The sequence below is a fragment of the Neovison vison genome, chromosome 3, assembly GCF_020171115.1.
Source record: "Neovison vison isolate M4711 chromosome 3, ASM_NN_V1, whole genome shotgun sequence".
Taxonomy (NCBI): Eukaryota; Metazoa; Chordata; class Mammalia; order Carnivora; family Mustelidae; genus Neogale; species Neogale vison.
Window position 1 is genome coordinate 25902564 of NC_058093.1, and position 144179 is coordinate 26046742.

At 39.8% G+C, this 144179-nt stretch overlaps 2 protein-coding genes across 13 annotated transcripts; one reads left to right on the top strand and one right to left on the bottom strand.

Moving 5' to 3' along the window:
• The first annotated feature begins 316 nt into the window (after positions 1-316).
• ATIC (5-aminoimidazole-4-carboxamide ribonucleotide formyltransferase/IMP cyclohydrolase) lies at positions 317-31132 on the top strand. Its single transcript, XM_044241548.1, has 16 exons — positions 317-453; positions 768-894; positions 3755-3831; positions 4957-5023; positions 9017-9105; positions 9634-9785; positions 10114-10270; positions 15978-16103; positions 16870-16977; positions 18004-18089; positions 19339-19428; positions 21963-22091; positions 27453-27545; positions 28752-28934; positions 30247-30402; positions 30902-31132. The coding sequence occupies exons 1-16, from the start codon at positions 435-437 to the stop codon at positions 31019-31021; spliced, it is 1779 nt and encodes a 592-aa protein (XP_044097483.1). The 5' UTR covers positions 317-434; the 3' UTR covers positions 31022-31132.
• Positions 31133-39757: 8625 nt separating this feature from the next.
• Positions 39758-106494, bottom strand: FN1 (fibronectin 1). Of its 12 annotated transcripts, none has more exons than XM_044241551.1 (46): positions 106157-106494; positions 105052-105180; positions 103993-104130; positions 102483-102614; positions 101145-101282; positions 98859-99017; positions 96533-96724; positions 95568-95747; positions 94780-94956; positions 93483-93635; positions 91697-91825; positions 90551-90694; positions 85176-85297; positions 82423-82603; positions 82045-82221; positions 81107-81235; positions 80911-81000; positions 79926-80120; positions 78899-79171; positions 77324-77590; positions 73077-73171; positions 71494-71662; positions 70901-70987; positions 70464-70655; positions 68894-69166; positions 67559-67741; positions 65430-65519; positions 63920-64189; positions 62689-62805; positions 61826-61990; positions 60493-60648; positions 59742-59855; positions 58648-58917; positions 57256-57443; positions 55516-55603; positions 54467-54643; positions 53181-53270; positions 52791-52970; positions 51538-51627; positions 50143-50609; positions 48841-48979; positions 46495-46659; positions 44121-44246; positions 43503-43609; positions 40869-40976; positions 39758-40503 (listed from the first exon to the last, which is right to left on the bottom strand). In XM_044241551.1, exons 1-46 carry the CDS (start codon positions 106302-106304, stop codon positions 40432-40434), a joined length of 7431 nt encoding a protein of 2476 aa, XP_044097486.1. In that variant the 5' UTR covers positions 106305-106494; the 3' UTR covers positions 39758-40431. The 12 variants fall into 12 exon arrangements, with proteins under 12 accessions (XP_044097486.1, XP_044097489.1, XP_044097484.1 ...); XM_044241554.1 differs by having other exon boundaries at positions 50143-50249; positions 106157-106389; XM_044241549.1 differs by having other exon boundaries at positions 50143-50534; positions 106157-106389.
• Between the last annotated feature and the right edge of the window lie 37685 nt (positions 106495-144179).

A 144179-nucleotide genomic window follows, 5' to 3' on the forward strand; every position in this document is an offset into this window, starting at 1 on the left:
TTTCTGGTGTTGCTCTTGCTTTCTGCACTAGTGTTTTCACACTTCTCAGCTGCCTTCCAGCTTCGGGGGACAGGCCCGCTCTGGGGAGCAGGAACTTGCCCCTGAGGTCCTGCAGCCGCCTCACCTCCGCGAGAAAAGACAAGTCGCGCTTAGAATAGGAGCCTGGGGCGGAGATCCCTTCAGGTTCCGGCCTTAGAAAGCCAGCTGCAACCTCCCTCCCGCTTTCCCTTCAGCCCCGAGGCTCAAGTTCCACGCCCAAGATAGAACAGGGCGGGGCTCCGGCGGGGCGGCCGGGTCACGTGGCAGGTCAGGTGACCGCCCGTCGCGTCCAGCTGCCTGCCCGCGCGCGCGCGCGTCTTACCCACTCGGCGCCCCTCCGCACGTGGCGTTACCGCTGCCGCCCCCGCTTGGCCCTGACCCCGCCGCCCGCAGCCATGGCACCCAGCCAGCTCGGTGAGCTTCCCCCACGCGCCCTCCCGGAGCCCGATCCGCGGCGCCCCTGCCCCTGCCCCCGCTCCCGGGCGTCCCGAGTCCGCAATGGCGGCGCCGAGCGGTGCAGCGTGACTATGAGTCCCGCGGCCCGTTGGCTTTTGCGCGGCTTGCGGGTGTCTGACCCGGAAGGAGGCCCCAACCTGGGCCTGGCCACTGTGGGTCACCGTGATGGCCTCGAGATTCGCGACTGTCCTCCCTTCCGCCCCCACCACCCAAGGCCTTGTAGGTCTTCATGTCCTGTACTGCGAGTGATGAGGAAAAATGTCTTGTTTCAGCCTTATTTAGTGTCTCTGACAAAACGGGCCTTGTGGAATTTGCCAGAAACCTAACTTCTGTTGGTTTGAATCTGATCGCCTCTGGAGGGACTGCAAAAGCTCTGAGGGATGCGGGCCTGGCAGTCAGGTAAGGCAGAGCGGAGTTCTTGCGCTCCGTGCAGTGGGAGCGCGGTGTGATGCAGCCCACCGGAGAGTCAGGCACCCGGGCACAGTGAGTAAGAGACGTCATTTCCCCCTTCCAGCCCCGCTTCACCCCTTACAGAAGAGGAAGGTGGGGCTCAGAGAGCTGTAGTAACTTGTGCTCAAGTTAACAGTTAGGTCTGGACTTCGGTTCGGGGTTGGAACCCCTGGACTCCCCATTTCAGAGCCCTCTTTCTCAGCCACTTCCTAGGGCACATTAATTTAGGAGGGCCCTTGGTGAGTAAAGAAAAACTCAAGTTAAATGAGTCACATGATCTCTTGTGACTGGCTCTCGAGTGAAGCTGTTGACAGCGTTAGGATTCAAGTCTCCCTGTGTTCCCTTACTACTCCTGTAAATTATTTGAAGGCACAAATCTGAACCCACAAGCTGTTCGTTACCTGGGTAAGTGATGGAAAGAAGGAATGAGCAAAAGGAGTGTCAGGCTGCCATTCCTGACCTCAAAGAGCGGGCATTCTGGTTGGAGAGGGAGTCACTACTGAGGGGTAGAAAATGAAAAAGGCTATAGGACAGCTCTGATGAATGGCAGTGGCACTTCAGTGGACACACCTACTCCTGAAATATATTTCAGCAAAGAAATGAAAGATCTGTCTGCTTTTGTTGCCAGTGAAAAATTTTGCTGCTTGCCCTCTGGGACAGATTTTTTAATCGTATAATTCTGCCTTCTGTGGGCAGTACACAGCTTTCCTAAATTTGACAAGTTGAAATGGCAAGAATGCCTTCCCTTACTTATTAAATAAAGGCTTTATATTTTCCAAAGTCGTCTTGCATCATCTTTTTTTTTTTAAGATTTTTTTTTTTATTATTTATTTGACACAGAGAGATCAGAGGCAGGCAGAGAGAGAGAGAGGGGAGGAAGCAGGCTCCCTGCTGAGCAGAGAGCCCGATGCAGGACTCGATCCCGGACCCCGAGATCATGACCTGAGCCGAAGGCAGCGGCTTAACCCACTGAGCCACCCAGGCACCCCTTGCATCATCTTTTTGATGTTCTCCTAAGAGCCCTGTAAGAATCATGAGAGGCAGGTCAGTCTTTTCTGAAGAGCAGCAGAGTGAGAAGCCAAAATCTAGACTGGAGCACGTTGAATGCTTGTAGTTGGATCCTTCCCTTGAAGCAAACTCCTTCTGTAGCCTATTTTCCTCCACCAAACTGTATTATGGAAATATTATGGGTATAATAAAACGTAAAATAATACAATGAGCCTTTCTGTTGCATATCCATTCCTCAGTTTAAAAATTTATAAACTGTTGAGTCTTGTTTGATCTGTACCTCTGCTGACTCCTTGCTTGCCATTTGTAGCTATGTATTTCTTAAAAATTAGGAATGTAAATGTATTTCTCTCCTGTTAAAGTATAAAACTGTTTACACATACACACACACATACTCACGTAATCCTTAAAACAACTTTTTGGTGTAGGTAGTAGTATCTCCCTTTATAAAAAAGGAAACTGAGGCACAAAAAAGTTAGATAACTTGTCCAAGTTCATACAACTAACACAGCTAATAAAATGCAGAGCCAAGATTCTATGCTAGGAAGTTAACCTGGAGGTGTGAGGTAAACTGATGAGATTTTAGTTGGTGACTGTACAGCAGTGAGCACACAGAATTCTCTGAAGACTGCACCTGTTGCATGCAGATTCTGAAATCTAAAGATGCAGCAAGCTTTTTAATTACCCCACCTGGTTTTTCATTCTAAGAGTACATCTCCCTTCTTTGATTTAGCAATTATCTTCTTTTGGAGGAACTGGAGTTTATTTCGTAAATGCCAGGAAAGGGAATTTTGAATTGGACACCCAGCTGTCACCAGTTTTTCGGTTTATTGGATATATGTGAGCCCTTGGTTAGATACAGTCATCTGCCAATGGGTCTTAATAGGATACTACCCAGGAAATTCTATACCCTATTGGAATTTGCTGCTTTAAAATATTTGTTGGTTTGTTTTTTTTTTTTTTTTTTAACTACAAAGGCCATGTATGTTGGTTGTAGAAATTGTGAAAATTGTAAAGAAGATAATAAATAGCTTAAAATTTTGTTGAACATGTTGATGTGCTTTCTTCCAATTGCTTATAAACATATATTTATTTTTTAGGTTATACAGAAGATAATTTTGCTTCTTGATTTTGTTCACCTAACATTGTTGGCATTTTTTCATGACATTAAAATTTGCTTGTAAATCACCTGGGCACATGGGAATTCATGCCAGTGTGGTGATCTGAATTGATATTTAAGTATTGCCTTGCGTTTGACCCTTTGTCATATTTTGCAATTATTTTTTCCTGTTTAAATTTTTTTTCGGTGTAAAACTTAACATTTTACATAGACAGATCTACTAATCTTTTGTTTAATGTTTTGAGCACATTCCTCATGTATTGAATTTTGGTAGTTAAATGATTTTTTTTTTTAAATGCTCAAACCTTTGATTCATTGGGAATTTATTTTTATATGAGTTAAACCAGTATTTTAGTACTAACACCACCTTACTAAAACATAGTCTTATTTCCCCATTCATTTGATTTGCAATCTTTACATTTGTTTAATCGTGAAGATAAATGCTTGTTTTTGCTTTAGTCTGTTTCTGAAACAAAGATGTTTTTAGTGGTTTTTGTATATATTACTATAAATTACTTCTCAATTGAATGTATGGCATATGATTCAGTTTCTGAACTCTGAAGATTGAGGCTCTGGAAAATTCTCCCAAATGAGGACAGTAGATGTAATAGAAAATTTGCTTTAGAATTGTGTATAATGACAGTTCAGCAGAAACAGCAATATTCTGTTCATCTTTTTCAGAGATGTCTCTGAGCTGACGGGATTTCCTGAAATGTTAGGGGGGCGTGTGAAAACCTTGCATCCTGCAGTCCATGCTGGTAAGTGTTTGGTACTTTTCAATTTCAAACAATCAGTGGTCTTCGGGAATATTTTGGTTGATCATTTTGTAGAATAAATGAGGAAAAAGGCAGGTCATAAGCTCAGAAAATTTTCTGTGAGTCTATATTGGTTTCATCACATTTGCTGCTAAAGTTCATAATTCATTAGAACATGTTTAAAATCTAGTTTGCCTTATTATGCGAAGGAATCACATTGTTTTCCTCGCCTCTTTATTAGTCCTGACCTGATAACTAATTTAGAGTGATATTTTCTGCTGGAGTTAGTGAAAATATTTCAGTTGCATGTGTGAAAAGACTTTTATTATAGTGCAAACTTAGAATAAAGTATTACAGTGTAACAGACTTCTTTAAGATTTATCTATTTTAGAGAGGGCATGCACATGTGTGCTTGTGTGGGGAGAGGGGCAGAAGGAGGGAGAGAATCCCAAGCAGACTGCCCAAGGAGCATGAGCCAAACAAGGGGCTCAGTCCCAGGGCCCTGAAATGATGACCTGAGCTGAAATCACAAGTCAGACGTTCAACCGACTGAGTTTCCCAGGTCCCCTTGTAACGGACTTTAAAGGAATTCTTTTTCATAGTGCTCATCTGAGAGAACAAATTACACATCAGCCAAAAATGGTGAGAAACAGGTATATTGCTAATTTTCCAGTTAAAGTAAAATTTGGCAGAATAAAAGGCTGTTATGCTGAGGAGGATCATCAGATAAGCCATTTACTTATACTTGTGAGAATACATAGATGCATGGAACTGGTAACAGTTAAGTGAAAATTCTTTCACGTTTTGTTGCTTTAAAAAAGGTGAGTAAGGGGGAGCACCTGGCTGACTCATTGGAGTATATGGCTCTTGATCTTGGGGCTGTGAGTTCAAGCCCCACATAGGGTATAGAGATTACTTGAAAATGAAAAATCTAAAAAAAAAGAGGGGGTAATAAAGAACCGATACAAGAGCTTTTAAAACGTACTGTAAAATTTTAACTCTCTATTTTTCAGTCTTCTTGATTAGGCAGTATTGGAGGCTTTAACTTGATTGGTGGGACTGTGTTGGAAAGAAGTATCTTATTCTGATGTGTTTTTTGAACCTAATACTTTAACTTTGTTAAATTAGGAATCTTGGCTCGTAATATCCCAGAAGATAATGCTGACATGGCCAGACTTGATTTCAGTCTTATAAGGTAAAAATTGGAAGTTAAAAATTTTAATATGTTAAGGATCAGACAATAAGTATGCTAGACCTGGTGCCCTCCCTTTTAAGACCAAGATTAACGTTAGTTTTAGTTTCCTATTCACTCACTATAAACATTTATTGAATACTCTCTGTATGACATTGTACATTAATAAGCATTTTTTTTAAAGATTTTATTTGTTTATTTGACAGAGGGTGAGAGATCACAAGTAGGCAGAGAAGCAGGCAGAGAGGGAGGGGAAAGCAGGATCCCCACTGAGCAGAGGGCCTGATGTGGGGCTTGATCCCAGGACCCTGAGATCATGACCTGGGCCGAAGGCAGAGGCTTAACCCACTGAGCCACCCAGGTGCCTCGTACATACTTAAGCATTTTTAATTTTGCCAATTATATATTAGTAAAATTCATAATTAAACTAAAAAAAAGAATTTTTTTTCAAAGATTTTATTTATTTGGCAGAGACCACAAGTAGGCAGAGAGGCAGGCAGAGAGAGAGAAGGCAGCAGGTTCCCTGCTGAACAGACAGCCCAATGAGGGGCTCAATCCCAGGACCCTGAGATCATGACCTGAGCCAAGGGCACATGCTTAACCCACTGAGCCACCCAGGTGCCCCAGAAAAGAACCTTTTTTTAAGGAAGCTATGACATAAATGTTGGTACATATTAACAATGTAGTTATTTGCATAAAAATAGTTTCTTTTTAGTGTATATAACTTCATTGGTATAACACATATATAATTTCCCAAATTAAAATCTATAATTCAGTAGTATTAGTATATTTAGAATTGTGCAGCCATCACCACAGTTAGTATTAGAACATATTCATCACCCCCCTCCCCAGAAAAACCCCATACCCCTTAGCATTCATTCTTCATTTCCCCTAAAACCTCCAACCCTATGCAACCATAGTCTTTTCTGTCTCTCTGGATTATCTATACACAGCATTTCATACCAGTGGACTCATATAATGTGTGGTCCTTTGTGATTGACTCCTTTACTTGTTTTCAAGATTCATCCATGTTCTAATGTTTCAGCACTTTTTTGTTGTTATTATTACTGAAAACCCATTGTATGGATGTACCCCATTTTATTTATCAATTCATCAGCTGAGGGGCATTTGCATTGTTTCCACATTTTGGATATTAGAAACAATGCAACCATGATCATTCATGTAACAAGTTTTTATGCAGACAATATATTTTCATTCTTCTTGGTTATATACCTAGGAGTGGAATTCCCTGGTCATCTGATAAGTATGTTTAACCTTTCCAGCAGCTGCCAGATTATTTTCCAGTGTGCTGCATCATTTTACATTGCCTGCAGTCGTATAGGAAGTTTTTCCGCATCCCCACCAACATGGGTGGCATGTCGTTTTGATTATTACTGGCTTTCCTAGTGACTGAGCATCTTGTCATACGTTCATTGGCCATTTTTGTACCTGTTGAGAAATGTGCATTTTAATCCTTTGCCCATTTTTTTTATTACTTCTCATTTTATTATTGAATTCTAAGGGTTCATTTTTTCCCATTCTATGAATTATCTTTGTTTTTGGTGCCCTTTGACCATCATAAAACCTTTAAATTTTGGAGTGTCCATTTTATCTATTTTTCTTTTGTTGCTTATGTTTTTGGTGTATCTAAGAAGCAATGGCATAATCCAGGATAGTGAAGTTGTAAGAGTTTTTTAGTTTTAGTTTTTATGTTTAGGTCTTTGATTTTTTTCCTTTTTTTTTTAATTTTCTTACTTTTTTTTTAAGTTTTTATTTTTATTTATTTGGCAGAGAAATCACAAGTAGGCAGAGAGCCGGGGGTAGAGCAGGCTCCCCACTGAACAGAGAATCAGATGCGGGGCTCGATCCCAGGACCCCGAGATCATGACCTGAGCTGAAGGCAGACTTAACCCTCTGAGCCACCCAGGCACCCCTGATTTTTTTTTTAAAGTTATTTTTTATATATGAGTTAGGGGTCCAGCTTCATTCTTCTGAATGTGACTGTCCATTTGCCCCAGCATCATTTGTTGAAAAACTTCTTTCCCCCATTGAATGGTCTTGGCACAGTTGAACTGTATCTGTCATGCTGGCACCATATCATTGTATCTTTGTGGCAGATACTGAAACTGAGAAGTGTGAGTTCTCTAACTTCTTTTTCAAGATTGTTTTGGGTATTGAGGGTCCTTTGCATTTCAGTGTGAATTTTAGGATCAGGTTGCCCATTTCTGCAAAAAAACAGAGCCTTTGGCTCAGGTCATGATCTCAGGGTCCTGGGATCGAGCCCCAGATTGGGCCTTCTGTTCAGCAGCTTGCCTGCTTCCCCTTTTCCCTCTTCCTGTCTCTCTACCTACTTACGATCTCTGTCAAATAAGAGTTTCCTAGAGATTGTGTTCAGTCTGTGTATCAATTTCAGAGGAGGTTGCTATCCTAATATTATGTGTTCTGGTTGTAAACAAGGATGCCTTTCTATCTGCTTAGATTTCTTTAATTTCTTTCAACAATGTTTTCTACTTTTTAGCATACAAGTCATATGCTTTTGTTAAATTCTTTTAACTTTATTTTTGTGGTTTTTGATGCTATTCTTAGTAAAATTGTTTTCTTAATTTCTCTTTGGGTTATTCGTAGCTAATGTACATATATTCACTTAATCATATGTTCTGTAACCTTGGCTGAACTCAGTACTAATTGTTTTTTTTTGTTAAATCCCTTAGGATTTTCTATATACAAGATCATGTCACGGGCTAATAGAGATAGCTTTACTTTTTCTTTTCCAATCTTGATGCTTTTTTTTTGATTTGCTTTGTTAATTGACCTGCTAGAACCTCCAGTACAGAGTTAAGGGTAGACATCCTTGTCTTGCTCCTGAGCTTAGGGGAAAGCATTCAGTCTTTCACCTTTAAATAGAATGTTAGCTGTAGGTTTGGGGGTTTTTCGTAAATACCTTTTATTATGTTAAGCAAGTTCTCTTCTATTAATTTTTTGAGTCTTTTTATCATGAGTGGGTGTTCAGTTTTGTCAGATGCTTTTTGTGCATCTGTTGAGGTGCTTGGTAGTTTTTGTCCTTTGTTTTATTGAAATGGCCTCTTACATTAACTGGTTTTTAGATGCTAAGCTAAGCCTACATTCCTCGGGTAAACCATATTTGGCTGTAGTACATGTGCCTTTTTATATTTTGTTGGTTTCAGTTTGCTAGTATTTTGTTGAGGATTTTTGTGTCAGTATTCATAAGATACTGGTTTATATTTTTATTGCGACATTTTGTCTGGTTTTGATATCAGGGTTGTAGACATTGCAAGTGTTCCTCTTCTGTTTTTTTGTTTTGTTTTGTTTTAATTAGTTTTTACTAGTTGTGCTTATTTCCCTGGGAGTGAACTTGCCCACAGAGCTCCTCACATTGCAGGCCTAAGCATGGAACTCTACTAGTTGTTAATTTTATATTAGTTCTGTATTTTAAAAATTACTCTTTTCGATGTCCTGTTAACATCATTGTGTATGATCTCTCTGAAGACAAAACAAGCAAAGAAACAAATATTTCACCCTTAGAATGGTCTGTTATTTTTCATCATTGTATATGACCCATCAGAAATAGAATCTAAAATTGAATGTTGTAGATAAAAGTGATTATATTCTAAAATGAGGATGTTATCTGTAGTCTTATATTTTGCACTTCTTTTAAAATTTTTAAATATGGTTTCTTGATGGCTGAATTATATAATGGGTAGCTAAGTTGACCCAGGCAGTAACGTTGCAGTATGTTTTGGAGGAAGTAATGTTTTGAGAGCTCTTGTTGACCAAAGCCACTTTTATTGACTATGTTATGCAACAGTGGGAGCTCCTGACATTTCAGTATATTTTTTAGAATTCTAAAATGCTAGGATTATAGTTTATGTTTTAGGTTTTTAGATTCTTCAATCACATTAAAGCTAGTGACTAACTTACATGTAAACCCCATTAAATTTGCATTTCTAACAACAGCTGTATTCCTTTTTGGTTTAGAGTTGTCGTCTGCAATCTGTATCCCTTTGTGAAGACAGTGGCTTCTCCAGATGTAACTGTTGAACAGGCTGTTGAGCAGATTGATATTGGTAAGTCAGCAAAACCATATTTGAAGACTGATACGGGAGGATTACTTACATTTTATTTAATTTATTTATTTTTCGAATATTTAAATTTTTTATTAAAGATTTTATGTATTTGAGAGAGAGAGAGCGTGCGTGCAAGCGCAAGCAGCAGGGAGGAGCAGGGGGAGAGGGACAAGCAGATCCCACCCCGAGCCTAGAGCCTGATACGGGGCTTGATCTCACAGCCCTGAGATTCACGAACTGAGCCACCCACACACCCCAAACACTCTTTATATTTTAAAATAGATATTGTTTTGATGTTCGCCAAAAATCAGAACATTGAGGGAGCAGGAAATCATTACTGCTCCCAGATTGTGTTCTGGGGTAATTGTAATTCGTCTATATTTTCTAAGCCATTTCTTTGTGTAGAGATTCATCTGGGGTATGTTCTCTACATTTTTTGAGTCAAAAATTAGAAGTATGTTTACATTGACTTTATTTGAAGGAGGTTAATCTCATATGGAAATACAGATTGTCTTTTGTTCTCACAAGGCGGAGTAACCCTACTGAGAGCAGCAGCCAAAAACCATGCTCGGGTGACAGTAGTATGTGAACCCGAGGACTATGCAGCTGTGTCCACAGAGATGCAGAGCTCCGACAGCAAAGACACCTCCTTGGAGACCAGACGTCAGTTAGCATTGAAGGTAGGGATGCACTTTTATCCAGTGCTATGTGTGCCAAACCAAATGGTATTCAGTTTTCAGTAGCTCTCCTTGGAGCTGCTATCCTTTTTCTATAAATGAAGAGACCCAGATATTACAGAGGTAACGTCAAAAAGATTGAAAGAGCCTTGGAGAAAAAGATTGGAAGAGCCTCAGAGAGAATGATTCATTGTTTTTAGTGTTCTTGAGTGTCTTTCCTGCACAGTGCTGTGTGGACAAGGAGTGGAGTTTGTTGTGTGCTACCTAAAACCCTCTTGTTCCCACTTTGGTAAGTGCTGCTGGTGTTCCACAAAACTTACACTTTTTGTAGGCCTTCACTCATACGGCACAATATGATGAAGCAATTTCAGATTACTTCAGGAGACAGTATAGTAAAGGAATATCTCAGATGCCTTTGAGGTATGGAATGAACCCTCATCAGACTCCTGCCCAGTTATACACGCTGAAGCCCAAGCTTCCCATCACAGGTAAAGGCTGTGTTTTACGTGACATAGTTTGCTATGTCGGGGTGGGGTGGGGGGGCGCTATGCGTTTCTTTCTCTTTATTGTATCTGATGTGTTTCACGTTGAGAAGATAAATTACATAATGCGAAGATAAAATATATTACATAATGCCTTTTATAGCCATCTGCAGTATGAGGTGCCAGGTAGACTTGTGAATGAAAACTGTTGAGATAATTAGGGGTTCTGGAGAGAGGTCAGGGTGGAGATAGAGTTTGGAATGTCTTTGGCATATGAATGATTTTAGAGATGTAGAACAGGAAGGATAGATTTCATAGACTGAGGTTAAGCAGTGGAGGAACCAGCAGAGGAAAACAAGGCCAGAAAACCTGCAGTGTTTGAACAGGTTTGGAATGCTACTGAGAACAGAAAAGTGACTGTTTGATCTGGGAAAAATTGCAAGAACAGTTACCTTGGAATCATGGACCTGGAAGTCCCACTGAAGTGGGCCAAATTAGGAATGTGAGGTTAGGAAATAACAATAATAAAGGTAATTCTTTGGACAGAAAAGTTAATTAGGACTTTCAAGAGTCTATAGAATTAAGAGACTTTTCACTTTTTTGTTCTCTTTTACTCTTGGTGGGGGGCGGGTGTAATGGGTGCACAGGGCAGGGAGAGAGTTTTGGGTACGAAGGCCTTGAAGGCCCAAGCATTGGTAGGAGGGCTGGCCTTGGGTGACAGCAGGGACAGCTTTCTTCATGTATTGTGAAGGCAAAAACAGAGCGCAGTGGTCGGTACATTTGGTGGTGGGAAGATGTAGGTACTTGTGACTCTTTTCTCCTTGTTAGCAACTGAGGGAGAGGAGGAGGAGGGAGCAATGTCAGATTTGAGGAGAATCTGTAATACTCCTTCCCCTTCTCATTCGCTGGATCAAGTTCTATTTTTTCTCTATTTCAGATACATTTTGAATCTTTTCTAACACCGTGGAAGTCCACACAGTGACCCCCAACGTCTCCCAGACTGCAGTAGTCTAACTGCTCTCTGCTTTACTATCTTTTCTATTCACAGCAGAGGAATCATAAACATGTAAATCAAATGATGGTAGCCCTGAGACCATCGTTTGGCTTTCCCTCCCACTTAGATGCCTCTGCATGCCCTGTAGACACTGTTATCTGACTTTAGTTCTTCCTTGATAACCGTCCCCTGTCCCCTATCCGCTGCACCCCTCCGGACCTGTTTTCCTTTTGGTCAGCAGGCCCACTGTCTGTGGCCTTTCCTGTGGTCTTCAAGGTCTCACTCCCTTGTCATTCAGATCTCAGCTTTAAGTCCCTTCCCTGGAGAAGCTTTCTGTGATCACCCAGACTGAAGTAGCTGCCCATCACACTTTTATCACAACACTATTTTGCTGCTTTTATTTATGTCTTAGTCCTCTCCCATTTGATTATCTTTCCCTGAGAGCAGAAGCCTTGTCAGTCTTTGTTCATTGCTTCTTGTTTGTTCATTGCTGCATTCTCAGTACTTAGAATATTGCTTGGCGTGTTCCCTAAGTATTTATTGAAGGAGTAGTCAGACATTTTGCATGAATTTTTACTTTTAGAATTTATTAAAACAGGAAATTCTGCTATTTTATCTGCTGCTATTTCCTGCTTATACTATTTCTCATTTAGATTCTGAGGCAAGAAATACTTCCATGTACTTTCATTTCCCTTGTTTTTCATTTTCAAAGCTCTTTCATTGGTGTTAGTCAAAGGAACGGTTTTTTTAGGTACTTTTATTTTTTTTTAAGATTGACTTAAAAGTCTTTTTTTTTTTTCTTCTCAGCGTAACAGTATTCATTATTTATGCACCACACCCAGTGCTCCATGCAATCCGTGCCCTCCCTAATACCCACCACCTGGTTCCCCCATCCTCCCACCCCCCACCCCTTCAGAATCTTCAGATTCTTTTTCAGAGTCCATAGTCTTTCATGGTTCATGTCCCCTTCCAATTACCCTCAACTCCCTTCTCCTCTCCATCTCCCCATGTCCTCCATGTTATTTGTTATGCTCCACAAATGAGTGAAACCATATGATAATTGACTCTCTCTGCTTGACTTATTTCACTCAGCATAATCTCCTCCAGTCCCGTCCATGTTGCTACAAAAGTTGGGAATCCTCCTTTCTGATGGAGGCATAATACTCCACAGTGTATGTGGACCACATCTTCCTTATCCATTCATCCGTTGAAGGGCATCTTGGTTCTTTCCACAGTTTGGCGACCGTGGCCATTGCTCCTATTTAAACATTGGGGTACAGATGGCCCTTCTTTTCCCTACATCTGTATCTTTGGGGTAAATACCCAGTAGTGCAATGGCAGGGTCATAGGGAAGCTCTACTTTTAATTTCTTGAGGAATCCACACTGTTCTCCAAAGTGGCTGCACCAACTTGGATTCCCATCAACAGTGGACTTACAAGTCTTTTTTTAAGACTTAATTACAAAGACTCCCTGCACGAGCTGGGGAGAGGGGCAGAGAGAGAGAGAAAGAAGCAGACTCCCCACTAAATGCAGAGCCCGATGCAGGGCTCAATCCCATGACCCTGAGATCATGACCTGAGCTGATATCATGAGTTAGGCATGTAATACACATCCAATGGAATATTACTCAGCCATTAGAAAGTACAAAATCTTGGCCATTTACAGTGACATGGTTGGAACTAGAGGGTATTATGCTAAATGAAATAAGTCCAAGATAGACAAATACCATATGATTTTACTCATGGAATTTAAGAAACAAAACATGAACATAAGGAAAGGGAAGGAAAAATAAAATAAGCCAAAAACAGAGAGGCAAACCATGAAAGACACTTAACTGTAGGAAACTGAGGATTGCTGGAAGGGAGGTAGGTAGGGGGATGGGGTAACTGGGTGATGAACATTAAGGGGGGCACTTGAAGTAATGAGTACTGAGTATTCTGTGTGGTTGGTGAATCACTAAATTCTGTCTCTGAAACTAATATAATACAGTACATGTTAATGTACTATATGTATATAAAATAATATAGTATATATTAATTGAATATAAGTTAAAAAATTTTAAAAAGAGTTGGATGCTTAACCATCCAGGCATCCCCTTGTTTTTGTTTTTTTTTTTAATATTTTATTTATTTATTTGACAGACGGAGATCACAAGTAGGCAGAGAAGCAGGCAGAGAGAGAGGAGGAAGCAGGCTCCCTGCTGAGCAGAGAGCCCGATGTGGGGCTCGATCCCAGGACCCTGGGATCATGACCTGAGCTGAAGGCAAAGACTTAACCCACTGAGCCACCCAGGCGCCCCTCCCCTTGTTTTTTATAATAGACTTTATTTTATTTTATTTTATTTTATTTTATTTTATTTTATTTAAAGATTTTATTTATTTATTTGACAGACAGAGATCACAAGCAGGCAGAGAGGGAGGAAGGGAAGCAGGCCCCTTGCTGAGCAGAGAGCCTGATGTGGGACTCGATCCCAGGACCCTGAGATCATGACCCGAGCTGAAGGCAGCAGCTTAACCCACTGAACCACCCAGGCGCCCCTATAATAGACTTTATAAAGTAGTTTTAGATTTACAGAAAAATATCTCAGAAAGTACAGAGTTCCCAGATATTCCCTCCCTCTGGATCTCCTCTTCCCAGTCCCCCTCGCCTTTTTTTTTTTTTTTTTTTTTAAGATTTTATTGGACAGAGATCAAAAGTAGGCAGAGAGAGAGGGGAGTGGGGGAAGCAGGTTCCCTGCTGAGCAGAGAGCCCGATGCGGGACTCGATCCTGGGACCCTGAGACCATGAGCTGAGCCAAAGGCAGAGGCTTTAACCCACTGAGCCACCCAGGTACCCCCCAGTTTCCCCTTTTAATATCTTGCATTAATATGGTACATTTATTAAAATTGATGAACCAGTAGTGATTCATTAACTAAAGTCCATTGTTTACATTAAGACTCCCTCTTTGTGTTGTATATTCTTTGGGGTTTGACATATGTAATGTCTTCTATCTACCTTGATGGTATCGTGCAGAATAGCTTCACTCCTTAAAAATTCCCCGTATTCTGTCTCCTTGACAACTGCAGCAACTTATATTTTTACTGTTTTCATAGTGTCATAATGTTGGAATCATATAGTATATAGCATTTTCACACTGGCTTGTTTCATTTAGCAAAAGGCATTTAAGGTTCCTCCATGGTTTTCGTGGCTTGAAAGCTCTTTTCTATTTCCTGTTTAATAATATTCCGTTATACGTGGATATACTCGAGTTTATCCATTCACTTTTCTTTCTTTCTTTCTCTCTCTCTCTCTTTCTTTCTTTCTTTCTTTCTTTCTTTATTTGACAGAGATCACAAGTAGCAGAGAGGCAGGCAGTGGGTGGTGGGAGCAGGCTTCCTGCTGAGCACAGAGCCCAGTGGCGGGGCTCAGTCCCAGGACCCTGAGATCATGACCTGAGCCGGAAGCAGAAGCTTTAACCCACTGAGCCACCCAAGCGCCCCTATCCATTCATTTCTTGAAAGACATCAGAAAAAGAAATACAGTTTTTGACAATTATGAATAAAGCTGCTAAAAACATTCAATACAAGTTTTTCTGTGGCTATGTTTTTAACTCTTTTATTTAAGTACTTAATATTTTCTTATTGTTTACTATTAATTACTGTTATTACTATTAATTAATTACTGTTAATTCCTGTTTTGTTCTTTTTTTTTTTTTTTAAGATTTTATTTATTTATTTGACAGAGAGAAATCACAAGTAGATGGAGAGGCAGGCAGAGAGAGAGAGGGAAGCAGGCTCCCTGCTGAGCAGAGAGCCCAATGTGGGACTCGATCCCAGGACCCTGAGATCATGACCTGAGCCGAAGGCAGTGGCTTAACCCACTGAGCCACCCAGGCGCTATGTCTCTCCTGTATGGGAGGGCCTAGTTTATTTGTTGGTAATATCTCCAGTATCTAAAACAGTGCCCAACTTCGTGATAGGCACTCAGTAGGTATTTGGCGAAGTTTATTTTTAAAAGTATGCACTATCCAAGATAACACAAAGGAAATGCAGTTATAAATTTTTTGTATGTGCAGAGTCTATAATTTATTCATAAGAGATAATAGCTCCTAAAAAATCCTGCCATTGTTAAGAAAATAGGCAATGAGAAAGTTGGAGGTTGTAATATTTTTAAGTGCGTTTCAACTTTAGGCAGAGCCTACTGAGTCTGGTATAAAGGAGGAAAAATCCAACTCATTTTTTTCCCCTATTTTTTTCCACCCACAGTTCTTGCATTAGTTTGTAATAATATCCTTTTATTGACAAGTTTTATAACTTAGATTTTATATTGTCTGTAATTGCCACGATTGTGTTCTTAGTTCTGTGGTGAAGTGGATCCCTGATGATCACTGGTCTTGTCATTCTTTCTCCCATTCCTGAGTTATCTGTTGGTTTATTTCTAGATTGGCTGGAGTTGGTTTCTCCAGGAGCATATATGTATGTGTATGTGTGTGTGAGAGAGAGAGGGTGTGTGTGTGTTTTTTTTTTTTTCTTTCCTTTTTTGGTGAGGCAGGCTTAGGCTCTGGTGTTTTATTCTTTTTTCATCAAGTTAATTGTGTTTGTGTACATGTATTTATCTTTTAATTAACACTTTTCTGAAAACATACTTGTGCAATCTTGGCATTTTTTTTCAAAAATGTACATATATCTGATTTTATTGATCCTTCTTGATGATGTGTTATATAATGTTTCTATATGTAGTTCTAAATGGAGCCCCTGGATTTATAAACTTGTGTGATGCTTTGAATGCCTGGCAGCTGGTGAAGGAACTCAAAGAAGCTTTAGGCATTCCAGCTGCTGCCTCTTTCAAACATGTCAGCCCAGCAGGTAAAGCACTACTCTCTGGAATGCTCTGGATCTGTTCAAAATGCCTTCTTTTTGATTTTAGAAAGAATTGACATGTTCTAATGTGAATATAGACATTCTCTAAAGTCTCAAACCATTTTTGTGGACGGTTTTAATGTAGTAATATAAAATCTGATAGTAACGTGTTATTTACATATATGTAACTGTATAATATTACTGTGAGATAGGATCAGGAAATCACTTTTTTGCAGTGGAAAGGTATAAAAAAATAAAGTAAAATGGCTTAATTCAGTATGACTAAATATTTTTCCACATGGTTGAAAATGAAACTGGGTAGACATAAGGATGTTGTTGTGACACCTTATCTGTAACTTCTTATAGCCATTGTATGAGATACGTTTTGCGTCTATGTCTAAGTCAACTCTGTTACATAGTTCTTTGATGTTTATTTGATAATAAATTGATGTAAACAGGGAAGAAATAAATGGTATGTGATATCAAGCAGGGTAGAGAGAGAGTCCTTAGTGAAGTAAACTAGCTTTGTATACATGCATGGTTCTGGTGGACTCAGTAGTTGTTTCTGGAAGCCAGAGAGAAAAGATTCTGCCCTCCCCTGAAACTGGTATTTTTGATGTTTAATTATCTGGCCAGATGTTTGTTTAATTTGGCATAGGCACAAGAAATTATGCTGCATAGACTAGATGTTAAGAAAAGTGTTGTCTTGATTTAGGAGAGGATAAGTAGTAACTTGAGACTTGGAGGTTTATTTTATGGTTTTCTGTACCAGGTGCTGCTGTTGGAATTCCACTCAGTGAAGACGAGGCCCAAGTCTGCATGGTCTATGATCTGTATAAAACACTTACACCCATATCAACTGCATATGCAAGAGCAAGAGGTCAGAAGAGTAACAGGGTTCTTGTTTGTTCTTAAAAGAGAGAAAAGAATATTTTATCCTAAGTAGAATAAAGCGGTATATCCTTTGTTTCAGATTTCACATTATTTTTAATTTGTTTTTTGTAATACTTAGGAAATAACTATATGAGTGCCTTGGAATAAATTTGTTTAGAAATTTTTACTTTCATGTAATAAATGGAAATACAATTAGAATTTGGTGCATCTGATTTCACATTGGGTTATTAAAAGCATTTGTATTGTTTAGTATATGACTAAAATTATGTGTTTGGGTTTTTTTTAAGATTTTATTCATTAGACAGAGAGATTACTAGTAGGCGGAGAGGCAGGTGGGTGGGGGAAGCAGGCTCCCTGCTGAGCAGAGAGCCCAATGCTGGGCTTGATACCAGGACCCTGAGACTATGACCTGAGCCAAAGGCAGAGGCTTAACCCTCTGAGCCACCTAGGTGCCCCTATGAGGTTATTTTTAACTGTAGTGAATATGGTTAGAGTTGTATTTTATATATGTCAGGAATATCTAATTCATGAGGTTAATAACCTGTGAATATTATTGTAACATTTTCAGAAGATCATCAAGAAACTTGATAGCACCACTGACCTTCCACAGTAGGGGTTAGCATACTGTGGCACATGTGCTAAATAAATCCAACCTGCCACCTGTTTTTGTAAATATAGTTTGATTGGAATAGAGCCATGTTCCTTTGTTGATGTGGCCAATTTCTACAACTGCAGAGCTGAGTAGGTGTAACAGACCAGGTGCCTGCAAAACTTAAAATATAGTTGTTACCATGCTCTTCCAGAAGTTTGCCTAGAGGGTAAAATTAAAGAATACTTTGTTGTGATTATTTCAGTTAAATGACTTACTAATCTGTTATTTAGATCTTACATAATACAGTAAAGTTCTGTTTCGAGAAATGGATTTTATATGATCACATTGGGGTTTGTTTAAACATCTTTTGCTTTGCAGAGATACTTGTAACATATACCTCATTTTGATTTTTGTTTATAGGGGCTGATAGGATGTCTTCATTTGGTGACTTTGTTGCATTATCTGATGTTTGTGATGTTCCTACTGCCAAAATTATCTCCAGAGAGGTTAGTGAACATTCTTGAGTATTGATCCATCCATAACTGAGTAAAGCTCTATTTATTCCTAGTATTCATTCATTGAAAGCATAACTTACAATATTTATTTATACCATTTATAAGTTAAATTTATTGTTTAACATGTTTATAATTTATGTAGAACATGAGTCCTTGACTGAGTTGTAATTCTGAGGTTTAGTGAATGTTTCAAATGGATATTTTGCGATTATGTTTTAATTAATATATTTAGGGTTTTTAAAATTTTCTAGTAGTCATTATCTTAATGCCAAAATTATTATTTCTAGTCTACGGCCATACCACCCTGAACGCACCCGATCTCGTCCAAAATTATTATTTCTAAATTATTTATTTCTAAATAATTCCAAAATTATTATTCTGAGATGCTATCTTAGATATGTAATAATGAACCTTACCGTAAACCTTTGTAGGTCTGTTATAGAAGAGTTGTGTAGGTGAAGATAATAAACTACTCTGAAAAACTAACCCCATCAGTTGAGTACCAAACAAGCATTCCAGAACAGTGGGATTTTGGGGCGAGGAGGCAGAAAGACAAAAGAAGGTAGCTTAGATTAGTTTGGAGGGAAAACAAATAGGTAAAACTGAGGACTACAAGGCCTTGATAATTTAGTTGCTTTAGAGATTCTTCCCATGACCTCTACCATCACCCACAGTGAAGCTGACCTGCTGCATTTTATGATGTAGCACAAGGCTCTGTAGTATGAACTTTGACTTCTCCGTCTTTCAGAGATGTTAAATCTGATCCCTTTGACTTGCTGCTGAGGTACTTGCCTTGCCTAAGGTTATTAGTGGAGATGTAATCTGATCCCCATGTCTTGCTCTTGTGGACCTAGCTTTGCCTAAGTTCATTTTGCCTGGTACTAGCAGAGTGGGGACTACTAGAACGTGCTTTTTCTGGTGCAAAACACCACTCCATGAGCAGAATAGTGAGAAATCATTTTTCTTCCTAAGGTACATGTATTAGAGTGAATTGTTTATATATTCTTAGTTAAAACTGAAACAGCCAGAAACCATGAAAGGATAGCAAATGAGATAAGGTTAACTGTACAAAGCTGTATTCTAACATAGGCTTATCTTTTCCGAGTGTAGTTTTTAATATATCTGTTGGAGGTAGAAACTGGAAAATGCTGCTGCGTTAAGACAGACAGTTGTGCTTAGATTGGTTAAGAAGTGTTCCCTAGTTTTTGAAAGTAGAAATTAATGTTGAATATATTTATAGGTATCTGATGGTATTGTTGCCCCAGGATATGAAGATGAAGCTTTGAAAATACTTTCTAAAAAAAAAAATGGAAACTACTGTGTTCTTCAGGTTAGTTTAATTCATGTTTAAAACAGTAATTTGCTCTTCTGTTTTGTGTTGCTTTTTCCCGTTTTTAACCTTTCTTTTGTGATGACAACCTTTTAATTTATCCTTTTTTACTGTGGTTTCTTAATTCTAAATCCTTTAGTTTTCTTTTTTCTTACTGTTAATTTTTAGGTTGTAGGTGAGGAGAGCTTCCTTACTCTTGGTTTCAAATTTTAAATTTTTAAGAAAATAGTTAATACCTATACATGGTTTCCTGTTCAAAAGGTATTAATGTTATTTGATGAAAAGTTTCCCCATCCTTCCCTTCTGCTACCGTAATGTCTTTAAAAGTAACTAATATTTTTAATTTCTTGCTCATCCTTCCTGAAATATTTGATACTTTACAGCAAATATTTGTATTTCTTTTTCCTTTTATGTTGTTTTTTCCCACTAATGAAAACACATATAGTTTCACCATCTTGGAAGTTTGCCCCATGTCTGTGTAGCTTGTGTAGGCAGTCACCAGTCTTTGGCTATTGCACACACCCTGCAGTGAATTAGAACCGGGTGGCAATCAGTGGGTATTGGTAGTTTTGATAGGTCCTATTCCTCTTTGAGGGTGTTAGAACAAATTTTATGTCTTAATGGGACTGTTAAGGATGCTGATTTCCTAATAACTTTACCATCATCGTGTCCTTTAACTTTTTCATCTTAATATGATAGATAAAATGACATCTTATTGCAGCTTAATTTCCCATTATGTGTGGGGTGAACATCTTTTCATATTTAGGAGTATTTTTAATTCCTTTTTATGAAGTATCTGACCATATTCTTTGCCTGTTTTTCTGATTAATTGTTGAGATTTTTCCTCACTGATTTTGATAGCTCTTTTCTATTAGGGAAACTAGCCCATTGTCTAAGATTATAAATGGATAAAGCAGAGTTATTTGAATTAAAATAAAAATTCATAACGCTGTTTTACAGAAAGTGCTCATGTCAAAAGATTTGTGGAATCATAACTCCGTATAATCGAAGTTCTAAGTATATAGCCTTTATTGTAAGATACCACTAGTTGTATGATACACCACAAATTCAGTGTCAGCTTTTCAAGGAGAGAAGAAAAATACTACATTAAATATACATACTTTTCTGTTAAGGCCCTTCATTTAAGTTCAGCCCTTCAGTCAGCAGAGGCTGTATTCTTCAGTTTCTTAATCCAGTGATCTTTTTTTTTTTTTTTTTTTTTAAGATTTTATTTATTTATTTGACAGAGAGAGGAGGAAAAAGGCTCCCCGCAGAGCAGAGAGCCCGATGTGGGGCTCGATCCCAGGACCCCGGGATCATGACCTGAGCCAGAGGCAGAGGCTTTAACCCACTGAGCCACCCAGGTGCCCCCCAGTGGTCTTTTTTAAGGGTATTAAGTACTTAAAGCTCTTTTTAATACTTACATATGTCATTATGGAGATTGTTTTCTAAACTTTGAACTCATTGTAACCTCTTCAGCACCTGACAGCATTACATTTGAAGATGTCAAAAGACTACACCGGGCCTTCCCCAGTATATTATTTGAGAGTTTAGCCAAATGCGCATGGACACAACAATTACAGCTGTGGAATAGCTTTATTCCCCTCTCTGGCTGTAAGTTTTTTTTGACATCAGTTAATAAGGAGAGCACATCCCAGTTTTAGAAATTTGATAATACGGAAGAAAACGGAATATTTTGGAATTCAAGAAAGTACAAATTAGGAAGAATTAATTATGAGGGCTTGCTTATAAGTTACAGAATCAGATTTCTAAGTCAAAGATCCTTTAAAGAATAAATTAAGAGATATTGTGAAGTTTAGAATAATATCTAGGGAGAGAGTGGTCTTATGTAGATTATTCTCATGTCTTGATACCTTTTCAGTTCAAAATTTGTGAGAGAAAGATAGCAACAAATGACATATATTCCTGGGATGCCAGGGCTGGCTCAGTTAGTAGAACAGGTGTCTCTTAATCTCAGGATTTTTGTGAATTCTATGTTTGGGTGGAGATTACTTAAAAAACAACAACAACATATATTCCCTTTCAAGTAACAAAGACCTTGATTGCAAATGTTGCTTTCCCCCTTTTAACTATTTAATTCAGGTGTTTACTCTGTATTTTATAATAGATTATTAGAAAAAAGGGAAAATTAGAATTTATTTTTTATGCTACTACCTGTTTTTTTGTTGTTGTTGGTTTTTTTTTTTTTTGCAAATTTGTTTTTATCCGCTGATCTTCCAAAAGTAAGATACAGTGCTTTCAGTTGGTATAACCAGAAATGCTGTCACTGGAAATACTGTTTTAATATGTTTGTTGTTAGAAAACACCACAGGATTGTAAACCTCTAAAATTTTTTAGAACAAAATACTAGTAACTGACCATTCTATTGTACCTTTACTGAAGTGATCTTACACAGGCTTAAGCTGGGAAAAAATGCATATAACCTTACTGTGATGATTTTTTTGTACATAAATTAAGTGAAAAACATTGAAAGTTGTAGACATACTGATTCTGACTCTAAATTTTTATTTTAGATGGATCAGTCCTATAATCCAGATGAAAACGAAGTTCGAACTCTCTTTGGTCTTCGTTTAAGTCAGAAGAGAAATAATGGTGTCATTGACAAGTCATTATTTAGCAACGTTGTGACCAAGAATAAAGATGTAAGTTGAAAAAAACATCTGAACTGGGGACGCCTGGGTGGCTCAGTCAGTTAAACATCTGCCTTTGGTTCAGGTCACGATCCAGGGTCCTGGGATCCAGTCCCCCATTGGGCTCCTTGCTCAGCTGGGAGTCTGCTTCTCCCTCTGCCTGCTGCTCTCCTCTCTCTCTCTCTGACAAAAAAATAAAATCTTTTTAAAAAAAAAAAGGTCGTCTGAACTGAATGCTAGTAATTCAGTAAGTCTGTTTTTAATATTTATAAGCTTCTGCATTTATTAAGACCATATTTAAAACTGGTTGATCTGCAAATGTCTGGCTCATCTTTGAGTTATCAGATAAGTTTAAGTGCTTTAAAAAAAAAAAAGAATAAATGACCATATTAGGAGCTTCTGTGCATTTATATGTACTTAGTACTTAGAGGTATTTATCTTCAGTTATGCCTAAGTGAGATCATGTTTCTCATAATTCTGTTCAGTGACTTGAATTTTTTCCATGCACTAAGCTACAAATATATTTCTTCTTCTTCTTCTTTTTTTTTTTAAGATTTTATTTATTGATTTATCAGAGTGAGAGAGCACAAGTAGGCAGAGTGGCAGGTAGAGGCAGAGAGAAGCAGGCTCCCCACTGAGCAAGGATCCTGACAAGGGACTCCATCCCAGAAACCAGGGATCATGACCTGAGCCCCAAGGCAGACACGTAACTGATTATGCCACCCAGACATCCCTACAAATAGGCCACATGGCAAGCCATGTGTAAATGTACTCTGATATTTTGTTTCCATTTTCAGTACTGTGGTCATTGTTTTTATGTGGTCAAGTTTTTGCTTTTAGACTGTTGTTGTCTTTTAGGAAGGATATACTCCTAGGATGATAGTGTGATTTTTTTTTTTTTTTCCACATACATATGTGTATTCTATCATTTACTATGCGTAGCACTCTTAGTGGGGACTGGCGGTGGGTGACTAGTGTCATCTCTCTCGTAAAGATCACAAAATTGTGATCTAAGTTATGGCTAAGAAATTTGTCCTAGGTTACATAATAGGAAAATGGATAAGCTTGTATTTCTTCTCTGAAATCTCTTAATTGGACCCTCAGTTTGTTGTTTTGTTTTGTTTTTTTGGATCTTCAGTTTTGAAGGATTTTTTTACAGTGCTATCATTGGCTCTTCTCCCCTCACACCCCTCACATCCCCTTCTCCCCCTCTCCACCCCCCCACCCCTCATACACACACCCCACACTTAAGATGTGTAGCTGCATTGTTTTGTGGCCTTGTCTGCTAGTACGTCTGGTATTTTTAGTTGGATGCTGGGCGTTGAATGTGAAAAAACTATAGAGGTATTTTGAGTGTTTGGATGGAGTCTTTTTTTCACTCCAGAACTGACTTCACTTTTGGTAGGCAGAGGAGGTAGAAGTCAAATCGTCTTTATCCTGGCAGGAGTTAAGCTGATTTGAATTTGGGCTTAAGTCTTTGTGAGGACTGGTCCTTTTAGGGTTCACCCCTGTTCTGCTGAAAGCACCAGTGTCTGCTAGTGTCACTTTTCCTTGGTGTTCTCTGAACTCCATTGTTGCCACTTAGTGCTGTAACACCCACAGGAGTGCTACTCAGTTCCTTTACCATTTAGCTTATTGCCTTGCATCTTGGACAGTGCCTTGAGGTGAAAAGCAGAGATGGTCACACTCATTTCTTCTTGCTTATCTCTGGGATCTTTGCCTCTCAGTGGTTGATATTTTACTGCCTCAGTGTTGAGCTTTCTTGTTTGTTCCTAGAAAAGGTTTAGTCTGTTAATAAGTCATTCCTTGTAACAGAAAAAGAAAATGAAGAGGTGCAGTTGTTCCAGGTCTGAGCCCCAGGCGTGACTTCATTCTCATCATCTTTAAGTAGAATTGCTGAAAATAAGCTTTAAAACCTTTATTGGGTGGTTCAGCCTGTTAATAAGTGTATAGTGATGAAGACGTGATCTTCGTTGATTTAACAGATATTTTTTCACTTTTGTTTTTGAAAATTAATGGTGCCCTGAAGTAAAGGAACATGGTGTAGGCATCATGTGTAGAAATACCTGTAATAAGTTCATTGCCATCTCCTCCTGTGGTCAAGGCTGTAAAGTACTGGGATTTCCAGTTGGAAGCAGTGTTTGTACCAATATTACTTACTGTATATGAGCACCTTACAGTAATATGTGCCCCCCCCTTTTCTTTAACACTTTATTAATCTGGCTGGTTAGTGTATCTTTTAAAATACTGAAACCAAAAAAAAAAAAAAGAGTCTAAGGGCGCCTGGGTGGCTCAGTGGGTTGGGCTGCTGCCTTCAGCTCAGGTCATGATCTCAGGATCCTGGGATCGAGTCCCGCATCGGGCTCTCTGCTCAGCGGGGAGCCTGCTTCCTCCTCTCTCTCTCTGCCTGCCTCTCTGCCGACTTGTGATCCCTCTCTCTGTCAAATAAATTTAAAAAAAATAAAATAAAATACTGAAACAGGGAGCACCTGGGTGGCTCAGTCATTAAGTGTCTGCCTTCAGCTCAGCTCACGATCTCAGGGTCCTGGGATCAAGCCCCACATCGGGCTCCAGCCCCACATCGGGCTCCCAGCTTGGCAGGATGCCCTCTTCTCCCTCTCTCACTCCCCCTGCTTGTGTTCCCTCTCTTGCGGTCTCTCGCTGTTAAATAAATAAATAAAATCTTAAAACAAAATAAAATAAAATACTGAAACAGTATTGACCTAGATTACATGGTACCTATGTTGGCAGCTCTGCCTAACTATTGAGGATCTTACTTTGTTAAGTTTTCCTTTTAGGTTTATAGGTATTGGACTGATAAATAATATAGCAGTATTTGATAGGGTTTATACCCCTGGCTGTGCTAATTTGGATTTTTTTTTTTTTAATTTTTTTTTACAAGGAGTGAGATATGGCTTTAATTCATCTTTTATCTAAATTCTTCTCTACTTGTTTCATATGTATTTTTAATTAGAAATTTGGAAGCTCAAGCAATTAAGAGTGATGGTTTTACCTTTCTTTATAGTCCTCTCTTCTTTTTTTTTTTAATTTTAAAGATTTTATTTATTTGACAGACAGATCATAAGTAGGCAGAGAGACAGGCAGAGAGAGAAGGGGGCGAAGCAGGCTCCCTGCTGAGCAGAAAGCCCAATGCGGGGCTCCATCCCAGGACCCTGGGATCATGACCTGAGCCGAAGGCAGAGGCCTTAACCTACTGAGCCACCCAGGTGCCCCTAGAGTCTTCTCTTCTTTTAAAGCAGTGTTTTGTTAACATGTCAGCCTCAAAATCTTTTTAGGTCTTAGAACAGTGGGAGAAGTAGAAGTATGTAGTAAGCATTAATGAACATGTGACTGAGTTACTACCTCCTCCATTTTTCTTAAATAAAGCTTTAATTTGTTTTAACTGTTTGTGTCCCTCACTCCCAACTCCGGCCATCCCCCCTCTTGAAATGGCTTATATTCCTTGATCCTAACTCAGAATACCGGAGTTGCATTTCAAGGCAGACCTGTAGGAAAGCTGGTTTATGTAATTAAAATTTCTTAGAACTAAAAGATTAAAATATATAGTTGGTGTCTCAAACAGCAAATAACAGATAAGAAAGGATATACTACATTAGTACTATCTTAGAATGACAAATTCTTAAATTCTAACATTGTGGGGGTTTTTTTGTTTGTTTTTTTAAAGATTTTTTATTTATTTGACAGAGATCACGAGTAGGCAGAGAGGCAGGCAGAGAGAGAGAGGGAAGCAGGCTCCCTGCTGAGCAGAGAGCCCGATGCGGGGCTCGATCCCAGGACCCTGAGATCAGGACCCAAGCAGAAGGCAGAGGCTTTAACCCACTGAGCCACCCAGGCGCCCCCTAACAGTGTTTTTTAATTGAGGTTTTAATTTTAAGATTAAAATGAAAATCATAGGTTCACATGCACTGTTAAGAATTCCCATGTATCTTTTGCCCCATTTCCCCTGGTGTTAATATCTTACAGTATCACAGCCATGATAATGATACTGATACAGTCAAAGCACAGAAAGAACATTTCCATGGCCAAGAAGGTCCCTCGGGTTGCCCTCTTAAAAGTCATACTCATTTCCTTCTCCTTCCACCCCCAACCTTGAGTAACATCTTATCTCTTCCCCCTTTTATAATTTTCACTCTGTACATTTCACGAGTGGGTTTTTATGTGAACATAAGTTTTCATTTCTCCATTATAAAGGCCCAGGAGTGTAATGGTGGCTGCTGGATAGTATCATAGTTGGCATATTTAGTTTTTTAAACTGCCAAATTGTTTTCCAGAGAGCCTGTGCCATTTTACATTTTGCAGCAGCAACATATGAGTGATCCAGGTGTGTGCATCCTTAACTCGCTTTTACTGTTGTCACTTTAGTTAGGTATGTGGCAGTATCTCATGATTTTCGTTAGCATTTTCTAATGGCTAATGATGTTGTTTCTTATTTATTTGCCATCTGCATATCCTTTTTACGGATACATCTCTTTGTGTGTTTTGCCTATTTTCTCAGTAGATTGCTTTTGTCACTTGAGTTTTAAGAGGTCTTTATGTATTTTAGGTACTAGTTCTTTTTTGGATATGTGGTTAGCAAATATTTCCTCCCAGTCTATAGCTTGTCCTTTTATCCTCCTAATACAGGGTTTTTGCAGATCAGAAGTTTTCCTTTGATGAAGTCTGATTTTAGGTTTTCACTTAGCTAATTGATATTAGCTGCTACTTACAGTCTTTGTCCACTCAGCATAGCTATATAAATCATCTTTTCAGCTTGTAATTGTTCTTTTTATTAAACATAGTGACATTTTTGGCTTTAATAATTGTTTTATTCTGTTTGGACTGGGGTAGTTCACAAGTATTTTTGAACAGTTTCTACTTAGAATTTTTGGACAAAGCAGAAAATGATCCTTTTTTTTTTTTTCCCTGAACAGCCTTGGCTGTGTATGGGCATCACAGTTGCTTGTAATGTATGTGAAAATGATTCTCAAGTGTTTTTTCTGAACATAAATTTTTATCATTTTTCCATATAGGTTTCTTGGTTCTGTGGCTGAGAAAATATTTTTTTGTCAATTTGGGTGGATATGGCAATTTGTAACTAGCGTGATGTGTAAACAGAATTAAGCCTGAGTCGCTGCAAATGACTTTAATATGAGTCTGTGATGCATTAGGCACTGCTGAGTTCCATAAGTATGTTGAGTGTTGATTTTGGTTTTTTAGTAAAACACAGTAGAGTTTCCTATGAACAGTTCATTTCATTATGTCCTTCGAGAGATACTACATTTCAGGTCTGTTAAAATAAATAACATGTAAGATGCTTCAAGTTAAAGGGAATTACAAAAATCTGATGCAATTGACCATCCTGTGTTTTTTCAGTTGCCAGAGTCTGCGCTCAGAGACCTCATTGTAGCCACCATTGCTGTGAAGTACACGCAGTCTAACTCCGTGTGCTATGCCAAGAATGGTCAGGTAATCAAGCTCTCAGACCCACTTTTACAAATGATACCCATTTTTTACAAAATGATACCCATCCCTCAAGTCCTAGACTGCTTGGAAAGGAAAATCTTTGTCTTTCTCTTCGGGGTTTGTCAGTATTTACTCAGTAACATAGAGGACTGTTAAAGCTAGTGACGATCACAGACTGTCTTTGGAACGATGTGTTAAAATTGGTCATATTGCTTCTTCCTCAGACTGAGTTGACACATTTGGATGCGTGGGACTGTAATAGCTGCTCTAAAACTAGTTCATTTGCTCCCCTCCTCCTGGTTGGTGTGGTATTTCCAGTGGAGAGAGACTAATGAATGGTACTGCCACCGATTATTCCATGTTTTTGCAGCTTGTTGGGTATTTTCACATGTATTTCTAAGGTTACTTTACCAAGAATCTGTAGACTGCAAGTTAATGTGATCTTTGAAAATCCAGTTTACTGAGACATAATTTATGTACAATAAAATTCACTTTTTAAGTGTCGAGTTTTGAATAGTTTTCCCCAATTACCTAGTTACATGACCACAACCACAATCAAGATACTGATTAGTGATGTTAATTAAGCAAGATACTGAACTTGTTTCCTAGTGCACTGAGCCTTAGAATGCAGGACCGACCTAGCTCATCACTGGGGCCTCTTCTAACTGTGGACTAATCTGGTTCTGGTTTTGCCATAACTTCAGCAGCATTGGGACCCCTTTTCACTGTGTCTTGAGCTCTTCTCTTAGCATTTGTTCAATTATTTGACCCATAAGTAGGGGAGGGAAAGTGTGGGTATTAATGGGCATGTGATCTGGAAGACTTTTAAAATTCAGAATTTTAGTTGATTGTCAATTGTAAAAAGATTGCTTGTCTCTAATAATGAAAACTTGAGAGATTGTGGGTACTGGCCTCCTTTGACTCAGGTTCTAAGAAGTTCTGGTAAAATTGTGCTTCACTGCTGATGTCCAAGAGTTCTAGAAACTTCCACAGTATTAGTAACCATACTTCAAATGTCACTGAAGAGGTAAAATGTATAAATAGTAGTTATAAACTTCTTCCCTTACCTTTTAATGCCTTAAAAATTGCTTGTATTTTGGACTGATAATTTTCTACTAAATTGATAGATTTTAGAGAATTGCACAAAAGATCTATTAAGAAAAATATGTTGTTGTAAGAGATGGTCATCTTAATGTTCATGTTCTTCAGGTTATCGGCATTGGAGCAGGACAGCAGTCTCGAATACACTGCACACGCCTTGCAGGGGATAAAGCAAATTATTGGTGGCTTAGACATCATCCACAGGTCCTTTCAATGAAGTTTAAAACTGGAGTGAAGAGAGCAGAAATCTCCAATGCCATTGATCAGTATGTTACTGGAACCATTGGCGAGGTAAAAGTCTTGTCATTGGGTTTGTGGGTAGAGTATACTGGTACGCTCACCTTTTTCTGTAACAGACACCTTCATCACTACTGAGAGAAAAATGCTATTCTTGAATTTTACATTGTCTAAAATTGTGATTATAAAATTCTCAACAGTTCTTCATTGTCTTGCCTTTGACTTTGTTCACAGTTCTTCATCCCTTTCTGACACCATAGACCTTCCCCTGTATTAAATTATAATCATTGGTTTAGTTTTATATGTTTGTACTTCAGTTTTATATGTTCGTACTGATTTTAAGCTTTTGATGGCAGGGACTGTTTCTTCACCTATCCTGAGGTTTCTGTCACATTGCCAAGCATGATGCTTGCTACATGATAGGTGTGTATTCAACACGAAATACAAATTAATCTGATGGCACATAATCGGGGTCTTCTCCCCCCACATTTTCTACCAGTGCCTTTAACAACTCTATTTTTGTTAAATTATGTGTTCTTTAATGTCTTCAGTTTTAAAGAAGGCATATGAGAATAATAAAATCACAATGTCAAGTAGCCTGCCAAAAATACAGAATTTGGCCCCATTTGTGCTTAATCCTATATGGAAAACAAAAGAAAGAAGTCTGGTAATCAGATTCTCGATGGTCTTCTGAGAGGGTGAGTTGACCATACTACCTTGTTGACAAATTGAGGGACAGGAACCCATGACAAAGTAAATGTCATTGAAGAGTGTGCCTTATAACCATAAAGTATTTAACATGTAAGCCTTTCTTCTTTTACTCTAATATTTGTATTTCCCTGTTTAAAATTACGTAGCAAAATCCTGTTCATAATTCTGTGAGCAAGAGTTAAAAGTACACTGTTTAAGCCAAAAAGTCATCCAGGATGGAAGCATCTTTATTAAAATACGAATACCATGAATCATACCCTGATTCTGTTAGGCCTGCTGTAGACTTGAGACTGCGCAGATGCAGTTCTGCAACATCCATCATCATCTGCTTGCTTGCTTTGACACAGAGATATAAAGTAGTAGATCTTACTTAGGCAGAGATTAAAAAGCAAAATATATTTAAACTGATTTACGAAGTAAATAGTATAGTTTTTATTTGGTACACTTAGAATTACTTTTCTTAATGAAATGCTAAAAGCATTTAAAAAAAGATTCAAAAAAAAAAAAAGATTCTAGATGTGTAAACTGTAATGAGCTGTTGTAATTAAATCCTGGGAGAAATGCCCAAGTGCTTTCTGGCATTCTGATTTGCATCAGAAAGTACTAAAGATCTAATCCAAAATCTTTCTTTCCTATCTCCACCCTCTACTCTTAGGATGAGGATTTGATAAAGTGGAAGGCATTGTTTGAAGAAGTGCCTGAATTATTAACTGAAGCAGAGAAGAAGGAATGGGTTGACAAACTTAGTGAAGTTTCTCTCAGCTCTGATGCCTTCTTTCCTTTCAGGGATAATGTAGACAGAGCTAAAAGGGTAAGTATGGAATTGATGTATATTTGCATAGAATTGGTTATTATGTAAAAACTATTTCAGGGATGCCTGGGTGGCCCAGTTAGTTAAACTTCTGCCTTTGGCTCAGGTCATGATGCCAGGGATCCTCACCGTGAGGGGGGCAGGGGGTGTTTCCTTCCTCTCCCTCTGCCCCCTTCCCTACTTGTATGTTCTCCCCCGACCCTGACAAATAAATAAAATCATTAAAAAAAAAAAATAATTTCAGAAATCCTGCTTCTGTTTAAGTTCTGTGAATTGTATGTCCAAGTATGGCAGTGTGATATATCAATAATACTTCATTATTTTACTTTTCCATTTGATGCATGAATAACCCACATCCTATCATTTTCCTGTTTTGACTGGGTGAATCATTCTGCATTGTGAATCATTATTAGCTTATGCTTTCTAGAGGGGGATTTTGATTTTTGCATGTCTTAACCTAAAATTGTGTTTTGAAAGTCAATGTCTCTTCTTCCCTCAGAGCGGTGTGGCCTACATTGCTGCTCCTTCTGGTTCTGCTGCTGACAAAGTTGTGATTGAGGCTTGCGATGAATTGGGAATAATCCTTGCTCATACGAATCTTCGGCTCTTTCATCACTGATTTCATTGCCCCATATTTTATGGTTTGCTTATGTGTAGGTGAAAAACCACATGTAACATTGTGACAGTATCTTTTTTAAAAAATAAAACATTAAGTCTTAGTGGTCTTGGATCCATAGCTTTTGGTTATATTTAACTTCTTAAAGTTACAGGCTTTCTGCAATGACAAATATTACCCATAAATATTTGTGTGTAAGAAATACAGGAACATCCCTGCCTCCTGGAGCTCAGCTCATCCCAAAACATTGCCTGTGTGAAACATCTTAAAATCATCAAGTAAGCCAGAGAAACTGAGCAGACCCTGGAGTTAGACAGCATAAGCATCCTACAGTCTCACTGGTTTTCTCATAGGGGATTCTGCTCATGCAGCTTTTCTTTTAGAGTTCTAAAAAGCTTGATTGTCTCCTTTCTAAGCACAGTTTTGAGATACTTGAATTTTAGTGTGATGTATGGGTCAAGTTTCTCTTTCTTTCCAAACATTTATTCAGGTGTTTCAGCATCATTTGAAAAAACTATTGGATTGCCAGTTCCCTCAGTTAACCATTATTTGCCATGGGTCTCTTCTGGACTCTTTTCCGTTCTATAGTTAACGTTTGTCCTAACACCAATACCACACTGTCCTGAAAATTGTAGCTTTGTGGGAAATTTTGAAATCAGATAATGAGAGGCCTTCATCTTTGTCCTTTTTAAAACTTGTTTTGGCTGTTCCAGGGCTTTGGCATTTCCATATAAACTTTGAAACTAAATATAGTCTGTTTATAAAAATATTTGTTGGGATGTTGATTGAAATTGCATTGAATCCATAGTTTAATGAGATGAATTTGACATATCTCCTTTCCCTTTGAAGGTTGATTCTGTCTGGTTTCCACCACCTTTTGCTCTCCAGTGATTTCAAATAGATTTTGTAACATTTTTGTTCCATGTTTATAACTATCTGTAGGAGGGTTAGTCCAGTACACTCTACTCTGTCCTTAAGAGAATCAGGAACACATACGAATATCATAGGAAAATTTCTAGTCACTGTTTCCATTTCTTTTTTTTTTTTCCTTAGTCAATTCTAGCAAAGTATATATATTTTCTCTCCTTGGAATTTCACCATTTTGTCTTAAGTTTTCAAGATTGTTGGCACATAGTAGTATTTTTCTGAATTTTTAAAGGATCTTTTTTTTAATGGAAGTTTTGGGATGGACACAAATTAGTTAAAACTGTACCTGTCATCCAAGTACAACTCATGATCACTAGTTTCATCTACAGTTTCCCCACTTACCATTCCTCAACACTGATTATTGTGAAGCATGACATAGGTATTTCCTCTGTAAATATTTCAGTTAAAGTGACTCAGAGAAATTTTTAAAATATATATACTCTTTAAAATATATAATCATGCCTTTCTCCTGTGAGAGGCAAGAAATAACGATGCCCCAGTAGCAAAGAGCATACCTAATGCAAGTTGCTGGTGTCTGATGCCACTCCAGTAGAAGGATTCCAGCATTCCTTGGAGGAATAGCTGACTCTAGGACTGGCGCAGAAAATAATACAAGATGAGATGCCTGGAGCACCTTACAGTGCCAGAAAGGACATACTGTAAAAACAAACACATGATCATAGGAGTATGTCAAAGGATACAGGAGCCAACTCAGCATTCTCAATAGCCAAAGCTAGAATCATTTGAGCAGCAAAGTAATTAATGTAGTATTGGATTATAACCCAACCTATGAAATATCTGAGTTCATGGCTGACCTAATGAATGATTGAATAAATAAATGGAGAATAAATCAGAATTTTAAGTAATTTATATAGATAATCCACTTCCAAGAAGATGAGCATAACTCCCCACCCCTTAAGTGTGGGCTGTGCCTAGTGAGTTCTTTCCAAGATGTGTGGCATGGAAAGGGGGATAAAGGAGTAACTACAGTGGAGAGACCTGACAGCACCTCAGCCAGGTGCTGAAGGTTAAATAAACAAGCATGTCACGTTGATAGTATGTACCTCCAAGTGGGAGTGGCATTTTACCTGTTTGGTCTTCTTTCCAAAACTTCACTACCCCAGTGTAGTCCTAGGAGAAGCATCAGGCAACTCCCAGTTGAAGGACCGTACTGAGAATTGTCAAGATTCTGAAAAACGAGGGAAGTCTGAGAACCTCAGTCTAGAGAGACCAAGGAGACAAGTTGACCAAATATAATGTCTCCAGCATAGACCATTTGAACAGAAAAAGGATGCCAGGTAAAAAGTCCCAGTGAAGTATGCATTTTAGTTATGGATCGATATTGATTCATTAATTGTAACATGATAAAAGGAGAAACTAGGTGTAGGGCATATGGCCACTCGATACCAACTTAATTTTTTCTGTAAATCCAAGTATTAGAAAATAAAAAGTTTATTTAAAAAAATATATAACCATACTTCAAGTAGCACACTGAAAGGCATAACAGAATATCAAATACCTAGTCCCTATCCAGATCTTACACATTAACTTACTTTTTTCCACCTGAGCCTGTTGGTAAAAATATCCAAGCCTGAGGGGCGCCTGGGTGGCTCAGTTAAGCGTCTGCCTTTGCCCCAATCATGACCCGAATCCTGGGATTAAGCCCCGAATCGGGTTCCCCAGTTGACGGGAAGCTAGCTTTTCCCTCGCTCACTCCCCCTGCTTGTGTTCGCTCTCTCACTGTCTCTCTCTCTGTCAAATAAATAAATAAAATTTAAAAAAAAATAAGATCCAAGTCTATGACACACATTGATTGCACTTGATTGGTGCATCTGAAGTCAGTTGTTCACTGTTTCCTCTTTTTATTTTTATTTTTTTTTGCAGGTAGTTATTAAAGAGACCAGGTTTTAGGTTCCATAGAGTTTCCAGTATTCTGAATTTTGTTAATTGGATTCCTGTAATGTCCTTTTATTTCATTTGTGCTTCTGTTCCTTTATTTCTTTCAAACTGATAGTTGTAGTTTAGTGATTTTTTTTTAAGTTTGATCTATCAACAGTAGAGAAAGATGGATTGAAACCTCCCTCTGTGAAGATGAGTTTACCAGTTTCTCTCTGCAGATTTATAAATGTGCTTCATGTATATTTGAAGCTAAAAAAGTCTTTCATGTATTAAGTTACTATTTTTCATAGTGATTTTATGTACTCTAATCCTGCTTACACTTTTTGTCTTAGATAAAATAATTAAAATAAGTTGTTTTATTGAATATGAACAGAGCTAGACCAGCTCTTTTTTGGTTTATATATGTCTAATACCTCTTCATTCTTTGGTGCTCTTATGCTTTAGGTGTAGATAGATCTGGAATCTGTTTTTGTTTTTAATGCAATTTGTCAACCTTTACCTTTGCATTCAGCTCATTTACATTCATTCAGTTGTTGATGTATTTGGACTCTATTTCTATCCTATAAAGTTGGAACCACTTTTGATTCCTTTTGTACTGTTGCTTTAAATTGATAGCTATATTTCTTCCCATAATAAGAACTTGCGCCTGCTTAATGAACGTTTCCCCATTCCTACCCCCAAACTCCTATAATGTCGATTCCTAGACTTTTTAGTTCTAGGTTAGAGAGAGACATTTTTCTCTCATGTTTAGTTGTTGTTTTTTAAGACAAGTTTTCCAAGGTTTCTGTTAACCTTTACTTCACATACCTTTTGCCATTTCTCCTGAGTTTCTCTCTCCTCAGGTAGAAACTATATGCACTGTGTTCTGCTAGGCACAAATTCATTTTTTAAAAATAAATTATAGGGGCACCTGGGTGGTTCAGTGGGTTAAAGCCTCTGCCTTCGGCTCAGGTCATGATCCCAGGGTCCTGGGATCAAGCCCCGCATCAGGCTCTCTGCTTAGCAGGGAGCCTTCTTCCTCCTCTCTCTCTCTGCCTGCCTCTCTGCCTACCTGTGATCTCTGTCAAATAAATAAACAATTTTTTAAAAATTATAATTATGCATGTGGTGGTTATGAAGAGTAAAGTGTGTAAGAACACACGTGTGTGTGTAAGAGTGTGTAAGAACACTTACAGCACCATCCGGGACACAAGAAATACCGTGTGTAAAAAATGCTGGGGTCACCTGGCTGACATAGGGGAGGCATCTGAGTCTTGGTTTTGGCTCAGGTCGCGATCTTAAGGGTGTGAGATTGAGCCCCATGTCAGGCTTCATGTTCTGCCAAGAGTCCGCTTGAGATACTCTCTCCCTCTCCCCGTTCTGCTTGTGCTCTCTTTCAAATAAAAAATACATCTTTTTTTAAAAAATGCTAGTTATTATTCATAATGCCTTGTGTATATGGAAGCATGGAAAGTATTGGAGGATGATATTAATGCATGGAAATTGCTTTAAAAATAGTGTATATTTATGGAAGATCTTTTTCAGTTTCTAAATAGGTAGCCAAAAGATTTCTGAGTGCTTTCAACCTTTCATCTACTCTGTTTCCCTACACCTCACTTCTTACCATTAAACAAAGGATATTACAGAGACTTTCTGTAAGTAAAGCGACATTTTCTTTTTTATTGAAATAAGATTCACGTAACATAAAATTGACCATTTTAACAATTTCCAAGTGTACAGGTCAGTGATTTTAAGTGCTGTATATTCACAGATTTATATCATCAGCACCACTGTCTAATTCTGGAACATTTTCCTCAATCCAAAACAAGAGCCCATCCCCAGGAGCAGTCGTTCCTTATCCTTTCCCCCGCCCCTAGGAACCGTTAATCTACTTTCTTTATTCGTTTGCCTATTCTGGACACTTCATATAAATGGATTCATATGATATGTGGCCTTTTGTGTCTGACTGCTTTCACTTAACATGGTGTTTTCAAGGTTCATGTTGCAGCGTGTTTCAGAACTTCATTTCCTTTTAACATAGTATTCAATTGTATGGCTAGATCACATTTTATTTACCTAGTCATCGGTTAATGAACATTTGGGTTGCTTCCACCTTTCAGCTATTATGGATAATAGTGTAATGAACGTGTTTGTACAAGTTTTGTTTTTGTTTCTTTTTTTTTAAGATTTTACTTTATTTATTTGACAGAGATCACAAGTAGGCAGCAGCAGGCAGAGAGAGACGGGGAGCCAGGCTCCCCACCGAGCAGAGAGCCTGACGTGGGGCTCCATCCCAGAACCCTGAGACCATGACCCAAGCCAAAGGTACGGGCTTAACCCACTGAGTCACCCAGGTGCCCCTGTGTACAACTTTCTATGTGAACATATGTTTTCAGTTCTCCAGGAGTGGAATTGCTGGGTCCTGTGGTAATTCCAGGGTTAACTTTTTGGAGAACCACCAAACTGTTTTCCATAGCAGCTGGACCATTTGACTTTTCCAAGTATGAGGGTTTCAATTTCTCTACAAAAGCGACATGTTTTTGAGTCAAATACAGCTTTCCAGCGCTTGGCTCAGCATCTTACAACTAATGCTGAATTATACAGATCAGTAGATTTCATTGTAAAGTCCTGTCCAGTGGTTTGCTGGCAGAGGCCATGTTTCCTTCTGGAAGAAAATGGCAATTTCCAAAGTACCGTAATGCAAAGAGAGAAAAGAGAAGGCCAAGGGAGAATCCTTGGCCTTCGCTGTACTTGATGTGAGAGGAGCCTACTTTGGTGGGCAACATGCAGGACGCGGGATTCCAGCATGAATCCGAGTGAGCCCAGGATGCCATGGATGGCCCACGCCGACTGCCTCCCACAGCCTCCAAGCAGTGCAAATTGTGAGTCTCGGCCCCACGCCGACTGCCTCCCACAGCCTCCAAGCAGTGCAAATTGTGAGTCTCGGGGCCTCCACACCAGAGCTATTTTAGGAGAAATTTGGCTGCTAAGATTGTTGAAACCCACATGTCTCTAAAGAGTAAGTAAAAAGGAATTCAAGGAAATGTAAAACATGCTTTAATATCTCATACCTGACTCTACCGAGGAATGTTAAAAAAGGAATTTCCATTTTTGGCTTTCTGTTGAAGCACCATTTCTCTGCTCTTTTATTGCAGCATTTTCTTCCCTTTCTTTGTAATTTATATAGATTTTTGTTTGCAATTCAAATTACTCTTCTATTTTAATGAAGATACAGAGCGAGACAATGTGGCAAGGACAGTAACTCTCATTTCAAATATGAGCACCATATACTCTTTTTAAAGAAAGTCTGAAAAACCCAGGGCAGTGCATGGTCAACTTTGGGCTGCTTCTGCTTTATCAGCCTTTATGGTTATCTTTAAATGTTCCCAACGTGAGAGGTCCCAAGAGTGGTCTTCCCCCCCACCCCCCGCCTTTTTTTAAGGGTTGAAATGTATCTCCTGAAAATGGGATTTTTTAATTGTAGCCTACCACTTTCCCTACCACAGTAATGGGAATTTACTGAATAGGAAGCAATTTCAGCATTTAAATGTGCTGATGGGATGTTTCTTAATCACTTTAATGAGTTTCATGCAACTAGAAATGGAATAGAATTTTCAATGGAAATATAATTAAATAGAAAAGTCATTTCCTATACTTACAATTTCTACCTGATCATTTCTTTATTCACCGCCTTAGAGAAAGTGTGCCTCACAGAATTATAGTGATATTATTATACACACCAATTTGCATCACTCACTTAGGTCATTAGAGCTGAAAACAATATAAATACACAATAAATTTTGTTACAAATCAAATTCAGCAAGGCAAAGTAAAGCTTCAAATCTGCAATTTTTCTTTTTAAAATCTGATATATTTATTAGTTTTACTTGATTTTTTCTTGAATTGGCAATTTCTTGCCTGAATCGAGATTGGTCTTTTAATTACGCCTTTTCAATCTGGACTGTTGCAAAATTTTCAGGGGAAGAAGTATCATGAATCAGTAAAAACTATAAAGTACTTTGGAAAACCTCTGGGGTTAAAGTTTGGATGATTTTACTGAGAAATAGAAAAAAGAAAGTTTTACCACTCTTGCATTTTGATGCCAAAACATGAAAGGCCATTTAAATTTGTTTAATTCGTTATTATTATTTAAATGTTTATTTACTGGTTCACTATTGAAAGTTTAATTTGTATGATTAATAAACTGCTTTTGAGAAGCTAGAAGATATTTTGGAAAAAATGATATTTTAAAATCTAAAATGTGGAGCCTGTGTCTTTTACATTTCATTTATAAATTGTCAGGAAGGCTTGCTCTTCATTTAATTAATACAGTCCAAGTGGATTTACTTAAGCTCACATCTGGGAAGAGTTTCAAGTTTGCAGATAGGCAAGTGTCTTGAAGCACATTCTCAGCCGATAGCTGTTCTTTCCTTATGTTTTATAATACAAAGACTTGTAAGCAAGATGGAGCTGATGTGTAGACCTTCACCCACATGTTACCTGGGCCTCTTCTTCACATATGGAGACCAGGGGGCCAGCCTGCCTTCTCTCAGGCCCCCATCTTCCGTGGTCCCCATTGCACTGCAGTGTGTAGGGTTTTTTTTGTTGTTTTGTTTTTAAAGATCTTATTCATTTGACAAAAGGAGATCAGAAGTAGGCAGAGCAGTGGGGGGGGGGCAGGCTCCCCGCTGAGCAGAGAGCCCGAAGTGGAACTCAATTTCTGTACCCTGAGATCATGACCGAAGCTGAAGGCAGAGGCTTCACCCACTGAGCCACCCAGGCGCCCCAGTGTGTAGGTTTATATTGAATCACATCGTCTCTTCAGTGATCAGTGATGACACGTGAGACAGTCACATCAGCACCATGTGTTTCTTCTGTGATTTACCTTTTTTTTTTTTTTGAACATATATGAGCTGCTGCTGTCTTGGTCATTAGTAGCCTAATAAAGCTGAATGATTGGGAACATACAGTAGAAATCTGGGGTTTGGGTCTGTGTCTTGCTGAGGAAAACTAATCTGAGCTGCATTCTTTATCAAATTAGACTGCAATATCTCCCAATGACATACTAAATGTCAGGGCATTTTGTAAACTGTAAATAATTCAAATGTAAAATTTCTTTTTTTTTTTTTAAACAAATGAATCCTGAGGAAATCTCTTTCTATAGTTAGTCTAAATATTCACTGGCAGGTATTTACTGAGATATTTTTTCCATTATACAACAATGTCTAAAAGTATTGTATATTATGAATTATTAATTTTTTACTAATTTTTAAAAAATCGACTATTCCCAGTGCCATTATTTACTCTTCCGGATGCCAGATTTAATCTCAGAGTTTGTTGTTTCCCCAAAGTCAAATTGAAAAGGAGATGTCCTTTGTAGAGGAGGAGTTTTGCAAACTCTGTTCTCCTGGGGCACCCTCAAAGTGTCAGTGGCAGGTTATCAAGACGAGTGGGGTTCAGGTTCTTTGTAGCACAGCTTTTCCCACAGACAAAGCTCCTCTAGGATGTGCTACTCAAGTACTTGTAACATCTCTGCCATCTTTTCTTCTTCCTCCAAAGGTAAGCTCTTTGAGTAGGTGTTTATTCACTGAAAGGAAGAAGGGAGGAAGGGGGGAATGATGTTTGGAAAAAGAACAGAAGTTCCTTTCAATCCCACTCTTGAAGAGCTGGCTAGTGAGTTCAACAAATGTTTCAGTCCACTAAAATCTGGGAAAGCAGAAATATGAAACCAGCTTCATTACTGAAGAGATAAACTATCAAGAATGAATGTTTTTGTAGTGACAGACTGGGGAAAATTTTGTACTTAAATCTCCAAGGAGAAAGCTATTCACATCATAGGTTTTCAAGTGTTTGCTGAACTGAAAAGGAACATTCATGGGGATTCTTGTTCTCCCCCAAATTTCTTTATGCAAGAAAGAAGCCATGACCTTCAAGTGGTGGAATGTAAATCTTTTATTAAACGGTTGTCTTTCCACAGTAGTAAAGCTCTGGCACATACAGTATAAAAAATAATCACCAACCATAATTATACCAAATTCCTCTTATCAACTGCATACTAAATGTCTTCAATACAATTTTTTCCGTATAAAAATACTGGGAAAAATTGATAAATAACAGATAAGAGAAAGATATTACTAGACTCATTTGGAAAAGGTGGATACTGTGAATATTTTAAATACCACAGTAACAAGGACATGCCGTTCGTACAACATTGCAGGCCAGTTAAGTGGAAGCAGAAGTGTTTGGGTAACTTTCCTACTTAAAATTCTGAGGATATCATTTCAACGCATTTTTACGCTGGTTGGTGTCTGTGCTTCCCTAGCCATCTCGAACCAAATCACAAGTGAGAATCATTTCATTTAAAATACTGAGCGGTACTGAATACTTCAGAGCAGAACAGGCAATATACTGCCCCCATTTATGAGAAAAGTCTCAAAACACTCCCAGGGGGATGCTTGGAGAAGCTGTGAGTTGAGCTGAAGCTGGAGAAGTTACTCCAGAGCAAAGGGCTTAAGAAAGAAACACTCTAAGATGGGGCTCTGCTAACATCACTCCGGTTTGGATGGACCTTGACAGTGATCCATGCTCGTTCCTCTGGGTGGAAAATACTACTCTCGGGAATCGTCTCTGTCAGCCTGTACGTCTAAAGGCATGAAGCACTCAATCGGGCAGTTGACATTCTGTGAAAACAGAAAAAGAAAAAAAAAAAAGCAGCATTCTGTTAAAATAGAAGAAAAATTTACCAAAAAATCCTGTGACATGTACGGAACAAAAGCAGAGAGGCTTTTTATGACAAGCCCTTACAGACAGGACAGTATTTCCAGCTTCAAGACCTTAGCAATGTACTGGGCAATAGATATCCTAGAGTTTTGATAAATTTGAACCTAAATTATGTTCCAGGGTATAGTCTTCTGCTCAAGGCATTTAAAAGATTTTTTAACAATAAAGACATTTGGTTCATTCAGAAGAAAGGTGCCTACAGGTATCCCTACTAGGTATCTAACGGCATTTGGGGGACGAACACTCAAGGTACAGGTGCACGTACAGTGTTAGTTCTCTGGTGGTATCTTTGCGAGTACTGGTTGTAGTGGCCGGTGGAGCCTTCGTGACCCGGTTCAGCCCCTGGTCTGCGGCAGTTGTCACAGCGCCAGCCCTGAGAGGACACAGGCATGAAGTCAAACGGGGTTTACAATCACCTGAGAGCATCGCCATTAGTGCTTGCATTAAAGAATTTCAGGTCTTACCCATTGGCAACGTATGAGCAGTTAATCATGAAGGAAGCTCTGATGATTTTATGCATTTATAACTTGGAGAATACGCTCTGGTTTATTACTCATACCTTCTGATCACCCCTGTCTATTTATGTTTTTCTTGAAACATCCTCCTTTCTGTTCCCATTCAAACCCCACACATCTGCTAAGGCTCCTTCCAGTTCCAACTTCTGAAGTATGCTTTCTGTACCAGAAGACACAGAGAAGTTTTCCCAGAACCCTAGAGCTTTCTACAAGGGAGTTGAGATCAGAGGGACAAACACCCTTGTTTTATAGGAAACTCAGCCCCACAGACTGCCCTGCCTGAAGCGAGAGGGAGAGGAACCTAGTGAAGCGCTGGTGGATTTGGGACTGTCACCTGCTGAATGACGCCTGGCCACATTCCTCCTAATGTGGGTAGGAAGGTAGGAAGGCTGTCCCTTCCTTCCCACATGGCCACGGCCAGTGAACACTGTCGCCTTTCGTCTGGCCAGACTTGCGATAAGAGACAGGTTCTTCTTCTGAGATTTTTGCTAGAAATGTGAGGAACCATGTTCTCCTTCATGGTTGCTCCTAAGCCTCTAGAGGTTAAACATGGAGCAGACAGAAGTCATTTTTCTCACTATCAGCAGAAGCTTCTATAAAACAAAGCCAATACACAGGAACAAAGCGTATAAGAGAAAGACTCAGAATGCCACTGTTGGAGCAGCCCTGACTCTTCTGTTATGTGACCCTGGACTCTTCAGTTATGTGAGGTGGTTTTTTTTTTTTTTTGCCTTAATCAACAGAGTTGAGCTTTCCTCTTATACCCGCAAGAACCTTAAATAATACAATCACTTTCTTTCTTATACTGTCACTTACATATTTCAGACATATTTCTCCATTTAAAAGAGTATTCCTCAGAACACCTCATACAATGCAGGTAAATACTACTTACAGAGTCACTGAATCTTGCTTTCACATAAAAATGTCACAGTTTCCACTGCTGTCTTAAGTGTTTCATTTAGCACTTTCTTTAGAACAGAATAGGTGTCACAAATGAAAGGTCTCATGTGCATAAATACTGAGGAGATGCTGAAGTGAGACCACATTCTACAAATTCACTTTCCATCACACATTTCTATACCAACCACTTACCAGAAATGTTCCACCTTCAGGGTCTTTATAAGTGTTAATGAGAGACAGAGAGAGGGCCTCCATAGCTTCGCTCCCTCCCCACCTAACCACTAGGGGTGGAAGAGATCAGGGTAGTTTCCATGGGCTGCCCCAGGTCCTCAGGTGGGGGCAGAGCCAGACCCCTGAAGACCCTTTCCTGCTGCAGGACTAATTTTCCTAAAAACCACCTTCCATCATATTCTCTTTCTTCTTGGGTACCTACAATTGGCCAGTGCAAAAGGTACCGGCCAGTGCATCTTCCCCTGGGGTGGGGAGCGTGGTCTTCATGTATCAGAATGTGAAGAGCTGTTGGGGAGGGCATGTTTTCATTAAAAATGAAGGAATGTTATGTTCTGTTGCTCTTGAGTTGCATGAGTCATCTTATTTTGAAATTTCAAATAACATTAGAGGAAAGCACAGCATTTTTTATTAGAGTGAAGGGTGGCACAGATTAGAAACCGTTGAGAACTTCCGGCTTAAATAACGGACTTCCAGGCCCTTCCGTAAATGGCCCCCACTTCTTCTCATCTGATTTGTTACAAGACACCAGGCAGAGGGTTGGCTCACTGGAACCCACATAGGCCAGCTGCTTCCCATCCGGGGTGATACGCTTACTCTGCTCTCTCCGCTTCCTTCTCTTCCCTCAATCTATTTCAAACATCCGAACCTCCAGCCAGGGTATGTTTCTCTTTTCCATGGAAACTTTCTTGCGGATTCCAGCCTACTTGGGAACTATTTGTCAGACCCACTAAGAAACTCACCTAATTAGCTTGACTTTCAATGTATGCTAACTTAATATCACCAATTATATCCTTAACAGCCAGAACCGTTTCTCATTCCCTCTGTTTGTCCCATATTCCTTAAGCCCAGTGCTAGATCTGTATCAGGAATCTATTATTGGGTTGAGAGAGGGTATTTTCTAGACCCTTTCTTGGATCTTAACAACAATGCCATGTGGGCACCTATCAGTCACTGTGCACCTCAAGGCCTAATGCTACTCAGCATGTAACCCTTCAGTTGTTGAAGAGTAGCAACAGCCCGAGAATAATAGGTGTGAGAGTGGCTTAGGCTGCCTTGGAAGGGGAGAACTGAGAAGGAGTGTAGGGTAGCCTCTTGGGCGCAGCTCTGTGCCAACAAGAAATGAGGTATTTCAACTTTCATAAGGAGCATTACCACACTTTGTGTACAGCACACACACAAGAAGCTGACTTCTCAACCACCAGGGTAGGGGTCCCCTCTTCGCCTTATCTCAATTACAGGGAGGCTGGCCTTACCCGCTGGCCTCCGAAGCAGGTGCAGGAGCAAATGGCACCAAGATATTCCTTCTGCCACTGTTCTCCCACATGGTATGTCTTCCCATCATCATAACACGTGGCCTCATCTACGTGGAGACACAAGTCAGAAGCTCATGGAAGACTGAGAACAATACGGACTTCACCTTTCTATATAGGGTACATTCTAATTCTCTCCAGAATGTGCATCCTCACAACCAAAATCCCACAGGTTTATGGGAACCATTAGTAATAGAAGTACTGCTGTATGGATCTTAGGGCAGCATGTCCAAAAACTAAATCTGATAAACTGGGAAAGGATCATATTTTAAAAAGTTGGATCTAAAGACCCATAAAGCTTTCTGGTAATATTTCACTGAAGATTATGGTCAAAATACTCAGGTCGGAAAAGAGCTAACGTGTCCTGTAATAACGTTAAATCATGGCTCATTTTGGAAGCCTGTCTCCACTTTCCCAAATCAAAAGATTAACAAACCCCCTGTTCACTTCTCAAGGAGACCTAAAGTCTCCAATCATCTCTGTGAATGAGAGTTACGGCTCAGTAATAAAAGCGGGAGTGCTTAATAAGGCACTAAAAATGATCTGTGGCAACGGACGTACGAGGATCACACTTGAATTCTCCTTTTCCATTTCCAAGACATGTGCAGCTCATCATCTGGCCATTTTCCCCCTGACGATCCCACTTCTCTCCAATCTTGTAGTTCACACCATTATCATGGCACCATTCTATGGGGGAGAGAAAACCGGAGGCCAAGAGTTATCAGTGGGTTCTGACTCACAAGACGGTGCTCTGTGACACGGCCATGGGATTTTAAGGGCTGGCTACCTGGAGGGAGTGGCAAGAAAAGTTGAGGATCATGATCTTCATGACAGACCACGTTTCGATTGGATTTTAAAATATTATCTTTATCATTTAACGTTTTCTAGGATATTTTAAGATGCAAGTCATCCTGCCATAACCATGTCACAAGAATGGTTGGGGACCTTCATTTGCATTCTATTAAGGCTTAATATTATTGAAAACCAAAGTAGGATTTAAATAGTCTTTTGGGAATGGATCATAGATGAAAAGTCACTTTTCAGATTTACAGAGAACTTGGATACAAAGTAGTTCTATTAACCGAAAAACAAACCTCAGCTGGCCTCTACATGCCCTAACCTGTTTCCTGTAAATGGAAAGAGTCAAAGAATAGATCTGTGTATCAAAACAACCCAAAAACCAACAAAATGATAAATCACTGGTTATTATCCCAACAGAAAAGACCGATTCTGAGGGATATTAAAAGTCACAGTTCTATGGGTAGGAGAAGAATCCATGAAACAAGATGGGATAGGGAGGGAGACAAACCATAAGTGACTCTTAATCTCACAAAACAAACTGTGGGTTGCTGGGGGGAGGGGGGTTGGGAGAAGGGGGGTAGGGTTATGGACATTGGGGAGGGTATGTGCTTTTGGGTAAATTGGAAGGGGAGGTGAACCATGAGAGACTATGGACTCTGAAAAACAATCTGAGGGGTTTGAAGTGGCGGAGGGGTGGGAGGTTGGGGTACCAGGTGGTGGGTATTATAGAGGGCACGGCTTGCATGGAGCACTGGGTGTGGTGAAAAAATAATGAATACTGTTTTTCTGATAATAAATAAATTGGGAAAAAAAAATTTCAGTTACCATAAAAAAAAAAAAAGTCACAGTTCTATATCTTTAACTGTGATCCATAAAGGATGACTTTTTAATCTCTGAGGTTTTTACTGAAACAAATACACTTCAGAAGTTTGTGTAACAGGGCAGCTATTCCTTAAACTTTTTTTTTCCATTCTTCAACTTTAAACATTATTTGACAATTATGTCATCTAAGCAAAGAAAATGTCAGTTGAGCCAAAGAATCACATAAATCACCTTATAGCTCTGTTCCCACAAATCATGCCTAAGTACTTACCTCGGTAATAAATATGCAAACTTAAAATAGTTCAGTTTCAGAAATGAAAAGCTACCTAACTGATGCCAAATGTTAAAACTTCCAACTCCTAAATGTCATAGGACACATCTGTTTCATCTTTCCATTCTCAGATGGTCAAGTACAGTAGTCTGCATTGAAAAAAACGAGTTGTCTCCATATTTTAGTCTGAATTAAACCATTTCATATCTTAAGGTGTGAAAGTCTTTAAAAAATCTGTTATGTTGGATTTCCCCAAATATAATGTCAAGAAGTATCTGTAGGAGGCTTGATCATAAGCCAAAATGGGTAACACCTATAAAAATAGACCAATTGTCAGTAATAATCACATCCCCTAAGAACAAAGCATAAATGAAAGTTTTACAAATTCTAATGTTAAATATCAAAGCATAATAAATTATCCCTAGGATCATTTTAAATTGAAAATATCATTAAAAATGTTAAAATCTTTTTATAGTTTGAAAATCAAATATTTTTCTACTGAAGTTGATTCTTAATCATCTGTAGATGATTATCGGTGCTCTCTACACTACTTGGCAGGATTCAAGCTACCTGATGTGTGCATGTGTGCGTGCGATAGGACACTGTCGATATATTAAGTTATGTGCATGACTGGTTTGTGTTGAAGGAGAGTGTGAGTATAAATGTTCATCTCTGAGCTCACTCAACATTAAAGATTAAAAGAGACTGGGGATTCCTTTGTGTTTCTGGTACTTACTCTTCATTAAACTGGGCTCCAGAGAGTTTGACTTTATTATCTTGACAGAAAATGTTAAAAAATCATTACCGTCACAAATGTATTTTTAATTACTAGTTGTATTGACACAGAACCTTTGAAATGAAGCAAATATTCAACAAGTAAAATTTCCCATCATTCTTTATGATGCAAAATGTTACTTTGAGTCAAGCAGTCTCCCCTCGTTTGCTTCATGTTTGGAAGAGCCTGTGTCTGCCAAACATGCTTCCTTGGCACATTGTGCGAATGCATGGAACCAGAGGAGATGGACAAAGCAAGCTACTCACTAGATGAGTCACATCTGAAATGACCACTGCCAAAACCTAAGCACTGGCACGAGAGCTTAAAGCCGGACTCAGACAACCGCTCCCACTCCTCTCCAACCGCATAGTGGGAAACCGTGTAGGGGTCGAAGCATGAGTCATCTGTAGGTTGGTTTAGGCCTTGGTCAACTACACGAAGAAAAGGAGGGAAAAAAAAAAAAAAGACAGGTTAGTGGTGATTTGGAACCATAAGAAGAAAACTGAATTATTGTTACAATGAGTCCAGTCTAAAACAGAAATCCCAGCAGCATGAAGAACCATTCATCTGTTTTACCAAAGCATCAGTTGCTCTGATAAACAATACTTAGATGTGGCCAGGGCACATTTGCCACAAGCACCTGAAAACGAGCCCCTCTTCCATTTTTGCCATTAATATTAAAAAAAAATCATAATTTCTGGCAAAACTAGTCTATAGCATATGGAACATATCTTGAGGTATTTTAGGCTAGTTAAGAACTCGAGTGGGATGCAAAAGCTGGAATGTCTCTCCATCAATATCTGAGTGACCTTAACCTAGTTATTTTCTATCTCTGTGCCTTAATTCCCTCATCTGAAATATAATATAAAATATAATATAATATAAAATATATCTACCTGTTCAGGATCTTGTAAAGATTACATAGATATCATGAATTCAAAGCACTGGTCCATTGTCGGCACTTAAAGAGTGCCCACCAAATAAAGAATTATTAGAGAGCATCCTTTGCTTTTAATGCAAGAGACTTAGCCATTTTTATATACCATTGTAATGCAACATTCACTTTTATTATTGCATTTTTTGCATCAGAGCTAGATTCTGTACATTAGTATGACAGCAGTAGGACAGCTTTACTTTACCAATAAAATCAACTGTTTCAAATAAGGGAAAGCAAGGGATACGAATGACTTAAGAATAATGGAGTCTCTTCGTGTTGCCTAATACACTGGACCTTTATGTTTTGAGAAAGCTTAAAGCAATCTGTGCAAAGCGTCCTTCCAATGAGTCTCTAAAAATTATATAAACTTATTTCTGTGACTTTGAATCCCACCATGTATATTTCTTTTTACAGTGCAAAAATCAAAGGCTCAAAACAATAGATATTTGAAGTGTTTAAGAGTTTAAAAGGCATCACCCTGGAAGAAAATAGAGTTTGGGAGAAACGAACAAGTCTGACATGTCTGAAAGCCCAGAGAACGGGGCTGGAATGCAGAATATTGCTGCAGGGGATATGGGGTCGGAAACGAAGTGAAAGGAACCTGTAGTGTTACTAGGGGTTTCAGTAACCCTCCCCAAATAGCCACCAGTTAAAATTCCACCTGATTTAAGTTATGGAGATGGAATTAAAAAAAAAAAATGATGTGGAAAAGTACAAAGACTTTTGTGCTCTGAAAATTCCTTTCACGTGGCCTTCTACTAGTAAAACCACGCAAGGCAGAAGGCATGCATTACCATGGAAACCGAACACAACAAGCACAAAACGATCCCCACATCAAATAAGCAACTGCTTAAATTCACAGGCATGTATACGTGTAAAATAGCACGGTCACCTGTGACCCTATGTTCAGTAACCGGCCCTAGGAATAAAGCCAGTCACTCGACAGACAGAATATAGCACTCTGTGCTGCCGTGGGATAGAGAACCCTCTGTTGGGAAGACTGAAGATTCGTGGTTTTGATGATTCCCTGTCTCTCCTGATCCTTGGTGAATCTTCAACTGATGCAGGCTGAAAAGCCAGGCGATTCACTACTGCTTTACTTTGCAGGTGCTGCAAAGAGGAATCAGGTGACCCTTTCACTGCTATTTTGGCCTTGGGGTTGTATAATTAGAAAAAGAAATTGAAATAACATTGGAAGAAGGTCGCTCTTTGAGAGGAAATGGGCGATGTTGGCTGCATTTTGCATGAGGAACGAAAACCAGCAGTGGCTCCTGTCCGCAGATAGGGAATTTCCTTTATAGGTAATCCTTTTTGGTACTTAAAGGATCACTCAAGAGGACAGCAACACGGTGAGCAGAGGGTCTGGGAAAAGAGATCAGGAGATCCGTGCCCCGGGTGACCTCAGATGCTCGCTAGCAGGGAGTCAGAATGTGGGACTAAATCATGCTTTGGGTCCCTTCCAGGTCAATTACCACATCACTGACTAAGACTACTTTACACAGGAACTAGGGTACTAGGAGGGAAAAATAACTGAATTTAAAGTTGCTCCTTAACTTCATGCCATCACTTCCCGAAGTTCAAAGACAACAGCAACAAAGGAACAGTTGAGAGAAAAGGTGTCTTTGGGGTTAGTCCAGAGGGGAGCCTGCACCTGCGGACCCAGGCTTTCACATACCAGAGTTGCCCACGGTAACAACCTCCTCCCGAACCTTGTGCCTCTTCTGGTCTTTCAGGGCCTCCACTATGATGTTGTACGTGGCCCCTCTGGTGAGGCCTGTCAGGGTGGCACTAGCGGAGGTTCCAGGAACTCGGAACTGCAGTCATTGGCACATCCAAAGCGAGGGAGAAAGCGTTATGGGGGAAATTGATGTGACTTTCCCTATTGTCTTACCAACAAGCTGCACTATGTAAATAAAGCAAAGGGAGACGAAGAAGGAGGGTGGAACGATCCCAAACCAGCCGTGGACAGACACGGAACTCGGGGGGGAGGGGCCATCTTTTCAGTCTGCCCAATTTTCCTGCCCCAGATCTGTGTGTTCCATAGTTATCAGGAGCCCTCAGTAATTCAACAGACAATCCCTTCCATCCCGCTATGGTTGCAGGTCTGTGCAAGCCCAATGGGATCCCCGAGCCAAGCCCCTTTCACATAAATTATGGACACTGCGCTAGTGGTGGATATCCCCATCCTCGGCAAGATGCCCTGTGACCCCAACATGGGGTCCTTAAAGCCTTTAGGCAAATCCCCAAACTCATGTTTCTAAGCTCATAAATCTTTCACAGTGTAGTCAGGGTTTTTTTTGTTGTTGTTGTTGTTGTTTTTGTTTTTTTAATTCTGATGCTTTCTAAAAAAATAAGAATAAGAATCTTATTCCTATAAATAAGAACCCACTAAAAATTGGTATCAGCAAAACAAATTAAAGAATAAAGGTTTTAAAGAGTCAGTCACTTAAAACAGCTGATGTGGGCACAGTTTCACGTAAGTTCCTTTTCCTCAGACATATTGTAGATAATGGGTTTCTTCAAGGACAAACTATAGGATGGCATTTCATTTCTTTATTTTTAAAGATTTTATTTTTAAGCAACCTCTATAACCAACGTGAAGCTCGAACTCACAACCATGAGATCAAGAGTCACATGCCCTTCCAACTGAACCAGCCAGGAGCCCCAAGGATGACATCCAAGATCTTCCTGAACAAATGCAAGTTCGGGCAGAATCTCTCTCTCTTTTTTCAGATCATTTGTGCGTCAAATGTGTGCGACTAATAGAAATGATTTTATTCTCTCTACTAAACAAAACCTGATGCTACTCTTTGGTATACCCCCAAAGTACAGCCATATTGAGATTTAAAAAAGAAAAACCAGGGCTTACGTGTACTACCTTTCGACCCTATAATATTTATATTAGAGCTCTGGTCAGTTCCGTTACCTCGTTTACTCATTTCTAGGCTGCCCAGAAGTAAAGAGAAAAATCAATTACCTGTAAAGGTTCTTCGTCAGTGCCAACCGGATGGCATGAAATGATATACTCAGAGCTTTCTTGGAATGGGGTCCAAGAGATGGTTGTCTGAGAGAGAGCTTCTTGTCCTGTAGAGGCATTTGGATTGAGTCCCATAACATGAGGGTAGAGGTGATGGTCAACGTCTCCCCTGGGGACGTGACCAACTTGGATCTCCTCATTTACATTCGGCGGATATGGTCTTGGCCTATGCCTTACAGGGGTGGCCGTTGTGGGCGGTGTGGTGCGCCTAAAACCATGCTCCTCAAAGATCATTTGTTGCCCGACACTGGGCTGCTGACCAGAAGTGCCAGGAAGCTGAATACCGTTTCCAGTGTCATACCCAGGATTGGTGATGAAAGGGGTCTTTTGAACTGTGGAGGGAACATCCAAGATCTCTGGTCCGTGAAGATTTGGGTGTGGAAGGGTTACCAGTTGGGGAAGCTCATCTAGCCAAGAGAGGTTAGAGCCAAAAAAGCAAAGCGTGTTAAGCTCCCAAAAGTAGCAGCAGTAGTCATTACCAATTCAGGCAACAATGACTGTTTATCAATCTGATCAAAGCCCCTAGAACATTAGCAGTTCTTAGATCACAAGACATTTTTTTTTTTCCAAAAAAGAAACCTTTAAGATTTTTCTCAAAGGTTTCTTTATAGTTTAGAACGAAAAAAGCGTTAGTATGAATTTATCATACACACAAAGCTTTGAACCACTAAGCCCCATACAAGCTACTTCTGCTCAAATCAAGCTTAATGGAACTGAAATGTGCAGGCTCTTTTCTTTTCTTCATTTGAGACTCATGTTACAAGGACTAGAATCCAGATTAATTATTTCAGCATCTGAAGTATGAGAATTCCAGTTTTTCAGTAATTCAAACAGTAAGAATAGATAAAAATACATCCATGTTTGTTTCTAAACTTCTTCTATTAATATAAATATAGAATTTTCTTCAAATTAAACTGAAATCGGTTGGGAAAAAAAAAAGATTCTTTAGTTCAAGTTTCAGAAACCAAATAATAAATAAAGATAATGGGAAGCATTAATTCCCCCCCCCTTTTTTTAAACACTAACTTCAACAGAAGATACAGAGGAATAGTAATCATAGCAACCTGGTTTCTACATTTTAATATCTGACTTAGATTTTTTAAAGGTGAATAAAAGTCTGCATACTGATTGGCTAAGAAAAAAGTAAAACGAACTCGGCCGATTATGTTACATTATTTAGGCTATCCAAGAGCGCAACATGTATATGCTAAGCTGATAAGAAAAATTTCCATGAGAGAGGAATCAAAACCTGGAGAACCTTTTCACTGCAAAATTAATCACTTCTAGATAGTTTTGTTTCAATTATCTTCCTCGTACCCAGAAGGTGCCCTTTACCTGTCTTTTTCCTTCCAATCAGAGGCTCACTCTTCTGGTTGTTCTTGAGGGCAATGACTTGGATGGTGTACTCGATGCCCGGTTCCAGACCTGATGGAAGGACAGATATCACGTGACATCTGTGGGCTCAGCTAGTCAAATGGGAGTTGATCTTACCAGGAAATGCTACTGAGAAGCAAGCATCCTTTCTCTAGCTGGCCTTTTTGGCCTCCTGAAAGGTAAAATCTACTTCACTTTTCTTCCGCAAAACCCAAATAGTCCACACATGATGGCCACTTTCTAAATTAGTAACTTCTCTACCAAATCTGGCACCTGAGAAAGTACTTTAAGTCTAACATTTTGTGGGTTTTCTTTTAACGTGTGGCCTTATTTGTCCTTTTGAATTCAAGAAAATCTATCAGCATCGTATACCACCAGTGGGATATACATTTGGGAGAGATCATTGCAGATTAAACGAATCTACTTAGGGCCTAATAACCAGATGGTCCTCAGTGGCAGGATCAATGAAAAGTTAGACTATAGGTAAGTACTCTGTAGGAAAAAGTGGCCAGTCTTTGTGTGGTCCCTGTAGGAAGTAAGCAATTCAACTCCTTCCATAAGTGATTCTATTTTTCTGTCTCCAAATTTTCTAAAAAAGCAAAGTCTCTGGCTATCTCTGTGTTCTCTAGGATTTTTCAAGTCTAGATGATATCCTGTACAGAGTCTAGAAATTTAATCTCCTGGACAAAAATAATACCAAAGGCTTATGATCTTTCCCAATGAAATGGACAATCCTTCTTTCACATTCCAGGCATGCTCTCCAGTATGGGTGGTTGGGAATCACTTGGCCTCAAGACCCATTCTGTGAATCTGGGTAATGAGAGCGGTGGCAGGTCACCCTCTGGCAAGGCCCATATGATACCAGATCTTTAGAGAGCTAGTGGGAGGACAGGACCACAATTAGCTAGTTTGTTTTGAAAAAATGTCTTCTTCTAGGACAGGACTTACAAGTATCCAGCAAACACACAGCCAATAAAAAGATTCTAGTTATGCCATTATGACAGTATTAAAATTACTGTGTTTTCATGAATTCTTGTCTTTTGAGATATACTGAGCTCTGCGACTCCTCAACAGAAGATGCTTTTTGAAGTTATCAGAAATGTTAACTTCATTGTTATCATGATACAGCATCAAAGACACAGTTGGAAATCTGCTAAGCGCTTTGTGTGTCCTAGGGAGTCCCATGGAAAATGGTGACAGCGAAGCAGCAATACCGGTGATAGTAGCCTCTGTGACACCAGGGCGGGGACGAGGGACCACTTCTCTGGGAGGGGACCCAGGCTTCTCATACTTGATGATGTAACCAGTAATCTTGGCACGGGGCGGCTGCCACGATACCAGCAAGGAGTTGGGTGTCGTGGCCAGGAAACGCAGATTAGATGGCGCATCGATGGCTAAAAGAAAACAAGATTAAGTCTCTAAGAAAGTAAATAAGCAGGGAAATTTTTCCCACACTCTTTTCCCACCCTGAGAAACAGAACCTGAGAGGTTCTGAGAGTTCTAATATCTGTAAAAACGATTCACTGCCAGCCTATTTGTTTCTCAAGTTCGTACAACCAATCACATATAACTCAGTGGCATTTCTTCAGTAAAAAAGTAGTTACCAGTGGAGGCATCGATGACCACGGGGGAGCTCCGGGCGTTGTCATTCAGGGTGTACAAGTAGATCTTGTAGTCAGTGCCGGGTTGTAAACCTATGATTTGTGGAGAAATGATTTTTATCTGATTTTTATTTACTAGGAAAATTTTTAAACTCATCTGTTAATTTGTGGTTCCTTTCTCATCCCATACATATACAGATCACAGAAGTGGTCCACATTTGAGCAATAAATGAGAGCCTGGCATGGGTGTTAACTGTTAAGGAGAAACATTATCTCAAAAGGAAATTACTGATGCATACAAAGATACTGGCTAGAGTAAATTTTAAAATTAAAAAATGCTATGTTAAATGTAGAAGAAGAGAAAAAAAGAAGTCGTTGAGCATCTGACTCTTGGTTTTGGCTCAGGTCATGATCTCACAGGGTTATGAGATGGAGCCCCCTATCGGGCTCTGAGCTCAGCATGGAGTGCGCTTGGGATTCTCTCTCTCTTCTTCTGCCCCTCCCCCTGCTCCCTCTCTCTTTCTCTCTAAAATAAGTAAAAAATCATTAAAAAAAAAAAGAGGTAGCCATCTTGGAGAATGAGGGGCGAGCACCTACTGAGTGTTTTCCTTTTATTATCATCAGTCACTGTAACTGGAATCAGAATTTTAAATCTTGGGGTGCCTGGGTGGCTCAGTGGTTTAGCCTCTGCCTTTGGCTCAGGTCATAATCTCAGGGTCCTAGGATCGAGCCCCGCATCAGGCTCTCTGCTCAGCAGAGAGTCTGCTACCCCCTCTCTCTCTGCCTGCCTCTCTGCCTGCCTGTGATCTCTGTCTGCCAAATAGTAAATAAAATATTTAAAAAAAAAAAGAATTTTAAATCTCAAAAAGACCTAAATTGAGCTGGATATTGAATATTCTCTGACTACAACTTGGATCTTAATTTTATTTTAAAATTTAATTATGTTTTATCATTGAGGTTAACGTTAAGAACAGTATGCCACTATTCAGTTTCTTTTGGTTTTAAGCATTATGTTACTTTTTTTTTTGATACGAAGGGTACATCGATAAAAGATTAAATTTAATAAATGGAAATTATGCCATCTCTCTGGCAAACATTAGACAAAATCAGGCATTCACAGAATACAACTATTTCTAATTATGGTATGAAAGTAGGTTTTTAAAAATTATAGCTGCATCACTGTAAAATATTCAATAAATTCAATCAGCATAAGTGGTAGAGTAACTGATAAGGAATTTGCGTTGGGAATAGCCATCAGCAAACATGGTCAGTACAGTGAGTTCCCTGACCTGTGATGGTGTAGCTACGGACGTCTGGCCTGATGGTTCTCTGAACTGGAGTCTGGCCATTTGCTGGGATGGCATCAACTTGGAAGCCAGTGATCGTCTCCGTCTTGGTTCTCCAGCTAATGGTGATGGTGGTCTCGGTAGCATCTGTCACACGGGCCCTTCTTGGAGGGCTGACATCTACACAAATCACAACTAGAGATCAGTGCCTGGCTGATTCATTTAGGGAAGATTTTGATGTTTTAAAATCTGTCCTTATTATACACCATACACATCCATTCCTGCGCATTACTAGTAATGTACAGATTTTCTCCTGTGGCATCCAGAAAGAAAGGTTGACAGTAATTAAAAAATATGAAAAGACTCAGCTCACATACTTTTAAATTTTTTTTTGTTAACTAAAACCCTTTACAGATACTACCAGTGGTTCCCAAGCCTGGCTTAGACTATCTACCAATACCCCAATTAGTATTAAAATTACTTATTTATTATAACATAAAATAAGTGTAGTAGAGGAGTTACAATGATATGGCAATAATATATATACATATTATTAGTACTCTGGCTTTTTTTATATGGCTTCATTTATTTCCTTTCAGCATAGGCAATGGCATCCCTATTTTGTAGATGAGAAAACTTAAATATTGCCTGTGATTTCTGAAAGAGCATACATAAATTATTGATATAGCACCAAACTGGAATCTGGGCCTAATTTTGCCCAACACTTACTCTACTGTTAAGGTACAGCAGAAGCCAGTGTGTCCTCCCCAAGCATCATGAAACCAAACTACACCAAGTAGAGCAAGTAGTAGATAACCTAGGTGTCAGTCCTAGCCCCTGACACTAATGTGGTAACATTTGGAAGTGACGCCATTTATGTGCCGGTATACCACTCTCCAGAGGGTCATAAAAGGTGACAATAGTAAGTCAATGAGTGATGGGCAAGCAAATCAGTTTCCAAGCTGGGAATCCTTCGATCAACAAGGTGATCTAGAAAATCATTTACCACTTATGGAGAACATTTGTTGATACTAAAAGGCTTGATTACTCACTCTCCAGAGTAGTGACGACTCCCTGAGCTGGTCTGCTTGTCAAAGTGTCCTTAAGGGCATAGACGCTCACTTCGTATTTGGTGGCCACCTACAAAGAAGGACACAGTAAACTTTAGCAATGGGATCTTCTAAAGCACAGGGTGTTTTACTACAGCATTAGAAAGACACAATGGTTATAAAAGAAAAAAATACACTAGCAAAACCCACAGCACTATAAATTCCTACATGAATTTCATTTCTACACTGCAGATGATCAACAGCACATGTAAATTATGTGAATTTAAAAATGTACTTAGGGGTTAACGCCAAGTACGCTATAACTTACATACTTACACGGAATCGATCCAAAATGGGGAAAATGGGTATTAGCCTGTTTTTCTCCTTTATGATTTGGCAGGTGCTGAGCATTTCTTTGTCTGATCATGGAGAAGCAGAGAGAATGCTCTGTTCTATCTCTGAACCCTCTCTCTGTGATTTCTCTTGGAATTGGCCTTATGTTAAGAAGTACATCAATTTCCTAGATTCCTGGCTAGTTTTCCATATGCATGTCTAAAGGATTAAAAATGTTTCAATGGAGGGAGGGTCAGATAGGTTGGGTACAAACTGGAAAATATTCCTTGCCAAGGCAACAGAGCTCAGAAAATGCATAATCAAAAAGAAGCTATGCATTCAGTCTTTGGACATATGAATTGCCTCCTCCACATACGCACATAAAATCTTTCTAAAATAAACAAAATGCATATATAAAGAGCTGTACAAAAGCCAACACTATTTATACAAGTCCATCCAGACAGTCATCTGGAAAAGCTAGGTCAATATAAAGAATTCTATTTGGCACAAAATTACAATAAAATTATTTGACAACAGAGGCAAAGAACACTAGTTAGATGATTATTATGGTATTTTTCTCTCCACCACCTTAAATTGTGAAAGAGATAATTACAGTTGATCCTTGAAAAGATCAAGGGTTAGGAGTCCCGAACTCCTGCACAGCTGAAAATCTGCTTCTAACTTTTTTTTTTTTTTAATTTATTTATTTGTCAGAGAGAGAGAGAGCGAGCACATGCAGACAGAGTTCCAGGAAGAGACAGAGAGAGAAGCAAGCTCCCCGCTGAGCAAGGAACCCGATATGGGACTCCATCCCAGGAGCTGGGATCATGACCTGAGCTGAAGGCAGCCGCTTAACCAACTGAGCCACTCAGACGTCCCTGCTTCTAACTTTTGAATCCCCCAAAAGTTAACTAGTAAAAGTTATACTGTTGACCATAAGCCTTATTGATAAATTGCTGATTACCACATACTTTGTATGCTATTTGTTATTATATAATGTATTCTTATAATAAAATAAGCTGGAGAAGGGGAAATGTTATTAATAAAATCTAAAGAAGGGAAAATACATTTATAGTCCTGTACTATTTAAAAAAAAAATCAGTGTCTAGAAATGAACCCACACAGTTCAAAACCACATTGTTCAGGGGCACCTGGGTGGCTCAGTGGGTTAGAGCCTCTGCCTTTGGCTCAGGTCATGATCTCAGGGTCCTGGAATCGAGTCCCACACCAGGCTCTCTGCTCAGCAAGGAGTCTGCTTCTCCCCCCAACCCTGCCTGCTTCTCTGCCTACTTGTGATATCTATCAGGTAAATGGATAAAATCTTTAAAACAAACAAACAAACAAACAAAAAAACCATGTTGTTCAAGGGCCAACTGTACTTTTTTCCAATGAAAAAAGGGCACTTCTCACCATGAGTCCTGACACAACCACAGATGAGCTGTCCGGAGCGAGGTTGATCTCCTTCATCGGTCCGGTCTTCTCCTTGGGGGTCACCCGCACTCGATATCCTGTGAGCTGAACATTCGGTGCCGTCCACTGGGCGGTCAGGCTTGTTGGTGTGACCTGAGTGAACTTCAGGTCGGCTGGTGCAGGAATGGCTGTTGGGATGGCCACTGGTTAGAGGTTATCTTATAGGAACCGGGGAAAAGGGACAGTACAGTGGATTCCAAGAAGCAGAACAGATGTGCTTGGGTTGGGTTGGGTTAGATGGGTTCCCTCGGGCGAAGATTCAATATGAGAAAGTACAAGAAGGGATACAAAATAAAGAAAACATTTGCTGAAAAAATGTGTTTTATATCCACCAATCTCAGAATCACTGGAGGCACTTGGGTAAATGCCAGAAGTCTGAGACACTTGAGGTTTTAGAAGTCATTTTTGTTTTGTTTTGTTGCTTTCCCTTAAAAAATAAAAACAACAACAACAAAAAATCAAAATATCTTCTTGACCATTAGGATTGATTTTCCATTTGTATGGAAAGAGGAGCAATAGCTGTTTTCCTCGATAAGCGATCTTTGCATGGAAACCATTTCAGGGGTATTCCACACCCCCAAAAGACAGAAGCATGTTTTTATCCTGTTTATTTGAACCCCACAGCAGACAGTGCTGCTAAATTTGAAGTATTCTCTGTGGTGCAGCGTAAGAAGAAAATTGGCTCACAACAGAAGCAGAGAAGAGAAGCGAAAAGCAATAATACAGATAGCCACCCCCAGGGTTTATGCTGTCACAAGGACACAAATTTAGCATTCCACTCTGCTTCAGAAACAAAGCACGAGCAGATAAAGTATTGTGGAAAGCATTTGCCCTAAACTGCCTCCTATGTGTTTGATTCTCAATCCTTAAAGCAAATCACACACTCCGCACACGATCTCCACCCAGAGAAGGAAGGTCTTACCTACGTGTTCTCAGAATCGTGCCGCTAGGAAATGGCCCAGTTTGGATTCCTTTTTTAGAGTTAAGTTCTAGGATGCCAAACTTCTTTCCTTTATGCACAGTGAGCATAACCACAGGGAGTCAGGGTTTAAGGAATAATCCACAATTTTAGGATGTCTCACTCTATGGCCTTATCTATAAGCCAAGCCATTCTAAAAGGTCCTTTATTAAACTGTATCTGAATATCACGTAAACTTTACTCTTTATGATGATTCCCTTCTAAAGAGGGTCTGTCCTACTAGAGAGGCTGTTTTGTTTGGGTTTGTTTGACCCCCTTACAGGGACTCCAGAGCCCAATAGAATGTCTAAGTCACTCAGCGGGGCGTGGAGCCGCAGCGCCCGCGAGCACCCGTGCTGCGGTGGACGGTATACCTGTGGACTGGGTTCCAATCAGGGGCTGGCTCTCCATATCATCGTGCAAGGCAACCACACTGACTGTGTACTCAGAACCCGGCCTGAGGCCTTGCAGCTCTGCAGTGTCCTCTTCACCATCAGGTGCGGGGAAGAGCTCACGGATTCCATCCTCAGGGCTCGAGTAGGTCACCCTGTACCTGGAAACTTGCCCCTGTGGGCTTTCCCAAGCAATTTTGATGGAATCGACATCCACATCAGTGAATGCCAGTCCTTTAGGGCGGTCAATGTCTGTTAGGCAAATTAATGGTAAGAGGTTATGTGAAAAGCAAGTTGTGAAATGAGCATTTTTATAACGTGCAAAGCAGTTCCGCAGATATCATTTTCTCTGATGGATTCAATTCCAATTAACCCACTAGCAAATGGGAAATTACTTGACACTCGATTACGTTTCTTTCGGTTTTAAAAAAGACTTAAGGTCACATCACTTATTAAGACGTAGGTGTGCGTGAGACACACAGGCACCCTGCAAAATAGCCCCACAGAGAGGATTTTTTGCCATTAATTTTCCGGTATTCCACCAAGATTCATTTTTGCAGTGTGATGTTAGTCTCACAGACCTGGATTTTCTATACCTTGGAAGTGGTAAGGTTGATTTTCAATGTTAGATTCAGATGATTATAATCCTTCTTTAACTCTTCTCTCCCCCTCCCCCCACTATTTACATTAAATGCTGCTCCAGGCAGTTTTCCAAATGCTCCAAACGCAATAGCTTCATGAAGCCCACTGCTATCAACTTTACCATCCAGTCATAGAAAAGAAGGTCCAGGCAAAATATTTTGTAGATTTGGCTATAGGCAAACAGGGTTCTGCTGAGGCCATTTGAGCAAATGAAATTCAAAGCACAGCAACTATGAGAGCTCCATAACTTCTTTCCCTTGATGTTCACTGCTTGGCACCAAGAAGGAAAAATGTCTGTAAAGGACTCAGCTCAAGATAACCAACTAACCAAGTGGGCTGTCTCTACGTGTACTTGCAAAAGACACATGGAGGGCGTTCAGAGGCCTAAGAACAAAACTGACTTTGAAAATGGGGAAGAAGCATGGGTTACGTACTCGTTACTGCAGTTTGAACCAAAGGCGGACTCTCTCCGTCTTGATTCTGAGCATAGACACTAACCACATACTCCACTGTGGGCTGCAAACCTTCAATGGTCATTTCTGTTTGATCTGCAAAGGGAGGGAAAAGTAAATGTGGCACCTGTGTCATCCGCTGTTAAGGCCACAGATGTGACCATCTGCGTTCAGGAATAAAAGCCTGGTGGCCTGGATTTTTCATTTGTAGAATTATCACGAAAACATGGATAAGTCAGATATGATTTCTCTTGGACGGATATACTCATGGCTAATACAAATTGTCATACTGGAGGAAGGTCAAACTAAAGGATACACTCTAATATGAAGCCTCCAACAATGAAGGATGCCGCTCTCAGAAAACATGAAAATTAGTTTAACTTTAAGATATTCCCTTAGGATCCTAATTTTACCAGGATTTTATATAAAAACAAAAACAAGAGCTAAAAGAATCTTAAAAAGTTGGGCCGTCTCTCTACTTTATGTGCATGACTAAATAAAACCACAAAGAGATATCTAATAATGCAAGATGTCCACACCATCAAACGGAACTTTGCATGTAAAAGGAGAAGTGCACTTCTCCAAAAAATTCTGAATTCACAAATGGGGAAATGTTTACATAGGACATAAAATTGTATGGTACTCAGACCTGGGTGGTCATGTATTTTAAAAAGCATATTGTGGGGCCCTCTCCTGTTTATCCTGATGAATGGGAGATGCTGGTTATTCTCACCTGGGCCTGTGGTTTTCGTTTTTGATGGTCCTGGGCCATTTTTGGGAGTAGTGGTCACTCTGTAACCAGTAACGGGGGAACTTGAAGGCAGCCACCTGACGCTAATGCTGTTGTCCTGAACATCAGTCACTTGCATCTGGGATGGTTTGTCAATTTCTACAAACAAAAACAAGGAGAAACCAGTGAAGCCCCAGTCGGTGGGGACAAGAATGGACAAGGAATGATTCCAGTCCTGGTAGGCACAGAAAGATCTCTTATTACCATTAATGACTCCCAGGTAGTCCTTTGGCAGAAACATGCAGATGGTCTTTGGGAGGTGGGACCTGCATCTAGTTACTGTTCCCTTTTTTCAGGATGGCTGCCTCATACACAAAGAAACTATATGCCAAGTAGGTGTTTGTCTTCTTACTTTATCAGCTCATTCATTCATTCATTAACAGATATTTTCTGAACACCCTTTATACCCGTCTCTACTGCAGGCCCATGGAATATATCCATTAACAAAATAGACACAATCTCTAACCTTTGTGGTGCTTCTTTGCTTCTTTGAATAACTGGCTCGAAGCTCTGTTAGAGCTTCATCTTGTTAAAAAAGAAAAGAAAGTTGGTGCAGCCACCGTGGAAACCAGTGTGCAGATTCCTTAAGAAATTAAAAATAGAGCTTCCCTATGACCCTGCAATTGCACTAATGGGTATTTACCCCAAAGATACAGATGTAGTGAACAGAAGGGCCATCTGTACCCCAATGTTCATAGCAGCAAAGGCCACAGTCGCCAAACTGTGGAAAGAACCAACATGCCCTTCAACAGACAAATGGATGAAGAAGATGTGGTCCATATATACAATGGAGTATTATGTCTCATCAGAAAGGATGAATGCCCAACTTTTGCATCAACATGGACTGGACTGGAGGAGATTATGCTGAGTGAAATAAGTCAAGCAGAGTCAATTATCACATGGTTTCACTTAATGTGGAGCATAAGGAAAAACACAGAGGACATTGGGAGATGGAGAGGAGAAGTGAGTTGGGGGAAATAGAAGGGGGAGACAAACCATGAGAGACTGTGGACTCTGAGAAACAAACTGAGGGTTGGGGGGTTGGGTGAGCCTGGTGGTGGGTATTAAGGAGGGCACGTATTGCATCGAGCACTGGGTGTGGTGCATAAACAATGAATCTTGGAATGCTGAAAAAAATAAAATTAAACTAAAAAAAAAAAGAAAAAAAAGAAAAGCAATTCTGCAATGAGGAAAATACCATGGGAGAACATCACAAACCTATCTGAGTAAATATTCCCCTGATATTCCCCTGTCTCTCCAAAGGAGGAGTCAGTACCTGTTCGATAATCAATGGAAATCGGCTTGCTGCTTGCGGGGCTGTCTCCACGACCAGTGACAGCATACACGGTGATGGTGTAGTCTGCTCCAGGTTTAAGGCCACTGATGGTAGCTGTGGACTTGCTCCCAGGCACAGTGAACTCCTGCACAGGGCTATTTCCTCCTGTGTGAAAAGGGGTTAGTTCAGAGCGTGAAGGGCTGAGAAATAGTTGGGGACTGCTGAGCAATGACATTAACATACTGAGAAAACATTTAGTCACACCCTTGATTAATCCCTTTAAAAGAGAATTATTAGTAGGGCCTACATGGAAACGTATTTATTTATGCATGTAGTGAACCTTATAGTAAGTGTGTAAAAATTGGGAGAAAATTGCAGTTGATGCTATTTTAACATTCCAGTGTTCAAATGTGACGGAGTTGTAGATTAACATTAGAAGGAGAAAGAAGGTAAGTCCTCGACCCAGGATGGAGTATACTGGGTTCCTTTTTCAAGACATTAATGTAATATATTCACGTTAAATAAATGCAATATATTCACGTTAAATAAAATTCTGAAAATATAGGAAAATAAAAAAATATAAATCACTTATTATTTCATCAATGATAATATATTTGTGAATTTGTAATTCTTTCTTCCTCAGCTCTCCTGTTCTTCCTTTAGTAGGATACAAACAACTCTGTATCTTGGTTTTGCCACCAATTAGAGCATATATATATTTTTTCACATATTCTTGGAAGAGACAAGGCTCCATTGAATGGACTTGCCAAAGTCTCTTTAAATATGCATCTGCCCTTGGGCTTTGAGGTTACCCACAAAAGAATCTGGCTGGATGGCAGTGAAAGAGAATTTCACTAAGGCACCTGTTTCTCCGTAGGTGATCCTGTAGTATCTCACTGTGACAGCGGGAGCTTCCCAGCTGATCAGCACACTGGTAGGGGTTGCAGCAATGACTTCCAGGTCCCTTGGAACATCAGAAACTAGAAAAACAAGGCAAAGTTTACACATCTATAACTTTCAAATGATGCCCAGATTCATTCTGCTCTTTTTTTTTTGATAACTACCTTTGTAATTCCTGCATTTAATAATGCAGGTATTATGCAAAATTAGCAGAAGTAAAAATAACAAACAATTCAAGGTAAGGGGTTAAGGAGGCAATTCAGATTACGATAAAATGACTATTACAAATTTACTGAAGAATTTTTTTCCTTCAAGTTTTTGTTCTGAAAAATTCTAAAACAGTGGCGCCTGGGGTGTCTCAGTCGGTTAAGTGTCTGACTCAGTCTCAGCTCAGGTCTTGACCTCAGGGTCATGAGTCTGAGCTTCACGCCGGGCATGGAAACTACTCAAAAATATTAAAACAACAGAGAAGTTACAAAAAATAATTTAATGAACACCTACATTCCCTTCTCTTGGGCATTTGTTAATTAGTAAAAATTGCCAGTTGTTTATCTCTCTTTCTGTGTCTTTCTCTTTTTGTTAAACCCTTTGAGTCCGAGGAACAGGTATCATGATGCTTCTTGTCCCCTAAGTACCTCAGCATGTCTCCTAAAAATACCAATACCGTCTGATTTAACAATTCTGGTTTTATTTTTATTTTTTTAATTAATTAATTTATTTGACAGAGAGAGAGAGACATCGAGAGAGGGAACACAAACAGGGGGAGCAGGAGAGGGAGAAGTAGGCTTCCTGCTGAGCAGGGAGCCCGATTCGGGGCTCGAGCCCAGAACCCTGGGATCATGACCTGAGCCGAAGGGGGCAGACGCTTAATGACCGAACCACTCAGGTGCCCAATAATTCTGTTTTTAAAGGAACTCTGAAACAGGGATTTCTTAATATTTTGAATAAAATTTCAGGTATTAGAAATGTAAAAATACATTAATCCAGTGAGAAATTTTCTGCGATCAAGTTATCTTCAATAGAGCTAAAGAGGAGATTTCCTCCACGCATTCTCTCACTTCTCTCTCCATGCCTCATAAGCACAATCCATTTTTCTAAGAGACGATGATTCAGACAACACAAAGCCGCGTTCCAGAACATCCCGCCTGCCCGGAAAGTCCTCTGAGTGCCTCTGCAGACCAGAAAACAAGTTACCTGTTGACTGTTGACCAATCAAGGGAGGACTTTCTTCTCTGCCATTCAGAGCAACAATGCTGACCACATATTCTGTGCCCGGATTGAGATTGGTGAGGGTGATGGAATTCCGAGAGGGGGGCACTCGGTCTTCCCGAGGTCTTCCACCAGTGTGCTCGGGGTGATGGCGAATCCGGTAGCCAGTGATGGTGGCTCGAGGGGCAATCCAGTGGACAGTGAAAGAGTTGGCAGTGATATCAGAGAAGTCAATGCCAGTTGGGGAATCAAGACCTGTTGTTCCGACGCAGGGGGGAAAAAAAAAGACATCACCAGTTTAGGAGGTGAGGAAGAATGTAGGGAAGGTAACCCAGGGAAGCCAGTGTTTCTGTCCTTTCTCCTCAGCACAGCAAAATGCTGTGCTTGCTGTGCTGATTCTAAGCCACACATAAATGTCAAAATCATAAACTGCCCCAGTTCCAAATGGCCAACTCAAGCTTTTTCTTTTTTCTTTTGCTAAGTAATCCGAGTTATTTTTACGTGCTGTTACCAAAGGTTTCTGCCTCGCTTTTGAAGGCAGGTATTTAAGATATCTGGGAATTATTTTTCAAATGCTTCAGTGTTCAAGTATTCTGGGTTTCTATCCTGTAAGTGTGTCTCTCGAAATAAGGCAAGATATGCCCACTTTCAGGTTAAGTGTTTGGTTCGTAAAGAAGCTTTCTGCGCTCAAGAGGAAATTGTTAGGTCAACAGGGTAGTAATAATGCCAAACATAAAACTCTCAAAAATGAAAATAAGACATCATCCTGGACAGAGTACATGCAAGTAAATCCTCATGAATTGAAAATTTAGTGTACTGCAGAAAAATTAGTAAAAATTTTAGAGTATATCTCAAATTCAAATCAATTAATCTCTCTGGGCCTGTCCAAAATTTTTATTTTAGTATTAATAAATTGAGATATCACAATTCCTTTTTGGAACCAAGGGTACTATAATAAATAAATTAATTGGTATACCACATCGCACTGTTTTAAAAGGGAAAAATTAACAGAAGCCCTCATATTAAAGAGGAAATGTAATATTACAGGATTCAGTTAAACTTCTTCACATAGCAAATGGCTATTTCGCCAAGCAGAAAAAAACTTGTTGGCTTAGCAAAGGAAGGAAAAGACTTCCATGACAATGACAGCATTGGATCAGTCTTAGACAGAGCCGCCTAATGAGAGGGAATGGTCACCATCTCTAAACAACAGAGATGATATTATTTTTGGGAGATTTTTAAAAGGACAGAAAATAACGTTTCTGGACTATTTTAGTCCTCTCTGGAAGCCAAGAGTATAATCTTAGTGACTGAAAGTCAGGGTAATACTTGCAGAAGCGTCATTTAATTTTTAAGACCAGTGATCAGAAAGTAATGACAAGGCCATAAGCACCACCACCACCCCAGAAATGGAGGCACGTTTTTAGAAGCAGCATTCCATTCTGCTCTTTAAAATTGGTAGTTTTTTGATCCACATACTGCCAACACGACTCACCTGTTTTCTGCCTTCCTCTAAGGGGTATGCTCTCGTGCTGTTCGTATACACTGGAGACACTGACCAAATATTCTGTGCCAGGCAGGAGATCTGAAGAGGCAAGGAGGGCTTATTTTTAAATTGTGCTCAGAAGCATGAAAAAAGCAAAGCACACTTAGGACTATTTCAATGGATAAAATAACATACACAAAAGTTGAGTCCCCTGACCTACTCATACTGACGTGGGAGTGTCACTACCTACAGGTAGGCTGTAATGGGTTGCTAAGGAAAGGTCACCTTGCCTTCCAATGTCTCTAAGCTGTGCCCTCAGACGTACTTCTGAGAGTATGATTCACCCCGATCTGCAATAAGATGGTTGCTGCCACGTAGCATTCTCTCTGTCAGCCACTCAATATTACACCTGTTGAGGGCATGTGATAATAATAATCACTGTGGCTTGTCATTGACTTGTCACCAACAACCCTATGAAGAAGTTGGCTACTATTTAAAGCAGGCTTGTGGCCATCCAATAAACTGCAAATATTTCAAATGTACGGTTCAGACAGGTTTTGGACTATGTATGAATTTGTGAAATCATCACCACATTTATGACAATGAATGTATCCATCACCTCCAAAACTCTGGTTTAAAACTATCCCCATTTTACACATGAGAAAATGGAGGCACAGAGAAGCTGTCTTCTTTGACATCCTTGCCTGAAATCATAAACAGTTTGACCCAGGCCAAGACGGGTGGTCTTAATTAACCTTTACTGGAAAAGAGTTACAGTCCATGGGGAAACGGATTGGTTTTGCCATAACAAAGTAAGAACAAAATACTTAATAAAATTACATACACTTTACTGAGTATCCTCTTCTATCATTTTGAGGTCTCCGAAAAAGTACAGAGTGAGGGTTCTAATCTTTGGATTCTTCCTCATTAGACCCCATTCCCCCCCATACCATTTCTATAGAGGCCCCTGCAAGGCTTAGATGCTCAGACTCTCCTTTCCTTGTTCCTCGTTGCCCAGGGGTAATTTATTTAACCACTACAGACCCTAGTTGTTTCGTCTATAAAACTGGGTAATAATGGTTTCTCTGGGGGGAGATGGCTACTTTGCAATCAGAAGATCTGAGAACACATGATGAACATGTGACCAGTCTGTGGGGCAGACCTGGTCCTGAAGCAGGGGTTGCATACTGAGCGATGCTGTTAACTGCTGATCCCAGAGTGCTCCAGAAGACAAATAAGAGCCCTGTTGATGTACAGATATAAGGGTGTTCTCACTCTCAGTCGTGAAATGGGAAGGCAGGACTGTGGTCATGTTGAGCTGCCTTCCCTGCTCTAAAACATGTTCACAATATGGAGGATGTTTTCAGACTATCCTTTGGTACTGCACTATATGTGAGCGCTTTCCTTCCTTGTGTGGAAACCCATGCCGTTCTCCTGTGTTTATTCTACTAGTCCAGTGAGAGGATGACACTGACAGGAAACACAGCACCATGTCTCAGTCTCCTCCTATCTTCTTTAATCAACGATGTCTATTTCAAAAAGGCGCTATCTAGAAAGACACAATTTTCGTATATGGTTGCTGTTTTTCCAGGTCCTCAGCCTTCAGAGAAACCCTGCCAACAGATTCTTCCTGAAGTACCAGTTACCCTTCGGCTCTTTCTTCAAAACAGCATCCTGATCTATCCTGAATTGCTGTTTCTCTGCTTTCAAACACCAGAGATGACCTGCTCAATGCTTTTTTTAAAAAATGAGAGTAAAACAGATACGGTGACACTATTTTCAATCCTCACGATTTCCCTCTCCAAACATTTAGATTTAAAAGTCATACAGTTTCTCCTGACATTCGTTTATTTTTATGTGTTCATCTGGAAGCAGAATTTGTTTGAAGTCTTCGAACTTCGCTGCTGGTATTTTTCTACTAGGATCTTTAAAAAGTTGTAGATCTCAGAGATCTAGACATGAAAATCGCAATAAACATGACAGCTTTCAAAATGTACAGGGCTGCATATCCGATGTGGAGTTCAGCTTCTAGTTGTCACGTAGCTGTGTTCATCTTAGTTACTCCTACCTGAGAACTTGGAACTCTTTCCTGGGGCCCCAGCTTAGTATTTGGGGAACAGATACGGTTGACTGCTTACTTGTCAAGACCACTGCATTGTCTGAAGGAGAGATCGACAACTCCGCAACATCTTCCTCATTTTTCACCGGTGAGTAGCGCACCAAGAGGTTGGTCAATTCAATGGATGGAGGTGGGGCCCAGGTGACACGCATCGTGTCTGGACCAACATTGGTGAATCGCAGGTCAGTGGGAGGAGGAACAGCTGGTTTCAAAGGAGGAGAAAGACCAGGTTAAGAAAGTTTGAAAATGAAAGCTAACCCAAAGAGCTGGGAAGCTAAAAAACAATAACTCATGCATAAAGGAAATGAGTCACCATCATGCAAATGATCTAATCTAAATCTAATCTAAATCATAGTGAACTACTGTTAAAAATAAAACACTACACACAGTACTGTTAGGCCCCTTTAACCTTTCTGCCATCGGTATATATCCAAGAATAATTTGCATCTGCTTCCAAATACATGGATTTGAAGTGCATTATAAATACCACTGACAGTTATTTTATCCCAGGCTGAAGAGGCTTAAGTTGCCACACAGCAGAGAGAAACACAGCGGTGCTTTCTGAAGAAACACATGCACACAGACAAAAAGACAAGAGGGTCCTAAGTTTCCCCTGACCCGAGGTGACTACAGCTATCGGCATTGCTACAATCCCGCTCCGTGAACTCTACCTATAAGTGAAGAGATTCATGCAAATTGGTTCTCGGCATGTTTCTTACCATGCAGGGCAGAGAACCTTTGTAATGTTGCATGCTCAGCCCCAGACTGGTTAAAGAGGAGTTTTTTGGTTTTGTTTTGTTTTGTTTTTTACCTAGCCATGGCAAGGCAATCTACCATGCTCCAAAGTTTCTTTTTCTCCTCTGTCAAAACACCCCTCTTCCAATTCACCCTACATTTTACTGGGATTTTAGTCAACTACAGAAAAGGAACATGGTGGGCTTTCTCGAAGAGTAGAAGGAAGGGCATCCTGGTATGTTTTGGAAGTACCTTTAGTATTAACTGGTGCTCACAACACAATTTGGTACTCATGCAAGATACGTTAAAAAAATAAAACAACTCCAGGTGGGCAAATTCACTTAACCTTTGCCATTTTGCATCAAACAGATCAGCTCTCTCTAGCTTTATGCACATTTGTGGTTTAAATGAAAGATTATTTAAGACCACATGCACATGCCTTCGACCCATCGACTTAGCCTATACTTCCGATTCCTCACCTGCCCCCAACCCACCCTCCCTCTCCTAGCGGCTGGCAAATTGCTGGCTTTCCCCGTGAAACGTCCGTCTTTAACCAGAGTGACTGTTGGCAGCATGCAACACCATCCATGTCTCAAACACAGAAGTTTTCAAAATTCACCCGTTTGCTGTGTCAGTGTAGTAGGGGCACTCTCTCCGCCATTAATGAGAGTGATAACGCTGATGTCATAGTCAATGCCCGGCTCCAGCCCTGTAACTGTGTAGTATCCTACTGAGGAGTCCACAAAATCTTCAAAAATAGGGATACCTTCTCCTGCCGCAACTACTGTGATGCGGTACCCAATAATGGTGGAAGAGTTTAGCGGGGTCCACCTCAGGCCGATGCTTGAATCGGTTATGTCAACAAAGCTTAGGTCAGTGAGTTGGGGCACCTCTATTGAGTTACAAAGCAAAGGGGAGGGGGCAAAAGGAAGATGGAGGCAAAAAGAGGAAAAAATAAAGCAGTGTACATCAGGTTACTAGTGGCAAACTTGACAGAATGTTAAAGCAATGATGGTAATATGCGATCTTTTCCCAATGTTCTGAAAAGACGTTCTAAGCACCGTGAATATAGTTTGCTTCCCTGGGAGAGTAGAACAGGTTACAATATTCTTAGGGATCTGCTTGCATTTGAAAAGGATCTCTAAACAGTAGAGTCGAAACTCTCAGGTTCTTTTAAGTCACAGGGCTGTTTAGGATGTCAAAACCATTCTTAGAATCTAGACATAAAGCTGTAGTAAGTATCAGCAATGCTTTAAAAAAAAAAAAAAAAAGAAAACTTTTTAGTAGGAAAACAGAGCTTACATGAAGGAGGTTTAAAAAAAAATCGGTCAGCGAGTTTTTCTTTCTTTTTCCGTAGAAAAACTCAAGACAACATTACGGCCATAATGCTGGTGCATTATGAATGTATGGTGTGAAACATTCAGGAGGAAGACAGGTATACTGGAGTCCAAGACCACTGCCAATATTTTGTTTAACTCATAATCGAAGTTATTTAATCAGCATTACTAAAAGCATTCTCCCAAATAGTGCAAAGGAGAATATAATCTGTTCAATGCTTTCATTGGGTCACAATCCAATTTTGGACAAAGAACAAACCTATCCCCAGATAGATCTTTTCAATGTTGTCTTTCAGTCCACCAAGAAAGAACACCCGAAGGCGTGGCCTTTATGTCATTTCTTTTTTCAATTTTATAAAGGTAGGATTTGAAACTTTAAGATGAAGAATTGAACGTATTAGCCAAATGCTACGTCCATGCTCATGTACGGACACAAGTATCATTTTATAGATGTTGAAAATTGACCTGGACGGTACCATCAGGGACAAATGTGCCGATGGGATGCATTTACCATATTACTTTTAGCCTGTCAGTACTGAGGACAGACACATGACATCATTTTAGTAATATTTCCACGTGAGCGGACAGTACAGAGTTCAAGCCATCATGGCACTCAGTTCCATCCCCATCGCCACAAACAGCATCCTGGTGAAGCGGACAGGAAAGCAGTGTAAATAGCAAGCACGTGTCCAAACAGTTGCTCTGACCTCACGGTTTGGGAGAGTGTAGTTGGGGGAATCAGAAGTAAATCCCAAATGTACTCGACACCCTCAACCACCTGGGGATTAAGATCTTAAGCCCTACTCTAATCGAAACTGCCACTCTTAGGATAGTAGCTTATTCTTCCATTACCTGGGATGACGGTATCAGAGATAGGGACACTTTCCTTGTCATCTTTGACAGTGTAAACACTGACATTGTACTCCAGGCCGGGACTCAGGTTCTCGAAGGTGCAAGAGCTCTGATCTGCATGGACCACTTCTTCCAGAGAGTAGCCCTGTTGGCCATTTAGAGGGGTGGTGGTGATTCTATAACCAGTAATGTCTAGAGAAAGCAGGAAGGAGGAAGTTACTGCACAGAACATCTGTGACCCAGGTCACCTTAAACCCGACTCCAGGGATGCACCCGCGAAGGGGAAAGGAGGAAGACTCGGCATTTATTGAGGACTCCCTGTGATTCAACGTCACAATGACCCTTTGAGGCAGGTATTAACATCCTCGGTTTAAAGAAGCTCTTGGAACAGGGGAGCGATGACCAACGGTTTGCCCTCTGATACATCGCAGGCTTACCTGGAGTGGTGCTCCTTTCCCAGGAGACCGTAAGCACTCCAGTGTCAGGGTTTGCTTCCAGGTGCAAGTTCGTGGGTGGAGACAATGCTATGCAGAAAAAAATTTTTAAATTAAAACTTAAAGCTAACACCAAGCACATGATCTGTGGAAAGTACTTTTTTCTCTTCTTTCTTTCTCTCTTTTCCTCCCTCCTTCCCTGCCTCTCTCTCTTTCTTTCTCTTTCCCCCTTCCCCATTCCCTTCCTTCTTTTCAAGAGTCAGTAAAAATAAAGACGTTACACTATGAAACACGGGTGGATGGTGATTCCCTGAGAACATTTCTTTTTACAGTTAACGATTTTGCAATACTATTGAAATTTTTCCTGTCCTGCCAGTTCATAAATATTTTTGACGTGGAAAGAACAGTTCTGATAGCATAGAATATATGACATGAGATGACCTTGCTGCTCCAAACCCAGCAATAGCTAATAAGGTAAGTAGGGATGGAAGCTTCCCCTCGTACCATTATCAGAAGCAAAAAGTTATACTAATAGCAGCTATGTTCAAGAATCGGACCAGTTTTAAAAACTAAGAGAGGCAAAGAATTCCTCTTACGTGTCACCACTTTCTTTACAATCGGAGCATCTCTCTCTTTTCCATCCCTCAAGACGGAGATGGTGTACACATATTCCACGCCGGGAGTCAGGCCAGACACCACGATACTTCCTGACTCTGAAGTCACTTCTCGTGGTGCTTCCCCTCCCTGGCTTGGTCGTACACCCAGCTAGAAGGAGGAAAGCAAAATAAACACCAAGGTCAAGGATTTCCAGAGCTGGATTACTGCAGAGAGGTTGCAGTTATGCTGTATGTAAGGGGAACTCTTGTGCACGCTGCATACTGTGCTTTGTTAGGCTAGGAGTTGGAGCCTGCCTTTAGCTCTACTAGACACTTTAGTGGGAAGTTCCTTGGGCTGGGGGGCTAAGGTGGGAGAGGCGTCTTCCAGAACTGCATGACATTGGCTTGTCATGGAAGTTTCGGGAAAAATGGCATTACGTGCTGTTTTGCTTGATCAATAATCTCCAGATATAAACCAGAAGTACACAGGGGTTTTGGGCCACGTGGCAAGTTCAGTTCTACTTTCTTTGCTGCTGGAAGAAATCCTCCAGCGCTCTCTTTAATGAGTTATGAACATTCAACTTAAAGGTAGCAGCCCTTTTAACATTTTCTACTTCAGAAACATTCCTTTTGAAGAAGTATGTTCATAGCTTAAACTGCAGGACAATATATTACAAAAGAAGAATTAAAATGAAGGTGCCCATAATTTTCAATTTTTTAATATTTTGTTTCAAAACCTAGGTAATATCGTCTCATCAAACAGTGTTCAACTCCAGAGATGTCCTTTGTAGGTTATAAGGCTTCTGAAAGTCAGAATGACACGATTAAGGGAAATTTAAAACAGCAGTCTTCAAAAAGGGCTTCTCTATATTTAAGTTTATAATCATCAACATGGCCATTTGCGTACTTCAAAAAAGAAGTGACCTTTGGTGTATTTTTCTACACAAGTAATCATGGAGATTTAGTCTTGATTTCCAATTATAGTAAATATTTCTCTCCCCACACTCCAAATGCCAAGGAAAGGAATTCTTTTAAACATATTCATTTGTATTCATCACTTCCCTAATATCATTACTTTAAAGAACATGAATCCAGATATCTACAGAGAATACCTTAATCTTAGCTTCTATGAAGAGATTCACCCAAGGGGCTTTGAACAAGTAGAGATGAAAATGATTGGATGGAAATGTGATTTTTAAGTGATTCTGAGTCTAACTGGTCTCCTTAACTTGGTTTTCATGAACTTGTTGACATCCATTTACAACAACATAACAAAAGGCATTTCCCCTGTGTATTTTAAAATGCCATTCCCTGGGGGAAAGGACAAGAGAAAATGAGATGACAACAATAGTTCTAGATGAATATTTTATCCTTTACAAAGCACTTCCCAGCCTCGGTCCATCCTTCCGTCCGTTTAGTGAGGGGATGGTCATGTTATACCTCCACAGTGGGCGTCACAGAGACACAGATGAAGGCAGCTAACAGACCCCAGGTCTCCTGACTCCCAAACACCCTGTTTCTATCACAACCAGAAACAAGCACTTTGGGACTCTATCAAGAGATTAGGAACACCCGTGACTTACCTTAAAACCAATCCTTGGAGCAGGTGTCCATGTGATCACAATGGTGGTCTCAGTGACCTCCGTGTTGTAAGGTGGAATGGAGCTGAGGGGCTGCACTGTGAGACAGAACCAATGCACGTGTTCACACCTTGGAGTCACAGACGATGGCAGAGAACGTACACAACGAGCATTTTTACGGAGAACCTCAGTTTACCCAGCTAGTGGATCCTACACGTAATAGCCTTTACCGGGTGGGAATCTGGCGTAGGTCAGGGCTTCCCGATCTTTCATGTGCCACACAGATGATCTGACAGCTGGTTAAAATGCAGGGTCTGATTCTGGGGGACCAGCGTGGGGTTAGGACTTTGCATTTCCGTGATGCCCATGCTGCCAGTCCGTGAGTCATAGTTCAGGAACAATGGCCTCAGTGACCTCAAAGGACACTTTGGAGACCTCGGATTCTTTGATTTGTGTCTTTTTATCAAGTTTGGGATTTGGGTTTTATGATAGTAAATTTCCCTCTACGGTCCGTATAAAATCCCCGTTGAAATGTAAAACTGGTCCTCCACAAACTGGTTATCATTCTGCTTTTTAGATCATCAGTCGGAGAACAACGGTTAAATCATAGATGTGATCTGAAAATAGCTCTGTGCTGAATTATTCCATAACGATGGTCAATTACTTTTGGTTGCAATGAGAAATACCATATGAAAATTCAACAAAATCTGCCACTATGGGCTTACTTAGAAATCCTAAAGATTCCTTAAATACGTGATTATTCATTTAGGATAATCACATTACAAAAATTTGGTACTCTGCCACTGGAATTAGGAATTAGAACAAGTTAATTTGGCGTCTCCTATCGTCCTGACCTCCCTGTTGTTATTTCTCTCAGTGAAAATACTACTTAAAAAAAAAAAAAAAACAAACAAACAATAGAAGAAGAAGTATGTGTACACACACTTAAGACAGACATTTTCAACAGTCTTACAAATCGTATTACAGATTTAGAACCTCTAAAATATAATAAGCTGAACAACTAAATCTTGGGATAAAGGGAATAAGCATTTCCAAAACATTTGAACAGGGTGAGTCAAACTCAAGGGTTTTGAGTGTGTTGCCAGCCCGGGTCACGTATTTGGTGCCTTCATAATTCCTTCCTTTTTATGTCCCAACCAAATTCTGCATCCACTGGGGTGGGAGGGGACCTATTAAATGCATTTATGCTAAACTATGAATGGCCAGGGAGACAGTTATCCTCTGGAGGTACACGATGGAGATTCAAAGTCTTAAGACCCCACTCACTCCTCAAATCCAGTCCCAGGTTTTCCCTTCAACCATGCGGGGATATGGGCACCAGGGCAATTCTCCTGCTTGTTCCCAGGCTGGCCTTGAATGTGTGACTTTTAAAAAAAATTGCTTTGAAAATACTATGTGGAAAAATAAAATAAAATATGTGTGTGGGCTACTCTGTAATGACTCCTCTAACGGCTGACCTGATATTCTACGGCTTAGTGAGCCGTTTCCTAACTATGCTATTATTTCTATGGTGTCTTCAGGGGAACCAGGACGGGTGACCCATGATGCCTTCCCAGAGTCTCTGAAAACATACACCACTTGGCGGCTGCTGACTTTGCCAACATGCCATGGCTCGCCCCATGGGACCATGTTAATAGCCACAAAAATAAATAAATAAATAAATGAAAATTCCGAGAGCAAGGAGCTTCTCGCACAGAACATTTGTGAAAGCCACAGCTTTTCCACAAATCACATTCTCTTCAACTGTCTTGGGCTTTAAGACTGGGTGTTTTCTATTGCCTCAGCCAGCCAACCAGCATCTTCCCAAGTTTAAGACGATGCTCTCTGCCTGGGAAGACCATTACAGGAAAACCTCCAAACCACAAAGCCACAAACTGATGTCAAACAAAGGATGTGACTGTAAGTATGAGTTATGGGTTCTGGCAGGTCTTGTCAGGTGAAGAACAGCCTGGCTGTTAAAGAAATAAAATTTGCCCTATTTTTAAAGAAGCAAGCTGTATTTTCCTCAGAAACAGCAAACTAGCCCTCCTCCCAATGCCACTCCACCCCCCCCATTTTTTTCCCCACATTTGCTTTTAAGAATTTAGCATAAGTATAAAATCCAGAAAAGTTATTTCCACAATTAAGCCTGGTGAGACAGTAAAAAGCTACAGAAACTTACAGCAATGGCAAAAATATGCAAGCCGTGCTAATGTTTACAGCCTCAGAAAGTACTTTAAGTTCAAATGAAGTTGTGGAACTGCCTACTTAAGTAGGTTTATTTAAATTGAAGCTTTGCTTGGTTGAACTGTTTTCGTTCTCATTCTTTCCTCAATCATCTATTCAGTGAACAGTTTTTGAAGGTAGACTGCGTGCTGGCACTATGTTAGCCTTTATCTGGTAAAAATCAGTTTTGAAAATCAGTACTTTAACTCAAATAGAATTGTATTTTATAGAAATATGCTGTGCAATGCATCAATGTAACGTGGCCAATATATCAAAGTCTGCAAAAGTACTTGGAATAATCTATATTGACTCATTATACTTAATTGTTGCTACTTACTTAATGATACTTAATTATTGTTAGTATCATTAAAAGTGTTTTTTCTTTTATGGGCACTCTACCCAACAAAAGAAACTACTTAAAACAGGTCTCGTGTTAAGGAGTGAAAAAGTAAAAAGTATAATTTGTGGAATTAGATGTGGTCAGTAAAATGCTTAATCTACTGAAATCTCTATTCTAATTCATGAAAGTCACCTATAAATATAGATGTTTACAAGAAATACATTGACCCTGATTTCATATTAATAGATTCTAGAGTATCTTAGTAACACATAACATAAAACTGCAAAATGAAGAGGTTAACTTATGAATGAAAAGCAGATCTTACTTGCTCATAATTAGCAATTACTTAAGAAAAGGACTTCACTTGCCCAAAATCCTACACCCAGTTTAAGTAGAAATACATTTTTGGTAAGTTATGAATTCTTACTGGAAAAGTTTGTGGAGAATTTTCTTTGGGAAGTAAATTCCATAGTTATTTACCATCAAACCTACATTCACTTTTTGAAGGCTTCTTTAACATCTTTATTTTTAAACACTTCTGGAAAAGTGCAAACTAGTTCACAGTCGTAGTATATGTTGAAAAGGGTTAGGTGCTTCTGTAATTCAAAATGTCAAGTTAAAAATAACAACTGAAGCTCAGGTAGAAATTGGGGGTCTCCTAATTCTTTGTAATATAAATGAGAATGTTTTTAATAGAACTCAATTTATGAGTTCTTTATACATGTCTTTATTGTGATGTAGATATGTAGGAGATTTAAGGCCACTTTCCATAAAGTGTGCAGCAGAAAAGGACAGACCAAAAATTGTCAGTCTTCCCTCTGGGGAACTTCAAGAGTCACTTAAGGAAGATGAAAAGAAAAAAAAAATGTATTCTTTTTTGCAGAAATACTTTAATTTGCTACAGTCTCATAAAGAAATCCTTTCCTTAGCTTCTTGCTCTGTTGGTTTCCATTCAGTTGTAACTGTTTCCATTCTACACTTAACTGCTATCATAGGACACCCAAAGTGGGAGGGTGTAGACATCCATGCTGGTTTGGATTCCTCCCCCAACTGGTGTTTGCTGTAAATTCCTTCAATACAACAACATTCGACTTTCAAATAACTGGGTGCTTTAGACTGCGTTACTCACAGTGGTCCCAGAGGAACTAAGAAGTTTGGCCACATTTGTAATTTAACCTTCACCAAGAAAATCTTGCTTCTGGGGGCCCCTGGGTGGCTCAGGGGGTTAAAGCCTCTGCCTTCAGCTCAGGTTATGATCTCAGGGTCCTGGGATCAGGCTCTCTGCTTAGCAGGGAGCCTGCTTCCTCCTCTCTTTCTGCCTGCCTCCCTGCCTACTTGTGATCTCTGTCTGTCAAATTAATAAATAAAATCTTGGAGAAAAAAAAAGAAAAAAAGAAAGAAAGAAAATCTTGCTTCTGAAAACGATCAACTGAACCGAACTGAGTGCTTCGTGATTTCTATCCTGGCACAAGCTCCTCAGTGTCCGATAACCACCCACGGGTTGAGGGGCTGGTCCCTGACCACACTGAGTAGTAGCACTGCCTTAAATCTTCCTTTTTACTTAAACCTCATACTAAGGTATTTTAAGTTAAATTTTTTTAAAAATTGGATGAAGCACGGAGGATGTAAATTCAGGTAAGAACCTATGAAATCACTAAGACGAGACATTCAAACATTGGCTTACGAGTGGTGAAGACCCCGGTGACTTTAGGGCTCTGCTGGTTGCCTTTGACCGCGACGAGGGATGCGGTATACTCAGAAGCGGGCTGCAGATTCCTCAGTGGGTACTGTGAGGCCGAGGGACCCACATTGTACTGCTTGGGCTGGCCTCCCCGGGTCGGGCCCACAGTGAGTCGGTACCCCGCTATCCGGGCCCGAGGAGGAGTCCAGGTCACTAAGACAGTGGAGTCCGTTTCATTGGTAAACTGGAGGTTAGTGGGAGCATCCAATTCTAGAAAAGAGATGAAACACACCAAGAAATATTTGACCGTCAGTCATGATCATCCCGAAACTCAAAAGCTTGACTGAACTTTCTAAACCTTCCTTAAAGCTGAAACTCAGTAAAACTCAAAACCTTGGAAACGTGGAGCCAGTATGAGATGGAGGGCTACATGGAACTTGCAAAATGGTGTCGATCCTGAGAAATTGCTTTTTTTTTTTCCCCCACTTGACTTTGGTCCTGAGGAAAGTCCAATTTTCCAGCATTACTTTCCCATCACCCTCTGATATTATACTAACATTGTAGAGATCGCATCATCAAAACAGAAACAATAACCAAAAAAATAAACCTCTCATGAATGTCACAACGCGCTCTGAACAGAACAGGTTAAGACATGAGAGAGAAGCCCAAAAATACGAGGGCAAGATGAAACTCTACATGGGACAGAAAGAATATTGTGTGCATGTATTGAATGAATAGTCCTTGGCTAGAGAAATAAAAGTAATTTTCGCATGATCCGTGTTAGCTAATAATTATAGCATATCCGTCAGAATCACAGCAGGACGCTGGTGAGTGCGCACTATCAGACTATCGGAAAGAATCACACAAACCGTGAGTGCTCTTCAGTGTGATAGCTAGAACTTTCTCTGCAGTGAATTAAAACACTTTCCAGATGAAGGAAATGCTTACAAGGTAGTCCAGTGTAATAAGTGAAAAAACTGGACATGGGGTCACAATGACAGCAGTCTACATGGGCCAGCCCCATCGCTTCCTAGCTCTGGGACTTTACAGACTGCAGAATTTTCTATCAGCTTCAATTTCTTCACAAACCCAATGCGGATGAGAAGACCTTCTTCATTAGGTCAAGGAGAGTATTAAATAGAAGGACCATGCTCGTAAAGAACCGAGCAGAGGCCCTGGGACTTCATATGCAGTGACTGTTTCAGCAATGACTATTTATAAATAATTCTATAAAAGGTTAAGAGCATACATTTGCATTTTGATCTAGGTATTTTTAGTTACAGAAAATATCCTCAAATTTAAAATCTATGTCTCTGTCAGCAAAGAAAATCAGGTTCTCTTAAGTTGCCTCTCTTGGTGCCATCACCCCCTACGTGGGCAGGCGTATTCGGGAAATGGGTCACTGTTGAGCATCCGTGGAGCTGGTCTCAGAGTAACGACGTGCTTCACGTCCACGATGCATTCCCTCACCCACCGGGCATCTCCTTATCTCTAACCCGACCCCCAGGACTTAACGGTTTGCTGTGCCTTCACCACAGATTGGGAGTCAGGGTGGAGAGAGTCGGGAGCAGGACATACTGGTCGTTTGTTCCGCCGTCAGAGGCTTGCTCTCCCTCCCCTGGTTCACAGCGAAGACCTTGAAGTGATAGGTGACCCCGGGGGACAGTCCGGTGACTTCCGCAAAGGCGTTCCTGCTGATGGGCAGCCTCTGGCCGTGTTCCCCAGGCAGGTTGACAGGGATCACGTCCACGCGGTAGCCGGTCACCGCGCTCTCGGGGGGGCTCCACATGATGGTGATCTTCACGTCCGTCACTTCCACAAACTGCAGGTCCCGAGGAGGGGGAACTTTATCTAACAGACAAGAGCCAACTGGTCATTCACAATTCCTGCTGAGGTGTATTTATTTTAAGCCAATTTCCTGGATGTACGTAAGGAAATTCGTGGCGCCTCTCATTTCAAAGCAATGCTAAGTTTTGTCTCTCCACCAGAGAATGTGTGTTTCTGTTTATATTTCCATAGTTCAGTCATCCTGCTTACACAGGACATCTGAAGCTTTTTATTTCACTTAACCTAAAATGTGTAGGTAAGCAGATGAGTTTCCAATGTATTAAGTGTCCTGTCAAGGAGTTTAAAACACACACACACACACACACACAACCAAATAACAAAACAAAAAAACACCCTAATTGTGACAACAGAAAAAATGTGGCTTGCATTTTACTGAACCGTTTTGTAAAACTTTAAAGTAACAGAGGAACGAATACCGAAGTTTCTGGGGAAAAATAGGAAGGTTTTATGTGTTGGTTTTTAATCAGGAAAGCCAAGAGCCAGCTTTGATAAGTTAGTTTATAGCATGGACATTTCAGCCAAATTTCTTAAGTTGAAGGATAAGCTCATCTATAAGATTACTTGTACCCAGGAACTGTTGACAGAGATAAAACAGCCCTCCCAGAGAAATAATAATTCTTCGGTCTCCCACTTCTGGTCCACCCCAGCAGGCTAATGGAATGAGCCTGGTTGTATTCCTCCAATAAAAAGGAGGTGAAGCGTCTTGTCTTGCTAAGCCCTGAAAGGTAGGCTAGCACAGGACGGGGCTCTCAGTTACCTGAACGCGGGACACCTGTGGTTTCCTGTTGGATGAAAACAGGAGTACTTTCTTGGTTTTCTTCCACCGCGTAGATGGTGATGTTATACTGGACACCAGGTTGCAAGTCACTAAGGGTGACGGAGTTGGCAGTTTCAGGAAGGTTGAGCTCTGTGCTGCTGCCTTCTACCGAGGGCGAATACACTATTCTATATCCTGCAGATTCAAGGGGGAGAAGTTAGCCACACAGTTTTATGAAACAGAGGTTTAAGGAGTCCTAAATCTCTCTTCTCTGAAAAGCCCTTAGACTCTTGCCTGATTAGTCTAGAACTAGAGATGCTTTCTGACTCTTGACATGTTCCCACTTCCTATCACGACTGTTCAGTACAAAGATAAAATAAGAGCAGTCTTGCAATCCTTTTTAGTAATAAATATCATCCTCGAAGATCCAAGATCCTTAATAAATGTCTATTAGAGATGCTATGAGGTGAAAATATTCATGTGAAAACGACTTCTTCTCTTTGAGCTCTGGGCAATGAAAGCAATTAATGAACAACCTTGAGTACAGATCGTCTAGCGCTGTCTGCATCTTTCCCAAACTTCAGAGGCAGTGGAGTAGCTTAATGAGCTAAGACGGCAGCTGGGCTACCTCTTTAAGAGTAAGTCCTAGAGTGAGGTTTTCAGAAAAATTACCCCTCTTCGACTTCAGAAATGCCTGGTTTAGTAAGTCAGGGAGCTGGCTTTCGAGGTTTTGTGTGTAAGTGTGTACGTGTGTAGGGGGGTCAATAAAATGGACATGACGGGAAATGATCTGTAAGAAGCAGAGCTGTAAGACTTGAAAATAATCACATTCTGAATTACTATTACACACACACACACCCCTCAGCCCTAGTCTAGAGTTATGTAGGAAAGTTAAGTGGTATCCCTGTCCACAGGTCAGAACTGGCTCCCTCACTACCCGTGGTGTCAAGATCAACATGGCAGCCAAAAGGGAGGCCAGCATCACCTGTGATGGGCGCCTGGGGTCTGCTCCAGCGAACAACAATCGAGGTGTCATCAACTCGGTCCACAGCGGGGTCAGGAGGCGCATCCGGAGCTAACAGAAAATGAAAGGAGCACACGATGATAACAGTCAGGAAATACTGCTCGAGGCCTGTTCTGCAGAAAAAACCTTCTCTTTACAGAGTGTACGACACACGTACCCGTAGTCTGCGAAGTAGACAGGATCAGGCTCTGCTCTCCTTCCTCAGATATCTGATAGACATTGACAATGTATTTCCGGCCAGGAAGCAGGTCAGGGATGTTCACAGAAGTGGCCGTGCTTGGAAGATCTTTAAAATAGAAAGGAAAGGTTACCAGTCAGAGCAAACCAATCCCCAAACTCGCGCCACAGCCTAGAAGAGGGATATTGTTAAAACGACCTATTCATGAGGGAAGGGGGCGAGTCTAGAAGGAAGTGTTCTAATGGAGAATCAATAATATCAATGCATTGTGGGATAACTTTTCTTTTGTTCACCATTTTTTCTAAATCTTTTTCTCTAAAGAGATGTAATTTGTATAATCCACCCCCAATTTGTAAAAGTAGCTCTCTATAGTTAAAAAAGTCGGGGTGATGGTTATGGGCAGGGGACGACGGGAAAGGAGGAATGTTCTTTTCTTATACTGTGCACCTCCAAAGGCGAACATCTTCTGCTGTGGTCTTCAAACTGGCAATCACTTCCCTAAAGAAAACCCTGGGAGCTCCCGAGTGGCTTAGCTGGTTGAGCGTCTGATGCGATTTCAGCTCAGGTCATGACCTCAGGGTCTTGAGATCAAGTCCCATGTAGGGCTCCGCACTCGGTGCGAGTCTGCTTCTCCCTGTCCCTCTGCTCCTCTCCCTGTTCTCTTGCTCACATAAATAAATAGTAAAATCTATTTTTAAAAAAATTATTAAAAAGAAAACACTATGGTTGTATAGACCTGTACCCAGGCAAATGGGTAATGTGACTCATATTGGGAACCAGGAAAACGTGAGCATGGCTCAGGAAAATCCCAGCTTCGTTCTAGAAATGCCAGCTCTGTCCCTTCCTCACACGGGAAGTTTGTTCAGTCCAAGCCGTCAACCGGTTCCAAAGCCATCATGACGGCACGTGTAGCTTACCGAGATACTGCGGTTCATCTCCCTCCTCACTCAGCTCGTATTCCACACGGAATCCTGACACCGTGTCTGAAGCCGAGACCCACGAGACCACAAAGCTGCTGGCTGTGATTTCAGTCACAGATTCAGACGTGGCCACAACGGGAGAAAGGGGTGTCGTCTCTCCTGTCACGGTGTTGCCTGGAGGGTCACAGAAAGGGGAGAGGGGACCTTCAGCCGTGGAGAGCATTTACTACCGTCATCTACAGAACACCATTAAAAGGAAAGGCTGGTGCCGTCTACGGAAGAATAGGACTTGGGAAGCAAACCGCTTCCTGAGGAACACGGGAACCACTTCCTGAGGAACGCAGGCACAGCCATGAGGACGGGTGGCATACATACTGGTCACAGGGGGGCTGGTGCTGGTGGTGGTGAAGTCGAAGCGTGTCACCTCTCGGTGGCCGTAGTGCTGGACACTGATGAGCTGTCCCTCATATACCACACCTGGCGTCAGGCCTTTGATGGTGTATGAATTCAAGTGGCCAGGAATGGTAGCTTCCTTCCAACGGCCTGGAGAATTTTTCTAAAGATTTAAAAGAAGTCATGTAAGTATTCACAAGGATGAACATTCAGAGATGATATTGATTAGTCTTCAAAGAACGAGGCACCTAGACAGCTCCGTTGTGGAGGAAAAATCATGGAAAACAGTAACAGAACAGGGACCTATAGCAGAGTTTAATATTTATAATAATTATTATTATAGCTAATATGTACTGGTAGCTCACCATGTGCCACGAACTGGGCTGTTTTACTTGCATTTGTTCATTTAAACTTCCTATCTCTCTTCCTTCCAAGTTCACGGTAGAGCTGCCTTCATGTTACAGGAGAAGAAATAGTATTATGTGACATGCCCAAGGCCACACTGTCACAGGTGCTGGACACCTTTCTTTTTGCCAGACTGATGAAGAATCCAAGTTTTGCCTCTCTCATTTTTTAAATTTCTACAATGAACAGAGCTATATTCTTCTCTGAAGTGGCAAAGGCCATATATTCTATCTTTCACTAAGTAGGATACAAATTTCTTGCCTTGCAGGAATAGTAAAAAGTATAATCCTTCTTTGTGACTCAGTTCCTGGGACCATCACATATAAGGTTCCCCTGGTCTGGCTGTATGACTCACTCTTGGGTATGAATTACCCCATCAGAAGTAGTTCCCAACTTTGGGCAAGACTGCAGAAGAATGTGATTTTGGTTTATTTAATCTTTGATTCCAGTTTACATTTTCACATCCTGTCCAACTTCATTAACATGTCATGGATCACAAAACTCATTGCAATAAAATGTGTGGAAAAGAAACAGCCTTACTTCAAACAAGACGAGATCCTTTTAAGTGTAAATATTCTAAACTAAGTCAAAATACATTTTTAATGCCCAGTAACTTCTTTAAATTATCCAATCAACCACTTCCTCGATAATTCAAATATTCAAGTGTCCGTTTATATTTTTGAAATCAACGAAATGGATCCTAGTATACTTTAAATTCAAATTTTAACTCAAATACCCTGAAAAAAAACCCTGCAATTAGTCATGGCAACTAGCTCAGATTTAATGATAAATCTTTTGTTCAATGTGAACTTTTCTAGATCGTTAGCTATCAAAAGAAAATACTCAAACACAAAATCTCAGGTAACATCCACTGAGGAAAAACCTGAAAATTCTTTGTTTTTTTTTTAAGACTTTATTTATTTATTTGTCAGAGAGAGAGAGAGAAAGAGAGAGAGAGCACAAGCAGGCAGAGGCAGAGAGAGAAGCAGGCTCCCTACTGAGCAAGGAGCCCAATGTGGGACTCGATTCCAGGATCCTGGGACCATGACCCAAATCAAAGGCAGCGGCCCAACTGACTGAGCCACCCAGGCATCCCTGAAAATTCTTAATTGTTAAAAATCTCAAAGAAATTCATCACTGCAGTTTCTTTGAAGACTTTCCAAATCAAAGTATATTTTATGCCTCTCTGTAAATGTTCCTTATTACAGAGATCTCCTGTAACAACTCAGAGTTAGCTTTAAAGTAAATAAAATTGGTGATGAAACAAAAAGATGAGAAACAAGGTTTTTAGGGGGACATATAGTGATCTCACTGACTAAAACCCACTACTACAAAGTTCTGGAAATGGCTGATTCATATACCATGGATAAGAGTACAGAGTACACTACAAAAAGAAAATGATTTTACAGCTTGAATTTTTTTCTCCAGGAGTTTAAATACAACTGCACAGGGCAGTCAAAGGTTTCATTTTTGTTATTTATTTATTTGTTGGTTTATTTATTTAAAGAGACAGAGAGAGTAGGTGGCAGGGGGAGGGGCAAGGGGAGAGGGAGAAGCAGGCTCCTTGCTGATTAGGGCACTGACAGACCCTGGGATCCAGACACTGCTGAAGGCAGACGCTCAACCAAGCCACCCAGGCACCACTCCCCCCTCCCCATTTTGTTTCTAATTGCTAGAATTTGAAAGCTATGACTAAATGTGGGCATTTTCCTCCTGTGTTTAAAATAGTGTTTCTCAAGTTACAAGTCATGAATTTTGGAGGTATAGCAGGCAGGTCTGAAGGATAAGAAAAACTAAAGCTTACTAGACCAATACCTTCCTCTGTAGGATTTCTTCAATTTCTAGATGGTTCTTATTAGAAAATCACAAGGTTCACTTTTTAAACAAACCGTCATTCCTCATGTATTCTTCCCTCATACCCTCTCTTCCCTTCTATCTAAATAACTTCAGAGGATCAAAAGAAATGTTTTAAGAAGTGCTCCCTTATGAAAATGAATCCAAAGAGCTAAATACTGATTTTTCAAATCATGGAAATGATGCCCATCATTGTTTTGCTCTGACAGAGTTCCAAGACATATGAAACCTTCAGATTCTCTTCCCATATTGGGGAAGAATCGTTTCAGGCATTATCATTTCTAAGTCCTTGTTAAGAAGATCATTCTAAATACCAAATCTTTCTAAATCCTTCCAAATACCAAAAAAGCTAAATCTTTATGTCAAACCACGGATAGTCAGTCAGATCTATCGGCTCAGAAGTTGGAAAAAAGAATGTTTAGGACGTGTTAATTTCGGTAGCCTCAGTGTGCTCGGTTTCTGAGTGGGATACTCACAGGCTTCCATCTGAGAATGTACTTGGAAATGTGAGATGGTTCTGGGGCATTCCACTGGATAGGGTGAGAATTGGGTTGACTGGGGGTCTCGGTGATGATTACTTGGACGGGACCAGTTGTGCCTGAAAATGAAAATGTGAGATTTGGTGATCTTGGGAATTCACTTACTTTAGCTTAAAAGTTACTGCAAATGGATGGTCATCATTAAAAGATGGTTTTATTTATCAGTAAATGTGAGTAAAAAAAAAAAAATTCTGGTATTACTTTTTTATATCTTGACCTTGGAAATCAATGCCACAAAATCCTTTCTTAGTCGATAGATCATTGTCCGTCACATGAGAAATACAAATAGAACTTGTTTATAGCAAATAAAATTTGAAAAATGCCACTGTTTGCTTTCCTCTCAATTTTCAAAGAATTTTGAGAAAATTGCGAAACTACTCAAACCCAAATAAAATGACACAGAACCAAGACTCTATTTATCATACTGAGCTGCTTTAAAGCAAACTCTCGTTTGTAAAGGCTTTCATCAAGAATGTATCTACACACGAAGAAGGAAACATTCCAAAGGCCATGGGACATGATGTAAAACACACATATTTCTAAATGAGATAGAATTCTTAATGAATAAATTACAGACTCAGTTTTCTTTCTTTTTTTTAAGTAAGTCTTATTTAAGTAATCTCTATACTCAGTCTGGGGCCCGAACTCATTACCCCCAGATCAAGAGTTGCGTGCTCTTTTGACTGAGCCAGACAGATGTCCTAAGACTCAGTTTTATTTCTTATCAGCTGAAGCATCCTATTAGGGGGAAAAGTTAAATTTTAGTTTTACTCAGTAAGTATACTCTAAAATCATACCACTGAATGCTCAAATTATTAAGAGATCAAATTTCTTTTTTCAAAGGCAGTTACCAACTGAAATGGCATTTTGAAGTATATACTAAATTCAGTATTTCCATATCTCAATATACATACATGACTGTTTCCAACAAAATTTAAAGTCTGATTTTGGTTCTTCTTCTTCTTCTTCTTCTTTTTTTTAAAAAAACCATATAAAGGAAGTAGAATTAATTTCTTAGTAGTGTAGACTCCATTTAGGATAATAATGAAACAGCTAGAGAATTTAAGCTTACAGCATAGAACACCATCTTCTTCCTAAATACTGTCTTTTTTTTATGATGTCAATCAATGTTCTACTTATTGGATATAAAAATAAAGTTCCTTGCCATAACCTTTCCAAGAATTTCTAACTGCTACTCTATCAAAAGAAAGCAACACTTTGTAAGTCTCATAAAGCATTTCACCGGTATGTTAACAGATTTAAGTTTTCTGAAAGCTCTTAGGGGAAAAAAAAAAATAGTCATCTTTGAACTTAATTGTTATACTGTTCAATCCTCTCTGCAGACAAGATATTCTGTGGCAAAATAAATACAAAGCTTGAATATCTGTGTAGATTCAAAAGTTTTAGGACAATATACTCACTTCTGCACTGGGAATAATTCAAAGTGGTTGGAAGACTAATAAATATTCTCTGAGTCTTAATTTCATTTAATGCACATATTTCTAAACCAAAATACCAAATGTAAAATACCAAAATTCATGCGTAAGATTCTCCATTTTCCATTCTAAAGGAGGGTATATTTCACAGAACATGGAAGGATGTGTGTTCTCATCAACTGGCAGAAGTTAATTACACGTCATTTTTAAAATTACCCCTTCTGTTCATGAAGATCCTTGCAAATACAAGTGTACTTAAATTTATTTAATTTAATAAATTCAAAAAATAAGACATATAATGAAGTAAAACGTCAGAGACATGACTTCTGGGAACATCAGTAAATACAGGAATATCACGTCCTTAAATTCTTTACAATAATTGGCCTAAGGTTGTTGAAATATCGATTCTCTAAAGAAGTCCTACTATGATTTTCTTAAGTAAAAAGACACCTGATATGTATTTTATATAGTTTGACAATCACAATTTAAAGGGAGGAAGAAGTTTATGATGCCACAGCATGTACAACACCAAGAGTGATCCTTAGTTAAACCACAAACTTTGGGTGAAAACAGTGTCAGTGCAGATTTCTCCACTGTAAGCAATGCACACGCCAGACGGGACTGTCTGTAACAGGTGCCTGGGCATGTGTGAGGGCAGGGGCTACATGGGAAACCTCTGTACCTTCTTTTCAATTTTGCTGGGAACTGCTCCAAAAAAAAAAAAAAATCCAGCCTTTAATTAAAACCAAAAGTTTTGATGGTAAAATGTCTATTAAGTTTCCGAAAGGCAATATGAATGTCCTTTACTACTCACCTTTAACCCTGATCATGTTCCTGGGTCCGTGAGGAGGAGGTGGGGGGGAGGAAAAGATGACTCAGTGGTTTTTACCTCCGTGATGGAGCAAAACTACAGAAGTTTCTTTTCTTTCTAAAACTTAAAGCATTGGTTGGAAATTGTTTTGAAATTCACACTTGTACCGCAGCCCACCCTTAAGGGGGTTGCACTGAACAGCTGTGTGGGTTCATGCATTTAGTATATTTTTGTTCAGAAAGAAAAGAGACTGTGTCCATCATTTGTAAGGTCAACTCAATTCTGATTACCCCTCTACCTTAATCTACATATGATCTGAAGACAGGAAGTCTGAAAATTCCGACATCATTTATATCAGTTAGAGTCAATAAAACTAAAATTAACCTAGTGGTGTATACTAGCAATTACCATTGTAAAAACTTGACTTCCTCTCTTACTCAGTCTGACCGAGCTTAACCAGAAAACCATTAAGTAAAAATATGCCGCGACGTGTATACTTTTAAAATCGGTTTAAAATAAGGCTGAAAGGAACCATTTCCAGTAACGATGACCCTGGGGAAGTTAAATATTTATGAGTTTGTGACTCAGTCCTTTTTTCTCTCTTTTATTTGCTGAGATCTGTGCTTTCCCTAGCTGTTTATTGACAAACCAAATGCCTCTTATCTTCTGTTCCTTTGAACAACTCCATCAAATCCTCCCTGGGCGGAGCCTATGGGGCAAGGCTCGGAGACAGTCTCCTGGTCATCTGTGGCTCCTTTACTCTTCCCACACTCAGAAAGCCCCGTGTACTAGGCGTGAACCATTGAGTAAACCAAACACGGAGATAAGCACCCAACCTCGTACCGAGGGCAAACATCAACCCCCTCTCTAAATCTCCTCCTCCATGTTCACTGGGCATTCCTCTGAGCCTTTTTTAAAAAGTAGGAGCAAACTCAACCTGTAAAACTCCAAAGCAGAAGGCTTCCTTCCTTTCCACCTAGATTTTACCCTTGTCGTGTCCACCAAAATGCTTCCAGTGAGCGGCTTTGAGAAACAGGCTAGTTTTAAAGTGGGAAAAAAAATTTCTCTCTTAAATCATTGAGGACGATTTTCAACAAACCGCTCATGAAAGCACTTCGGGCCCGGGAGCGGGAGCCAGGCAAGGATAGAGGGGAAGACCTCACTGCTGCTAAGTCCTGCTTCTTCTTGCAGAAGCTGGGGGAAGAATGGGTGGGTAGTTCTTGGTCCCCGCCCCCTTGTTAAATGTTTGCACACCAGTAACAATCTGAAACACAGAAACTAGAGAGCATTTCTTTAAACGTTTCTATTCTTTAGTTGCCTCATTAAAGAAGAAAACCAATGAACTGAGGTTTTTCTGCAGATTTTAAAAAAATTATTAAACAAAGAAAATTATTTTAATTGATTCCTACACCCAAATCTGTCATAAAATACAACTTAATGGGGAACCTGGGTGACTCAGTGGGTTAAAGCCTCTGCCTTTGGCTCAGGTCATGATCTCAGTGTCCTGGGATCGAGCCCCACATCGGGCTCTCTGCTCAGTAGGGAGCCTGCTTCTCCTCTGTCTCTGCCTGCCTCTCTGCCTACTTGTGATCTCTCTCTCTGTGTCAAATAAATAAACAAAATCTTTAAAAAAAAATACAACTTAGGAGCCAAGTTCATTTATGCTGTGGCCTTGTTAAGACAAAGTTCACATTCGACAACTCTGACAGTGACTGAGGGGTTGAGGAGAAGCGAGTTTCTTCCAAGTCTGTGGAAAGGGTGTATCTGGGTGGTTAGTATATAGGATCAGAGGTCTGTTAGATGGTTAGTGCTGGAAGGACCTTTAAAGGCAATCAGCTTTAACCTCCCCATTTTACAGATGAGAAGCTGATGAGTAGAGCTTGACATGGATCTCTTTCACAGCACCTGTACAGCTGGGACCCATGTCTTTGACAAACTCTAACTTTGATCAAATTGTTCTATGCCTGGTTCTCGAGATAGTGAATCTCTTACTACACTATGAAGGGATTTAGATTACTTAATCTTAATTTCTGTCAGAGGCAGGTTCTGATGCTCAGAAAACCTGTTTTATTTTCTGAATGTGGGCCATGTTTCAAGTCTAAAGTCAACAGAGTTCTAGGAGGCTTTGCGCCTCGGTAGTTATTCAAATAACTGGTAACTAAAGATGAAAGTTTCCTAATTATTATTAATTAATTATTATTAAATTTTAAAAATCTGTTTTTTTTTAAGATTTTATTTATTTATTTGACAGAGAGATCACAAGTAGGCAGAGAGGCAGGCAGAGAAGAGAGGGGCAGAAGCAGGCTCCCTGCCGAGCAGAGAGACTCGATCCCAGGTCCCTGAGACTATGACCCAAGCCGAAGATAGAGGCTTAACCCACTGAGCCACCCAGGCACGCTATAAATCTGTTTTTTTTTTTTCCTAAATGAGTTAATCACACCTATAGCTAGGCATTATGTCCTATGACCTCAAAAAAAAAAAAAAAAAAAAGGCAAAATACCAGCAATAACCATTCGGGAGTATTTGAACTGCGTGGGCAGAAAATTGACCGAATTACTCAACTCTTGACCCAGAATACTTTGTTCTAGACTCCAGTTGATCAAACAAATGAAAATTTTGACACAAAGAGGCCCTGGCTGAAATGCTGAGTGAACACACATACCCTGCACTATATTCCATGTCACCTCTGTATCCAACCTCTCCTTCAAGAGTCATAACATAAAATCCCAACACTTCGCTCCCAGGGTAGCTCACTGCACGGTTTTTATTTACATGTGCTGACGGGAGATCCAATTAGCTGGAGGTTTTAAACTTATGGGATGTTCTAGAGTGTTCAGAAACAAACTGACACACAGGCCTATTTTCCCAGCCTCGCACATCTTTAACTTGACTGGGGAGGAAGGAAAATCATTTGAGTCAAAAATCTGATTGTTAGATAGTGATTGGCGAAAAAGAGGAGAAAGAGGAGAGGCTGATTCAGGGACCAGAGTATTAAAAACAAGGATCCTGACCAGTTTTTACAACTGAGTTGGAAGCTATCAGTTTGCACGAATCGAGCTACTTACCTGGATAGGTCTGCAAAGGCTGGCAATGCCACTCCCCAATGCCACGGCCATAGCAATAGCACTGGTACCTGACACCATGCACGTACTTCTCCCACGAATCTCCAATTTGGTAAAATGTTCGGGTTTCCGAATCCTGGCATTGGTCTAAAATATATACAAAGTGAAAGAAGCGTCATCGAAGCATCGTCGAAGATGGAGAGATACAAATCGAATTTCAGTGTGCTCCAGCAAGTGGGCAAGGGAGAATTCATTCTTAGTTTCAATGGGAACTTACAGGTGTCCTCACAAATACATGTGGTTACAAAATATTTTGTTCCTGTCTTTTACCTTACAAGATAGCTAGCAGTAAATAAGTACCTACTGGAAGAAATGTTTGGTCTTCTAAAAAGATAGTAGCTCTAAATAAAAATTTTGTAATTTAGATTTCAGGATATCCTGACATTCTGAATACCAGTTTGAGAAAACTAACTTAGATATATTTTGCCAACATGAATGCAACTGACTTACCATTTGAATAGTAAGGACAAAATATCACTTTATGTATCTCTTTAAATTTTGGAGGGCTTAGTTTTACATGTAAATGGGTGAACTAGATTTTCACTATGAATACTTGCTGAGCAGTTTCTGAAAAGACCTCTCAGGACTCTGTCTCAGCTTTGATAATCTCAGGTCAAACAAACTCATGTGATTAGTAGTGAGCAAAAGGTCTCTCTTAGTAAAGGAATATTAATGGGTTACCTTAAAGCTGGCCCACAGCTCTGTTAGGGCTCAACCTTCGCTATTTGCTTAGATCTATTATAGAGGGCAGCCAAGAAAAATACAGTCTTTGGAAGGAGGTATTTCCTGGCAAGAGAATCTGCACAGTCAGCAAAGGAAGGTTCTCCTTCATAACATGGACTCTTTATGATCCAGAACCAAAGAACTGATTCTATTCCATTAAAATAAACCTGCATGTTACTAGACTCATAGCAACAGATGACTACCAATATCAAGTTGATATACTGGGTCATGATTAGAGAAAAGATTTTACAAAGCTCTCGGCAACCCACTGATCAAAGTCTGAAGTCATGAACTAGCTTTCCTTATCTAAAACTTGTTAACTAGTCCCAGCATCCAAAACCATCTAGAGACACGAAGGCTAATTACCAACGGGATCACACTTCCATCTTCCTCGGCCCTGACCAAAGCAGGTACAATTCAGCATGTGTCCCTCCTCGTGACGTTTGTGGAATGTGTCGTTCACGTTGTAAGTGATGTCGTCAACAATGCACTGATCTGTTTTAGGAAACAGTGGGGAGGTGAAGAGCTTTTTTAAGTTTTATGATGAAATTAAAAAATGTCATACTTTTAAAAAAAAAGATTTATTTATTTTAGACAGAAAGAGAGAGCGCACGCGTGTGCACATGCACAAGTTGGGGGAGGGGCAGAGGGAGAGAGAGAGAGAGAATCTCAAGCAGATGCCACGCTGAGTGTAGAGCCTGATGCAGGGCTCAAATTTACAACCCTGTGATCATGATCGGAGTTCAAATTAAGAGCAGGATGCTTAACCAACTAAGCCACCCAGGTGCCCCCAAAATACCATGCTATTCAAAGCATACAGTTATTTCCACCAATTTATAACCCCTCCCACTAAACTTACTATTCTACTAGTATAGAATGAACACTTTGTTAAAGCTTAGTCAGAAATACAATTTTTGGAAAAAATAATTCTTTCATAAACTCTTTCTTATAAACTTAAGTATCAGAGGTCAAAGTGCATACAGCTACAGAATGTGGTAAAAATGCCTTCCTGTGGAAAGGCGATTTTTGAACAAATACATATTTCACTTTTGGAGAAGTTTTTGCTCCGTTGATAATGTCCGTCAGATCTCTGCTTGCTATGAGAAATCGGGAGGAAGATCAAATGTACTTATGGAACACCCAACATGGTGTGATGGTCTGATCTTTGGAATGGCAGGGGTGGGGAGATACTTGGATTTGGGAAATAGAATAACATCTATGGCGTTTGTGAAAGTAAAAAGAAAATTTTAACTCTAATTCTCTGAGAGATCCTGAAAAAATTACTTTCCCCTTGAGGTCTCTCAGCTTCTTCATCTGGTAAGTGAACAGTTAGTCTCTATGTCTTTCTAGAGTTCCTTTCAGTTCGGCAACCTCATATGGAATTATTATTACTGGAGTGTGTTACTCACAAAAGGAGAACAAGTTCAGGCCAATGTCAACAAACCAGTTACATGAACTATTTATTAGCTCAGAGTTCTACCTAAATCTTAGTTTTCAAGTCAAAGAAACAGAAGTACTAAAATGGCTTTAATAAATCATCATCCCTATGTTATTTACTAGGATCCAAAGGGGAAAAAAAATGCTATAAGCAAAAGAAGTAAGTTTCTGTCACCTTCAGTTTGGACCCACAAAGGTCTGATGTCAGAACAGCAGAGTCTCAGGGCGCCTGGGTGGCCCAGTCCGTTAATCATCTGCCTTCAGCTCAAGTCATGATCTCAGGGTCCTGGGTTCGAGCCCCGCATCTTCTTCCTCTACTTCTGCCCCTCCCTCCACTTGTGCACGTACTCTCTCTCTCTCACATAAATAAATAAAATCTTTTCAAAAAACATAGCAAAGTCTCTTTAGAGAAATTATCCAATCTTTTCTAGACGTGACTCCAATAGCCTAACGAAACACTAAAAGGATCAGATGATTGTGTTCCAGCCTTTGGAGTCATCTTCTCAGCTCAGTGTAAGTACTTACCTCCTGGGAATGCTTCTGAAATTTAGAATTGCTTTGCCAGCTTTTCACTGGCTACTGACATGAGAAGCTCACGGTGCACAGGAGACTCATGGCATGGCAATGCCTACTTCCTCTCCTACTTTTGGTAAAGTACAAGTTTTCCCCTACAAACTTGGTCCTCTCAAAAGTTCTCATCAATGAGCTAGCATACCTCGGAGCTGGGAGTAGGCAACACAAGTCCATTCTCCACGACCATTCCCGACGCACGTGCACCTCATCATGTGACCCATATCGTGCTGTTTGTCCCACTGATCTCCAATGCGATACATGACCCCCTCATTGGTTGTGCAGATTTCCTCGTGGGCTGTGTGGAAATGGAAGGAGAAATGATCACAAGGCCTAAAAACATATACACTATTATCCGTCTAGCTTGGTTATCCTAACAACTCTCACTTGGAAAGCAGTCTGGTGTGCCTTAAAGAAGTCTCAGTGCCGCTGTGGGCATGTATGTGTAGAGTTTTGAGTCCTAAAGAGAGCAAACCTAGTCCAAAGGTAAGTACATTTTGGGGGATAATTGCAGGAAAGGTGAGGGCATGTTAAACCATGATAATACCCACACGTGCACACAACAGGTCTGCATTGCTCTAGAAGACTGATGTTGACTACTGCACCATAACTTTTTCTAGTTCTGCTTTATTTGATCCTAAAGGGAAACTATGTATTTGGGTAGAGAATTGCAAGTGAAAGCATGGTTTTTTTCTTAATCCAACAATCTATTTGTTGAAAGAAATAAAAGTGAGTGTAAGTAGCGTTCTTGGGTTTCATTGCCTTATACAGACACTTGGTAACAGTGCAAGTGGGGTTCTAGATCAAATGTAACTTGTGGGGTTCTTGAGATTTGAAAACAAAAGGTTTTGGTACTGGCTTCCCTTTCACCATTCATACCAACTATATCCCTCTTGAAACCAGAAAAGATCCCATACTTGTCAGAAAACATAGAGTTTGGGCCATTTTGGTATTTTATTATATGTGCTGCCGAAGCGAGCACCATTTTGGTATTTTATAAGTGAGAGAATGTATTCTAGTTGAGCCACAGTTAGGTGTAAATATAGTAGGTCTGTGACTACAGCAGTTACACATGAAATGTGTTAAGATACTCAGCTATGTGTTCCTTACAAATGACAAACTTGTGAAAAATGTGCATTTCCAGATGTCTTAAAAAGTGTATTTAATGTATTTATATATTTTTGGATATTAAATTATATCAAAAGGATTTTACAATTACATAAATAATTATATACTAAATATAATATATATTATATATACTGTACATATATAATATACATACCATTTATGTAATAATATATATACTTACACAGATATATAAGTATACCTCATGAAGTTTTGTGCTGTCTGAAAATTAAGACTGAATGGGCGAACTGTGAGTAAACTAGACACTATTCTTCTGTCTTACTAAGTAAATGGGTGCCTACAGGGCTTCATCTTACCAGCCATGGGGCAGAATCCAAACTTCTGGTCAGCGTCGTAGTTGGACGTGGTTCCACACCACTTCATGTTGTCCCTCCTGCCCTCGGAAGTACAGTCCGTGTAGTTGTGGTTGTTGTACAAGAAGGGGAAGTGGCACAAGGCACCATTGGAGTTCCCACCTCGAGTCTGAACCAAAACTGCCCAGAAGAGGACACAAATAGGAAGAGGAGTATTACAGCGGAGCACAGCGGGGTGCAAGGACAGGAAGGCTCCGAGCAAGCCGGGGTTCTGGAGCTAATTCACAGGGAATCCACCCCCCAAATCAAGAGTGCCTGATCACAGAGCTGCAGGCTGCCTTAGCGTATCCTCCTTCTACCTTCAAAACAGACTTGAATCCAGTTCCCCTCTCATTTTCCCAGCCCAAAGAGAAAAGATCAAACGGTTGCTGGGAATAAAACAGTTTTAACCAGAAGAGCAGCAGAGGCTCCAAGGCGTCCATCCTGTATATTCTTGAGCCCTGTGGGATCGCCTATGGATTTTAATATACTGTATCTTTAATCACATCAGAATCCCAACTGGGTCAAATAGAATTGAACTGGAGGGCTTTCCCCTGGGTGTCATTTCCCAGTTGGACTGGAGAACCAGGAAGGGTCTTCAGCGGCTAAGTTAGCTTCACGTCTCTTGGGTTCAAATGGAACAAAAGTACTACTTCTTCGGCAGCCTCAAGATGAACGGCTGGAAGCCTGGTCAATGGAAACAGGAGAAATGTCTTTTTCTCACTGCTCTGTTTCCCCCTGGGGAGACTCACCGGTGTGGTCTGTACAGAAGGAGTATTTCTGGTCTTGCTCGTAATTGGAGGTGGTGCTGCACCACAGGTGGCCGTCCTGCCGCCCTTCCGTGGTGCAGGAGTAGAATATTCTGCCATTGTAGGTGAATGGTAGGACACACGGCTCCCCATTGGAATTGCCACCGTAAGTTTGGGTGACGGCTACAAGCATAACCAAAAGGCTCTCGGTAAATAAGTCTGCATTTATGTCTCACCAGGAGCTGCTTCTTTCTAGCTTAATTGAGACGGAGCGTGTGCCCTCAAGCTGCTAGTAGAGATCACCACCTAGTTAATGTCAGTCAAAACGTGTTACTCAGGAGCCCTGACCTTTGTGCCTAGAGGGATGCCTGAGTTCTTTTGCCCGTGTCCTTTGTTCCCACCTTGGCTGTTATGCCTCAGTTTCCCCAATTGTAAAGGTATGTTAATACAGGTTCATTAAGAATGCTGCTTAAGGTATACTGGAGGGATACAGATGACGCTGTTGGTGCCTTAATGAACACATGAGGTTCCTCTAGGGAAAAGTCAAGTGTCCCGAATGTTCCTGCTATCATTACTACTGCTTTCTAGCCCAGAGAAAATGCATTAGGTTGTTGAGGGAAGTTTACACTGCGAAGCTCCAGAAACTGGCGATTTAGAGTTTAAAATATGGTTGATTTGCTATTCAGAAGGCAACCCTCTTGTAACAACATTTTAGACAAATAAAGATAATACGTAGCAGCTGAATTCCCACTACAGGAAAGAAACTACATAGATTAAAAAGATTAGAAGAAAATATATGAAATGCCAACCCTGGTTGTTATCACAGGGTAGAAAGATTATAAGCTTTTCTGGTTTGTTTTACTGTTTCTCTCTTTCTCTCTTTCTTTTTTGGTAGATGAATGTATTGCCTTTCAAAAATTAAGTAATGAGAAGTTATCAGTACTATTTTTTGAAAAGTCAATGCAGACCTGTCTCTTGGCAGCTGACTCCATTGCCCAGGCAAGTGCAAAGCATTTGCTTATTTCCTTGGGTCTTCAGCCACTGCATCCCCACAGAGTAAACCACACCACTGTCTGTGACACAGTGGCCGTACGGAGCAGGTTGGGGGTGAGGCTGGGGCTGGTAAATGGCCGTTCGGACATCTGTGAAGGGGCCAGATCCTAGGAGCATGAGAAAAAGCAGTTATAAACCCGGATAAGAGAAAACAAATAAACTCTTCTGGACTTGGGATCCTCAGAGTCCCACACAGATCACTCTGAAATCCATGGTGTTACTGACCTGGAACTGAAAATAAATGCTCCTCCCTTTCTGCATTAGCTTCTACACACTCAGCCTGGGAAATAATCTGTAGGAGTCCACCAAATGGTCACCATCTTCCAGCTCATCTGGAGCTATTGGGATTACATTTCTAAATCCCAGACATCATCCGGTCAGTCAACAGAGCAGATGCCCTCAACAATTCCTCACTCACTCCAGGAAGCTCATGGTACTCTCCTTCATAATCCTCCACCACTAAGTTCCTTCCACTTCCTTCTTTGCTCTATGCCTCATCTCCCCATTCCCTCATGTACCCTGTGCTGTCTTCATGCCTCTCCCTTCTCCTCACCCTTGCTCTCTTAGCAGCTCCCATGAGTTCACTATCACTGAACATTTCTCTTCCCAATATTGTTTTTGAGAAGTGCCTACCACTCTGTATGAGACCCATGGTCATCGGTTTAACTCTGAGTTCATCAGAGAATACCCCGGAATTCTCTAGAAGTTGCCCCTCCTTCCACATTTGGTTTCTCCCCAAGATTATTTGGGAATTTGCTTGTTGTGTTTCTAAAACCAATCAATTCTCTTAACATAACTTTCCTTTCAGAGTAAGACAACAGAATATGTTGATTTTTTCTTTAAGCTTTAGGAAATCTGTTCTTGCAAAGGCCAGGCCTGTAGAAGAGTCAGAACTGACACCAGGATAACGGGTAGATTGAATTCACCATCTACCTAAGTGTTGCTCAACATGAGAACCCAAAGACACTTCACAAACGACAGGTCCCAAGGCCACACCCATGGGGGAGGTGGCATTTGTATTAATATACTCCACTGAAGAGGTACAATGCAAGGCAACGTAAAGATCCTACAGGAGGATGTACCATTTTTTTTATCCCAGTGTTTGTCAACCTTTTTGAATAGCAGAAACTTTTCTGTACACTATTCAAAATATTAATAGAAATAGACAACATTTATTGAAACTTTACCCCTTCAAACCCCAACTACCCTCTTAAACTATTTCAGGAGATTGATATTTGTATTTGTTTCTTTCTTTGGATGACAGTAATTTCACTGATAATAATCAAATAACTCAAAGAGACTATCAACTCTAATCTTGTTCACCTTCAGAAGTGCTCAGAACAAGATGAAAACTCATCAAAAGGAGAAAAATATAAATAAATAACTAATATTTTTAGCTAAATGACTGACTGATAAAGGGCTAAGCAACAATGCTAGTACATTATGTAGTGAAAACCTGATGAGAACATATTAGGAATGGTAGCAAGTACACACCCTCGAGTATCATATTGCTGTCTTCAGACTCTTACAAAACAAGCTAAAATGCAAAGATCTCATTCTTGCACTAGAAGTAATAAAAACTTCTTTTTTGTTGTTTTAAATGCTTAGACATTATGTCATTCATTCTCATCTCTAGGCCTCCTCCGAATTTCTCAAATTGTGAATGCCAATACATGAAGAAAATGATTGTACATTATTTTATGGAATGCAACGAAGTCCGCTGGAGCATGGAAACCACACATAAAGGATTGTTTCCGCTGCAAAGAGAGCTGAATGTCAGGACAAGGAAATATATTCCATTTGGCAAAAGAAGAAATGTACTTCTTTCCCTTGTCCTAGCAGAGGAATCATGTAGTCATGTAACTCACCATAACTCCTTCATTCCCATTAAAATCCCTTTTAGGTATTAAAAATGCATCTGCATGGGAATGTGTATGGGTGAGTATATATCTCCATAGAAATTGTGTAGGTTTTATAATATTAGCATTTCCTTAAAGGTCCATTTACACTCTTGGGGCTAAAACTGCTTCCACCTTCCCAAGACGTTTATTCTAATTTTTATTTAAATTTAAAAACTGATACTAAACAAAGTCTTAACGACCAACATCTGTAAATGAACTCAGATGTTTAGCAGAAACCCAGCAACTCATCCTCAAATGGCAGGTCAAAGGAATGATGGATTCGCAGAAATACGTTTTGAAATGACTTCCTGTTTCCGGCCCCACTAGCTCTGCGCCTCACCAGTGGATGTCGTCTGCACCGACGCGTGGCGCTCGCACTTCCACTCCCCTCGGCCGTTGCCCGTGCAGATGCACTGGAGAAGGTTCCCCCGATTATCCTTCTTGCTCCAAGTATCTCCAATTCGGTAGGATGTCCTGGTGTCCTGATCATTGCATCGGTCTGTTTCAGAAAGGAAGCATTTAAATATGCAAGTCAGGTCAGGTGGGGGCGGGGGTGAGGAGGGGGTAGGAGGGGAGGCACCAGGGCAGACCCCAAAAGAAGGTCATGGTTTAAAGTTTGGTGAGCTATATTTTGGTGATATGTTTATACATAATCCTGGTGTCACAGGATTCCATTTGTTCCTGCAGAAAGGGAGATGTGTGATTTTGTACGATTTAGTCTTGTTTCACTTCTCTGTTTGCCAAAATACTTTTTCGTCATCTTTCATTTGTTAATTGAAAAAAAAAATTGTTTTCACATTGGTCCTTTGATCAAATTCATTCTTTGGCTTTCTATTTTCCCCTCTCTTTCCTTCCCAGGCTCTCCCCGTTTTCTCCTGGTAATTACTACATGACTTTCCTTTCAACAGGGGTCCCTCATTAGAAATTAAGAAACAATAGAGGCAATTAGGTTTCGAAAGGTCTCCCCCAATTCCCTAAAGAATCTATAAAAAGATAACAGCATCTCTTTCTTCATTTGCTTTGTAAGAAAATTCAGGAGACTACCACTTCTTTGACTAAAATGTTCTCTTCTCTCCTTTCTCAACACACACCTACTTAAAATCATCAATAAAATGGTTTTTTTTAAATTGCTCAGTGGAATGGAGAAAGCTAAACTGCCATCAGTCTATGTGTTCAATTATCTGGCAAATAGATTGTTTCAGTCATAATCCAGTTTTGCCCATATGCTACAGTGAGAGAAGGAAGGATCTGATTTGTGTATGAATCAGAAAGTCACTGCCCTGGATGAGAGAAAATAATTAGACGGTTGAAGTAAGTCTACACAAATCACACCCACTTTGATCTATCATCAGAAGGGAGGTCTGGATAAAATATTATGGCTGCTTACAGCTTTTCCCCAAATCCCCAACTAGGAGGATGGTCTTCACTGAACCCCCATAGCACATTTTCAATATTCGTCTTAAAGCCCTTAATACTGGACCTTGTGGGAGATGAATACGTCTAAGCCTTTCTCATCTCCCTGACCGACTTACTAAGTACTCTTTGGAGGCTGGGCTAATGTCCAGTTCAGTTTTGCGGTCCTATACAGTCTTGTACACAGTATGCACTTACAAAATTTCATGGAATGAATGACTTTGCTTTGAGGAACTTTTCTCAAACTTGTTATTAGAAGAGCTTTGAATAATAGATGAGGGTTTGAGTCATTGCCACCAAGGTCTTGAAAGTCTAACGATCATAATAACATTTTAAATGCAAAAGATCTAATGAACCAGCAAGTTTCTGGGAAAGATTCTGTCAGAATTATTATCACTTTCTGTGAAAGACTCAAATTTGGATGATGAACCTTTTAAGATAGTTAAATACTTTAAACTCAATAAAGAAAATAGGTTCAATGTATTTAGATTTGATTTAGGATTTATTTATAACACCAATTGTTAATGGCTGTTTTGCTTCAATAAATTCTATAGTTGCTATTGGTTTGAAAGTTCAGAAAAGGAGCCTTGGGTCTCCAAAGCAACATGGGCCTAGAGGCAAACTTGGCAGGAACAGAAGAGGTACCAGAAGCCAGCTTCTTTATGGCACTAATAAGCCTATATAGAAGCTTTGGATAAGAGACACTGTCTTGAACCCCAGGTACTCACATAATTTTAACCTGTAAGTACTTTTTATTTTTATCAGTTTTGTCAATGAATATGCCTTATTTAAGTTTCAAACATAGAAGGAGACCTAAGACTTCAGAGCTTTGCCCCATTCTGTCAATAGTATCAACATACCCAAAGAGGTCTTTGCATGTTATTTTAATTATTTCTTTGTTCTTAATACTTGGAAAAGAGCTCAGTGATACTTTAGATCAAACATTCGCAACTAATCTTCAATTCCACAGCACATTTGGCCTTTGAATGAATATTTGGGTTCTTTCTTAGCAGCTGATAGCCTAAGACCTTATTAAAGGTCTTTTCTTTGAAGAAGCAAAATAAATTGATTGTGAATTTTTCTCGACGTCCAAATGTTACCAAAACCTGCTGGTGTATCAGGTGTGTGCCAAGTGACAGCACATTACAAGTTTCTCTAGGAATCCAGAAAACAATACCTGGCCTCATCTTGAGCATAAAGAGCTAAAACATACTTCTAGAAGTACAGGTGATACGTCCACTGCCTTCTCCCAGACAAGTACAATCCACCATCATCCAGCCTTGATATGGCTTTTCCCAGGTCTCTCCAACGACGTAGGAAGTCCCAGCAGCGTGATCAAAACATTTCTCAGCTGTAGGGAAATTTGGATGAAAAACAGGAAAAAAAAAAGTTATTTTGAACTGTGCAGTTTCCTTGTAATTTAAAGTGTATCGTGTAAGCAAAAATCCAGCCGCATTTTTTTTTAAGTGGTACTCTGTTCAAAAAGAAAGGCACGCCCTGTAACTAAGCACACAGTAAGTAACCAAAGTGAAAGAAAGATCAAGCCAAGCCGGCAGGCAGAATTCCTGTTCTCCTAATAAGTACATGGACTGGGTACATTCAGCTAGGACCACTGTTCACACCATTACTGGGGCGCAAACGATGCGTGTATGTGTTCGTCTGTGGGAAACTGCACAATTCTAATCTTAATTATAAATGCGTAAAAAAAAAAGACAAAGCTGTCGAAACTTTGATTTCTGGAAAAACAGCTACAACATAAAGCAAACGAAAAGCCTTTGAATTCACCAACAAGAAGTAAACACAGTACAAGTTATAGACAGAAACTCAGATTTGTGTTTATAGAATCCAACTGAAGACTGAGGTTAAAGCAGCTCAAAAATTTTCGTTGTGAAGAAAAAAATCCCTAAGGTGTGACAGAGAACACACAGCATTCTTTCGGTCCAGCATGTTCCAAGAAAGTAGTATGTCAAAAGCACCACTACGGGCTCTTGGGTGGCTCAGTCGATTAAGCATCTTCCTTGAGCTTAGATCATGATCCCAGAGTCCTGGGATCAAGTCCTGCAACAAGCTTCCTGCTCAGTGGGGAGTTTGCCTCTCCCTCTGCCCTTCCTCCCAACACCAGTTCTCACACACACTCTCCCTCTCAGATAAATATATATATAGATATATATATCTATATATATATATATTTTTTTTTAAGCGCCATTGTTTTTTCTTTCAAATAATTTACATCTTGACCAAGGGGAAATCTGAGACCAGGTATCAGACAAAAGAAATGACTTTTTCCTAAATCTTTCAATTCTATCTTGTGCTTTTGAAACAAAATTAAGACTTCCATCAATGCTTAGTACTTTCTGATCCGAGTCCTCCAGGACTTCAGGGCTATGAAGAATCCTAATCCTTTAGGACTATAAACTATTTCAGTATTTGAAAATTTCCATTTCATTCTTTTTTGAATTGGAATCCGGATCTTGTGGCCACGTGGCTTTGGGTTGACCCAGCACCGTGACTGTGCCTCCCCACGTCTCACTCATCTCTCAGAGACACACACCGATGGGCTTGCAGGTCCATTCTCCCTTCCCGTTGCCAAGACACACACACTCCAGCATGTAACCACCAGTCTCATGCGGTCTCCTCCAGGTGTCCCCTATCTTGTAGGACTGACCCCCTTCGTGGCAACGGTCTGTTCAAAACAAAAAGCAAATGTTAGAAACAGAGACAGAGAATATTAAAAAAAAAAAAAAAAAAAGAAAGGAAAGATCTCATGTTCCACCCATGTGCTAAGCAGGTACTTGGGTTAGACAAAGGGAGCACACAGAGGACAGCCTTCCCATCAGAGGCAGGGGAAAAGTTAATAGGGCTGGTCATTTGGGGTCATTCAATTAAATGTCTTGTTTAAGCCCGATGGGAAATCACACAGAAAACTGAATGGCAAAGCAAGAGGTCATCCATCCTGGCGCCTCGGAGAGATCACAGGAAATTGGGTCCTAAAGCAGCAGCAAAGAAAGGCTGGCAGGTATCCCCTCTCCACAGTCTCAGCAGGGTGAGCCTGACGGAATGAAAAGGCCACCTCACATCGGGCATAGCTTTCCAGCCTTCTGGAGTGGGAGAGCCCATATTTTACCAGAGATTAAAAAGGTCATATTGGAGGATATCAAACAGATGTCTACCTCCCAGGTAAGGAGATCTGGGTACTCTTCTAAGCTGTTTAACACAGTGGCACATCCAAAGGCTGAATGCCCACGAGACTACAAACACTATGGACCATGGACTCTTCAGCCTGCCAACACACTTGAATAAACCCTAATGTTAAATATGGGAAAAGCTGATTGGGTCTGTTCACAAGGGACTGCTTTGTTCTTTTGGACAGAAGCCTTTCAAGTAACTTACACTTAAAGGGTGGATTAAACAAACGAAATGCTTTGTTCATAGGGTCCACTGGTAATCCAGTGAATCACAGTGGAAAGTTGCCTTGACTAAACTAGAATTGATGAGAGTCAGCACAGTGCCCCAAGGTCCTTGGAAACACTAGTAGGCTAATCATTCCATAGATCTCCCCTGAGGTCAGAGAAATTAGCTTCCTGGGTAAAAACTATAGGTTTCAAAGAAACCAGACTATATCCATGAGATGGCAACAGGTCTCTCACTCACAAGCAAGAGCCGACCACGGAATGGCTAATTCACTCTTCCCGACCATCTTCCTAATCACTGCACATAATCACTTAATCAGTCTGGCTTGATTATAAATAATGTAATATAAATATAAATTTATATTACATATAAAATGAGGTAATATAAAACGGACAACTCCTCAGAACATTTCTGAGGAGTTGAAATGGAACTCCAGAGATTCCCTTGGTACTCCTAACTCCATACAGACTGCTTTCCCCCTGTGCACAGAACCATCTTCCAGAAGCACAGGGACCAGGTGGGTGACCACAGAAGAGCAACTGGTCCCCTGGGCATAAACCAGTCATGCATAACAGAAAGTGACAGCAAAGGCGATGGAGAAATTCACATATACGCTATCTTGGCATCAGCTCATAGAATGTCTTTCTTACTTGCAATGGTGCAGCTTATTCGCCCTCGCCCGGCTCCAATACAGGTACAGTCCCAGATCATGGAGTCCTTAGGTCGCTCGTAAGTGTCCCCCACTCGGTAGGTGTTCCCGGTGTACTTGTCAAAGCAAGTCTCTTCAGCTGAGGAGACAAGGAAAGTCCATGAGAGCCTCAAGTACGTAAAAGCTTTTCTATCCCACTAATCCCTTCCAAAGAAACACTCAGAGTCTTCCGTTCTGGGTAGCATGGTACAACCAAGTATGTAACAAACTTAAACGGGAGATCTGGATTCTACTCCAGGCTTTAACAAAGCTCAGCTTTCGAATTTTGACCAGTTCTCCACTTTTTTGGTAAGTGAATTTCTATTGTAAAGGATTCTCAGGACCTTAGGAAAAAAGCCATATTAAGTCCTACTTTCGGACTGGCTAGACTGTGAAGGAAGGTTTCAGATTCTGATCTCTGACTCAGATGGTCAAACCGAGGTCCACATGAAAAGCAAACAATCTGAAGAGCCCCACCATCCACCAGGTACTGTCATTTCTTAATGCTACTATTTCCATTCTAGCCTCATCAGGGCTTCTCTGGAGGAGTTGCGGTAATTACAAGAGAAACAGAACAATGGTCCTAAAAGAACAGGCACTTTGAAGTAAGTGGTTAGTGGTTTTCTTTGCAGCTGACAAATCACTTCACAGTTTAGTGCCCAAAGAGTTTTCCTGGCCCATAATCTTACAGTTTAAGATCTGAAATTCCTTTCTAATAAATTAAAATTTTATAAGCAATTTTTTTTGGAGGAGATTCACAGAATTTGTCCTTTTCTCTTCAATGGCTTTAGGACAATAAAACAAAAAGAAGACTCGGAACTACTTTGCGACACACTGGTTCTTCTGTTGTAAAGGTAGAAGTGACATGCGGAAGGCGAATAGGAGAACTTACTAACAGTTTTTAAAGAGGAAACGACAGATAATTCTATTGGGAAAATTTATAACCAATGCTAAGTTTAATTATCAGGCACCAGTTCTCCATATATTCAAAGATACTAACTGCCAGGCTCCCACCACTTACGTTCAGGTTTGCTCTCGCAGTTAAAGCCTCGGCTCCCTCCGTAACAGGTACAAACCAAGGCATTTCCCAGGTAGGTCCGCTCCCACTGTTGATTTATCTGATAGTGTTTCCCATTGTCGTAACAACCAGCTATAAATGATTGAAGAAAAAAAACAATTACATCTGCATCTTCTTTTTCCAAAGTATGGAATTTTCGTGCACAACTAAACTGATGAGACTAAGCAACAAACCTAGAAAAATAACTTAATCATGAGAACATCAGAATTAAAAACAGTACTCCACGAAAATATATAGAAATTAGCTATCTAAAGAGTTAACCATAATTTGTACACACAGATATTTAGGTATTCCTTTCTTTATTTTCTTTTAACTTAGATAAATGTTATTTACCATGATGTCATTTCCATCCGGCCAAGGGTCTCCATCAAAGGAACAGAAACATTTTGAAAAGCTGATACCTGGATTACTTTTAAAAATATGCAAGGACCTTCAATGCTTTGGGCGGGGGGAATAAATCAAAACGGACTTTAAGCAGTTTCTTTAGCCAAGGCTAAGGGAGGGTGTGTCTTTGCAAAACTGGAAGAGGAATTCCGATCTCAGTTCTTGGAGAAGTATCCCGAAGGGCCCCAAGCCACTGTGAACCAATTACAACTCTTCAAGTTAGTTAGGAACCACAGAGCTATCGAGCCACCCTCCTCCCACCCCCATTTAAAAAAAAAAAAAAAATTTAGCCAATCGTTTAGTAACAAAGAAAAGTTGAGACTTAAGAGCCGCACTAATCCCAAATGGAAAGTCTGAAGGCATACATCACTTCCCTCTTTAAAGTAAGCTTGGATGAATGCATAGGAGGACGACTTGAATAAGCGGAGTTGACAAGAGCGCCGCGGGACATCGCAAAACCCCTGTCCTCCAATGCCTGTGTTTATTCTGAGGCTTTCGAAACTAGCCTGCTCCACCTACGAGCCTTTTGTGTCCGGAGCCGGTCGCCCTCATTAAGGCGAGCACACGCGCCGCACACGCGCGCGCTCAGAACTTCAGCCCAACTTTGGGTGGCCTCGGGTCCCATCCCCGCGACAGCCGGTTTCAGCCCGCGGTCAGTACTCACGCTTGCTCTGGCTGACAGCCACGGGGCTCTGGGGCTGAACGATTTGCTGAGCCTGCCTCTTGCTCTTCGAGGCTCCGGTGGAGGGCACCGCTGTCCCCAGGGACAGGACGGCCAGCAGCAGCAGCCGGGGCCCCGGACCCCTGAGCATCTTGAGACGGTGCGGGGAGAGACACCCTCACCAGAACGGAAGTTGCCACCAAGTTTGGCTCCCTTTGCAACCTGCGGGAAGACGCGAGTTGATGCCCCCAAGAAAGCGGGGGCCAGGGGACGGGGAAGGGGACGACTGGAGGGACAGAGGGGAAGAAGAGGACGAGGGAAGTTGTGGCTGCCGGTCCCCTCTCCCGCGCTCGCGCCTGGGGCTCCCTCTCTTCCCCCTGCAGAGCGCAGCCGGCGCGGGCGGCACAGTCCCGAGCGCCGGGGTTTATATGGGACGGTCCCCTCCCGCCCCCCGCGAGGCCCCGGGCGCCGCGGAGGAGGGACGGCCCGGCTACCCCCACCCTCGGGCCGCCGCCGCCGCCGCCGCCGACCGCGCGCGGATTGGCCCGGGCTCCGGGTGACGTCAGGGGGACTGTGGGTTCGCCGCGAACAAAAGAGATGCTGATCGCCCGCCAGGATTGGGGCTGGAGAACTTTTTTTCGGTTTCCTTTGCGGTCGTCAAACTTTCTTGGGGCTGAGGGGGAGGGATGGGAAGCGGCTGGAAAGGGGTAGCCTGGGAGGAAAGGGAGGGGCTGGAGTTGTGCGAGGCGAAGGGGTTTGCAGGACCCCCGCACCCCCCACCCCCGGTTTTCCTTTCCTTTCCTTTTTTACTGGGGGCTAGGGCAGTTGAGGAATTGCGTCACCTCTGGGGGGGGGGGAAGGTCTGCACACTGGAGTGTTTTTTGGGGGGGAGGAAAAACCATAAAGTAGCCACCACCTTGCAGCTGTAGGAATGTAGACTTCATAGTCCCAGGGCGGGGCTGGCTCTCCTCCGGCTCCCTTTCTTTGGTCTAATGTGCACTGACTTGGGACTCACTTTCTTTGCCTTCACAGCTTCCCGTTCCAGACCTCTCCCCTTCTGAACACTGCACCTCCCGGCTCTGAGGAAGGGCTAGTTGGGGAACAGGGAGGAAAGCGATTTTTTTTTTCATGAGTTTCTACTAAGTCTCTTTAATGAGCTTCTACTAAGTTCTGCTTGGAGGATCTGGGGGGAAATTCCAAGAACGGGTTTTCTTTTGGAAGGACAAAGCAGCAGTTTGCTTTTTAAAATGTGCAGGAGACTGTCCTGGGCATGGGCTGCCTGTTGCCGCTCAAAGCGCGATCAGATCAGTCGTGGACGATCTGAAACCTGGAAAGTTGGGCTGGCGGTAGAGAGAGAAAGGTCTTCATGTCGTTGCCCACGGTCACCATTCCTGTGACACACAAAGCAGAGATCTTGGTGACTCACTAAAAGCTAAGAAAAGACCATTTACAGCCTTCCTTCCCATAGTCTTCCAATTTAAGTATATGTGCTGCCGAAGCGAGCACCCCATAGTCCCTTCCTTGCTTTTATGTGGCATTTTCATTTGGTAGACATCAGTTTCATCACAATGCCCTTCCCTCAGCCTCTGCTGCCAATTTTCTTTTTTCTTTCTTTCTTTCTTTTTTTTTTTTTTAAATACTTCCATTGTTTTGTATTCCAAAAATGTGGAAAGTTCCCATTTAAGGTTTCTCCCTCTTTCTCTCTAAATGCAGGGGGTTGAAAGGGAATCTGAGCAGACTCAGAACATTTAGCAACTCATCACATCAGTCTGTTTTCAGACAAACACAAGTCACACTTTAAAAGATCTTCAAGATGAGGACTCCACAATTTTCTTCCGCGACTCCCATGAGACTCAAAGCTCTGCCTTCCAGTTATGTTAGTGGTACAGACCTCTTGTTTCCTTTGAGAACCTATGAAAGCTGCTGGCAAAATGTTTATTTCTGCATGTACTTGTTTTCTCCAAAAGTTCCACCTCCAGTAACTGCCACAGGGTGAAGAACTCTATGGTCTACAAAATGCCCAACACATCAAAGACACAAAATAACATTTGTTTTTATCAATGCATGGAGGAAAAAAAAACCCACAGCAAATATAAGTTTCTTACAAATAGTATAAAATAACTTCATGAGTAATCTTTGTGACCAACATTTCAAGTTGAGAGAGTGCCATGGATTTCCCCAAATTTAGAGTCCTGTCTGGGTTAGAGGTTTTTTTTGTTGTTGTTTTTAATTAAAAAAAAAAAAATTCTCACCATCATTTGACAAAGCAGTTTTCTTTTTCAAATATAAAAGGGCCCCTTGTAAAATTCCTAGTAAATTTCTGGGAAGCCAGAGGGAAGGACACCTGGAAATCAGGATGTAAGCAAGATAAACCTGAAGCTAAAGCCTTCTTAAAATACATATTCTAGGGGAAGGAAATAAGTGGTTAGAAAAATATTTTGTCAACAAAAAGCATGATAGTTTGATATATTTACTGTACTCAAAATACATTAGAATAATATACATATGAAAGTTTGGAGGAAAAAGGACCACCTTACATTTCAAAAGAAATTTTTCTATTTCAATCCTGTTGAAAAATAATGTTTAAGGAAATAGCATTTCTCTTATAAATTATAAGCAAAAATATAAAAACATTTGACTGAGCTTTATAGGACTGTATGGAAGTTTATCCTTTTCCTTGAAATTTTTTGTTGTTATATTTCTTAAACTTTGCAGACAGAGATATTTCCTTAGTTAAGGTAACAAGGCTTACTTTGGTATTCTTTCATTATCCAAATCCCTTGTAACTATGTAAGTCAATGATCGCTAACTGGAGAGATAACTAAATATTGAATACCTCACTGACTGTTCAAATTCAACTGATATGCCTGGGGTTCAAGATGCCCTTGCATTTCTTGGGGTGCCTGGGTGGCTCAGTGGGTTAAAGCCTCTGCCTTTGGCTCAGGTCATGTTCTCAGGGTCCTGGGATTGAGCCCTGCATCAGGCTTTCTGCTCAATGGGGAGCCTGCTCCCCCCCCAACTTTGCCTGCCTCTGTGCTACTTGTGATTTCTCTCTCTGTCAAAATAAATAAATAAAATCTTAAAAAAAAAAAAAGACTCCCTTGCATTTCTTAAGAATGCTGGAGACTATTTTGACAGGTGGGCTCTTTAGTAAGTAGTGTTCTTCTACTTGTGAGTTATATCCTTGAGTCAGTTTCTTTTTCTCCTCTTGGTTTGGAGAGGTAAGTGTGACAAAAGAGAAAGTGAATTCATAGGTGTCTGAGGCTGGAGGTAGGCCCAGGAATTAACTGTAAACGGGCACAAGAAATCTTCCTGGAGTGATGTTCTAAAACTAGATTATGATGGTAGTGTCCAACTTGGTAAAGTCACTAAAAATCTTTTTAGTGAGGTTGTACATTTCAAATGGGTGAAATTTTATGGTATGTAAATTACACCTCGACAAAGTTGTGTTTTAAAAAATTGATGAAAAAGTATTTCTTCATTCTTTTTATTTGCACCTCTTCTGATTTTGTTTCAAGGACACACTGCCAAAAGGCTGCAGCACACACAAAGCAACTTCATTTCTTCGCTTTTTAAAGAGTAAGTTTACCTTTTATAAGTAGTGGATCCTTTCCTCTACACTTGAAACTCCTTATGAAACCCAGTATTTGTGTGATAACATGTATGTTTCGAGACGGAACAAATCCTCACTTAGAACTATGTCTTGTTTCTCCATGGAAATGCCATGGCGATAGTATTTCCCTAGAATTTAGAAGAACTTAAAATTTCAGTATTGCAAAGGTGCATGTGTATTTGTGTGTTTTGGGGGGAGGGTGGAGTTGTTATTTGGATGTTTTGTTAATAGAGGAGGTTATTGAGGATTATGAGCAATTATGGAAATCTGAACTGAATCGACTTCATTAGTTGGAAGGTTACGGTGAAGCACAAAAAGAATTTCTCAGACCTAGTCATTTAACAAGAATTGAAATTAAGACAATTTAAGGAATACATTTTAAAAGGCAATTTTTCTGCAAGTGAAAATGAGTTTCCTTTCCGAGTAATACACACATTGCAGACAATATTCTTCCTAGTCAAAACCCTTGCCTATTGGGGGAAAAAAAAAATCTTACCCCTGAGAAGAAATAACTCCTTGACCCAAAGTTTACTTAAAAGGAAGGCAGGCTGTTTTTTTCTGAAAACCTTCAGCTTTTTTTTATCCTGTTCTTAATCTCTTTGGGTCTGGTTAGAAGGGAGGCCATTGACCAGTGACCTTTGGAATGTTCTGCCTTCAGAGCAGGTAGTGTCTTTTTCTAACTCATGGCTTTCTATAGGAAGGCTGGATGGAGATAAATTGCATTAGTTTTGTTTCTTATCTTGATTGCATTTTTTCAGTAAGAAATCCTTCCCATCTTCTTCCCTTGAAAATGGCCGAGCTTGCAAAACTGCTACTCATTAAACACAGGTATGAGAAGGAAAAAAATAAACTGCCCCATGGGCAGCCCTCATGGGTAGAATGTCTGAGTAGTTTGTCTGCAATTGACAGGGCGCCTAAAACCAGGGAAAATACCTGATAAGGGCTTTAATTTGTACCTTGAAAGCTAGCCAGTTTCCACTTAATAAGCATTTTGTTTAAATTTTAAGTTACTTTGTTATTTAATCAGCACTTAAAAGCCTTCATCTATGCCCTTTTGTTTTTTAACAGGAGGACTCTTTTCTCATTAGAGTAACTCCGGAAAGGCTTTGCAAAGGGGTCTAATTCATCCAGTAAAATGGAACTAACTAACCCCTGTGCAACTGGAACATTTCACTGAAACTAGGATAGAGAACATTTCAGCTTCCCAAGACCTATTACCAAGACAGGTGACAGTTTCTGGGAAAATTTTTATTTTTGTAGATTGTTACTTTTTCCAGTTTCATTTTGTTTTAGTTTGGTGGCTTTAAAGTTTGTGGTTTTTTTTTTTCTTCTTCTTCAAGATTTTATTTATTTATTTGAGAGGGAGAGGGAGGAAGCAAGAGCAGAAGAGCAGGGTGAGGGAGAGGCAGACACCCCACTGAGCAGGGAGCCTGATTCTGGCTGGATCCCAGGACATCAGGATCATAACTTGAGCCTAAGGCAGCATCTTAACAGGCTGAGCCACCCAGGCTCCCCTAAAGGTTTGTTTTGAAAGATTGAATTTTTTTTTTACTAACTTAAAATATTTTTTAAGTTACCTGAAGGATTTCCACTATTTAAATTATTTTTTAACCTTATACATTCATATACTTTCAGTATCTCATATGCAGCTAATCACAAAGGTTGTGTCAGATATTTAAAAATAACTGTACACATTACCTCTGAAATAAACTTGCAAGCCAACAACAGAATACTATGATACAGTTAGTCAATTGATGTTCTATTTTTTTATTGCTTAATAAAAACCTTTTAAAAAAAGTTAAAAAAACAATAAAAACAACTTTTTTATTGCTTAATTAGCTGTATGCATTAAAGAGATGCAACTGAATTATCAAAGTGAAAGTATAAATATATTTCTAAATCTATGCTGAATCATTTTTCTAGATAAATTTAAGATACTCTCTCATTAACTATAAAAATTTTACTGAGATGTAATAAATATTTAAAATCATTACTACATTGGGCCGCTTGGCTGGCTCGGTCAGAAGAGTGTGTGATTCTTGATTTCGGGGTTGTGAGTTCGAGACTCATGTTGGCTATAGAGATTACTTAAAAGTAAAATCTTTAAAAAAAGAAAATTCTAAAATTATTACTGTGTCAAAATGGAAAACAAAGGCAAGCTGAAGTGCCTGCATCAGGTCATAAAGATTCTAGCACCTGAAGAGAAATACGATTAATTCGCTAGATTTCATTAAGAACTTATTTTGAGCTAGACCCTATACTAAGTGGTTTTTGTATGTGGTTTTTAGGGTGGTTTTTTTTTTGGTTTTTTTTTTTCCCCATTTAACCATCGACAACCCTCTGAGGTAAATACTGTCCTCCACTCACTCACTCTTAGATAGAAGGGTCTGAGGCTTAGAGTGATGTGTTCTGCATCTCAGCCTTGTAGAAATTGTGGTATCACTGAATGATCCCCTTCTGGAACAAAGGTATGGGTCAAGCAAGTGGCTCAAGAATTGAGTGGATGATTTCTTCAGCATGACAGTCATTTCTTCAGAAGATGTCACACACAATGCTGCTACCTGATACGTCACCTGTGGCATCCAGGGGTATTCTTTCATGAACCGATTTCCTTCCAACAGTCTGATTATGTTTTGATATTCCGAATCACACATGGAGGACCGTTACCTCAGACTCCACTGGACCCCAAGCACGGTGGGACGGAAGCTCTGTTGTGTTTACCGTGTGCCCAGCACAGAGCACAAGGCATCGTAGGGTAAGTACTTGGCACGTATGAATGAAAGGAGAGAAGGAACAGATGAGAAGGGCTCTCGCATTCACATTTAGGGATTATTTATCCAGCCAGTCACATTACTAAGTGCTCTGCCCTTGTTATTTTAGCTTACTGTCAAAGCAACTGCCAGAAATAGATATAAATAGCCCCATTTTTCTCTCTGAGGCTTTGAGAGGTTGAAGATGGTCCTTAACGCTTGTGCAGTAAAAGAGGGACAAGGCTGGAACCTCAGTCAAGGTCTTCCTGACACAAAATCCATGTTCTTGGCCAGGACGCACTGGGCCTCCCCCAAAGACATTTGCCTCATACAAGTTTTAAGAGATTTGGAAACATTCTTGCATAGTGACTTTTTTTAGTCCCACCAGATCTCCATGCTGTGCCCTTCACTGCCCTGCTCTGCAGCTGGGGGCTGACCCTTGTACGGCAGAATCCTCTGCTTCTTTTGAAGCCCGCTCCACAGTTCAGGGCCACACTTCAGGCGGCAGTTGCCTCTTTCTAGAACATTCTCAGAGAGGGCAATAGTGCCCCCAAGAGAGTGAAAACTGGTTCTTGAGGTGTGGGTAGGAGTTAAAAAACCAATCAACCAAACAAACAAAAGACAACTCAACCCTACCTAATAAAAGCTCATTCTTCGCTGTTAATTTATTTCTTTAGGTAGAATTTGAATTAGATTTAATTTTTGGAGGGAGAAGGGAGGTTATGGTAGAGGTAATAACTAAAAAGAAATGGGGAGGAACACTCGTCCGGAACCATATTTCCTGCCAGACTGTTCTCTGAGGCTCCAGCTCTCGTTGGCTTCCTCCTATGATGGCAGCTCTCGAAGTGACAAAACTTCACTCTTTGCCAGTCCCTGAGAGTCTCTGATAGCCCTTCATTCCTTGGCCATGCCCACACCTCTTTACCAGGTCCTTTGCCAAAGGGATTTTCTCCTGAAAGACTTCAGGGCAAATCATTCGAATTCTGTTTCCTCATGAACTCTGACAATACAGTTTCTAATCATGACATGAATAGTTCACATAAGCTATGGTTTAAGTTGCAAATTATAGCCAAATAGATTTAGGGCACATGAATTCTTTTCCAAACTTAGCAAATAATATGACTCAGTGCTTTCTCCTTGCATTTCCCATGTCTTGGCCTTTTTTTTTTTTCTCTTTTCTACTTTTTTTTTTTTTTTTTTTTTGGTCTCTCTCTCTGCTGAATATGTAGCCCTAACTACTCTGTCTTTCCCAGAGAAAAATGCTCTCATGATTGGAACAAATGATCTAATGATTATACAATTATAAAGAAAAGAAAACGGGATTTAATTTTTAAGTATACATGTGGTAACTTCCTGACTCTCTTGGAAATAATTTGATTTATCCACCAAGAAATTTGTTCATACAAAGAAGACTCAAGAGTCTTACCACATTAGAAACAGAAATTTATCTTTAGAAGTCCCTCGTGAATCTACAAAAGTCATATATGTGAAAGCTAAAGATTTTTACACATTTTTCATATATGTAAAGATGAGCTTTGTTTTTGAATTCATTTTAGTTTAGTAAATTCATTCATTTACTGAAATAATTTAGCCGAGAGCTTGCAAAGTCAAGGAAAGCTTATTTGGATTTCTCTGCTTCGTTGAGCAGTAAACTCCAAGGTCTTATCAATAATTAGTGTACAGAAATTCCTTAGCAGAAACAAAACTTTCTTGGGCAAACTTGATGGATCAGCAATCATTTAAGCCTTTCAGAGACTCTCCATCAAAAACAAGCAATAGTCTGTCATATCTTTAATTTTAGAATACAACATGATATTTAGAAACACATTTTTTCATAAAAAATGATGCCTTTGAATTTCCTATAGAGTTTTGTTGATTTTTCAATTTCCTCATCTTTTAAAAACTAGAAAATCATTTATTTTTAGGTTAATTTGGAAATTAAAAGTAATTATAATGTGTTCATCAGCTCTGTGATCCGTTACAGCTCATTTGAAAGATCCTTGATAGTTTATCCTCTATTTTTTACAGCTTAGTGGTCACATTTTTGTCAGTTGTACACAATTCTAGATTCTCGATAGCTTACCCACTTAACACATTCATTTAATCTTCCCATTTCCTTTGTCCAATTAAATTTTGAAGAAAAATAATATGCTTACAGACCCAAATTATAAATTCATTTCACTTTGGAAGGGAGCAGTACTAACTATGAATTATTAGAACATCAAGTTTGTTCTGGTACTTTGTAACCTCTCTGAGGAAGCGTTTTTCAGTTTAGGCACACAATGTATCAAATTAGAAGGTGTTCTCCTTTACTTATAAAAGTCTTTGTCTTTCCATTGTGTGTTTCTTCTTCTTCTTCTTTTTTTTTTTTTTTAAAGATTTATTTATTTATTTGAGAGAGCAGAGAGCGCGTGAGCCCACAAACACGGGGTGGGACAGAGGGAGCGAATATCCAAGCAGACTCTGAGCATAGAGATCTAGGCGGGTGGGGGAGGGGGGGAGGCGGGAAGGAGGGGGAGGGGGGGAGGCGGGGAAGGAGGGCGAGGAGGGTGAAGGGGTGGGGGTGTGTTCAGTCCTCACAGACCATGAGGGATGAGGGCAGGACCTGGTTTGAAATCAAGAGCCAGCGGCTCAACCAGCTGAGCCACCCAAGCACCCCCATTGTCTCTTCATTATCAAATTTATTATTTAATTGTGGGTTAATTAAAATTGCCTAAAGTTACAACCTAGACTTCCAGCAAATTGCAATTTTGGTTATTCCCAAATAATAACAGATTATCTAGAGAGAGCTACAGTGAGAAAATTTTTTTTTAATTTAAAAAAAAATTTTTTTAAAGATTTTATTTGTTTATTTGACAGACAGAGATCACAAGTAGGCAGAGAGGCAGGCAGAGAGACAGAGAGGAGGAAGCAGCCTCCCCGCTGAGCAGAGAGCCTGATGTGGGACTCGATCCCAGGACCCTGAGATCATGACCTGAGCCAAAGGCAGAGGCTTTAACCCACTGAGCCACCCAGGTGCCCCAAGAATTTTTAAAAATTTAAAAAACATGGACATGTTTTCTTTAAAATATTCCCTTAAGGTTTTTTGACAGTTTAATGGTATAATTAACATATAATAAGTTGCATTTACTTAAAATGTACAATTTGATAAGTGTTGGGGTATGTGTACACCCAAGAAATGATCACCACAATTAAGATAGTGAACATATCCATCACCTTCAAAGGTTTCCCTTGGACAATCCCACCCCTCCTGCCTTGTCTGTCCCCCTAATCTGCTTTCTGTCACTATGGATTAGTTTGCATATTCTAGAGTTTTATATAACCAGAACCATACAATATATAAACATATATATTAATTTATACCAGACTTCTTCAATTAGTGTGATTAGTTGGGGATTCATCTATCCTGTTGTTTGTATTGATACTTCATTCTTTCTATTACTAAATAGTATCCAATTAAATAGATAAACCATGATAGATTCATCTATTCATCTGTTGACGGACATTTGAGTGGTTTTTAATGACTAGAAATAAAATACTTGCATGCCAAAAATACTTGCATGCAACAATTTGGACATATACTTTCATTTCTTTAGAAGTGAAACGGCTGGATCATATCATAAGTGTATTTTTTAACATTTTAAGAAAATGCCAAATGCTTTTCCAGACTAGTTGCACCATTTTATATTCCCACCAGCAATGAATGAAGATTACATTTTCTTTTTTTTTTTTAAGATTACATTTTCTTAACATCCTTGTTAACACTTACAATTGATCCATCTTTTACATTTTATCCATTCTAATTAGTATATAGTGGCTTCTTTATTATTTTAATTTGCATTTTCTTCATTACTAGAGATGTCAAGCACCTTTCAACGTGCTCACTTGCCATTTATATATCTTCTTTTGGGGCTCTTCAAATCTTTTTCTTATTTTTAGTTTTTTATTTTTTTATTGAGTTTTGAGAACTTTTTATGTATTCTAGATGCAAGTTATCAGATATATACTTTGAAAATACTTTCTCCTGGTGTATAACTTGTCTTTTTTTCTACACTGGTGTCTTTGGAATTGCAAAATTTTCAAATTTGTTTAAGTACAGTTTACAGTTTGTTTTTTCCTCATTTCATTTGTTCTGGGTCTCTTAAGAATCACTGTCCTTTGTTGCCTGATGCCCAGTGTCTTGAAGACCATGGTTTCATATACCTTTCCCTCCTCTCTCTCAATTTCCCTCTCTCTCTACTTTTTTTGTTTCTTTGTTTCAGGTGAGGTTGTAAATTTGTTTCCTCTGATCCTATGTTAGCTGAAAGTGGGAGTCCTCTTCAGTTTTCAGAAATTTTAAATCTATTAATCAATAAGTTGAAAAAAATGCTATGCCTTCCTTCAAATATACCTTGAAGTTCTATTATTCATTTTTAGTTTTGTGTCTCTTTTATTTTGTGCCCAATAAAGGTATTACTTTATTTTTAAGATTTTATTTGTTTATTTGACAGAGAGAGTGAGCACAAGAGAATATTACATATTACATATTCTCTTTTACTATTGTCTTAATATTTCCTTTTAGCTTATAAGACATTATTTCCTTTTCTACCAGTTTGCTCTTTGAAAACAAATTTTATTTCTCTTGGAACATGATGTCAAAGACTGAAATCAGAAGAAAATCTAAGCTCAAATCCAGGGAAAAGACACCATAGGAAACAAACGCTATAACCATGGCTTCTCTAGGTGTTGAATTAAATGGTTATTAAGCTAATTGACAGATCATCTCAGCATCTATTATCGCTTAATATAATTAGTGTGTAAGTAAGGTGATATAAATTGTGTTCTGTGTGAAGTTGTTACTGATGATTATTGTCTCTATGTGCAAGTGAGAAAACCAATGAGAAAATTATGATTATTAGTTGCAGTGATAATAATTATAGACCTTCTCTGATTACTCTAGCCCAATCTGATTTTTCCTTCTCATGTTGGTTATGCTTACATTCTTTTCCAAATGGACTGACTCCTTAAAAAATAAGTTTCTTTTCTTCCCAATAGCACTGTGAAGTCTTTGATGGTAGGCATTGAATTCACTCCCACTAAAAAGCCTTTTTAAATTTGGGGGCACCTGGGTGGCTCTGATGGTTAACATCTACCTTCGATTCGGGTCATGATTTCCAGGTGCTGGGATCAGGCCCCATGTTGGGCTCTCTGCTCAGCAGGGAGCCTGCTTCTCTCTTTCCCTCTGCCTCTCTCCCAGCTGGTGCTTACTTGCTCTCTATCTCACTCACTCTCTCTCTCTCTCTCTCTCAAGTGGATAAATAAAATCTTTAAAAATAAATAAATAAATATCTCTTATTTGAAGTTCTCTAAGGAATATGGCGGAGATTGTCCATCCAGATCCATTTTCTTTGTGCACAACCAGACTACATTGTATAGCTTCCTCTGCAGTTAGGAATTGCAATGGAAATAATTCTCACCCGTGGAATGTGAGAAATGATGTGCCCCTACTGTGGGGTCTGGGACTTAATTCGATGGGCATACCTCCTCCAGCTTCTTTTATTCCTTCCCACCAGCTGAAATGCAAGCATGGGAGACAGCCAGCTTTCATCATGCAGATGAAGAAAATCTCTTGGGAAAAGGTTGGGGCCTGAAGCATCATGAGGAGTACAGCCTGGCCACTGACCTGGACCATTCATGGTCCGAGACCACTGCATGAAAAAGAAATGCATTCCTTTCTTTAAGCCTCAGTGTGGTTGATCATCTTTTTCTAGTAGCCCAGTTCCACGTTAACCGATATGGTGGGGTCTGCCTCAGTCTTCCTCACACGGCCAGTAGTTGAGTTGTCCTGTTGCTGGTAACTTAATGGGCTTGGTTTACCAGCTTTGCACTGCTGTGTTCAGTTTGGCTTGTTTCTTCTATTTTTCTGACTATCCATATGTACATGGAGAATGTTCACTTTTATGATAAACTCATCTGATATTTTACCATTTATTTATAAATAATAGATTCAGGTCATCCGTCAAATATTTTTGAGCCTCTGCCTAGTGCACTGTTATGTATTGAATTGTTTCCCTCTAACTAAATTCAAATGTTGAAATCTTAACCCCTAGTCCTCCAGAATGTGACCTTATTTGGAAATAGGATCTTTACAGAGGTAATCAAGTTAAAACGAGGTCATTAGGGTAAGCCCTAGTCCAATACTATGGGTGTCCTTGCAAAAAGAGGAAATTTAAGATGGACATATACAGGGAGAACACCATGGGAAAATGAAGATAGAGATTGAGGTGATGCATTTATAAGCAGGAAATGCCAAAGATTGCTGTCAACCCACCAGAAGCTAGAGGAGAGGCCAGGAACAGATTTTTCCCTCTCAGCCCTCAAAAGGAACCAATTCTATGGTACCTGTATCTTGGACTTCTAGAACTGGGAGTCAATAAATATCTGTTGTTTGAGCCACTCAGTTTTGTGAGTGTGTGTGCTTTGTGAGAGCAGCCTTAGCAAACTAACACACACACCTAGAATAATAACACTAAGAAGAATGTAGCATTGAATTCAGATTAATAGCCAGAGCTCTAGAGGAATGACATAACATGGCCAAAGGCAAATTCTTAGTCACTGAAGAGCTGGGGTGGTTGACTTTTGGGTCCATGATCTTTCCTGCAAATGGTTCTGTGCAGGAAACAACATTTGCATTGTGTGTAGGAGACAAAAGCAGGCAAGACATAGGTCTTACTCTTAAGGAACATAAAGTTTAGTAAAAAATTGGCAGGGATGAAAAAAGTAAGATTCACAAACTATTGGCAAATGTGTTCATTTAAAAAAGCTATGCATGTGTACAGATTTAGGAAGTATAAATTGGAGCATTCTTTTCAAAGGGCATTTTGGTAACACTCAAAATGCACGTAACTAAAACATGGTAGACAGAGCATGTGTATTTCTTCTACACACTCCTGAAACCACACTAGTACCATATTTCAGAGAGAAAAACAGTAAAAAAACTGCAAGAATAAAGAGACTAAAAAGACAGCAGATAAAAGAAATCAACATTTTGAAAGAAGGAAAGCAGATGGAAAAGTGATAATTAAAGTCATGGAACTAAAGGCTGCATGCCAATAAGAAGAAAACTGAGTTATGTTCAAGAAACATTCAAGAACACTTGTCAATAAGTAGAGGCACCAGATACCTCTGAAGGTGGGGAAGAAAAGGACTGAAAAGTATTTGAACGTCTCTCTATAAGCAGGAACTTGACACCCTCTTCAATCTCTCCCCCACTCCACCCAGCCAAGGACCAAAACACCCCTCCTTCACGTCATCAAGGCAGGAGCCAGGAATTTGACTGACTGTATGGATAGAGCCAGAAACACCAAACACAGTGACAGGAAGAGTGGTAGAGGCAAAACCCAGGGCTGAAGCAAGAGGATTGACTGAAATTCTGCATGCTTACTTTCCATGCGGCAAGTGGGAGACTGACTTTCTGGACTGAGTCTCTTTGGAAAGGGTGATCTGTAGATGCAATGAAATAGCCAGATGCCAACCTGTCAACTACAGTGATGCCAGTCCATCGATAAGCTCCATCATGTGCAGAGAGCCTTCAATTAGATTTTTTTTTTTTAAGATTATTTATTTATTTATTTGTCAGGGATAGAGGGAGAGAGAGCGAGTGAGCACAGGCAGACAGAGAGGCAGGCAGAGGCAGAGGGAGAAGCAGGCTTCCTGCCAAGCAAGGAGCCCGATGTGGGACTCGATCCCAGGACGCTGGGATCATGACCTGAGCTGAAGGCAGCCACTCAACCAACTGAGCCACTCAGGCATCCCTCAATTAGATTTTTGGTGCCTCGATTGTAAATCTAAATGAACAGCCAAAGGTCACCAGACATTGAAGGAAAACCTCTGACATGAAGAACGATCAGAATGGACTTACAAAAGACAAAGAAAAAGATTTAGATGAGTGACAGTGCAAAAAGTAGAAGAAAATGAAAAACAAAATAAATGAAAACCTGAGATCAGTGACTGTAAAGAGAGAAGAGATGTATTATATGAATAAAAAAAAGTATGTGTATGGTCATTCAGAGAGCAAGAAGTAACACTCAAATTAAAAAACTAGGGTAGCAGAAACTCTGAATATTGATTTTATTAGAAATTATGGTGGAATTGGGACAATGAGAGAAAAGGAATTCTGTTTGAGGGAGGGAGTAGCGTGATGGGGGCAGGAAAGATGAGGAGTGACGGGGTAAGAGAAAAGCTGCTTTTCATTATTAACTTTGACCTAATTACATCTTGATACAGAATAAAGTTAAAAAAAGCAAAATAATAAGGAAAAGAACTGTCAAGACACTTGATTTAAACTGCATGTTCTTAATTATTCTAGTAATTGGAGATAGATGTTGTACTTTTCTCTAATTCAGTAGCTTTCAGAGTTAGAAGGACAATGAGAGAGCAGGACAAGCGAGAGAATTCCACTACTGAACCTGCAAACTCTCTTTGGCAAGCAAGGTTTATTTCAGCTCCTTGGGAAGGAAACAAAAGTCTTGTCCTAGAGCTCAGATACCTCAACATGTCCTGACCAAGAGGACGTTTGAACAACGAGGGCATGGTAGACACTACGTCAGAAATCCAAAGGGAGGACTTGTGATTATTTCTAGAATGTGCTGATGATCTAATGTATACTTAGGAAAAATATCCAAAACTATACCATAGCTATACTGCATTAAATGAAATTAAATAAACACTAAAAACAAAATGCATATGCCTTTTAATGCAGCAATCCCAAATTCCTGTCTTTTTTTTTTTTTTAATCAGCAAACGTAGGGGCCAAATCTAGCTCATCTTTTGTTTTAGTGCAGTGTGTAAGCTAAGAACAGATTTTAGATTTTTAAATGGTTGAGAAAACCAAAAGAATAATATTTTATGACATGAGACAATCATATGAAATTCAAATTTCAGTGTTCCTCAGTGAAATTTTACTGGAATACTGCCATGCCCATTTTTTAACATATTGTCTATGGCTGCTTTCTTGGTACAGTGACAATGTTATGCAGAGAGAGAGACGATATGAACCACAAAACTGAAACCATTTATTATTTGTCACTTTAGGAAAAAGTTTGTTGACCTGTGATGTAGACCATGTGAGTGAAGTATCTTTCCAGATTACTATACTATTTCTTCTAATTTTTTTTAGTTCTCTTGCTCACACCCAATTCAAAAACACTATTTTATATTCTCCATTTTATTATGTTTTCCCAAAGGAATTCACATTAATTTTCAAGGAAAGTGCTCTTCTTCACACTTTGATTTCAAAGGTTCAAAAATATTTAGGGGCGCCTGGGTGGCTCGGTGGGTTGAGCCTCTACCTTGGGCTTGGGTAGTGATCTCGGGGCCCTGGAATCGAGTCCCGCGTTGGGCTCTCTGCTCAGTGGGGAGCCTGCTTCCTCCCACCCCCCACCCGTCTCTCCCTGCCTCTCTGCCTGCTTGCGATCTCTCTCTCTCTCTCTCTCTATCAAATAAATAAATAAATAATAAATAAATAAAACAAAAGTCTAAAATTTCTAAAAAAATTTTTTTAAATTAAGTTGCATGATTATAAGGACAAGTACAAATGGAATAAACAGTTCGGTTCCCGACAACTGACCCCTGGTAAATACACAGCCCGTCTGATGGGAGCAGAAGAGGATCCGTGGCTGACCAGGACCATGGCTTCTAGCGTGCGTGGCATCACCGTTATGTTCTATGGAGAGGAAGCGGAGCGCAAGTTAATGCGGTGCCTGGCTTGGGTGGAAGTTGTTTAAGAGATTTTACATTGAAATTGTGGTTTGGTTATTTCAGCTGTTTAGTTTTCCTCGCCCCATCCAAAGTATAAACCCCAAAAGGGCAGGGGGTCCTTGCATTCCATTGTATTCTTCCCCCAAGCATGGAGCACAGAAGGGAGCTCAGCGCCAGCGTTGAGGCAGAGCCCCCGGATGGGAGGTTAGACATCCACGCTCCCGCGAGCCAGAGGTGAGGACTCCCGGAGTAAGTCAGTTCTCATAGCCGTATAGAAAGGCCCATCACCCTCTGATTTTAGGCCCTCAGTCTGTTTTGATTTGCGATGCTGTATTTCTTTTCTGCCATTCTCCCAAACGACACTGCAGCGCTCCTGATTCATTTTTATGCTTTCGCGTCTGCCGCTTCAATATTGGATTCTTGCCTAAGCAGCAAAATTCGAAGAAAAGTCTCTTGTCAGAATTGCTGATGTGAAAGAAGACCGTAAGGTTCAAATGACTTCATAGCGCATAAAACAATGTGAGTGAAAATGGGCGCATTATTTATTACTGTTCACGACCAGGATGGCGATGCGGCGGAAAGCTCGCTCCGTTGTGGGGAGATGGGAAAGCTTGCGGCACGCTACCTAAAGCTTGAGTCACAAGATGTCATTAATATGGACAACGACAACTACGACAAACTGTGTTGAAGGTCCATTGTTATATATAATTTGCATAATTCTTGCCTTAACTGTGTTGATTTTTATGAACTGGGGCATGGCATTAAGAATCATAGTTGCGCAGCGTGGTCTAAAGGTCCTTGTTACCCAAACAGAAAATGTTTTTGTGTTGGGATTTTTTTTTTTCTAAAGATTTTATTTATTTATTTGATAGAGATCACAAGTAGGCAGAACGGCAGGCAGAGAGAGAGGAGGGAAGCAGGTTCCCCGCTGAGCAGAGAGCCCAATGAGGGGCTCGATCCCAGGATCCTGAGATCATAACCCAAGCCGAAGGCAGAGGCTTAAACCACTGAGCCACCCAGGTGCCCCATTGTGTTGGAACTTAACGGAATGTTTTGTATATATACAAGGCATATATCTCAATGTATAATTACTCAATAAGTGACGCACAGTCAAATATTAAGTATGTGGAATCTGGTATAGGAAGGACTGATAAAAATTAGATTATTAATTTTAGTCTTCATTTGCCTTATGAGTTCAGGAGAAGTACTGATTTTTATTACTGAATCACCCTCTTTTGTAAAAACTGGATAAAATTATATCTGTCTACGTCATTAGTAGTTTGCAAAGACCTGTAACGGTGTTCCTTAGGGTAGTATGTAAGGTAGCTTTTGGTTTCATATTTATCAATTAGCAGCTTTATATAATTGGCACTCTGGTCCTTGATTTATCAGTACACGTATTTGTGTCACCTTGATTACACTTAAGGAAAAAAAATCTCTGGTCCTCAGTTTCCTTGTATGTAAAATGAGGTTTTTTGCTTTTTAAGATTTTATTTATTTATTGACAGACAGCGATCACAAGTAGGCAGAGAGGCAGGCAGAGAAAGAGAGAGAGAGAGGAGGAGGCAGGCTCCCTACTGAGCAGATAGCCTGATGCAGGATGACCTGAGCCAAAGTCAGAGGCTTTAACCCACTGAGCCACCCAGGCGCCCCATATGTAAAACGAGTTTGTTGAATTAGATTATTTCTTATTCCTGGGCTAACCAATTACGTCGTTACAAAGCAGCTCTTGTCAATTACATTTTTTTAACTTCACTTTCAACAATGGCTGAATATAAGGTTACATTTATACTTGCTAAATATTCATGTACATATTTTACATGTATCCAGAATATTGGGGATATGGACCTGTATCTCAACTTGCTTTGTTTCTAAGAGAAAAGGTGAGGAAATAAAGCTTTATCTCTAGCAAGAGTAAAAACTTCGTTTCTCCCCTCTGTTTAAGTCATCAGAAAATCTTTGTTATTCTACTTTGTGATTTGCTCTCCTTGGGCTCCCTGGAGGTTGGCAGTGCAACTCATAAAACAGCCATCTTGGGGCACCTGGGTGGCTCAATGGGTTAAGCCTCTGCCTTCAGTTCAGGTCACAATCTCAGGGTCCTGGGATTGAGCCCCGCATCGGGCTCTCTGCTCAGCGGGGACCCTGCTTCCTTCTCTCTCTCTCTGCCTGCCTCTCTTTCTTGTGATCTCTGTCTGTTAAATAAAAAAATAAATAAAATCTTAAAAAACAAAAAAAACCCAGCCATCTCTTCCCAGCCTGCATCCTAAAGAGATGGCCAATGAGGGCTAAAACAGGAGAAATGATTCCCAGAGGGATTCACATAGGCTTGCTAACTGTGCCTGGAATTAGGGAGACTCATCTGCCCATTGAAGGCCCCACTGGACTGGAGTGATCCACAGAGGACATGTGACTGTCCCAGCAAGACCAGACGCATGGAGGAACGAGAAGCAGTAAAGCTCTCAATGACCAGGCTCCGTCCCTAGGCGTTCAGAGTTCAGTAGGCTTATCTGATTATTCTTTCCAAAATTTACCAATTCAATAAGCTGCTCCACTTCTCCAGAGGAGAGACAAAATGAGAAAAATGTCAACCAGAGTTACCAGGACTGTGCTTACAGAAAACCATCAGGAATAGGGTAAAGATGCTTTTTTACTAAATCTACCCACATAGTCATTACTAAATAAATCTTTGTGATCTTTTTTAAATCTTAGAGAATGCCAAGATATGGCATGTGATACAATTTAATGTAACTTTCCAGGTAGATTTGTCTCTAACGAAACCACTCTTGATTCTACATTTGTTGATGCTCTTTGCAAAGAAATGTGTGCACGTGTTTAACATTTATCTTCAGTATTCACTGTATTAGCATTACTATTACTCATTCTGACATTTTAGTTTTAACGTTTCTGTTTGGAGGAATTAAAACACCCTTGACTTCAAATGCACTATATAACTCATTTTCACAGGCTGGGTTCATATGTGCGTTCCAGGAGAAATTTGAGAAATGGCTTTGCATGAATTTCAAGAATGAAACGGCTCTGGAGACAATGTTTAAGACTATACCACTTGGAAATTAAAATCCTACTTATGGGAATTGCTTCTGTGGAAATACATGTCAGTGTACAATGCAGAATGTAATTTGATAGAATGAGTGTGTTGGCCAGAATTTTCAGTGACTAGATAAAGACCCATAATGAAATTATAACTAACAAGTTAAGAACAAAATAGCTACAACTTTAAGTACAGTTTGACTTTCATGACAATGGATAGAAATTATAGGGAGGTAAAGCGTTTTATTTCAACATAAGGATGAACTTTTCGATGGTAAGAGCTATCCAAGACTGAAATGGGCTGTCGTACAATCACTTGGTGAGGGTACTTGAAGGAGAATCATTCATGCTTGTATTGTGTTGGGTGACTTCCAAATTCTTTTCCGATTGTAATATTCTGTAAGAGCTACGGAAATACGTAGTGTTGTCAACTCTTTCAAAGTTTTTTTTTTCTTTTATGTTAATTAATAGAATATATGAAAACTATCATGTCTCTGCTTATAGTAGTAGAAAAGAATCAGGAATGTTTAAAATAGATTAGGGGAAGAAAAAGACCATTGGAAATGAATTTTTACAAGTTAAAGTGTTGAGAATCATATCCATTTTCTAATGGGATTTAAAAAGGTTCTTGCAAGTAGAAGTATCTTATTCTATTAGTATACCTTTTTACTTCTGAAAATAGTTTCTATGTACCATACTTAAATAATACTTGAAATGATCAAAATTTTGTTGGTAAAATTACCTGGCAGATTCTAAAATTTATAAGAGGAAACTCATGTATGAAAACTGCCCCAAAAATGGACACTTCTATTTGGAAGTATGGTCCTGAGGATTTGGTAAGTAGATGGATTCTACTGTATTGGCCATAAGTTTTATAAATTAACTACAGCTCCTTTTTTGTCTAAATGGGTGGAGCAACATTGATTTAGAGTCATCGAGGCAACAATGGTGAGAACACATGACTACTGTCTTCACAGCTTCTCGGAGTTAGGCTTCACCAGAAACACGTTCCCTCGGTCCATAATAAATGCCACACCCTCAATGACAACTAGGAGGAGCTGTTTGGTCTTCACTCTTAAAATCCTCACTGTGTCAACAGAACATTCTACTTGCCCTGAGTTCTCCTTTTGAGTCTTTTGGTCCGCATATGTAAAGAGTAAAGAAAAATACACGTTTTGTAAAGAAAACAATTGCTGTGATTCTTTCTGCCAATGAAGATTCTTCTGCCCCTTTTTGTTCTTGAAGGCTTTCATGAGCTGTTGTGAAAGGATGATCTGCTCTGCTGGATTTTCAGCTCAATCAACAGTTCCTTGGAGTCCTGTTTCTGTGCATGGGAACTTACTACATTCCTCAATTGCTCTTTTATTTCCTAGAACAAAAAAAATTAATTTTCAATCTATGAACATGCCATGCCCAGCCAAGGTCACACTAAAAATTCCCCATCTCATTCTGCATAACTGAGTTATATACCTTTTGAATTACAAAGGGTCATCATTAGAAACCTAAAGATTGAAATGTTCATTTATTAAGAGAGTATTATATAAAAAAATTATATTGGAAATGAACATACAGTTTCTGACCTCAAATACTTGAAGATTACATTTGAGAACAGACAAAAGCTTAACCATATCTCAACATTGGTAATGAGTTCAAAATAGAGGTAGGAGACCTTTCCTCTGGTTTTAAGACTCTGGTGTAAGACTGATGAAATGATCAAATATATACATGTTTTGATGTGTGCATTTTGGAGATTAAAGGATAGGAAGTGAGATAAATATGTATGTGTGTTTATTTGTTTGTTTATTTATTTATTTATTTATGGTTGTCTTCCTCGGATGTCAAGGTTTTAAGAATCCATCAGCCAAATAATATCAGATTGAATACATCCAAAGAATATTAGTTTGAATCAAATGAAATTATTATTTATGTGGATAAAAACCAGTGAATACTGGCAATTTTATATGGGTCATTCAATTAAAAAAAAGAAAAAGCCTGCCTTAGTTTTTTTATTGCTATATACAAGATTGTCAAAAATTAAAAACAAAAACAAAAACAAATTGTCACAAAATTTAGCAGCCTAAAATAACATTATCTCACAGTTCAGTAGATCAGAAGTCTGGGTGTACTTGATCGGATTCTCTGACTCGGGTCTTACAAGCCCCAAATCAAGGTGGCACATGGTTCTTTTTTGGAGGCCCTAGAGAAGATTCTGCTTCCAGGGTTGGTCAGGTTATTGGTAGAATCCAGTTCCTGTGGTTGTTGCTGGTTCTGGCCTCAGAAACTAGAAGCTGTTCTTTGGTCCCTGGATGTGGCCCCCTCCATCCTAAAGCCAGCAGAGGGTATTGAATCCTTGTGCTTCAAATCTCTGACCTCTTCAGCCACTAGCCTGAGAAAGCATTGTCTTTTAAAGGACTCATGTGATTGATTAGGCCTGCCCAGATAATCATTTCAATTAACCCAAAGTCAATTGATTAGTGATCTTAACAATACCTGCAAAATCCCTTTTGCCATGTAACATTAAGTAATCGGGGCTCATCACATTAGAGTGGGAAATCTTAAGGAATCATTTTAGACTTTTGCCTACCACATATATTAAAAATGACCCCCAAATGTCTTAGAAGTAAAGTCCTCAGTTGCCGTAACTGTGTTATCTGTAACCTGGGATCTTTCTTGGTGTACAAGATGTCCACAAGAAGATGGGGTATATTTTCAAAAATGACAAAACTTGAAAGATTTTTCTAGTGCATTAAATGTAGTCAGTGTTCTCCTAACATACTTCAATTTTAATCTTAGTTCTACTTTAAATTATAGAATAATACTCATTATTTCATAAGTCAGCATTAAAAATAGTTGGAATATGTTATGATAAAAATAAAATTAATCTCAATAAAATAAAAAAGTCTCATTTTGCAATATATATGTGTATTGAATTATTACATTGTACCCCTTAGGCTTACACAATGTTTTATGCCAATTATATCTTGATATAGCTGGAAATAAAATAAAATGAAATGACAATAAATCTGATGAGAATCTGAGAATGTGTTCTAGAGAATCCAGCTTATATTTGTAACCTGGAAATCGGAAGGGGAGACAAACCATGAGAGACTATGGACTCTGAGAAACAAACTGAGGGTTTTGGAGGGGAGAGGGTGGGGGTTGGTTGAACGTGGTGGTGGGTATTAAGGAGGGCACGTATTGCATGGAGCATTGGGTGTGGTACATAAACAATGAATTTTGGAACACTGAAAATAAAATTAAATTAAATTTTTTAAAAATAGCCAAGTATATTACCCATATAAAGAAGAATGAAATCTTGCCTTTTGCAATGACATGGACAGAGCTAGAAAGTATTATGCTAAGCAAAAAAGTTGGTTAGAGAGACAAATAACATATGATTACACTCATATGTGGAATTTAAGAAACAAAACAAGCAAGCAAAGGGGAAAAAAGAGAGAGAGAAACACACACACACAAACCAAGAAACAGACTCTTAACTCTAAAGAACAAACTGATGGTTACCAGAAGGGGCAGTGGGAGGGGGGATGGGTGAAACAGGTGATGGGGATTAAAGAGCACACTTGCTGTGATGAGCACCAGGTGTTGTATGGAAGTGTTGAGTCACTATAATGTACACATGAAGTGAATATTATATGTATGTTAACTAATTGGAATTTAAATGAAAACTTAAAAAGAACTGGAAGAGTTGAGCAAGGGAGGAAACATGTATGTAATAATTAATAACAGCAATTCTAACAGTAAAAAAAAAATAAGTAGCCAAGAGTTGAAATAATTAGTACATTTATGAAATTGAAGAAATTACAAAAGATCTCTGTTTCTTAAATTTGAAAAGAGTGTGCATTACTCCTACTGGTAGACAAAATGATAATTAGCAGATTTCCACTTCTGGTCTATTTGAGAAATTAAATTCAATAACACATGAAGCGTTATGCATGCCTCCCAAGTTGTAGGGGGCTGTGCTATGAGAGGAAGAAAATACAGGACATTTTTTTGAGAGCCTAACATTGTAATGTAATAATAAAGAAAACAATGACAATCATTGATTGAGTGCTTACTACATGCTGGGCATTGGGCTATAGATAAGGGGCACAGACTAAAGTCCTGTGAGAGGTTGTGTAGGGAAGTAGCTGAAGGTGTGGGCTCAGGAATCAATTGTTTGGGTTCAAAGCTAGGCTTGATCACTAGTTATGTGATAGTGGACAAGGTTTTTAGCCTCTCTGTTTTTGGGAAAGAAGCATCATCTTCAACAACCTACCTGTGGGGTGGGTTAAATTAGATCATCTATCAATGAAAAATATTTAACACAGTGCCTGGTACATAACAATTGTTCATTAAATAACACATTTAATAATATTTTTGGAGGAAAAGAAGATGGAAGAAAAAGTGGAAGGAAATTGATAGAGTAGAGTACAGTAGAGTGATCAAGAAAGGATTTATGAAGGATACGAAGCTTGACTTGAATTGAATTAAATTTTTATGCAGTTGACCCTTGAACACGAACATCTTGAGTTTGAACTGTGTGAGTCCACCTATACGTGGATTTTCCTCCCACAAATACAGTACAGTACTGTTAATATATTTTCTCCCCCTTACAATTTTCTTAAAAACATTTTCTTAAAATTTTTTTTCTTTTCTCTAGCTTACTTTATTGTAAGAATATAGTATATAATATATGTAACATACAGGATATGTTATAATTGGTTGTTTATGTATCAGTAAGGTTTCTGGTCAACAGTAGGATATTAATAAAATTTGGGGTGAGTCAAAATATATAAATTTTCAACTATGTGGTGGGTGCTACCACCTAACCCCCCATATTGTTCAGCAGGTTGTATTCTAAACTATTTCAAGTTAACCAAAAAGAGTTTTTATTTTGTAGAAATAAGAAACTGAGTATATCTGCTTCTTTAGATATTGAATGGTACTAGAGGTAATCCACACATTATACTACGTCTGTATATTTCATTTTCTTCAAAGATAAGTAAACAATTATTTAGTCCATTCAGGCTGCTATAACAAAATACCACAGACTGCATGACTCATAAACAAAATAATTTATTTTTCATAATAGGCTGAAAGTCTAAAATCAGGGTGCCAGTGTGGTTGGATTCTGGTGAAAACCCTCTTCTCCATTGCAGACCGCAAGCTTCTTATTATGTCCTCACATGGTGGAAGGGACTAGGAATCTCTCTGTGGCCTCTAATCTCATTCATGAGGGTGGGGCCTAATCACCTCCTAAAGGTCTCATCTCCTAATACCATTACACTGGGCGTTAGGATTTAAGCATATGAGTTTTGGGAAGACACAAACATTCAGACCGTAGCAACAAGCAAACAAACCAATAAGGCCCACTGGATCAGTAGGCTACCATATTATATTGGATAAGCAGACTTGTTCCCAGTACACGAGACTTAAGCCAGGAAATTGATAAACCCAGTTTTGATATTTATCTAGACTATGAAGGAATGTTATATATGTTTTTCTTCATCATTTTATTGGCCCTAATGCCTTAGTCATTCCCTTCCAACAAAATCTAAGTCAAGATAAACAATGACCAATCAGTAAGGCTCAACCTCCATTCAGAAGATTGGGAAAACATCACAGCCATTTAGATCACAAAAAGCCCAAGTTTATATCCATCCAATGCATCCATTCTGCTAAGAACCTTTTGTTTGTATATTTCCTATTCAAGAACTGACTAATCCAAGACTGGCCCTAAATGGGGCCACTTAGCCAATAGTTAATTAACCAATTAACAATCATCTCTTTTTCTAATATATAACCCTATGATGAGACAAAGCACCTTGACTTTCCTCTGTAGAAGCATTCCTTCTCCACTTTCCACCCATAATTTTCAGGTGTAGCTGACCTCAAGTGTGGGACTTTGATTTGGACTGGGTGATCAGAGCACTGAAATACCTTAGCCTTTGCTCTTGGTTTGTGGACTCACAATCCAAACTAGGTCCATAAAATCTTTCCTGACAATTTTAAAAGAATTAATTAACAATTGCTCTTTCTTTTAGGATTGCTAAAATGGTAGAATATTGGAATGAAGCTCCTGGTGGGTAACTTCCTCTATAGGGGAAGAGGTTGTCTGGGAATGAAGATAGCACAAAGAAAATAAACTCAGAAATGGAGAAACTCAGTCCTGAAGATGTCATTTGAACACCTGTATCCAGCCATGCAGTAAACATCATTCCTCTGGACTTCTAAGTTTCTGAGCCAGTAAGTTATTTTCATGTTGTTTAAGCACATCTGAATTTTCATTTCTTTTACTATCAACCAAACATGTTCTAATTCAGATTTAATATGGCTGCATCACCCATCCAGATTGATTAATTTCAGTCCCAATTATAGAATCCTGGTGGACAGAATCTTTATCTCCTGGTCCAATCAGTGATGTTTAATATCAGACAAGCTCTCAGAGCACAAACTTGCCTGTTGTTAGTGCTTACCCCAGTGGGTGGGTAAGGAGAGGTACTTTTCATCAAATAGGAACAGAGATATATATCAAAAGTCATTTGGCTCATTGTCCAAGAACATTTCAGAAAAGAGTAATCATTAAAGGGAATTTTCTCTAATTATCATGAAGCTATAACAAGCAAAATGTGTGTGACTTTTATAATCAGAGGATAAGAACATTTATTTTAAAAAAGGAAAAAAAAATCTTGCTCTTTTTTTTTTTAAGATTTCATTTATTTATTTGACAGACAGAGATCACAAGTAGGCAGAGAGGCAGCCAGAGAGAGAGGAGGCAGGCTCCCTGCTGAGCAGAGAGCCCTATGTGGGGCTCGATCCCAGGACCTTGGGACCATGACCCAAGCCAAAGGCAGAGGCTTTAACCCACTGAGCGACCCAGGCGCCCCCAAAAAATCTTGCTCTTTTTTTAAATCCAGTGGTGGTTAGGAGTTTTTATTTCTCAAATAGTTTTAGTTAATGTTTAATAATGGAAATCCATGCAGCAAAAGTGTTTAAGTCATTTGAAAAAAGGGGAATAGTCCTGAGATCGTATGAGGAGAGCCAAAGTCAGGTTAGTCATTCTTCCCTTCTGTGGAAGTCTCTGGAGTCTCATGCTCTTGGGCCAAATTCCGGTAGCCGGTCCCTAGGATCTGACTGTCTCTAACTACTTCTCTCCCTAAGGCACACTTATTCCATGAATTCATCTGATATACTGATTAGTAGACTTTAGAGACTATTTAAAACAGATTTCATATGTTTCTAAGAAGTTTATAAGTATGAAATATAAGAAAGGGAGGAAAACTAATTTGATTAAAAAAACTGCCAATCAACTGGGTATGGCAAGTGTTTATCAGTCCTACTACAGACTATGGCTAGTTGGGTCCTCAGCCCTTTATTCCTTTTTTTTTTTTTTTTTTTATTTACTTGACAGACATAGATCACAAGTAGGCAGGGAGGCAAGTAGAGAGAGAGGAGGAAGCTGGCTCTCCACGGAGCAGAGAGCCCAATGCAGGGCTTGATCCAGGACCCTGGGATCATGACCCCAGCCGAAGGCAGAGGCTTTAACCCACTGAGCCACCCAGGCGCCCCATCAGCCCTTTATTCCTAAATCGTTCTTCTTCCTGTGGGAGTGAGTCGTCAACCAAGCTGAGTCATCACAGAGTGGAAGAGCTGTTGGAAGTTTTTGTAACACCATCATTTTACAGATGAGGGGACCCAGTCTAAAAATGAAGTCTAAAAAGTGAAGTTAAAAGAGAAGAGCTTTCCAGGAAGGAATAACTACTTGAACGAAGGCACCAACTTGAGAAAAGTTTACACTCAGGGACAACATTTTTGACAATGAATTTGAATGTGGCTTCTGAAGCTTGAGAAGTGGACTATAAACTTAGAAATGATAAATTATTAGGCCCAAGTTATAGAAAAATTTCCAGGTCAATGTAAAGTATTTTTCTTTCTTTTTTGAAAAAAAGACTTTCCTGGGGGCATCTGTCTCAGTCAGATGCTATCTCAGGGTGTCTCAGTCAGTTAAGCCTCTGCCTCTGGCTCAGGTCATGATCCCAGGATCTTGGGATCTAGCCCTGCGTGCAGCTCCCTGCTCAGTGGGGACACTGCTTCTCCCTCTGCCTCTCGCCCTGCTCGTGCTTACTTTCTCTCAAATAAATCAATACATCTTAAAAAATCTTTACAAAACATACAAAAGTGGGTAAAATCTGATAACGAACCCCACGTAGTTATCACCCCTCTTCCATAATGATCAACTCTCGGCCAATTTTATTCAGTCTGTGTCTCCACATCCTCCCTCCTTTCCATGCCCCCAGGTTATTTTGAAGCACATCTCAGCCATAACATCAATTTATCTGTAAATATTTCAGTATATATCTCCAAAGGGGAAAAAAAGGTTTTAAACTATCCTATAGGTAGGAGGAAGCCTTTGAATATTTGTAACGTGGGAAGCAACATGTTCAGGACTGTGCTTTTTAGAAAGGCGATTCTGAAAATTTATGTGTGGGACGGGCTAGGAAGGAACAGGGCATGGTAAATACTTCATATTCCCCATTGCTATCATCACATATGCTACTTTAAAATTAGTTCCTATTTTCCAACTTTTAAATATGCTATATGGTTCTCCATGCTGGTATTGAAAGTAGAAATAATTTATACATTCTTGGCCAATGGAGCTATTTCCCTTTTGGAGGTTTTGTCATCTTGACATTTCAGTTTCACGGTTTGTAATTCTTTTATTCATTGAGGTGTATGGCAATAATGTAAGTGTGAATTTTTCTATTTCTACTTATATATTAAATATTCATCTTTTATTTTATTATATTGCTCATAAGGACGTTCTGAGTACTAGCTTGATGTTTATGGGGGAAAAAAAAAAGCTTTTTTAGCTTTAAAAAATTGCCTTTGAGTTCCTTGTCTCTATAAGTAGCAAAATAGATCACATAAATAATTCAGGTGATATGAAAATAAATAAATACATTTCAAATGGCCATATAAGAGATCATTTCTCTGTGTATCGAGTCCTCTTTCATACAAACACTGCAAAACCATGAAAGATTGAAATATTTTCTGAATGAGAAAACTTTCAGTATGCGGCACCTCATAGGGCATTGTGAACAGAAATTAAAATAAACCTTGTTGGGCCCCAGGGTTCATGGCGAATATTTAGAAGTTGGAAATCCTCACTTCAGGGTACATTTTTCTTTAACCCCATCCTCTCCACATGTAACAACAGTACTAGAGAATAGAATAGTCTGTCTGGTCAGCTGAAGATGCTGTCCTTTCACATTGCTGAGCGATTTCCAGAGAACAGTAGAGGCTTTTAGATCCTAAATCCATACGGGACCTCTTCTGCTTTTAATTTATCCTTTGAAGATAAACACAAATGGAAAGACCAGGTAATTCACTTTCCAGTCAAAGAGCTCACACTTTCTATCTGGTGTATTACGTTTTACATAATAGCACAGTTTTCATACCAATGCTCATCTACCATATGTTAATAATCTGAAATGTCACATGATGCATTAAGAAGAAATCAGAATTACACTGGTTGCTATATTTGCCTCCTCATATTTCCTACTAGAAACTGTTCCCAACTGGTTATTTCTACCAATTGTGAGGAATCACTAGAGAAAAGCCCAAGGGGAGAGCCAGCAAGTTCATAAAATTGTAAAAAAAAAAAAAAAAAAAATTCTTTGTTTAACCATCACAATAGCTTATTTTTGAAACTCTCACCCTTTTCAACGTATTTTTTCCCAATTTTAATCAGTTAAGTAATTAAATTTTTAGAAGAACTTTGCTGATAGCACTTATTTATTTATTTTTAAATTCAGCTTTATGGAAATACAATTGACAAAGAAAAGGGTAAGATGTTTAACCGTACGTCATGGCAATTTGATATACATATTCATTATGAAAAGATGCCCCCATCTAGTTAATTGACACATTTTGAGAAGTATTTTTAAATCAAAACACAAGACTGATAGATGACAGATAATCAAGAATCGTCATCACCAAATCTCTCCTAAGTATTTGAAATTTCAGACAGACCAACAGCAAGTGATAAGAGCATGTGGTGATTGGTATAATTTGTCAGGCCAGTAAGTACATCATGGTACCAAAAAGTCTGTCTTTGACTGTGGAAGTCACACATGTCTTCTGAAAAAAGAATTCAAGTTGCCTTACAGGATTTCAGGCTTAAAATCTCAGAGATGTGCCCCAAGATTTCCCTAACTTCTAATTAACACCAAGGAAAGGCAGGAAACCCGAGTTCTCAGTACTTATCCCCCCCTGGTGAGTTGCACTTGGCCATGTTGCTGATTTTTATGTTTTCAGTGCCTCACTTTTTGAAATTTTCAAATAAGGTAGGACTTTAATCACAAAAACAATTTTAAAAGAGCACACACATAGAAGACGATAATTGCTGTTCTTTTTATTTGCCTAAATCTGGGAAATCAAGATTGCCAACAATCATTAAGCCACAAAATTTATTGACTGTCCATTCGATACATTGTTCTTGCTACTGGGGATCTAGTGTGCTGCTGGGGATCTGCTGTACTGGGTAGAGAGGGGAAAGTCAGACACGGAGGAAAGTAATTTCATCTTAAGTGCACAAATATTTCAAAAAGCGGAGGAAAAGGGTCTGGGGGACTAAATGATAGGGTGTGCTAAGTCAGAGAAAGCCTCCTAGAAGAACTGAGAGTTAAAGAATTGTGGAATAGTAAAAGCTTGGAGGTGGAGGAAAGGCTGATGCATTAGGCAATTGAAAGGGGAGATCAGCATAGCTGGGGTAGAGCAGGGTTGACTGGTATTTTTTTTACACCGTTGCAAGTGTAAATGGGCCCAGTTCATGCCTCTGGCAAGTCCATTTTGGCATATCTGCAATCCATTTGCAGAAGTGCTTTGGACTTTGGCAAGTCAGTTGGGAAGTTTTAGCTTGGCATTCAACAGAGGACTTGGCATGAAAGGATGCTGACAAAGTAAAGACGGGGACGACAGGAGAGGGCTGGGTGGCAAATGGGAGGTGGGAAGGGGAAGTCCTCATGCAGGCGACACATTCAAGGTCAACCAAGGTCACAGATATCTTGTTGAGGATACCTGACTATACTAGGGGCAATGGAGAGCCATGGAAGAGTTTTAAGCAGGAGAGAAATTTGGAAAAAGAAGGAAGTGATCAGAGATAGCTTTAAGAAATCCGCTTGTAAGTGTTACAGGTCTGAAGCTCAAAGATAAGTCTGACCCCAAACCCAGTTCTTCAGCTTCATGCTGATTCTAGGAAACCCCGATATTCTTTCAATACTTTCCTTTTTGCCTACAATAGCCCAAGTTGGTTTCTACTGCTTGCAATGGAAGAAACCGAACTCATGTGATAGAGTATACAAGAACAGTGAGGATGGAGTCAATTCACACAAGACAGATATCCAGTTTAGTTTACTGAAGAAAGAAATGGGGCAAATGGTGAGAGTTTACTAACACTGCACCCCTGTTGTGAGTGTGTTGAACAGCCTGGCCTGCAAGGCCTCAATGCCCAATTGAAAGATTATATCTGCATGTTCTTCAGGGGAAGAATGAAATGTAACTATTCTCTCCAAAATGGATCATACTCATCATCATTAAGAATAAAAGTTGCAAAAGATACAGATTCTGTAGGAAAAAATTAGTGTTAACACTATGCATGAACTTTATTAAAGAAATAACTATTGTGAAATATCAAGTCACATATATTAGACATACAGTTAAAAAGCTATCAAAATTTTTGTCTCATTTTTATAGTCATTAGGGTTTTTTTCCCCTGAGTATCTGGGAATCTAATTTTTAAAGTTAATTTTGAAAGTTTTCCGTCAGTTAATATTTGATAGGTATGGATAGAACCCAAATTAGCCAGACTATCTCCCCAGGGTACATAATGTCATTTTACTTGGCTTCTTTTCTTTTCTTTTATGGCTTACATCATTTTATTTTTTAAATTTTTTAATTAAAACCCTTTTATTATGGGAGTATAGTTGACATGCAATGTTATGTCCATTTCAGGTATATAACATCATGCTTCATTTTTATTCTACCTGAGTTTTTCCCACTTCCTGTGATAAGGAATACAAAAAATCAATTTCTTATCAACTTGTCTTACTCCAGTAGATTAATTTTCCATTTTATCCACTTCATGACTGAAATGGCAGCATCCCTATGAAAAATCTCTTACTACGCACATTCATGAAAAGGTTTGACTAAAATTAATGAAGTGAAGTCATTCAATTTTGACAGTGACTTTCAGAGGCAGGATCAACAATGTGTAAATAGCCTTAAGAATCCATTGAATTTAAAAGAAAGAAAGAAAACCTATAAAAGCACATAAAAATTTATGAACTCTAGGGGTTATCTGATTTACACATGATTTCTTCTCATAAATTCGGGCATAAGGGTAGCCTATTTCTCATCCCCATCTTCTGTTTATTCGTCCTGTTCCTATGCCTGATTATGTGTGGATTCAGTCTAGACATACCAACCATTAAGCAACCAATTTCACAGTTAAGTGAGTTGTCTGTCTTTAGATTTCCTGGTCTCTTAAGCCCTATTGTCTTCTTCCCTTGTGATCACCAAATCACATACCATGGTGGGTATGCCATCTCAGAGATATGACTCAGTGGCTCCGATGCTGGTGGAGCACATTTCTAGTAGAATCCCCATCCTCTGCTGCGCCATTCAATTTTCTTTTGCCCAGAGCAAAATTCTCGGTTTTACAATTGAGTCTTGATAAGGCAGTCATTAGGAACATTTCCTATGATGACAGGCACAGTGGTACTCCCCAAATGTTAAGGAGACAGACACGAAATCAGTTTTACACTCTTAAAGCTGTTAATTTCTAATTAACGTGCCTTTTCTTCAGACACCTTCTTGAAGGACGCATATTTAATTTTTCTATCACATTGCTTTCAGTTCCCATTAACCTCTTACGCTTGTGCTAATGGTTTGCAACTTTATAATTTACATTTTGTCTAATTTGGAAACAAATTAAAAAGCCGATGTTTTCATGACCGTGATTCAAGAAAAACAGCCCATCCCTAAACAATATTGGTCTTGTCTTTTTCTTTTTCTTTTTTTTTCCCCCCATGTCTTTTTGATGCAAGCGTCCAAAATCTATCTAGCCTGAGCAAAAGAGGGAATGTGTTGGCTCCTCTAACTGAAAAATACACAGGCCTCAGATCCAGCTGGATACAGATGTTTAATATGTGGCATCAGGATCCCTCTCTTTCCGATACTCCTGACTCTGCCTTCTTCAAATCGGCTTACTTTCAGAAAGGACTTTCCCTATCTCCAAATACGGTGATGAGATATCTATCAGCAACTCCAGGTTTCTCCTCTGCTAATTTAGTACCAGCAGAAAGAACATTTCTTTCCCCATTGATGAGCTCCTGTAGGGGCTCAGTAAATAGCAGTGTTCTTTCACGCCTAGGTTCTGAGTCAATTGAGAAATAAGATGAACACTAAGAGGCCCAAATATCACCTTTATTACTGGCAAAGGCTATCCATTGGCATTAAGGCCCCATGGACTTTCTAATAGGAACCATAGGATTGGGTACATTTGGGGCTGGTCCTCCCAAAGGGACTTCGGGGAGCAGGCTAGTTTGGTGAATATGTCAATTTATTCTTCTCAAGTTTACCAGGTTAGTCACTCTTCCTCTGAAAACTTGGGTGGGGTATGGGGAGAAGGAAGAGAGACCAGCACATCTCCACTGCTGGTGGAGCAACTTCAATGTGAAAGGAAACGTCATATGTGGAGCAAGTTCCTTCCTAGTCTTTCCTGGGTCTTAGTTCTCTCAACCCACTGAATTCATCATTGAACCCACTGGCAGCCAAGAGTGTGGCTGCCCCCCTCCAAGACAGTCCTGCGTCCTCCTTTATGGAGACGCTCCCAATACCAAGCACCCCTCCATTGAGGATCCTTCTGAGACTTCCAGTGGGCTGGTAGTGTTGATGCCAGAAAGCTCTGAAGTGGGTCAGAGAAATAGAGTAATTCAACTAAGGCCAGAGCCAGTTTGCATCCAAGGCTGAATTAGTTTAATGCTAAATCCCTCACTTTCTAAGGAACCCAAAGGGTTAATAGGACATACAAGATTTTCTATAACAGTGACCTCACATGTATCATTTGTAGGAAACAAGATAATATGCCAAACCCTACAGCAGTCATCCCCGGCAAAATGATGTACCCAGCACTGAGTACTTAGTGTCGCCAAAGAGCATTACAGAGACTTAGAGATGTCTGAAGAAAACAGAGTAGAAGAAAATCTTGGTTTTAGCCTTGCCAAATACACGGCAGTCGATACTGGAGTCTATATCTGGAGTCCATAGCCTGATAAGCATTTTATGATGGAGAGATGATCCTGGATTATCTTTGTGAGTCCAATGTAGTCACAAAGACTCTTCCAAGAAGAGGGCAAGCAGGTGAGAACAGAGAAGAATAAATGATAGAAACAGAATTGGAGTGATGCCATTGCTGGCAGGCAGCCAGGAATGAAGGAATGTGGGCGGCTTCCAGATGCTGGAGAAAGCCAGGAAAAGATTCTCCCCTGGAGCCTTCAGAAGGAGCACGATCCTGCCAACAATTTAACTTTAGCCTGGTGAAAACCCTTTTTGGACTTCTGACCTCCAGAATTGGAAGATCATAAGTGTATGTGATTTTCAGCCACCTGGTCATTTGTTGTGGCAGCAACAGGAAGCTAATACAGTCCCCCACGTCTGTGTGCTTTCCCCTCACCTGGGCCTATCACCCTATGACACAGGAAATGTAAAATGTATTTTATTTACTTTCTGTAGAGACAGAATGTTATTCCATAAGGGTGGGGAACCTTTTTGTTATTAAGCTCCAACATCGAGAACAGTCCCTGTCATATACCAGATCCCCAGTAATGATTTGCCAAAGGGAAGGATTCATCTTTAATTAATCTTTAAAAATCCTATCACATCATATGAGTCTTAGTTGTGGTGGTGGTTGTTGTTTTTCTAAACAGCTTTCTATTTTTTTTTTTAATTTTTGGTAAGAATGTTATTTTCTTCTTTATAATAAAGAATTCTTTTCTGCATTTTCAGCTCTTTCAAAATGAAAGACAATTGGTGGCAATCTACTACTGATTTTTTTACAGTTACTTTGGATGAATATTAATGGTATCATTTACAAAGATTATCCTCACATTTTAAATGTTTTGAAATAGAAATTTTTTCCCCCACATTTTAGATTTTTAAAAAAGGACTCATGTTCCAAAAGCATTAGTAAATTCAGAAATTATGTTCTTACCTAATAAAGAAAGCAGTCTTTAAATTCCTGGCCAAGCATCAATTTCCTGAACTCAAACAGCTTTAAATCTAAGGATCTGAGTATTCTAGTGAAAATTCCAAAATATGTTTCTCATGGATTTAGGGGAAGCAAATCATCTTAGAATAAGGACATTCCTCCCACCCTCCTTCCGTACTATTACCTTAGTCTTTTTGAGACTTCAGGTAGAGGGAAATGACAAAGTGTGCTATATTCTGATTTTTATGAAATCAGCCATTATGTATTTTTATCATTATGACCCCGAGTCCCAGGTTGGGTCTATGGTATTACACTTTCTGCCTCTGCAATTGAAGAATATCACTTTTCCCTCTACCTTTGGAAAGGACATAAGTAGCACTGCAGGTGATTATTAGCTCTGATGTTTCTTGGAGTTGTCAGTGACTCTGCATGCCATCCAGCATTAAAGAAGCAGTTATCTGCATGGCTATTCCTTCCAGTAATTTAAGAATATTTATTAAGCACCCATTCTTATGGGAGATGCCAGCGGTACAAAGACCACAGTCTCTGATCACCCTGAATTCTCAGTCTAGTGAGTATCTTCAATCCTGTTTTCCGGGAACCAAAGTGTGAGAGCTTGTTGGTGTATAATGAATTCCAAGAGATAAGGAGAGAAATGTAGGAGAAAGTTGAAGAGAACAACTGCTTGCTAGGGAATTTATTTCTCAGATACTAATTTTTGAGTATATTATTTAAGACTGTTTCACAGAAAAAAAGATACAGTGCTTCTACTTCAAGATGGCAATTGGAGCATATATGTTTAGATCCTCTCTTTCCCCAAATTCCCATGAAAATGCAGAGAAAACTCAAGCATTGCTGAGGCCAGGAAAGGGCACTGTTGCTTGTTCAAATTAAATGGAATTTATGAGAGATACTATGCTGCTGAATTGGGTTGAGTGATGGGCTGAACAACCAATGGTTGGTTTACTGCAGAAGAAGGCAGATGTAGGTGGAAATACTCCCACCTCAGAGGGACAGGAACTGAAGGAAAGGTCATGGCGGGGGGGGGGTGGCTTGTGCTTTGAGAGGTCTTTGAGTACAAATATATGTGACAGTGATCTTAGCTCATATGGAACATGATACCTGTCATGACTCTTTTTCTTTTCTTTCCTTCTTTTTTTTTATTTAAGATTTTATTTATTTATTTCAGAGAGAGAGAGCAGGAGAGCACAAGCTGGAGGAGGAGCACAAGTAGAGGGAGAAGCAGGCTCCCTGCTGAGCAGGGAGCCCTACTCAGGACTCAATCCCAGGACCCTGGGATCATGACCTGAGCCAAAGGAAGACGCTCAACCAGCTGAGCCACCCAGGGGTCCACCTGCCATGACTCTTAAATTACTTGAATTCCTACTTGCTGTAGATGGCCATTTCTAGGCAAAAAGCCAGGGCTCCCTGAGTAAGCTCCTAACGAGGGCTCTTGTGCCAGCTGGAAAATGGGAAGGCTGTTCGGATAGCTGCTACCACTCCAAGGAGGAAAGAAGTTCTCCCCAAATGAAGGGAGCTTTTGGGGATAACAGCTTTTTCCTTGGTGTTCCCTTCTTAGTCCACAGGCTAATGGGTCACCAATCAGAGAAAGAGAAAAATTTTCTGTTTTTTTTTTTTTTTTTTTTTTAAATCAATGATTTGGGCAGGTACATTTGCAATTTCTGATGAAAGTGTTTAAACCCACAGCATGGATAAACCTCTAAGTGCTCTTATAAGGATGGGTGAACAGGTGGAATGCCCAGCTGTCAAAAAGAGGGGGACCATTCTGAGAAGGATCTGTTCTTGTGAGATGGTGATCATAAAAGATAAGGTCAAAATGTCTAAAAGGTGATTCTCCACAATTGATGGAATAAATTACAGTGTCCATTACCATAAAAATGGTAGCCATTAAAAAGGATATTATTAGAAACTTTCATTGGCATGGAAAGAGTTTCACAATATACTACTACGTTTAAAGAGAGAGAGAGAGAGAGACAAACCAGGTAACATAACAGAAAAGTAGGGGCGCCTGGGTGTCTCAGTCATTAAGCCTCTGCCTTCAGCTCAAGTCATGATCCCAGGGTCCTGGGATCAAGCCTCACATTGGACTCCCTGCTCCATGGGGAGACCTGCTTCTCCCTCTCCCACTCCCCCTGCTTGTGTTCCATTTCACTGTGTCTCTCTCTGTCAAGTAAATAAATAAAATCTTAAAAAAAAGACAAAACAGTAAAGTAAAAGCATTGTGTTTATGTGCGTGGATGGGAGGCAGGAGTGGGCATTGTTAGTGATAAGAAGAAATACTGGAAAATTATAAACCAAACATATAAACCAAAATAATCAATAGGCAAAAAGTTAATACACATGCTAGAATGTGATATTAAGATGATTTTATAATCTTCTTTTTGATGATTTGTAGTTTAAAATTTTTTTGATAAAATCATAAATAGTCACATTTTTCTTTGTGACAGAGTAATATTGCTCATTGGGAAGCTTACTTCCAAAAGAAGTGTTGGACTGAGACCATTTTATAGATGAGTTCTTAACACTTAACAGAGATGAGTAGTTTTCATTTTATTTAAAAAATTCTATAATGCAGGAAAAGATAAAAAGTGTATGGATTCATCATATGCAGTTATCGTATCCCTATATATCAAAATGTAACAAAGAACTGAAAAAAAAATCAACCATGAGCCAATTTAACTTGAGAATATGAAGGAAATTTTCAAAAATGCTAAAAAATTCAAAATAATGATCTCAATTTGTTTCCAGTATTATGCTAAGAGAATTATAAGCCATAGCCAAGTGGGGTTTATTCTAAAAATGCAAACATGGGGGCGCCTGGGTGTCTCAGTCATTAAGCGTCTCCTTTGGCTCAGGCCATGATCCTGGAGTCCTTGGATCGAGCCCGGCATCAGGCTCTCTGCTCGGCAGGGAGCGTGCTTCTCCCTCTCCCACACCCCCTGCTTGTATTCCTTCTCTCGCGGTATATTAAATAAATAAAATATTTAAAACAATAAAATAAAAATGCAAACATGTTTCAATACTAGCAAGTTTGTTAATAATGTGTTTGAACAACAAATAAGCTATTTGACATTGTGGTATCAGTAAAGTTTGAAATGCATCTGGAAACACTTAATGTCCAATTTGTTAAAAACAAACAAAAACAAAATACTAAACTCTTAACTTGGACAAGAAGAGCAATTATTAAACATGATACAGAATATTTATCTTAAGTGAACATCCAACATTACATAAAACAATGAAATAGTAAAAAGACATTCCTGTTAAGAGAATATTATCATCAATTGTAGAGATAGTATACAGAAGCCAAAAGATAGCCACTGAAAAAGTTTCATCAGGGCGCCTGGGTGGCTCAGTGGTTAAGCCGCTGCCTTCGGCTCAGGTCATGATCTCAGAGTCCTGGGATCGAGTCCCGCATGGGGCTCTCTGCTCAGCAGGGAGCCTGCTTCCCTCTCTCTCTCTCTGCCTGCCTCTCTACTTGTAATTTCTCTCTGTCAAATAAATAAATAAAATCTTTAAAAAAAAAAAAAAAAGAAAAAAAAAAAAAGAAAAAGTTTCATCAGTAAGGTTTAGGGCATTGGCCAGTAA

Bases quoted from the DNA above. Each gene is read 5' to 3' on its own strand.
- FN1 (XM_044241551.1), bottom strand. From the start codon at position 106,304: ATGCTCAGGGGTCCGGGGCCCCGGCTGCTGCTGCTGGCCGTCCTGTCC. The intron at 55,604-57,255 runs GTGAGAAGTGCC...CCTTCTTTGTAG, and splicing joins TGGTTGTGTCAGGACTCATG to GTGGCCACCAAATACGAAGT. The intron at 44,247-46,494 runs GTGAGTAGCTTG...TCTCCCCCATAG, and splicing joins TTTCAGATGTGACTCATCTA to AATGGTGCCATGATAATGGT.
- ATIC (XM_044241548.1), top strand. The intron at 16,978-18,003 runs GTCAGAAGAGTA...TTTTGTTTATAG, and splicing joins TGCATATGCAAGAGCAAGAG to GGGCTGATAGGATGTCTTCA. The intron at 18,090-19,338 runs GTTAGTGAACAT...ATATATTTATAG, and splicing joins CCAAAATTATCTCCAGAGAG to GTATCTGATGGTATTGTTGC.